The following is a 106,964-nucleotide window of genomic DNA, read 5'->3' as shown; positions in this document are numbered from 1 at the left end:
CTTCATTATTTTTACTTTGAGTCTAGACAGTGATAGAGCTTTTAACTCTTATTTATCAGCCAAATTCAGCCCCAGTCTGTTAGAGACCAAAAGTTGCAACCGTTAGAGGCCTATTGAACAGCATGTAAAATGAGTTGGGGAAAGTGGGTTCAGTCCAGGATCATGGAGACAAGTGACCTCATTCCATGGAGACCGAACTTACCTTTTCATTCCTCAATCTGGAGAGACCACCTCAGAGTTGAGAAATGCTGGTGGGGGTCTGGGGCTGCTTTTGCTGGCCATGCTGTGGGTCTGTTCTATCTACAGAGAGGACTTCAGCCTACAGTGCTGTCACTCTAATGCTAAATTCACTCACCTGTTCTAATGCAATTCCTCAAGGAATCCTTCTATTGTTAAGACTCTCACTTTCAATTATTTTCAGTTCTGGGGAGGTGGAGGGTATAAATCCAGCAAGGTATTTTTCTCTGGAAGTTCTCTGTGGGGGAAAAATTGTATGTGCTGCACGCTCGCTCACTCTTTTTTCCATAATAAATTACCTTTAATGTTTGGATATTTGCTATATTCTAATCCAGTGGACTGTCTGAAGTGTTAGGCACTTTTTTTAAAGTGCCAGTCTGATCATTGTCACCCAAACAGTGAAATTACATTTTTATCCCTGATTTTTGTGCATGTTAGAAACAAACAAAAAGACCCACAATTCCAGCAAGATTGTGTGAAAACGCTCTCTCCAATTTTTAAATTATTGCTGCCACTATTTTAAAGTGCTAAGTTTGTGTGTGTCTGATTTACAAATGAGGTGGAACACCAATGTCTAAAAGTTAAAGTAGTTCTTCCATGTGTATCCATTGAATACAATTGCTGGTTGTGTGTAAATATGTCTATATTTATTTATTCGGTGTGGAGAGAAAACTCTCCAAACTTTGGGCAGTCTTATCCTGTTGGTACATGCGGCTCATATTGATACTAATGTATGCGTATGAAAGGCAGAACGAGAGTGACTCACTCTATATCTTACAAACACTGTGAATATATATTATGCAATCTCTTCTGTATTCATGTGACACTACTGTTTTGACTAGTAATGTACTTTGTTGTCTTTAAATCCAGAAGTTCTACTTTATTATTTGTTTTTGGATTAGTTGTGGTAGGGGGTAAAAATAAGCATTTTATCTATGATGTTATGAAACCAGCTGCCGATGTTTGTACAGCTGTAATATACTCATGGTATAAGTCACTCTATATTTTATGGCACAAGTTTCTCCTTTCCATGAAAGGAATCTTTGTTTTTAAAAATTTAAATATATATAAAAAAATATATGTACACTTGTAATAAAGGATGGATAGAAAAACACTTGAATGGATTCATGGTGTAGGTGTAAATAACATTCTTTCCAGAGGCATTTGGGTTGAGGAAATGTTTTTTGACTTGCTGATGAGGGTTTCCACACTGTATGTATTAAACCAGAGCCCACACAAGTTAAAACTCATTAACCAAATCATTAAAGCAACGGTTTTTATCAGTGGGACTGGCAGGAAGAGAGTAAGTGTGGTTGGTGGGTGTGTGTGTGTGTGGTTTTTGTTTTGGTTTTTTTGGTGTTTACAGTGGCAGTGTTTCCAGATCCATCCATGTCTTGTTTTCAGGACCCAGTCTAACTCTGATTAAAATCAGATGAGAATTGAATCAGGGCCTAAATGTACAAATTAGACTCTACAAGAGTGAGGTGTTGGTTCTAGATGATTGTGGATAGGATAGTTGCTGCTCCAGGAATCAGAGCTTCTGGAAGATTCCCAGTGGTGTGAAGACCATCTCCCCAAACTGATCACCTTTGGGTAAATCAGCTGCCACCCACCAGAATCGAACTCAAGGTATTTCTAAAGAACCCTCTTTCCCATAGCATCTGGGTGTTGGTGTAGTATCTGCCATGTGTAAGGAACCTGTCTCTTTCCACAGAGCATGAATTGCATTTAATTTTTTTATTACAAAATTTGCATTATCTCGGATGACAAAAATAAGTCATTTGAAGAGGTGCCAGTAGCTTAGTGGCTGCTCAAATTTCCTCCTCTTTGAGTGGTTTGCTGTATTAGGTTCTGTCAAGGTTCCTTCCCCACTCTGAACTCTAGGGTACAGATGTGGGGACCTGCATGAAAAAACCCCTAAGCTTATTTTTACCAGCTTAGGTTAAAACTTCCCCAAGGTACAAACTATTTTACCTTTTGTCCCTGGACCTTATTGCTGCCACCACCAAGCATCTAACAAAAATAACCGGGAAAGAGCCCACTTGGAAACGTCTCCTCCTCCCCCCCCCCAAATCCCCCCAAGCCCTACATCCCCTTTCCTGGGGAAGGCTTGATAAAAATCCTCACCAATTTGCATAGGTGAACACAGATCCAAACCCTTGGATCTAAGAACCTGATTGCTTTTTCATTGTTCTTAAAAAGAAGAATTTTAATTAAAGAAAAAGTAAAAGAATCACCTCTGTAAAATTAGGATGGTAAATACTTTGCAGGGTAATCAGATTCAAAACATAGAGAATCCCTCTAGGCAAAACCTTAAGTTACAAAAAGACACAAAAACAGGAATATACATTCCATTCAGCACAGCTTATTTTATCAGCCATTTAAACAAAACGGAATCTAACGCATATCTAACTAGACTGCTTACTAACCCTTTACAGGAGTTCTGACCTGCATTCCTGCTCTGGTCCCAGCAAAAGACACACAGACAGAGAACCCTTTGTCCCCTCCCCACTCAGCCCCCCAGCTTTGACAGTATCTTGTCTCCTCATTGGTCATTTTGGTCAGGTGCCAGTGAGGTTCTTAGCTTCTTAACCCTTTACAGCTGAAAGGGTTTTTCCTCTGGCCAGGAGGGATTTAAAGGTGTTTACCCTTCCCTTTATATTTTATGACAGGTTCTCTGGCAAATTCATTTCCTGCTAACTTCAGCACACCCCATAGGTTATTAAGCTGCCATGTTTCTTTATATTTTTGGTTTCCCTCTGACCATTTCTTGTCGTAGAGTAACATCCCTAATCTCATGACTGAGACTTTTTTAAAAGTCTCATCTTTCTGTAATATCTACTGTACTTTTCCTCCCCAGGTTTTTTCTTTTTAACCCCCAGAAATATTTTATTTCCTTTCTTATTTTGGAAAAACTCAGTTTGGAACTGATTTTTTCCATATTGGTATTCTCTAATTCCACATTAAACTTCTCAAAAGGACTCTGCCATCTCCAGTTTTCATCCATCTGCCAGACCATGGTGTTGTGTTTTGTCTGCTGTGGTGCACTGGCCAATAAAATGTTGTTGACCTTCCGCGCAGTGAACTTGTCAGTATTAGTTTATGTTTGTCCACTTCTTTGAAGAGGTAGACTTTTCTGTGGGATTCATCACTGTAGGATCTGAGCATCTTGCAAACATTTAATAAATGTGTCCTCCACAACATGTACAGTACTTCCCTGTGAAGTAGGGAAGTGCTGTAGTTACTAGTTGCTGAAAGCCTGTGATGTTGCATGGACAGAATTCATAGCTGTGGTTTTAGTGGTGTGGTTTTTCTTTTTGTATTTTTTTTTTAAAGGCAAAAATGGCTGAGAAGTTGCATTATAACAGACTCTGAATCCCTGTGGTGATTGAACTCAGTGATACTCTCAACTAAAAAAAGCTTTCAACTATGCTTGTATCTGTTTTTCTATAGCTTCACAGTGACTCAACAGATATTCTAGGCTTCAGATGTTTGGGGTTCTTGTTGATTTGTGTGTGGCTTCTTGTGCTGGGAGAGCGGTGTGTGCTATGGGGAGGGGCTATGTGCGTTGGGGATTATGAGTATTATGATTACGTTGTGGGTGGTTTTGAAAAGCTCTGGTAGTTCAGCCAAGTAATCCACCATCTGTGCAGCCTCATTCATACAAACATCCCATGCAAATTAGCTGTAGAGGTAAGGGCGGTGATTGGTTGAGTTACTTCTGATATCACAGTGATCTAAGACTTTCCGCATGGCATAGCTACTGTCAAGGTTCCTCCCCCACTCTGAACTCTAGGGTACAGATGTGGGGACCTGCATGAAAAACCTCCTAAGCTTATCTTTACCAGCTTAGGTCAAAACTTCCCCAAGGTACAAAGTATTCCACCCGTTGTCCTTGGAATGGCCGCTACCACCACCAAACTAATACTGGTTACTGGGGAAGAGCTGTTTGGACGCGTCTTTCCCCCCAAAATACTTCCCAAAACCTTGCACCCCACTTCCTGGACAAGGTTTGGTAAAAAAGCCTCACCAATTTGCCTAGGTGACTACAGACCCAGACCCTTGGATCTTAAGAACAATGAACAATCCACCCAACACTTGCACCCCCCCTTTCCTGGGAAATGTTGGATAAAAAGCCTCACCAATTTGCATAGGTGACCACAGACCCAAACCCTTGGATCTGAGAACAATGAAAAAGCATTCCGTTTTTTACAAGAAGACTTTTAATAGAAAATAGAAGTAAATAGAAATAAAGAAATCCCCCCTGTAAAATCAGGATGGTAGATATCTTACAGGGTAATTAGATTAAAAAACATAGAGAACCCCTCTAGGCAAAACCTTAAGTTACAAAAAAGATACACAGACAGAAATAGTTATTCTATTCAGCACAATTCTTTTCTCAGCCATTTAAAGAAATCATAATCTAACACATACCTAGCTAGATTACTTACTAAAAGTTCTAAGACTCCATTCCTGTTCTGTCCCTGGCAAAAGCAGCATACAGACAGACACAGACCCTTTGTTTCTCTCCCTCCTCCCAGCTTTTGAAAGTATCTTGTCCCCTCATTGGTCATTTTGGTCAGGTGCCAGCGAGGTTACCTTTAGCTTCTTAACCCTTTACAGGTGAGAGGAGCTTTCCCCTGGCCAGGAGGGATTTCAAAGGGGTTTACCCTTCCCTTTATATTTATGACAGCTACGTACCTCATTGTCGCATAGGTGTAGGCTGAGAATTTATTGGGTGGTAACAGACTATGAATCCCAGTGATGATTGAACCTGATGATATTCTGAACAAAGAGCTCTCTGCTATGCCTGGAGCAGTTTCCTCTGCTTCACATGGACTCAACAGGCATTCTAGACTTCAGAGTGACAATCCTGGAATCCTTCTTTTACATAGATACACCAAACCTCGCTCCAAGGTACTAATAGCGCACAAAGTGTACCGTGACTTTGAGGCAAACACAGGAAGTACTTAAGAGGCTGGGCCCTAGCCTTAGTGCATTTCACTCAGACCTGTGGGTAAGTGAAGGTGTATTTTAATAGGGCTGGCAGAAAAGGGAATGTTGCAAATATCTGAGGGTACAGTGGCAATTTAAGGTAAAACAATAGTCGTTCCTATGTCCTATCCTGGAGGAGGACAGCCCAATAGAGGGTAGGGACTCCTTATGTGTAGTTCTAATAGCAAATAGGAGCTTGCAGGTTTCCAGGCTAGGATCAGTAAGTTGTCTCCTTGGGGCCCCTCTGTGACAGCACTCTGCCCAGTCTCTTCTGCTTCCTCACACATCCTGCATAGATCTGAACCTGGTTGTGACATCCACCAGTCACAGTCTGTTCACATGCAGTTCCATGGCTCCTGCTGCAGACAGCTCGGTATGCAGTTCCCCAGCATTCGGCTTCCTTCCTAATCCCAGTTTGCCATGCACGGGGAGAGGGTGAGTGAACCAGGAGCACCCACCTCCTGCAGACACCCCATACCCTCTATCCCCCTAGATACACAGCACCGAGTCACTTCCATCCTCCGCCTCATGCAGGCTGCCACAATCCAGCCCCCTACATCTCCTTGGACACCCAGCATCTACCAGTCCCTTGCCTCCCTCTAGACACCCAGCCCCCAGAGCTCCCTTCATCCCCCAGCTCCCTGCTTCTCCCAGACACCCAGCACCACTTTTCTGGCATTTACGGAGCTCTTGGCACCCATAATCCTGTCTTCTACATAGAACCTCTTGCCCAACCCTCAGCCATGCAGTACCCATAATGCTTCCACAAGCTCTCACCACCACTCCCAACACTTAACCTCCAGCACTTAAACCCTGACTATATTTAAAAGGGGAAACATACAGCAAGGCATGTATTTCTGCTCCCTCAAGAGTCCTAGACCATTGTGATATCAGAGGTAATTCAACCAATCGTTACCCTTACTATACAGCTAATTTGCCTGCAACTTTTTCATTGTTGCAGAGGAGAGAAAAATGATTTAGAGCAGTGTCTCTCAACCTTCCCAGACTACTGTAACCCTTTCAGGAGTCCGATTAGTCTTGCGTACCCCCAAGTTTTACCTCGGTTAAAAATTACTTGCTTACAAAACCAAACCGAAAAATACAAAGGTGTCACAGCAAGGTATTAACTGAAAAATTGCTGACTTTCTCATTCTTACCATGTAATAATATAAATCAATTTGAATATAAATATTGTACTTACATTTCAGTGTCGAATATATAGAGAGCAGTATGAACAAGTCATTGTCTGTATGAAATTTTAGTTTGTACTGACTTCGCTAGTGCTTTTTGTGTAACCTGTTGTAAAACTAGGCAAATATCTAAATGAGTTGATGTACCCCCTGGAAGACCTCTGCGTACCCCCAACAGTAAGCCTATCCCTGGTTGAGAACCACTGATTTATAAAAATCCTACCTATGAGGGGAAATAACTGGTCGTGTTCAGCCTTGAGTAAAGACGACTTGAGGCGGGGGTTAACCTTATATGTCTTTAAATATGTTAAGGGCTGTTGCACTCAATGTCCACTGGAGGTAGGACCGGAAGTAATGGGCTTAATCTGCAGCAAGGGAGATTTAGCGTAGATACTTGAAAGAACTTTCTAACTGCAAGGGTAGGTCAGCACTGGAATAGGCTTCCAAGGAAGGCTTTGGAACACTCATCACTGGAGGTTTGTAAGAACAGGTTGGACAAACCCCTGCCAGGGATGGTCAAGGTTTACTTGGTCCTGCCTCAGTCCAGGGAGCTGGGCTTTTGATGACTTCTCGAGGTCCCTTCCACTCCTACACTTCTGTGATTCTATCTGCAGTAGAACATTCACAGTTGTCCTTGTCCACAAAAGGATCTTTCTTTGCATCCATGAGGAGGAAAGGTAATTGGTAGTCTTGAAGCCTGTATTCACTTTAGTTAAAATCTTTAACATTAAATTTTAAAACTCCAATTAACTGCTTCTGTAGCTGTCCTAATGTTTATCATGTCTGTCAAATAAGAATCTTTTTAGATTTTATATTTTGGGATTTTATTTCAAATGGCATGCTACGATAACATTCCAAAGTCAGGCATTTAGAATGGACTCCACCTCCGTTTGAATACAACCCATTCTGAATAATTCAAGGTCATGCTAATGTAGTTCATGTTAACCATCTTTTAAAAATAGAATAAAAAGAAACAAGGAGAGGGGAAATCTTGTGTCCCTGTAAACAATTCTATAAAGCTTCATCAAATAACTAAACATTGCAATCAAATGCACTCTAGTTTTGTTCTGGGCTGCTTCCATTGAAGTCAGTGACTTCAGTAGCAGTGGAGTCAATAAAATCTAGAAAGTAGTATGGAGTTGGGGCACTGTTGTGTCATGTGACTATGGTGACCAATAGAAAATGCTCTCCCAGTTGGCCACACTCTGATACAGTTCTCTGGAGTTTAGACCTTTTTTTGCACCTTCTAGACACTTTTCAAGGTGAGTGGCGCTTGGCAGCACTGCACAAGAGGCCTTTGAGTGCAGAAGAAATTCCTTCACACCTCCAATTCCAAGGAAGCAACAGGTGAAGAAATATCCACCTCCATGAGGTAAGTCACATTCAGGGGAACATGAGACTTCTGGTATAAGGGTCTTGGTGCTCTGGTGTGATAAGCAGTACAGTTGAAAACAACATGGCAGTATTCCCAGAGATATAACTGCAGACCCACACATCACTGAAGCTCCAGCTGGTCAATTTTTAATATGTATGTGTCAAAAAAACCATGGTTTTCATGAAAAATCTTTGTCATTGAAAATTTTTTTTCCATAAAACTGGGAACTGCAAACTTTTGAGTAAACACGTTCAGTTTTTGAAAACTGAATTGTTTAGTTACATTTTTCATCAAACAAGCAAACCCAAAATTCAGCTGGGAAACTGACACAGGTGAACTTAAAAATAAAAAAAAAATGCCCCCCCCCCCCCCCCGGCATTTTTTGACCAGCTTCAATGACAGCAGCAAGATTTTAATGCTCTGCAGGAACAAGGGGAGATCCTGAGGCTATAGCCCAGACTGATCTGTTGCCTCCTCGCTGTGCTATCAAGAGTGTTCTGCAGGCCCACCCATCTACCATGCTGATCTTTGAAATGCAAATTAAGTCTGTAGTCAAGCTGTTTTTCCTCCTAGAATCCTGTAAACATAGTTAGGAACTGACATTGCCCATTTGAAGCACAAGAGGGCACTAGTGTACTACAGTTTTCAGAGTAACAGCCGTGTTAGTCTGTATTCGCAAAAAGAAAAGGAGGACTTGTGGCACCTTAGAGACTAACCAATTTATTTGAGCATGAGCTTTCGTGAGCTACAGCTCACTTCATCGGATGCATACCGTGGAAACTGCAGCAGACTTTATATACACACAGAGAATATGAAACAATACCTCCTCCCACCCCACTGTCCTGCTGGTAATAGCTTATCTAAAGTGATCATCAAGTTGGGCCATTTCCAGCACAAATCCAGGTTTTCTCATCCTCCACCCCCCAACACAAATTCACTCTCCTGCTGGTGATAGCCCATCCAAAGTGACAACTCTCTACACAATGTGCATGATAATCAAGTTGGGCCATTTCCTGCACAAATCCAGGTTCTCTCACCCCCCTCCCAAAAACCACACACACAAACTCACTCTCCTGCTGGTAATAGCTCATCCAAAGTGACCACTCTCCCTACAATGTGCATGATAATCAAGGTGGGCCATTTCCAGCACAAATCCAGGTTTTCTCACCCCCCCACCCCCATACACACACAAACTCACTCTCCTGCTGGTAATAGCTCATCCAAACTGACCACTCTCCAAGTTTAAATCCAAGTTAAACCAGAACATCTGGGGGGGGGGGGGGTAGGAAAAAACAAGGGGAAATAGGCTACCTTGCATAATGACTTAGCCACTCCCAGTCTCTATTTAAGCCTAAATTAATAGTATCTAATTTGCAAATGAATTCCAATTCAGCAGTTTCTCGCTGGAGTCTGGATTTGAAGTTTTTTTGTTTTAAGATAGCGACCTTCATGTCTGTGATTGCGTGACCATAGAGATTGAAGTGTTCTCCAACTGGTTTATGAATGTTGTAATTCTTGACATCTGATTTGTGTCCATTTATTCTTTTACGTAGAAAACAGCTCATGGCAAAAGCGTGTGGTTTAGTCACTTCGGTGAGACTTTTATTGCCATGACAAGTTTTTTATGCAGGTATTGCCAAAGTGTGAGAAAGACACGCCCTTCAGGTAGCTATTGAAGGTGGCTACAACCCACCCAGTATGGGGTTACACACTGTCACGGGTTTGAGCTCTGTGCTGGTTTAACATCACTGGCTGTTCCTTAATCTGGAGGCAGGTTGCTACAGAGCATGATGCTATCTTTGCCATCTCTCCCCTTACTTCCAAGGTCAGGCAGTTTTTCCTCTTTTGCTTTTTGATGAGATGCCTTTTTATGATTCCTGATGATTTGAGGAAATCTCTCTCGCTCAGTCGTCCTCTGTCACGGCTGCACACTCCCTCCTCTCTGCGTTTAGACTGTTTTGTGTAACAAGTCTTGTTATTGCCATTAGAACAAAAGAGCATGGTCCACTATTGTTGTGACACTTCCGTAAAGTTACTTCACTGATGTAAGAGACTCTGTATTGGAAATGGACAGAGCTCTGACTAGCAAGGATTTTGCAGCCAGTGTTACTGGCTTGGATGGTTTTCCTGTTTTTTAGTTCATAAAGGCAGGTACGTTAACCCTTTCAGTGCCCTGACCTCTTCTCATTGCACTGTCATTAGAATTGTATCTGTTCTTGTTGCTGCACTTCTCTGTGTGGTATAAATACATGGTCAGGATGCATCAGGTCACAGTAATATAAGTTCTAAGTGTTGTTCACTTTTGCTGGATGACATTTGTAACTCAAATAGACATTTTCAGGAATAACCTAAAAGCTTTTAAATGTAGCCATCAGGAAAAGTCAGTGGGATTTTGTGCTAAAAGGATTTGATTTACATTCTGGACACAGGCTTAGAGTAGGGAGCATGAGGAAGTCGTCTGAATTTTTCTACAACCTAGTTTCCTCATCCCTCATTGGAAACTTTGTGGCTCTCTCTCTTTATCCTTGCCTAGGACATGAGCCAGTGGAACAGATTTTAGCACTATTGCTTCAGATACTCAAGGGTATTTGGTAACACTTGCTTTGCAGTATCTGTTTCACCTCCTATTCCTTGCTCCCTGAAACGTCCATTCATGTTCAGTCTCAGGTTCTCAAGTGAAATCAGTTCAGTGGTGTCCACTGTGTGCTCTGAACAGTAGTTCACAGTATCACACCACACACACAGACTTGGACAGAGTGTGTCTGTCTAGAGAAGCCAGACCGAAGCTGGAAGAAAGTCTGAATCATCTGTTTTGGAATGAGCGGTTCGCTCCAGGTCAGTGATTACTGTCAACTTAGTCCTTCTGCCTTCACTAAATATAAGCACTAGACTTTAGTTCCAACCACATCCACACCACTTGGCTGCTGGCCTGCCACAAGCAGGAATGGTTCACATTAAAGACAAGTTTACTTTGTGTTGTTTTCCTTGTCCGAATCCGTAGCAGCAACAATACGTGGCAGTTTGCCCCAGTGGAGGAGGAGGGTGTAATGAGTTTGTGGCCATGATATATCCCTTCTTTAGTAATCTGATAAATACGGTGGATTCCATTCATTCATGGATCTACTTATATATTGGAACTCCACATTTACCCTCTGCAAAGACACTGATACCATAATATCTCAAACTGCAAGTACAGCAGTTATCCAGGGCAGTGAATACTGCCTCTTCAATTTATGTCTAATGGAGGAGTGGTTTTCAAGACAGAAAAACTTTTTAACATTTTGCCCTGGGTATGTGCAGTGCTCAGAGCTCTGTGAACCTTGCGTTGTACCCACTGCATTTGCGAGTAAAATAAACCAACAAAAAGGCAAACAAGATAATGATTAGTCATCACTAGAGAACTGGCACCCGCTCTCATGTTGTCTATCATCTTAGCCTTCCAAACTCTCAGCTCTCAAGCTATCATGAAAGTGACATATGTTTGGGTTTGTAGTTTAATAGCTGCGTCAATAGCAAAACCCTGGATCTGAACATACTTACACCTTGAGGAGGGTACTCTTGGTAAACTTGATCCAGGTACAAATTCTACAGCTTGGGCTTATCTCTCTTTGTTTACAGGGGGGTTCCTTAATTTTTTGTCTAACTCAAAAAGAACTGAATCTTTTCTTGTAACTTTGAAAGAAAATACAATTCTGGCCTGAAATTTTCTGGGCCAACTTCTTAAAAACAGAGAGTAAAGGCTGACCTGCCAAAAATAAATAAATAAAAAGTGCTTGTACTTGTTCATCCATGTTGCCATGTGAAGGTTGGGTAAATGCATGTATAAGAGATAAGTTACAATAGTTGATCAGCTAGTATGTGCAGTTGTGCTAATGCAGCACACACACATAAGAGTGTCTTTTCATATGCATTTTTGGCATGCTCAGCCAAACCTTTCCCCTCTGAAAATGTGGCCCACTGTGTCAACGGTCAGCCTTGAAGAAATTATCATCATACTATTATAAATCCCTAAAAATGAGGATTTATAATAGAGCCATTATCAGGCACAACTATAGCGAACCTATCGACTTCTCAATCCAAATATATTCAAGCCAAGCCATTTTCTGGCCACTCCTACTTTACTAGAATTGCTGAAGTCCTGGTTTTGCAATTAGCTCTGCAGGCATGGACCAGTATGCTGGATCTCTGTGTGGGGGTTGGAGCTTTGCCCGAGCATATCTGATTGCAAGATCAGAGACAATACACTGGTTTCCTTTACCTGTGCAGATGAAGCACCTGTTGATTTCATTGGCAGTGGCTCCCATGTGTTTGGGGGCAGAATTTGACCCATAGTTTTCTGGACACCTTACAGAACAATTTTGTATATGTTTATTTCCAGGATGCCAGTTTATAATTAGACCTGTAATGGGCAGTAGAGCAAAGCACCTCATGCTTCTATTGTAAAGATAATAGGATTTTCATCCTAATGCTGCAATGTTCCCTAAATACTCTGCAACACCTGTTTATATATAATCTAACTATACCTTTTCATAGAGTCTTACAAGCATTATCCCCCATGCTGCACTCTGACCTCGAAAGCCTGTTTCTAGTTCTGGTTTAATCAGAGGCTTAGTCACAAAATTCCTCCCCCAACCCCCTTGTACACAGATAGGAAAGAATGAAAATTATCCTTGCTAGAACCTGGCTCCCAGCAGTGCTCCTGACCTGGAGTGCGTCTCTCTCCCATTGCATCTAGCAATGTATACTGCAATAGTAACATAGGCAGGGAGGGAGCTAGAGTACTTCTTAAATTACCAATCTCACTTGAGTCTGCCTCAAAATACATGGAAAAGCAGGAAATTTGTAGGATGGGAGGAGAATAGGAAGCTCATACAAGCTCACTCACTTCTTCCTCTGTCTCCTCCTTTAAGGCACCAGCTGTTTGTATTGTTGATCTTGATTTTTTGTGGCATAGTGGAAGGATTGTGCAGGGGTTAGGACACTGGCTTAAGAGATGGGAGACGGAGCTTCAGTTCCCATCCCTGTGTGACTTTAAGCAAGACACGATGTAGAATGGGACTAATAAGGCTTGCCTATATCACAGGGGTATTATGAGGGTAAATATATTAAAAGATTGTGAAGCACTTTGATATCTATTGTTGAAAAGTGCTATATAAGAAACAGGCATTATTATTATTATTAGCAAAATCAGGCCTTGCTCACTCATCAAGTGATCTCATGTCATCCCCAAGTCACTTCCACTCATAACAAGTACTTTCCAGATTTGATAGCTACATAAGTTCATTATCATTTAAGTGGTTTCCTCTCCTCTATTATAACCACTATATACATATAAAGGGGTGGTAACATACACTAAAATATTCAGATCTGTTATGTCGATATCTTGTTTAATAATTTGCTTTTACTCTATCTGAAAAGAGGCCTAAGAGATCTGCGTGACGCAAGATTTTTCGGTTGTAAATTAATGTGGACTCCTCAACCTTTAACCCCTATAACAGCTTTCTAGATATTCCCCTATTTTGCTGAAACCACCTATTCCTGGAGGTCAGAGTAGATGATCACAGTGGTGGTCCCTTCAGACCTTGGAATCTATGGTATCTTGCTTTCTGCTTAAGTTTAGATGAAAAATCTCTAGATCCCACAAAAAGAAAAGGAGTACTTGTGGCACCTTAGAGACTAACCAATTTATTTGAGCATAAGCTTTCGTGAGCTACGGCATCCGATGAAGTGAGCTGTAGCTCACGAAAGCTTATGCTCAAATAAATTGGTTAGTCTCTAAGGTGCCACAAGTATTCCTTTTTCTTTTTGCGAATACAGACTAACACGGCTGTTACTCTAGATCCCACAAGCATTCCTCATTCCCTGCTTTCTGATACTGGCTTTGCCACAGTACCATGTAATCAATCAGAAGCAGTTTCAAATTTTAACTAAAAGGTTCTCTCCCTCTTGCCACTTACGAATTATCAGCTGGTCCTGAAGTTTTGTCAGTCTTCAGCCATTCTAACTTCTCTGGAGTAATTTTGACTGACCTTTTAGTATTTCTCTTCCCTTGGAAAATCTGTATCCCTTTCTAGCATCAGTCATCAATCCTCACTGGTGAATAGAGAAGCAAAAAAAAGCACTGTGTTTCTAATACTGTCTACCTGCTGTGCCAATAACTTCCCCTTGCCATTTCTTACAGGCTGGCTCTTCATCAATGACCTCTGCTTGGTCCCTGGCTACCTGAAATATCTGAATTTTCCTGAGCGGTGGTAGTGGTAATCCTCTCACTGATGATCTTTGAAAGAACTGTGCTATAGCCATGGCCAGAGGCGGATTAAGATTTATTAGGGACCCTGGACACAAAAAAAACATTTGGACCCTTCACACTCCTGTTGCCATGAGGCCCTGCCCCCTGCTCCTCCTCGTCCACTAAGAACGCACCCCCTAGCCTGGCAGGAAGCCAGAGCTGGGCTATGGTAAGAGCCGCCCAGGAAGCTTGGGTCACTGTGGGGAGCCTGGGACTCTCCACCTGCCCTGGGTGGTGCACCTTGGGGGGCAGGGACAATGGCCGGGGGCTCCTCTTGGGCATGCCAACCCCCTCCCTGGGCAAGTGGAGTGTCCAGGGCTCTGCACAGCAGCCATGGCTCTTACTTCTGTCCTGGCCAGGGGTGGGGCCACAGGGCCCCAATAAATTTTAATTCTCCCCCACTTCTACACAGGTTCCAGAGCTCCTGCAGGGGCCCCCAAATTGGCTGGGGCCCCTAACTGCATCTAGGGTTGCTGAATCTGCTTGTAAGCCACTGCATGGCACTACACATCACCCAAACTTTGTGGTGCAGGGTTCCCCTAGTCTGGAGGTGCTCCAGAATGCAGCATGCACCAAGATGTAGCTCAGAATCTCTATGACCATATGCTAACCTTCCTGGTAGAGATTAGCTGTGGAATGGGGGAAATCAGGGCACATGTATGGGAGCTTTTCTTCAGCAAGGCTAGGGAAAGGTGACTGGGTAGGGATAAAAGTAAATGAATGGATTGGGAAGGAGGAAGGAATGACTTTGCTTCCTCTCCTCTCCTGCCCCATTTCCCCCTGCCCCTCACAACATCCAGTTGTTGAGCTGCCATGTCTAAATGATTTTAAAGTAAACCCACCTCAAATAGTTTGTATCTGTCTGTGCTTTGGGGATTGAAAAGGGATGCACCCCAGAATGCTTTGCCCATAAGGCGATGATACTGTTTTACTATGAAAGCTTAAAGACTCTATATCCCATTGTGGGGTGAGTGCTAGAAAGTTCTAGGGCATGTTTGGCTTAACCACAGACTATCTTCCTCCTCACCCACACAGCTGGCAAGTGCAAAGTCCTGTTCAATTCTCAACTGGGGAAATCAGTCAGGAGCAGGAATTGGCTCTGGGAGGAGCTGACTATCAAAGATTGTGGATTAAAGGTTGAAGAGCTGAATCTGTGGATGGAAGAGTCCGTTGTCTTAACTCAGAGGCATAAAAGACAAAAGCCACAGCTGTTTGTTCGGGTAGACACAGGAGTAAAAGAGTATAAAGTGCAGGCTTCCAAAAGTACCACAGCTGCTCCTGGCAGCCTTATTTTTACACCAAAAATATTTAGCCCTCAATTTTATTTTTACTTTGCTAGCAATCTTTATTTTTCCTTCAGCTTGTAGCTGCTGTGTTTAATCTCCAGTGATGTGATAAGGTGCATGTAGGAAATCTAAGTCTAAAACAACTGCATTCAGAATATCACTAAACATCTTAGTGGTAACACCAGCAGAAACCTATGAGGGGGTTGTTACGTTACATCCTTCCTGGGCTAATGCTGGCGCACAGGGTGGAAAAGCAGTCTCTCCCACTCCATGCCAGTCTCTCCTCTTTCTCCACCCCCCTCCCCCGGCAGCATCCAATCTCACCTACCTTGGATTTTGTGGCTGGCCTTCTAGAGCATCTGTCTTTCCCCAGTCATTGTATAAGGATCCTAGGTGCCTAACCCAGGCTTTGTGAATCAGTGATTTTCCAGGTATCTAAAAGTTAGTCATTGCAATGCTCTGCAGTGTAATGACTAAGGCCTGACGTCCCCTGGTGGGGCTGGGTCACTGTGGTAGAACACTGTGGTCTAGTTTATATGTGCAAAAAAAGTGCCCTACACCTCCTCTTTGGCATAAAAGTCTTTCAGTAAAGCTGAGCAGCGTGATGCTGAAGTTCTGTAGCTGGACTGCATCCACCATTGCTCGCCCGCCCGCCTTCCCCCATGTTCCCTGCAGCATTTTATTTTATTGCTGTAACGTAAGCCAGTTTTGTGCGGAGGTAACACTGGGCTCGAGGCTCATGTCATGATGAACAACAGGCTCCGTGGCACTGCAGCTGGATGTGATTTTACTTAATGCATTTGCAGGACAACTCAGCCACAGGGGGTAAAACAGTTGTCTAATTTGCGTCAAAGCAAACCACTTCCAAACAAAATTACTGCTCAAAAATAAAGTGCTGGTCCTGGCCTATGAAGAGAGGATGCCAGGTTCCTTAGCCGGTAATTGCCCTGTTTCCTGCAGCTTGATGCTGACAGAGCTCCTCTATACAGCTGCATGATGCTGGTATGGGCAGGATTAAACTTCAGGGCCTGATTGTCATAGCTACTGTGCACACCTAGTTCCCATTGACTCCTGGCTGCATTGTGGATATTCAGTGCTTTTCAAACTCACAAGCAGCTCACTGACATTTCTCACCCTTGTGCCACCTTCCTCATTGATGCTGCCTGAGTCTTATGGAGCTGCAAAGCTTTTAGTGTAATTATTGTCATTATGATGGCATTGTTTACTGGGCGAACAGCCATAGCTCCTCCTGCTGTTGTGAATAAAGGAGGGGTTGACACAATCCCCCTTGAAGGTGGGTTCTATTGTAACGTAGCACAAATGGACATGCTGAACAGCCCAGAAATGCAAGGCCCATGGGGGTAAGGGGGGGGGTGAAACTTCTAGGGGCCTGGGTTGCTGTCAGCTCATCTCTGCAGCTCCCCCTACCCCAAACCTGCACCTGCCTCACCAACAGCTTTGTCCTTTCTTCTGCCCCCACCCTTGCACCCTATGACATCAGCTTTACATATCTAGGCCTGTAGACTAAGCAACAAAGTACAAAGCTGTTGGGTTGTGTGAGTATAGTGATAAAAGCCAGGACTACTTGAGATACTTGCCAACAACCAGCTCCTCGAACCCCTTCCCAGCGGGATAATCATATTTCAAGCTCCCAGAGGGGAGCATGTTGTGGCCTCTCTCGAGGGGTGGGGGGCAGTGTCACACACCCTGTCATGGTGGCAAGTGCAGGCCAAGGATGCAGCACCAGCACCTCCCTGGAGGGCTCTTCCCCTCCCCAGGGTGGGGAGCAGGGGGCCTGGCCCTGTCACTGCTCCCAGCAGGGCTCTGAGACAGAGCAGCTGGGAGGTGCTTGGCAGTTCTGCTTAACAGCCAGACCAGGGTGGGTGGGATCTAGCAGCTGCAGATGCAGGGAAGGGACCAATGGGGGTGTGCAAACAGCTTTTTATGGGCAGCAACATCAACGCTGCAGAAATCCTGGGCATTTCCTCTTATTTGTATGTAAGTGGCAACTATTTCAGTGTTTAAACTTTAAACTTCTAGAACCTGGCTGTTTGCAGAGGTTGCTGTCCCTTTGAGGTAGAGCAGATGTGGACCATTACAGAGGCAAGGCACACGGTGCCCTCTTACAAGTTCACTTTTGGGCTTATTGCCCCTTAGGTAATTAATAAGCCATTCAGCCTGCAAGTGCATGGCTGCCCAGTGATGGACGTGATAGGACTAGTAGGGGGAAGGGAGAACTAAAGACTTATTCCAAAGAAGGGGTTAGCAGTGAACCAGGCCGGAGGTCTAGCAGCTGGGAATTTTGGGCTGCAGAGGAAACATTTGCTGGCAGCAGAGGAGGGAGGGAGCTGTGGCATGTTACCTGCCGGAGGTGTGCTGGGGGGCTGAGAGAAGACACATATGCATTGCTTCTTTCACACAGTGTGGTCTCTTTCCTGGAGTTAAACAAAAGGGGTTATAGTTAGTTTTGAGAAAAATGGGGATGACTGATTTAAAAAAAAAAAGGTGAATTTTTCTTTTCCACTTCCTAAATCCGTCTCATGTTCATGCAAGAATTAGTCTGGGTAGGACATATGTTCAGCATCAACTCTTCTCCACTAACACTTGCTTTAATCTCAGCTAGGCCTATAAAATTCTCAAAAGCATCTAAGGGCCAGATTTTTAATGGTATTTAAGTGCCTAACTCCCATCAAAACCAGTGGGTGTTAGGGACAAATTTTTAAAGGTATTTAGGTGTCTAAGTGACAGAGGTGCCTAAGTCCCATGCACTTTCAACGGGACTTTGTCACTTAAGATAACATTTTCAAAAGCTTCTGTCTAATTAAGTTCTTTGGGGCAGGGACTGTCTTTTGGTCTTCTGTGACAGGTTGAGTACACTTTCAGAGCTATAAGCGAATCATTACCAGCTCTGTACAGGGCAAAGCACTCTCTGTCTGAGCATAAAACAGTTTTTTTTCTGCATGTGTTCTGCAGTTCCCTAAGGCTTCACCTCAGTGAGGCAGGCCCATACAAAGCTGTATGTGCTATTTAAGCTCCATGTTAAAGGATTTAGGAAGCACACAGATGCTTACATAGACCCCTGCACTGGGGTGATTTTACGCTACATGAGACTTGAGTAAGAAAAATGTTGAAAATAACTGGATCTCAAATCCAGATGAAACTTATCAGAGCACATGTGATGTACATCAAAAACAGCTAGCATATGCCAGCAAGCCATGTCCAAATAGTTAGGGCTAAGCAGTATCCAAGGTCCATCACTAAATCTGCAAAGGAGAAAAAAATTGTGAGCATCACAACTGCCATGCTACATGCTTGCATTTCTGGAGCAGGCTGTTTTCTTGAACCCTGAGTCTGGTTGCATAATCCCAAATGTCAACCCAAATGCACGTGGAGGGAGGCATGAAGAGGGATAAGATTTGCAATGTTGAATAGAAATATAAACCAAAGATCTCAGACAGAGAACTTTTTCAACTTCTTGTCTGGCACTGTTTCCCAGGGCTTTTTGTACTAGCAGTTATTTTAAACAAAAACAGGGAGAGAGAAGCAGGATCTGTGAAGATGATAGAAGCTATCAGGTATTTTCACAGTGTTTGCCTTTAAGTGAACTGTTTAGCAGTGACCTACCTCCCCCCCAGGATAACAATTTTATGTACTTGGAGGGGAGGGGTGCAAATTATGGAAGATAATACCTGCTGCAAGTAGTAATGTTGAGAGAAGAAAGCCAACCCCTCTTAACTCACGTCTTTCCTGTGTTTGTAATGCCCAGGGTGAAAGGGAAAAGGATGAAAATGTAATTGCTAGCCTAAACTCTTTGGACAAAATATTCAATTTTGTGTACCTAAATAGTTGGTCTGATTTTCAAAGATGGTGAGCTCCTACAACTCTCACTGAAGTCATGAGGAACTACTGCTTCTCAGCATGTCTCAAATAGCCAGACTCTTATTTCGGCACCTCAGTTTGAACATGTTGGTCTTTTACACTGAGCTGTTATTTGTGAAGTACTCATTTGGTGGGCGTGGCTTTGTATGGCCTTCCAAAGAATGCTTAAAACACTAGTCACCAGTGACAAATGAATAATTTAATCTGATGCGTCAAAGCAACAATGCAGACGTTTAAAAAAGCTGATCAGTACTCAGTTTGTGGACTCTCATATCCTCCAAATGCCTTGCCTGCTTAATCTCAAACATTGTGAGGGGGGAATATCTGTGCTCTCTAGCCTCAGGCAATAAGAGATGTCAGGCAGAGAGGAATTCTTTTGATTAAGTGTAGTAAAAACTCGGCTTTCAATTGAAACAAATTACCTTACCTGTAGAGATATTACTGCAACATCATCATTCTTGTTAGATCACACTGAGGCTATAGGGTTCTTTGTTACCTACGTGGTTCTTTAAATAAGCCACAGCAGTAGGTGAATCGGTAGACTATTAGTACACAAGCTGGGCCTAGGGTGAAACACAAGCTAAAGCTTTCAAATAACGATTAGCACCTCCATGGTTTACTGTACTAATGTAGACATGTGCATGAAAAAGGAGGCCTTACTTCTAAATTTCGTTGCTAATAACGAGTCTTGAGGTTTATTTTCTCTTAGATCTAGCTCAGGTACAAGGACCCTTGGCACCTTTGCCATATATTAAATATAGAACACAAAACTAAAGACAATAGCTTTCTCAAAACCAAGACTGCTGGTGGAGGGAGGAATGGGACAGCAGCTTTGGATCCCAGCCTCAAATCACCTCTCCCTCCCCAAGGCCCAGGATAGAGATGGACTTCGCAGCAAGTCCTGGCACAACATGGAGGGAATGAATTCCAAAGATCAGAACCTCTCACTAAAAACACTGCCAGCAGGTCCCTCTCCTTTTAAACCACCAGGGAGTTCTAGCTCACGTGCCTTCTTTGAGTGCTGCTGCAGCACAATCACTTAGGGAGAAAGGTGGTTGCTCCAACAGGCAGATTACTGGCCCTATAGTGTATATCTATGGTGCAACTGAAAGTGTGCCTCCCACTCAGGGTCGTCCCTAGCAATTCTGGGGCCCTACGTAGCGGGGGAGGGCTGGCTGGGGGGCCGGGGAGCACCACCCCACAGCACTCACCAGTGGTGCAGCTCGGGCCAGTGAGTGCAGGCCCAGGGGAGTGGGGGTGGGGCTGGGGCAGAGCAGGGGCGGAAGAGCCAGAGCAGGGGCTGGAGCAGCTGGTGCCCCAAATTGCCTGGTGCCCTATGCAGCTGCGTACTTTGCGTATGGGTAAGGACGCCCTGCCAGCTATCATAGAAATGTAGGACTGGAAGGGACCTAACAGACATGCACTAGCTCTGCTAATGCTACCATGCTGAAAAGAACAGTGTGGATGTTGCTACCGTGACGAAAATGGTATGGCTGTGGCTCAGGCTAGCTGCCTGAGTGGCAAGCCTGCCTGCTCCCCTACAGCTGAGCTTGGGTAGCTACCCTGAGCCCTTGCCCATGCCACAACATCCACACTGCTATTTTTAGTGTGCTAGCTCAAGTGACATTAACAAAAATCTGTCTACCAGAGCTGGGAGGCCCTCCCAGCTGCAACAGAGATTTCTAGGTCAAATCCAGCATGTTCACCACCACCCGCTATGTGGCTGTTGCTGATCCCACACCTCAGACATCACATATTCACAGCAAGAAACTCCACTTAACAAGTGAATTGCTGCGTTTTGCACTAGCTTCATTTTCTGAGTTGGTGTAATGCGTAGCCCCCTCGTGCACAGCCAATCTAATCTCAAAATGACAGCAGCTTGGACCATAGTAGCCTGCATTAGAGAGAAATGGTCACATGCTCTTGGTCAGAAATAAATGAATAAAAGCTGTTCAGGGTCTTTGCTTTTATATATCCACTTAACAGCACTGCAGATCCAAAAGTCCCTTGAGATTGCCAATTCACATAACCCATGGTGGGCACACAGCCTCAATTAAAAGGTAGATACAGGCCTTGCCCTATCTTCCTGTTGTTTCCCCTATCCTAACAAGCATCACATCTGTCTTATCTGAATTGATCTTCAGCCATCTAGGCATCTTCCATGCCCTAATCTTTACTAAACACTGAGTGAGGCACCTGTCGGCACTGGTTGGCTCAGATGAAATGGAGATGAGGCCTGCATGTCATTATTATACTGAAAGTGGCATAGTCCCAGTCTCCACAGTAACCCTTTTAATGATCCTGTATACATACTGAGTTGGAGGAAGGATGAAAGAGATGCATGCAGAACTACACATGAGAGAGATTTTGGATAGAAGATCAATTGCTCAAACTATCCCATAGGCCCTTCCAAGGAGAAGAACAAAGCCTTTGAGGGATGGCCCTATCTACTCCTGTTAATGTTCACAGGTAAACAGCTCCTCATAGTCAGTGGTACTGAGGCAGCTGCCAGATTGGTATCAGCAAGGACATGGTCTCTTCATCCAGCATATGAAGCAGATCATCTACCAAAGCAACCATATGCAATCTCTGCTGTACCTTGTGTTCTACCTGGAGTAACAAGGCTTAAGGAAATCTAAGTGAGCCTGGTACTCAGAGGTAACTTACCAAAACTTCCTCAATAATCTTAACCAAAAACAGAAGATTAGGTTCTGGATGATAGCAATAAGTGATGGGTTTTTGAGGGGATGTTTACGTTGCAGCTGAGAGTAAGCCTCCCAGTACATGTAGACGGGCTCATGATAGTTTCGCTTGAGCTAGCATGCTGAAAATAGCAGTGAGGATGTTGTGGCATCACTGTGAACACAGTGTAAAATCATTTGTGTGTCTGCTTCTTCCTGAGGAGCACACAGCTGATGCTGTCTTGCACATACTTCAGACTCATCGTGAAAGCCATAATCAGAATGATGATCTTATCATGGGGTACTTATGTCATTAGTTGGTCAGATAAAAATATTGCAAGGTCCTTATTTTTCGGAAGCACAGTGAAATTCATCCAGTTACTTAGAAGCACATATCTGCTTTCTATCACTCTTTGGATGGTTCTTGTACCCTCCTGAGCATTTTTGCCTTGTACACCCTAAATAGGTTCCTTGTAGTTCCTGTCAAAACACACATCTAATCTGTGGAAGTCTGCTTCAGTCCTAAATTCTGTTTTTACAAATGTGTCTGCAAGGTCTCCAAATGTTTGGCTCCAAACATGTAAAAACAGAACTTAGGACTGAAGCAGACTATGTCTTGTACCAAAGCCTGTGCATCTATCAGTCAGCTTCTCCCACAGGGAGAACTGTTGATGGGCAGTAGATATCAGCTGTCAATACATCACACAGTATTGCCTTTGTGCCAGTTCTTAGACTGCCATTTGTCTGTACTGATGCCAAAGGGACAGAAATTAACTCAAGTTTCAAAATCTGTTGCAAATTCACAGTCCTGCACAGGCTGGGATTAGTCACTAAAGAATACTTCTGTCTGCCTTCAAGGCTGAGGCCTTTCCTTTGACTTCTTTCTCCCCTCAGATAGTGTGGAAAAAGTTGGAGCATTATTTTTTGGCAGTGGATCATGAATGTGTACACTTCCAGGATTCCCCTCTTGTGTCATCAGCCATTTCTCAACAACGCTGACCAATTGTACTTGTTTTAGTATCTTTGCGTTCAACAGTGCATCCTGTATGGCTTCAGTAGCTAGGTCTCTTGGTGCAATAGTTTGCAATGAAGTGGGTGGTTTCTGCCCAAGTAAAACCCTGAATCTTTGAAGTGTTCATAAGAGTGCATCCTCATCTTCATTGCCATGTTGCTTCCTTGCCTGTGAACAAGTTGGTTATCCAAGCCAACATGGAACATGGCTCTGGTATCTGCTGTGATAAGGGCTCTTAGGCTATAAAACAAGGTCCTCTGAGGGCTGAGTGAGCCTTGATGATACCTACAATTCCACCTCCTTTCTTTCCTATGGAATTAAGCCACTCTTGGCTCTGATCAGGGTCTATTTGGTTGAACTTCTGACACGATATCTTGATGAAAAAGTTCCCTTGCTGGAACTGCTTAAGCACTTCATTTGGTAATTAATGCATTTCTGCAGTCTAGATGGCAGAACCCTACCTTGAATAGTCTGTGTGGTCAGATCTCATGAAGAATGGCAGCATACATTTGAAAGTGAAGAGATGCAGGTCCCAATTTTCTTTTCTCTGGGAATGGTTGAATAAGAGCCGCTGGAGCACCATGTATTGCCACCAACACCTGAAGTTCACACGATGTTCTATTTTGCTGGTCACAAATGCGGAGGTGAGATTTGGCAATCTTTGTGAAGTACAAACTGACATGCTCTCACTATAAGGATGTGACTGATAGGCTCTGCTGATATGTTCTTTGCGCTCTTGATCATGTGCTTTCCTAAAGTCCAAGAGTTGTGGAAGAAGAAAGCCCCACAGTGCTTGAAATGTCAGTTTGTGGGCCCGCATCACCCTGGCATCTGATTTGCCGTTCATAGCTTGTTCTGTTGAGTTTGGTCATAGAACTCCACTTTCAATCCAGGCAGCTGCTAGCCCTGAAGCCAGTGTGTGCTGGTCTATACATTTCTGAAAGTTCATTGAGATATGGAGGCCTTCTAATAATGGAATAAGCCACTCTCTGTATTTTTGTGTGGCCCATTTTAGTTCCATCAGTTTGAAGTACAGAGCTTCATCAACAGTTAGAACCACATACTGCTGCCTAAGCACTAATGACACGTTTGCATCTCTGACAAAAAAGTACTTGGGGTGTCTAGCTCATGAATGATTGCAAATATCCAGTGGTAGTTATTACTTGTTTGGCTGCCATGTGCAATTGGTTGAAATGTGTCCACTGACATCCCGGATTCTCATTTTGACAGTTAGTGATAAAGGCCGTATCAAGAGCTCCTACCTGCACAGCAGCTTTGCAGTTTTCTTCAGAGTACCCCCTCTTTGCAGACACGATCCTGGAATACTATTTTAGCTTTATTGGCTGGTATGATTGTGGCGATTGCATCCGGAACACGCAATGTGCTCCTGTTTGATTACTTTAAATCAGTCAACATCAGATCAGGTTCTCTTTGCCAAACAGTGACTTGGGTTGCGTGGAATGTGTTTTTTCCATCCAGCGAATGATAATGTATGTCAATATTGTCAGCTGTATAGTGAACAAACTTCCTGGAAACAAGGTTGGGAAGAATAACAGCACTGTTTTCAGCATCCATAGTTTGTAGGGTTTTCTCTGCTAGGGCTGAATCCACATTTAGGATTCCTTCATAACAAATGCAGCGGCCAGCCTTATGGAAAAGTTGAATAAGTGTCTTTTGACCTTGTTTCCTAATGGAGGGCGCTCCAGAGACCAATATGCTTTGATGTTCCTTTCTTCGCACCATTCACACCCATATATGTCTTGAATTACACTAAGCACCTTGAATTTCAAGCATTCACTCAAAAGATTGGCCTTCATACAGCACATGGAGGAACATGTACAGACTATCTGGAATGCAAGAAGCTGCATAATCCACACTGACATTGAAACCTTTGTGGTCATGGTGTGACAAAGTATATTCCTGGATTTTCAATGCAACATGTGCCAGAAATATGTCTTCCTGGGAATGGCAAATGAGGATGGCCATCTTGGCAAGAATCCATCATTTGTGAGACAGCAACATATATATATATACTTAGCTGGGACTAAGAGTATTTGTCTCTCAGCAGGAGACTGGTCAGGCAATTAAATGAACTGAAATAAATCCCCAGTATGATCTTGGAGTTTTTCCTTGAATGATGATCTACATCTGATGTAGGAATATGGAATTTCAATGCAAGTTTCCTTTGCAAGATTGGAGTAGCAATGCCAAACCTCAAGATAGCTTCAAAACATGGTCTTGATTGGCTGCATACTGTCAGTAATTTTGGTGACTTCACTTTTTTTCAATCACAGACCTCATAAACAGGATGTAACAAGTCAGTTGGTACTTGACTTGAGCAGCTATGAGATCATTTACTCCAGCTAAATGAACACTCATTTTGTGATCAAATACAGCTGCCTTTTTAATCTGTCCACTCATCTTGAAATGTAGTTACAGAGATGAGTCTGGGTTTAGGGTGCATTTCTTGACAAAACATGCAGCATTTCCAGACACAAAGGTTTCACAGAGCTGGACTGTCTTGTATTATGGACACTGGTGTCTTTATTGGGATCACTACAGTTTGCCACCTATGAGACATCAGTTACAGATGCTCGTGCTTTCTGTAACATCTTGATTTTGCTTTTGTCAGTATATGGGGCATAGCAATTTCTGTGGATACTGTCTGTTCTGAATGAAAGATGGACTCAATTCTGCCAACAGGTGCCTGGTATTTATCATCTTGCTGTTTCTTTCTAATGGCTGTTGCATTCCTTATTCTGTGCAATCCTAGATCACCTGCTTCACGCACATCATCTTTACTTGATTCTTAGGAGTGGCTCTCTTGAGACTTACTACCAGTTAGAATCATAGAATCATAGAATATCAGGGTTGGAAGGGACCCCTGAAGGTCATCTAGTCCAACCCCCTGCTCGAAGCAGGACCAATTCCCAGTTAAATCATCCCAGCCAGGGCTTTGTCAAGCCTGACCTTAAAAACCTCTAAGGAAGGAGATTCTACCACCTCCCTAGGTAACGCATTCCAGTGTTTCACCACCCTCTTAGTGAAAAAGTTTTTCCTAATATCCAATCTAAACCTCCCCCACTGCAACTTGAGACCATTACTCCTCGTTCTGTCATCTGCTACCATTGAGAACAGTCTAGAGCCATCCTCTTTGGAACCCCCTTTCAGGTAGTTGAAAGCAGCTATCAAATCCCCCCTCATTCTTCTCTTCTGCAGGCTAAACAATCCCAGCTCCCTCAGCCTCTCCTCATAAGTCATGTGTTCTAGACCCCTAATCATTTTTGTTGCCCTTCGCTGGACTCTCTCCAATTTATCCACATCCTTCTTGTAGTGTGGGGCCCAAAACTGGACACAGTACTCCAGATGAGGCCTCACCAATGTCGAATAGAGGGGAACGATCACGTCCCTCGATCTGCTCGCTATGCCCCTACTTATACATCCCAAAATGCCACTGGCCTTCTTGGCGACAAGGGCACACTGCTGACTCGTATCCAGCTTCTCGTCCACTGTCACCCCTAGATCCTTTTCCGCAGAACTGCTGCCTAGCCATTCGGTCCCTAGTCTGTAGCGGTGCATTGGATTCTTCCATCCTAAGTGCAGGACCCTGCACTTATCCTTATTGAACCTCATCAGATTTCTTTTGGCCCAATCCTCCAATTTGTCTAGGTCCTTCTGTATCCTATCCCTCCCCTCCAGCGTATCTACCACTCCTCCCAGTTTAGTATCATCCGCAAATTTGCTGAGAGTGCAATCCACACCATCCTCCAGATCATTTATGAAGATATTGAACAAAACCGGCCCCAGGACCGACCCCTGGGGCACTCCACTTGATACTGGCTGCCAACTAGACATGTTCCATGATTTACCTATAGTAACCAATATGAGTGTCATAAACCACCCCCTCACAGAATTATAGGAGTGTAGAATGGGAATGGATCTCAGTAAGTCATCCAGTCCAGTCCTCCACACTCAAGGCAGGACTATGTAATAACAAGACCATTCCTCACAGGGGTTTATCTAACCTGTTCTTAAAAACCTTCACTGACGGAGATTCCACAACCTCCCTAGGCAATTTGTTCCAGTGCTTAACAATCTTGAGAGTTAGGAAGTTTTCCCTAATGTCCAGCCTAAACCTAAACCTTGCTGCAATTTAAGCCCATTGCTTCTTGTCCGATCTTGAAGTTAACGAGAACAATTTTTCACCCTCCTCCTTGTAATAACCTTTTATGTACTTGAAAACCATTATCATGTCCTCCCTCAGACTTCTCTTCTCCAGACAAAACAAACCCAATTTTTTCAATCTTCCCTCATAGGTCATTTTCTAGACCTTTAATCATTTTTGTTGCTCTTCTCTAGACTTTCTCTAATTTGTCCACATCTTTCCTGAAATGTGGTGCCCAGAACTGGACACAATACTCCAGTGGAGGCCTTATTGTTGCTCTCACTATCTGTAAAAAAAATATACTATTGCCATCACCTTTATGTTAATTCTAGTCGAACTACAAAGCACTATGTACTATAAAACAAATACCAAGCATGCACGAAAATGACTTCACAGATTACAGGAAAAATAACTTGCATTATGATTAACTTATTTCTAATATTCTGATATATGGATGACTAAATGCTGTGAAAATGTTAATATTAAGATGGAATAGGTGTTAAAACCATGATGTCTTCTAATTTCTGTTCTTAATAAACTAAACAGGAATTATGCCAAACAGTTTGATATTGCTGGTAAGTTCATGCACATGCTGTTAGTATATCAAACATTTCTGGTGAATTTTGGTAGCCATATTAATTTGCAAGTTTGAGAGTCTAAACATCAAAATTCAGCTTGGTAAGAACCATTTTCAAAATCAGCAGGTTCAAATTATGTTAGAAAAAGTTGTTACCTACTTTTAACAAAAATACTTCTCGACCACTTATAAAGGATTGACTCTCAGATTTCCGTCTCATCTATATAAGAAAATGATATCTAAGGCGGAGTATCCCAAAGTGTGGGCCACATGAAGGACTAGCCTCAAGAAAAAGTGGGGCAGAGCCAGACCATCTGATTTGCTTAGAAACTGATTTACTTGTGTTAGTGCAAAATCCTTGTGCAGATACTTACTTGAGCTTAAGAAGGCCTTGTTTTGATTTAGTGTGTCATGTTTTTACTGACAAGCAAAACCAAAATAGGCCACTTTTTATCCAAAGTAAGAGTGTTCACATAAAGGGTTTGCTCAAACTGCATATTTACCAGCCCTTAGTCTCTATTTGTTATGATTGCAAATAAAACCTTCAAACTATGACCAGAGCGTGATCAATACAGACATCTCCTTGAATTTGCAGCAAGTCTGAATCAATAACTCGGAGCTGTGACCTACCCCATTCATCTCAAGAGAGTGCTAATTCAGATGCCAACGATGTTACTTTAACTGACAACTTTAACTATTTCATTGTTGATCAAAGCATGTAAGAAGGGAAAAAAAGTGTCATATCATGAAATGTGCACAATGGACCCTGAGTAACTCGGATGGCAGGGGGAGCATGATTGGTTGCATTTCCAGAAAAGGGGCTCAGATTTCAAAAGTCTGGGAAATACTGATATCAGGAATTTAAAATATTAGTGATTTGGTTATAGTCTAAACATCCTTCCCTAGCAGTTTAAATGTAATCATTACTGAAGTAATTTTTTCTTATTTTTATTTTCAGGTATTTTGGACTCTCTCTCTCACCTTCTCTCCCATTCCCTATGAGACCTACTGACTTATCCTTAATACTTTGCAGAGAATGACCGTCAAGGCCGATTCCCCACTCTGGCACTTTGAGTACAGAAGATAGGGGCTTGCAAGGATTCTAAAAATTAATACTGGCCACTCCAGGCTTGTATTAAACTCCCACGGTTACAGCTTTTCTCTGACCTTGCATGGGTAGATGCTGCTACCACCCAAGTGCAAAAACCCCTTTGAGAGCCCAGAAAGGTGCACTTGGGAAATCCTTCCCATAGAGTACCCTCAAGCCCTTTCATATACACCCCCCCTCCACCCCGGGAAGAGCTGAGAAAGAAAACAAAGAAAATCAGCTGTTGCTACCAGCTTATTAAACAACATATGCACACACCTCTTAGGACTCAAAATTCAATCCTGTTCTTAAAAAAGGTAAATTTTATTAAAAACAAAAAGAAAGAAAATACATTGAAAACTCAGGCTATTGCTAGACTAAAAAAAACCCATTTACAAAAATTCAGCATAAAGAATAACCTTCTTGAGGTCCAGCTTAAACGTTATAAGCAAAAGAAAAGCATTTGGAGTTAGCACAGAGGAGTCCACAAGCCATAAAGAAATAAAAATAAATAAACCTAATCGTGCCTTCCTAAAGATTTCCTGATCTACTTACATATCTGGGGGTTTCAAATGAGTAGTTTCTAGGTATGACAAAGCCTTGACTGGGATGATTTAGTTGGTGTTGGTCCTGCTTTGAGCAGGGTGTTGGACTAGATGACCTCCTGAGGTCTCTTCCAATTTTATAGCTAAGTGGTTGGGTGGGTGTCCATAAAAGGGAGCTACCTTCCCTCCCCCCTTCATTTATCACAATGACCACTTTCCACTTCTAGTGTAAAGGCTAATTTTTTCTTGGTGGTGAATTCCCAACTGTGCACTATTTTGAGATATAGAATGGCCATAATCTTATCAAAAAGACCCTGCTAGACCACAAGGATGTGGCTTTGAAAAAAATCTGTGTGTATACACACCCACCCACCCACCCATGAGGCAAAATACAAAATGGGCTACATGCAGAGCCGGGGCACAGGTCAGAGGCTATGCTGCATGCACAGACTGCACTGGATATGCTTCTTCCTCATGCCTCTTCTCCCTCCCCATCTATCCTTGACTATCCTCTTCCTGCATTGAGCTCACCCACTGGTCTCATTTGTCTAGTAAATGGCCTGTATTTTTGACTGCCTGGGACTGTTATTACTTATACTCAACTGGGAAAAACGAAGCCATAGGGGATGCTTTCAGCATTCCAAGTGGCTTGGGCCAGGCCCAGTCTATCCCTCCATGAACAAAAGCTGCATTCTTTTCCGTTGGCTGAAAAGAGTTGCAAACTCGTTGCCCACTGGGGGAACAAAAAGCCTTTTCCAGTAACCAGCCCACGCCTCACAATCTGTAGCGGTTTGGAAAAGCACTTCAGTAAAATAGCTTCATTGATGAATATTTTCAAACAAATTAAACATTATTGTGAGCATTCCAGGACTAATTATGGGTTTCCAAGCCCTGGCTAAGATCAAGAACAGCCTTTCTTTGTGGTGTAGCTGCAGCCAAGGCATGAAGCTATGTGTGGACAATAAAATAAGTAAATATATACATATATACACATAAAACCAAATTTCAACAAAGGCTGAGGTTTAGTTTAAGAGTTGGCCAAAGAGGCATGATAGTTAATTGCTCCTTTTTTTAAAATTCCAAGCTGATTTGCATAAGTGTAAACAATTACAGTTCCATTTCAGTCCCCAGGAGCTGCAGGAGCTCAGAACCTCTGCAAAAACATCAAACCATGTACTTAGGGGTAATATTTTCAGAAGCACATACCTGACCTACATCCCATTTTCAAAAGTGATTTAGAGTCAACTTCCAAAGGTATTTAGGAACCCTAAGATGCAAGCAGGCACCTAGTGAGATTTCAAAAGCACCAAATCAGGTTAGATGTCTAATACACATTGATTAATTGAATTCTGGAATTTAGGTCCAGATCCGGGGAGTAGAGCATCTAAATACCTTTGAGGATCTGGGCGTTGGGCCAGATTTACAAAGGCATTTAAGCACCTAAAGAAGTAGACAGGTGCCTAGTACTACAACAACTTGAGATGTAGGTGTCTAACTCCCACTGTCTTTCTGCATCTTTCTGCACCTAAATACCGTGATAAATCTGGCCCTTAGTGACTTGTCCACATTCATATAGCAAAATAAATTGCATTGCTGGGAAAGATGTAATGTATACTCCTTGTTATGGACTGCATTTCCTGATGCCTATGGTGCTGCGCATTTTAATGGCAATAAAATGACTGTCTCTAGAGCTGTGGTCTTCATGGCATGAACTATAGAACAAGGAGCACTTTAATCACAGAGCGAGTGAAGCAGCAATGCTAGAGCGTGCCCAAAAGGAACCGCTGAACTCTAAGCTGTATACATATTTTGGCTTTATTAAGGGTTTTACCTTATTTTAGGAGTCTCTTATCCAGACTGTACACTGGTTATGATTTTATAATTGTTACCCTTAATTTGCTTGGATTTTCATAATAAAACATCACTTCCTCTATGACACATTAGCCCTTAGGTTATTATTAGTGCTACCCTGACAGAGCATAGTTCCATCTAGATACTTCTGTGGTTCCATTACTGTATTATCTGGAAAAAGAAAAGGAGTACTTGTGGCACCTTAGAGACTAACAAATTTGTTAGTCTCTAAGGTGCCACAAGTACTCCTTTTCTTTTTGCGAATACAGGCTGCGAATACACGGCTGCTACTCTGAAACCTGTATTATCTGAACATCCAAGAAACACTAATAAACTTATTCTCGCCACACTCCTATGAGGGGTTTTCCATGGGGCCCATAACACAGTTTGAACACAAACTGATCTGGTCTACACAGGCACAACTAAACCATGTTACACCATAGTTAGGACACAACCATGTTATTACTCCACTGAGCCACACACCCAGTACATTAACCACGCAGCCATCTATCATCTCTGTGGTAACTGGGGGCTCTAGCACAGTGGTGATTTTAGAGTAGACAAGGCCTTATGGCTAGAAAAGAGGAATAAAAAGAAAAGCAGCTACCAGGAGAGTGAGAGAACCTGACTATTAAACGTAATAAGGGCACCTCTTTTAACTTACACCTTTTCCTGGTCCTCAGCATACACGTTACACCAATTTAGATCTCCCTGTTTCCTTAAGAGGATGTGAGGGAATCGTACAGTGTTACAGAGTCTAACTTACATTGCAGTATTAAAGCCATTTCAGTTCATGCTACAATTTAGAAGCAGTCTGTCTCCCCCACTCACATCCCTCTGTAAAAATAAAGGGACATCAAATACAACCCTAAGATTGAGGAATCAAACCCTTATAAGCAGGAAATTCCAAAACCAAAGGTTTCTAGAGTAATGTTAACTTTGCTGCACTGCATATCCTGTACATGTTATGATATAGATCAAACAGAGTAATGCACTAAGGTAACAAGGAAAACAGGAATAGAAAATGCTACATATGTGCAATCTGGCAGAGTTAATGTTAATGTAGAAACTTAAACTTTTGATATTTGCTGACACTTGAAGACTTGATTTCTCAACCTTAACAATACATTATTGTTAGTTTTTGTATCATGTAGATTTTGTAAATAAATACCTAGCTTTGAAGAAAAGCCTCAGCAAGGAAATAATAGTTTAGGAGGTAAGGTTTCAGAGTAGCAGCTATGTTAGTCTGTATTCGCAAAAAGAAAGGGAGTACTTGTGGCACCTTAGAGACTAACCAATTTATTTGACCATAAGCTTTCGTGAGCTACAGTGAATGCATCTGATGAAGTGAGCTGTAGCTCACGAAAGCTTATGCTCAAATAAATTGGTTAGTCTCTAAGGTGCCACAAGTACTCCTTTTTTTTTTTTGTTTGAAGGTAAAAGTATCTTAAGGCCAGATGTTCAAAGGTATTTAGGTATCTAAAGGTGCAGATAGGTGCCTAGTGGAATTTCAAAAGCACCTTGGTGCCTAACTCCCACATAATTTTATACTGTGCATTTCATTTTATATGCTAACATTACTCAGTCCAACCCTTTCTCCTGTGATTATTTTAGCAACCCTTGGTCTTCATTATGTTCTCTATCCTGTCCACATGAAAATAAATTCCCACCCAGAAGATGACTAGCTTTTTCCTGTGTTACGGCTAAAATCAGGTAAAGTCAATCCAGGAATTTTAATCTGGCCGCATTATTAGGAAAATGAGTTTTCTCACATCACACAATTACAATGCTAATGTACTGAGGGTCAGAGGTAATACCAGAGCACCACGTGTAATGGAGCAGCAGGTATACATTCAAGAGTGAAATTCCAATAGTAGTATGCTATATAATCTCTCGATAAATATTTATGCTTGTGGAAGTTAAGAGACTCAGAGCACTATAAACTAAAGTCTTTCAGATAGGCAAATGCAATTTAAGCCTCCTCACAGAGACCCAGGCTAGAGGTAGTACGATCCCTAGAGACAAAAAGTCATAGTGAATCACTGGCCTCTGCTAAGCAGTCAAACAGCACATAACACACATTAATAAAACCCAACTACATACCTCACGATCTGTTTTGATCTGTAATGTTATTTGAAATTGCTTAAGACTCCTCCCTCAATGTCATTTCATTCACAAACCTCAACCCACCATCCTACATATTCAGCACAGGAAAGATGGCAAAAGCAGCTAGAAGAAGCCTGGCCTAGTAGTTAAAGCATGGTACTTTAAGTTAGGTTGTGTGGGTCCTGTTTTTTTCTTGAGGGAATAGGAATGGGTTAGGAATAACCCAATACTAGGGAGAGGAGACCAAGTCAGCAAGATACGTGCCTAATTTTAACCCAAACATCAAACCAAATATTCCCACCAAATTTGAGATATTGAAATGAAACAGAGTAATTAAAGACTTGTGTTTTTTACTGAACTAATAGGACAGAGATTCAGCCCTTCCAGTGCGAACTGTCCAGGATCCGTGCACTGTTGATTTCATTTACTTATTCATTTCATTTACTTATTTCCCAATGCTAAACATTTGCTCTAAAACTCTGTCTTGCTGTTGCTCCCCTAAAAAGCATAATATATTTCTATGCCATGCCATCCATCATGCTTGGTAGCTGTTTTCAATACCTGTTATCGTCTTTGGAACAAGAACATTATCAGCAAGTTTATGGCTTCGCTAATACCATATTGAGGAGTGTTTATTTTAACTGGCAGTTTACATCTTAAAGCATGGCTTTATGACAACAAGATACATTTCATCTGAGGAACTCATTAATAATACTTTAATCCACAGGAGCCTTAGCTTTTATTTTGATTTGCTTGACACTGGCAGATTTCTTTTCTTGACTTGTCCTCTCTGAACTTGCCGAGCACGAGTTCCGAAACCCAAGGACTGCAGTGATTCCGCTAAGTACTTCTGGCAGGGGGAGATGCACAGCATCACCAGCAATTTAGCGTTGCCCCCTAAAAACAGTAAAAACACACACACACACACACAAACACACTTATTTTCAATAAGTTTTTAAATACTGACCTGCTGAACTGCACAGAAGCCAGAGTAGGCTGCTATCAATTCTATGAATCAGAGCACTATACAAACAGAGCTGTTGAAAGCATATGGGCACTATAGTAAAGCCATATGGGACTGTCTCATTTAGCTAGCTGATCATTTGCTGTTATTTTTCACCATTTGTAATATAGAACTTTCTGCCCCTTTCACTAACAAGTCTACGAATACATTTTGGGTATCAGTGCTCTGTTGTAGTTGTAATAGCAGGATATCTAAAAGCTGAAGAGATCACTTGTATCTAAGTACTGCAAAAAAGGAAGCTTTAACTGTCAAGAGCTCATGGTGGAAGTTTAAGGACATTCCCAAAATTATGCATGGGAATAACTGACATGACTGGTTGTGTCACAGGATGGAAACTGTAGCTCAGAGTTTAGGTAACATGTCCAAAGTCCTACAACATGTCAGTATTACAACTTGCATTTTAACCCAGATCGCCTGACTCACCGGCCCATGCAAATCCCTTCACCACTCACTGTCTCACTTTCCAGAATTTGAAAACAGGCAAATTTTATCCCTCTCAAAAAAAAAAAAAAAAAAAAAAAAAGTTACTGCAGATATATTGCTAAGCTTCAATATTTTGCCTTCAATATTTTCCCAAGGTTGTAATGCAGGAAGAGGTGAATTTAGAATTCTGTGGCAAAATATCCTCTTGGAAAATCTGTGCTCGTTATTCTAGTCACCACACCTGAGATTCAATCGGGCAGCTCAAGAGCTAAAAGCATAAATTGGAACAGCTTGAGCTGAATCTCACTATCTAGGGGCTGTAAGAGAATCATATGCTCTGTGGATAGGACACAGAACAGGACCTGTAACACACACTCACCAGTGGCTTACACTGATTTTTTCTATCACTACCGTACACATGGATGAAATGTTAGAGTAGAGCAGCCCATCCGAATACCAAAAGAAGCTGCAACGCTTAAGTGGATGCTGAAGTGTCTCCATTTATTGTTTTGGTATTGTGCATTCTGGGCAACAAGAACAGCCATGAAATCTGCAAATTTCTGACACACATTGTATCAACTAAACCCTGGAAGAGTTAAACTTAACTTTTACAACTCACTTGATATTAAACCTTAAATTAATGAATTAAACTTCACGACATCTTATGGAGGTAGGTCACCGTTATCAGTGTAAGCAGTGTCAGGATGAGCTCCACCCTGACATCTGGTGGTGAGGTGTGGCAAATTGTGGAAAAGAACTTCTGGGGCCGATCTCATTTGCATAGGCACACCCACCCCGCTTAGAATGAGGCCATAGCTGCCCAAATGGTCACTTTGGCTGCTGTGGGATCCCCAGTGTCTCTGTTATTGGGGCAGGAAGAATAAATTGTTATTACCCTGATTATGGGAACTGTGCTTGGAACTGTACTTGGCCTTTTGTTATGATGGAGGGACTCACCATCAACTAAGTAGCACTCGCTAGGCAAGGGTCATGGGTTTTAAAACTCTGTGACTGAAGAGAGGCTGGGGACAAGTATTAATACTTGGTGGCAGGGGCCCCTTGGTGAGGGCCTTACATGCTAATTGCACTTCCTCCTCTCTCCACTGTGGAATATCAGAGCTAATTTTGATTCCATTAGGAGTCTAGTTACAGGCTGCTGAGCTCACTTTGAGCTAATGGTGCACCAGCACTGAGGCTCTCCTAGTGCAAGCTGAATTCACTAAAGAGCTGAAATCACTGAGTGTTGTGTTAAGTACTGGGGAAGCCTGAAGATATATTGTGGAGCAGTTTGTGGGACGGCTGGAATGCCTTGTGGACACGCCGGTGGAGCAGTTTGTGGGACGGCGGGAGCTGCTTGTGGGACGCGGAGCAGAGCTGAGCAAAGGAGTTTGTGGGGCGGCTGGCGGAGCGGAGTGAAGCGAAGGCCTATGGAGCTGTGGGGCGGTCAGCTTCAGATCATGTAAGGTGCCTCTTACCCCTGTCCCATCTCTACCCAGGTTGGGAGGTAAAGCTCTGCAGATGAACTTTCAAACTCTGGGGCTGCCCTGACCAGGGACAGAGACCTTTGGGTCATTGGACTTTTGGGACTTTGGGTGATTTGGGGTTGCTGGACTCAAGAACCAAAGGGAAAGGGGCATGCCCCAATTTGCTTGGGGTGGGGTTTTTTTTTGCTCATGGGTTATGTTATGAATCCTGTTGGTGGTGTTTCCCCAACATAATGCCACATTGTTTCTCTCTATTATTAAAAGGCTTTTTGCTACACTCAGACTATGTGCTTGCGAGAGGGGAAGTATTGCCTCTTGGAGGCGCCCAGCGGGGGTGGTATATATTTGTCCCAGGTCACTGGGTGGGGGCTCGAGCCGGTTTGCATTGTGTTATTGGAATGGATCCCCTAGATACTGAACCCGGCCCTTGTTGCTGCCAACTCTGACGGGCAGAAGGGTTACATCAGTTACCAATTTACCAATGAGAAAACCAAGACTCAGCAAAGTTAAATGCCTTAAGCAAATCAGTGAGATGAGACTCCAGAACAGAACCCCAGAGTTCTGATTCCTTGTGCTATAGCCTCCCACACAACATTGCTCCACACCAGACCCTTACAACCTTTGTTCTACCACGCTACACAACATCAATGGGAAAAGATCAACACACACACACAAAACAACAAAAATTAATTACTTTCCTAACAAAATGTGAACAAAAGTTTGGAAGAAGAAATGTAACTCAATATTGTTACATAAAAGGCAAAAGAAATAATCACCTATGGAGTCCTGTAGTAGGTGGGTAAGTTTGCTGTTTCTATACGGAATGTGAGAGCGCTGCTCTGCTATTGCTCCAAGTACATCTGACAGAGCAGATAAGCTACGGTTAATGAACGAGGTCTCTCTCAGGGCTACTCCTGTCACTCCAGACATACCTAATGCAATACAAGGAAACAACAGTCAGAATAATCAAAGCTTCCTTGTCACCTTCAGGCATGTGCTAAGCTCGATGTACAAAAGCTCTATGCCGTGTATATCACTTGGACCTGAAGTGTAACTTTTTTGTTTTAATAACACATTTAAAGACAAGTGATAAACATGTTTTACTATCTCTCTTAGGTACTTACATGGCCCCCACTATTGTCGTATCTGACCACCTCATAATCTTTGATGTATTTAACTAAACTGTCTTTTGCAAAAAATATCCAATATCCATGTTCACATATATATATTGTGACAGGGTCAGGCCAGACGGCTACCGGAGAGTGATAGAAGGCAGATATATTAGCCCCAGGTTAGGTAGGTCCCCTTTCCCTGGGTAAGGTAAGAGGGAAGGTTCCAGAACAATCAGGAACCTTCTGGAGACAATTAAGACTGACAGGGTGATTAGAACACCTACAGCCAATCAAGAAGCTGCTAGAATCAATTAAGGCAGGCTAATCAGGGCACCTGGGTTTAAAAAGGAGCTCACTTCAGCTTGTGATGTGTGTGAGAGGAGTTGGGAACAAGAGGCACTAGGAGCTGAGAGTGAGAACGCATACTGTTGGAGGACTGAGGAGTACAAGCATCATCAGACACCAGAAGGGAGGTTCTATGGTGAGGATAAAGAAGGTGTTGGGAGGAGGCCATGGGGAAGTAGCCCAGGGAGTTGTAGCTGTTGCACAGCTATTCCAGGAGGCACTCTAAACAGCTGCATACCACAGGACCCTGAACTGGAACCCGGAGTAGAGGGTGGGCCCGGGTTCCCCCTAAACCTCCCAACTCCTGGTCAGACACAGGAGGAGTTGACCTGGACTGTGGGTTCATGAAAATGGCCAAACTGAGGGCAGCTGTGAAGGTCCAAGGCGAGCAAATCCGCCAATAAGCGCAAGACCCACCAAGGTAGAGGAGGAACTTTGTCACACTATATATATATTAAAAAGTCAGAATACATTATACTGTATATTTTTTCCTGACTTCACTCGCTCACATAAAATGTGAAAATACAAGTGAAAGCCACTCTTCCTGTTATGAATACCACATATACCAAATGCAAGAAGAAAAAGTACTGCTAATACCATTGACAGAATTATTATTAAGTCAAATCAATATAAATGGGGAAAAATACATTAATATATGAAGAAGTTACACAGTTTTAGCCATACAGGATTTGTTAGGGAGAATATTGCCTTATAAAGCACATTTTGCCTTGAAAAATTCAAAAATATTTTATTAATTTAAATAGATAAACAAACCACACACAGGACTCACATCACCCTCCACTGAAAGGCAGCCACCTCTGAGGTGAAATCCAGCAGCTGTTTAAGAATGCACAGTAGCACCGCATTGTTCAATAACACATAGCAATACTCCATTTTTATGAAAAGTACTACAGAATCTTGGATGATCACAGGTGGTTTGAGACCTTGCTTTTATTTCTCATCTATACTTCTCCAGTTGTACAATATCCTCTGTATCCACACTTGTCAGTACCAGGGCACTGAATCAAGTGCTAATTCAGAGAGAAGATTGGAAGACAATTCAGCAGGACAGTATCCCTTAAGTCATTGGGTATTGGTTCACAGTGATTCAGAAGGAAAAGTGCTATCTCTTATCATTTCCTGCAGTAGGTAGCTGTCCAATGAACATTTCTCATGGGAGAACTGAACTGGCATTAAACTGATAGGATCACAGCTCAAGATGGTATAGCAACAAGCAAAAAGACTGTATACTGGACATGAAGGTAGCTATTAATGTGCTTCTACAAGTATTTACAGTATGATCTTAGATAGTAGTTTTGCATAAGGGGCGAGGGTGTCCTTTTATCTCTAGCCCAATGTAAGAGTTGGAGCATAGTTGCACTGCCTCAATAGTAACCCAGGAAAGGTTGCCTCTAAAGCCTGGTCTACACACAAAGTTGCACCAGTTTAACTAAATCAATGTAACATCACAGCTTAGTTTAACCTGTTACTGTTGTGTGTAAACAAGTCCTAGGAGGGAGAATTCCTTCCCTACTCTTCCCTTGCTCCCCGTGGGTAATAATCTGCTACCAGCACTTACCAATAGCAGATTAGTACCCTCCCCAAACTTTTCCATGCCTGCAGCTGAGATATGGGAAAGTCATGTAGTGACATTGGGGATGGGGGAGAAGAGGATCTTATTCCCCTTATGCCTTTGTGCGTAGGCCAAGCCCAAGATCTGACTCAAAACGTTTACCTATGTTTTTACAGCAAAGGCCACTCCAGACAGATTTATAAGGAAATTTGACAAGAGTTTGCTAAGAACTAACAATCTGGCTCATAGACAACAATGTGAAAACAAACTACAATCACTCTAGATGTCCCTTAGGAGACTTATCAAGCTAAGGAGAAAAGGTGCATGTCTGCATCAGACTCATGTACAATAAACACTTTAAAAACTATTTCTCACTTAAACTTGTCCCAAACCTCAACTTGCAAAAGATAATGTGCTAAAATCTGCTCTGAATTATACCTATGTAAATCCAGAGTAATTTTGCTGTCTTCAGATTTTCACCAGCATAGTTAAGAATAGAATCTAGCCCACTGCATACTTTGGGCCAGATCCCCAGCTGGTGCAAATCAGCATTGCTCCATTAACTTCGGTGCTGAAGTACATCATTTTACACCTGTTGAGGATCTGGTGTGTTGACTACACAGAGCAGCAAATGCTTGCCCTTGTCAAACTGAGTGAACAGACACATATAGTATTATCAATTACATGTTCACCAAAAGGTTTCTAGCACCCCAGCAAATTAAAAAAATATATATATTCCATTATGTTTTTTATAGAATGAAAGTTAACAGTCACCAGCTGAAAGAACTCTTGGCAGTAACCTAAAGAATTCTTTCAAACACTGATTCAGTTTTCAAAACATTATTTCTGGAATGGTACATTTAGTGGTGTGGCTTTTCTTGGTAAGAAAGCTTGTCCTTTAGGAAATAATTAAGTTTTTTAAATTATTATGTGCATGGAGGAGGAGGAAAGTGCTTTGAAGAAACAATGAAAACAATATTATCTTTTCAATACACCAACTTCCTTCCAGATTTTTTCCACAAGCAGAAAGAAAAACCCACACACAGCGGTATGCTCATGACAAAGATTTAGTATATTTAAATAATTTATGCACTTTGATCATTTCTATAAAAAAATAAGAACATGCTAATTTTTATACATATTTTTGGACTGTAAAAAACACAGCTTTTAAAAACAGTCTGAACAAATAGTGCATGCACACCCTGCATGTCACCATGGGCCTGACTGTCCACTGAGTTGCTTCAGCTTGATGCCACCTGATCTTAATGAAGCCCCAGTGACATTAACACAGTGGTGAATTAGGCCCAATAACTTCATTTAAGTTTGGATGCATGTGTCTAAATCATCTCTTATGAAGAAACACAAATACTCAGTTAATAAGTTAAATGCAATTATTATCTCCATGGGATGGAAGGTTCTATGCTCTCAATTCAAAATAGCCTTGTCATAAAAAGGTCTGCGTACCAACACATTCACTGCCCGCCAAATCCACCAGCTGTAGTTTAGTTTTGATGTGCTTCAGTTTCTCAACAGATTCAAACTGTGCTGGAGAAGAGGCTCTGGAAGGAAAGATGAGTTTATCATCTTTCATTTGTTGAGGAAAGGTGCAGAAAAGCTCTTTACTTAGCTTTTGACTAGGCTGTTCATCTGTCCATAGAGGAGCTGGATGATGGAAACAAACAAATGAGGAAAGTTTATTTTTAACATCACAAAATGGGAAGCAAAAAAATGCAACAGTGATGGGTTAACCCAGTATCTTCTTTTCTCCATCTCTGCCTAATGAGCCACAAGCTACTTTAACAGTACCCCTACTTGTTCAGGTAGGTCACCTATTAATTATTATTATTTGTATTATCATAGTGCCTAGCAGCCCTAGTCAAAAGAGTCCTATTGTGTCAGATGCTGTATAAACACAGAAAAAAAGATACTCCCTGCCCCAAAGAGGTTAGTAGTCCTGGCCTTCGTTCTGCAGCCACAGTGGAAGAACCCAGACCTTGCAAGTCATCCTGCTCCTTAGCTGTAGCATTCTGGGACCTGATCTGTGTTTGGGGGACAGACAGATTCTTTGATACAGGTCCTTCAGTGCTAGCTTCACTTCTGACATCTTGGCTAAGTGAGCATCTCTCCCACAGGCAGTAGGAATCTGTACAAAAGTCTTTTCACTGGGCAGTTTAGCTTTGACTTTCTTCTCCAGTGTCTTGCTTTATTCTTTCCTCTCCTTCTAGTCTGGAGTGGAGTAGCAACCTACTCATGACAGCATATGTCAGACAGAGCAGCTGTGTTGGCTTACACAGAAAAGAATGCTTCAGATGAGAAAGCATGAAAGTAAAATTTCTCTCTCATCCTTACTATAGGGCAAGGAACCAAAACAACCCTCTCCACACACACACAACAGAAGTTATTGACACAAAATCCTAAAGCTCTGGCTTTAAGTCCCATTTCCAAAGCTTAACTACCACTCCTAAGCTTTCTGATTTTATCTACTACTTATTTCTTCAGTGCCTACCATTTGGCAATTTGTCACACCTAGGTCTTAAGCAAGGTGTGTCTCTTATTACAGAGGCAGACAACACTGTCACAATTCCACTTTGAGGTTCCATTTTGTAGTGCTTCTTTACCTACTGTAATGCTCATTCAGCTATCATAACTCTTATTCTGTGATCCTGAAACTTGAGAGTCCTCCATCCACCCAACATATGGCAGAAATTCCTATTTGGCCTTGCTGTGAGGCTTAAAGAAGGGTAGTGCAGTAATTGGCATAGCATATCAGCTAATGAATGACTGAAAGAAGCCTGGACTAAACAAGATGGCTGGTGAGTTAAAATGGCTGCATTTTGTAATGTCTGCCTGATTGACAAAGATCTGGAGCTGGATAGATCTAACATCTGGACTGGTAGAGCTGCAGCATCCTAAGTAGCTGTGTCTTTTGGCAGGGGCTGCAGGTAAACGAGGGCACCGTTTGTTCTGTTTTGCTAATATCCTCTGTTTAATTTCCGATAGAGATCTGGAGAAAAAAGTTTTAAATATTTTCCACTTCCTAAAACCATATTGTTGTTGCAGGGTATGAAGGAGACAGACCACATGCTACAAATGGAGAGTCTAATTACAACATGAGCAAAAGGAAGAAAAGGAAACAAAGTTAACCCCACAAGTTCCAAAACTGCTCCTAATGCAACAGACTGGCAAACCTATACGTGACACTGAAAAGCAAGAAGGGACAACTACAATATAAGAATACAGGTTTTGCCATACTTGATAAGATCATTGGTTTGTTTGCTCTGGCAGGGACCAACTGAAAACCTCCTTAACACACCTAGCTAGTTGTGTAATGTAGCATGTAAAGAGAAAATCCTTTCTGTCCCAGTAGTGATCATCACATGCCCTGAAGCATACACTTTGTTTTAATCCTGATTTTAGCATATATAACTAAATAATAATTCCTTGTAAAATTATCCAGCTACACTATTTGATTCTGTTAGCTAGTAAGAGAAAATTGTACTAATAATACACCATTGACTGTTTCACACTGCATGCCCATAGGTACGACAGCAGTGTGTAAAAATCATCACACAATGTTAGAAGTGTTAAGAAAACATCTCAAACACAGCAACATTAAGAGGTGTTCAGTCAATGCAGCCAAAAAGGTTAAATAGAAAAGAACAGGGGGTTTAAAGATTGTAGCAAGAGACAGTCAGAAGAGAGAAAAGAGCAAAAAGAAAATCCCTCAACCAGATACTGCATTTCTGACACAAATGGCTCTAGATATATTTTAGCACTATCCTACTTACCAAAGCTGTCTGCAGAGACAGCCTTCGTGGTTATGGTCAATGTCACTACCAGATGAGAGCGAGAGGAATGAGCATGCACCAGTGTTGGATGTTTGACCCTTAGCTGCAGACCTTTATCAACTAGCTGTAAGAATTCTAGAGCATTTTCAACAGTCCTGGCAAAACAAAATAGTGGTAGTTGATAGTAAAGGTGACATTAAAAATGTGGCAACTTGAACATGAATCTGATAATTTCCTCTTATGCCCCTCCCAGTTCCCAATCCTGTCTCCAAAACGCTCCCTTTGTTTCCTTTGCTACCCCTTAACTCCACAAGTTGCTGCCCTGCAGAATCTTTCAACTAGGGAATGTTCCATTTTAGCCCAAGATGAAGCTGTGCCTCATACTGAATATGCTGGCACGATGCACAGTTAACCCATGGAACTCATTGCCATGGGACATTGTGAAGGCCAAAAGTATAAAACTGGGTTCAAAAAAAGAATTAGATAAGTTCAGGGAGGATTGGTCCATCAATAGCTATTAGTCAAGATGGTCAGGGATATAACCCCATGCACTACATGTCCCTAAGCCTCTGACTGCCAGGAGCTGTTCACTCAAAATCTGCCCTGTTCTGTTCATTCTTTTCTGTAGCATCTGGTACCAGCCACGGTTGGAAGGCAGGACAGAGGGCTAGATGGACTATTGATCTGACCCAGTATGGCCATTCTTATGCTCTTAAGTAGCCTGGACACCTTATATCTAAAGTATACAGCCCCCACCAACATAGCACCTGAGCACCTCACAATATTTAATGCATGTGTGCTTACAATACCCCTGAGAGATAGGGAAATATTATCATCCCCATTTTACAGATAGGGAACTGAGACACAGAGAGGCGAAGTGACTTGCCCAGTCACACAGGAAGTCTGGGTCAGAGCAGGGAATTGCAGCTAATTCTTGGGAAAAGTTCAGAACTGTTGTTCAATGAACATGTCTCCTAGCTCAGGTATCCTCTTAACAGAAGTAAAAAGTCTAGGGATCACTAAGAGTGACATGAAGAATGGAGACATGGATTTGAGAAACTCAGAAGGAGGATTCACCAGAGTGGGGGACACAAATGAGTTTCCATGTGGGCAATTTTTTAACTGGTGGTAGGTTTGCCAACTTGATTGACATGTGGAACCTGAAAAGAAGGAATAGAAAAAGATTTTCTCTAAGAGGAGTTTAAGTAAATGAACTATATCATATTGTAGATATGACACTTGCACATGGACAGGTTTTCAGGGACCAGTTGCTACGTAACGAAGCCATGTGGTAGTTAGGCTGAAAATTCAGCCCTGGATATTGTCTAATACCAACTTACACATTCAAGAAGGAAGAACATGAGGTTTGCCTGATTCAGTTGGATGTACATGTTAACAGGAAAACTTCCACTGTATTCTATTTAATGTATGGAGAAGCCAATGAGACCCAGTGGGCCAGTATATTTTAGATGAAATGTTATCACAAATGAGGATGTGTTTTTATTCAAAATGCCATGTGTTTACTTAGATTCCTGACAGCAGGGGTGGCCTTCCTCAACGGTTTCCTTGAGTTGTTTGGATTTGTTTTTCATTGTTAACCTTTTTTTGCATAATTATTAATATAGTCTGTTTACGAATTTGACTTTTTTGATACTTTTATTGTAATCAAGATATAAATACTGAATACTTATTGATTGATTTAGATAAACATTTTCCAAAGGTGCTTATTCAAACCTCTAAGCACCTTTGCCATGTATTGGAAATTAAAGAAATAAATACTGCAGTCACCCCAAGAACAAAGGAAACCCATTCCAGCCACAGTTTCCAACCCTCATGGCACAAATCCCAGCCTGCAATGCACCTTCCCCTCCCCAAAAGCCGGGGAAAAGAGATTGGTCAACAACTAGCCAGACAGAACTCCCTAGATCAAGTAGGCATAATGGCTATTTTTCAAGCATAAATTAAAGCAAGATTTTTGAGTCATTGGGACCCACAGTCAGAAGGTACCTGGACAGTGCAGTGAATTAGAGGCAGATAGATGGGCAATGGCAGAGGGCGCAACTGATAGTCCAATGTGCTGGGATGAGCTGTGTGGGCTGCCTCACTCGGGAGGAGGAAGTCTAAGAACTCAGAAGTGAGGAAGAAAGAGCCCATACAGTACTGGACTGGGAGCAAGAGTGTTTCCAGAGTGCTCCTAAAAGCATAGATGAATCTGAGCCCCAATTAGCCTTAATCCACTCCCTGCTTCTCTTTGCAGGAGTATAGAGTGCAGCTGAGGGTGCATTAATATGGGTGGAAATCAAATTTAACCCAAAGACTTTTGTATTCAGTTATCTGAAATTGAATTTTACTAGAATGAACCCTAAAAGTTTTGTGTTTAGCTGTAAATAAGTAAAAAGAAAAATAATAATTCCTAGATTACTATAGTGACTGTAATTCCATGGAGAGGAAAATTATAAATCCTAGATTCTGGAAAAAGCAATTTTACAGTTTCTATGTGGGTTCCAATTTTGTATGAACAGTTCAATGGACAGAAAACATGTCAGTAGATACAAATAACTGCAGAGAAAGAATGATGTCTTTTCAACCCTCTCTCCAGAATACTGGCTGTATTTTATCAAGGTTTTCTGGCAATAATATAAAACCACATAAACAAATATCAAGTGGTTGCTTATGTTACTAAAACCCACAAGATAAAAATACTGCTGTCAATTATTTCCACTGAGAGTGCAGTTTGTTTTAATCCATGAAGGAAAAAGATACTTCTTGCTCTGACTTCCGATTCCCACTGAAGTAGCATAGAACAGCCTTTGACAGGCATTATGATTACAGATGTGTGAAAAAAAATCATGTTTCCACCAGCAACAGAACATTTTATAGTTTTGTCCTGAATTGTTCAGTATGCGGGACAGTTTTCAGAGAAGAAAATTAGTGTTTGCTCTCACAAACCTCTTATTGTTCTTGTCCTCAAAAAGACAACTACAGAATAATTTGCCCAAAGAACTTTTTCCTCAGTGTGTCACACTAGGTTCTTTGGGAATCCTCTAACACAGCGGTTCTCAAACTGTGGGTCATGACCCCATTTTAATGGTGTTTAATGCCAGGGCTGGCATTAGACTTGCTAGGACCTGAGGCCGAAGCTGAAGCCCGAGCCTCATTGCCTGGGGCTGCAGCCAAAGCCCGAGGGCTTCAGCCCGCGGTGACGGGGCTCAGGTTACAGGCCTCTTGCCTAGGGCTGAATCCCTTTGGTTTTGGCCCCCCACGCCTAGGGCGGCAGAGTTTGGGCAGGCTCAGGCCCCACTCCTGAGATTGTGTAGTAATTTTTGTTGTCAGAAGGGGGTTGTGGTGCAATTAAGTTTGAGAACCCCTGCTTCTAACATTTTGTTGGGGTAGGAATGAAATGGCCAACACCTTCCTTCTACCTGCTATTGTCATCTTGCAGGTGCCACCATTGCAGCCTGTCCCCTCTAACTCTCCCCTATTTTTAATTGTGCTGTTTCAGCAGTCTGTGCAATAAGTTTGTTTAAGACAGGATAGTGGTCTTCACTTGTTAGGACATGATTTTTATCATCTACATTGTGTAGATAGGAGCCTTATGAAAAAAAAAGAAGGAAATATTATACATTGGCTGTGTGTACTGGGCATGTATATATAGTGGGCCTGATTCTCATTTACATCACTCTGGTAGTGTAGCTGCAGATTATGCCCACTTTAAAGCCCTCCTGCACAGTCAGAACAGCTGTAAAGGAGACTCAAACCCACTATAAATATATACTATAGAAAAAGGTTTATCTAAAAATATAAAGAACAGAAACTAGAAAGGATGGCTTAACAATCTACACCTTTGGTTTGAATGATATAACCTCTCTGGGACCACAGGTTTAAATTCCAGCAGCGTCAACACTGCCTTAATCTTTCTAATGAGATAAGCAGAGTGCTAAAATATGTACTATGGGTAGGTATTTTGGGTGACCACATATAAAATGAAATCCTCTCTCTTCTGTGTGGATATTAAGGACTTATGACAGGGGTGCCAACCTGAACCTGAGAAGGAGCCAGAATTTACCAATGTACATTGCCAAAGAGCCACAGTAATACGTCAGCAGCTCCCCCACAGCTCCCAGCACCTCCCACCTACCAGCAGTCCCACCGATCAGCACTTCCCCTTCCTCCCAATCAGCTGTTTTGTAGCAGGCAGGAGGCTCTGGGTGGGAGGGGGAGGAGCGTGTGGGTGGGAGGGCACAGCAGACTCAGGGGAGGGTGCGGGAAGGGGTGCAGAGCCAGGGGTTGAACAGTGAGCACCCCCTGGCACATTGGAAAGTTGGCACCTGTAGCTCCAGCCCCGGAGTTGTTGTACTCCCTGTACAAGGAGCCGCATATTAACTTCTAAAGAGCTGCATGACTCTTATGACATTTTTCTTAAGAGTAGGGTTTGCTCTGGTGTATTTGAACGTAATTCCCTTCCTTGCCCTTATGGAAAAGTCTCACAGACCTTAACAGGAATTAAACCAACAGGGTTCTATAGAAGTTACTCCAAAATCCCACAGAATTTAATACAGAGTGCTATTCTTTCTATAAGTTTTTTCAATTATCCTATTTCATAAAATTCTAAACAATGGTCTAAAAAATCTACAAAAAGGTTATCATTTTCTATAAAGTTCTATCGGACTTTTTCACGGTGTTCCCATTTTTCGCAATGTGCTAAGAACTGCTTTGCCACTTGACTGCTATCCCTGCCTTACAGCTGATTGCATTTCAAACCTGCTGTACGTAGGGTACATACAATTGTTATAACACATCTTGGGAGGGAAGGTGGTATATAAATATAAAACAATATTTAACTGTTTTATTATTATTACTGCAGAATATTCAAATTGACACTGGACGCCAAGTGTGATCTAATTAACTGAATTCTTAGTGAAATATTAACAGTAAATGGAATCATCCAGTGCTTTTTTATGTTCTAAGGGAAGGAATGTATGCTTTGAAATACTCATCAGTGCCCACGATTATGTCTCCATGCCTTGTAGCTGACACATATTGTAACAACACGGTATCATGATCTTGCAATAATGGTTTACTTATTGTGCTGTGTACTCACTCATAGGTAAGTAATGGCACATCGCTCTTGCCTTCCTTGGTTGTGACAACGTCACGTTTAACACCGAATACTCTTCCACAGCTGTCTTTGGCCAGAAGATCAAAAATTTCATTATTATACACTTCTACAACAGAAACCTCAACCCAATGACTTCCTGGTGGCTTTTCTGAAATAAGCCTGAAAAGAATTACAGAAAAGAAAATGAAACACAGCTAAACTGGCTGAAATCAAATCCTAAGTAAACTATCCTTAAGAAACAGTTGCATCTCAGAACTAATTATAGTCTGATGAAAGTACTTATCAAACATCCAAAACCATGAGAGTATGTTGCCTTCCATGTTAATGTAAAGGTTGAAGAACAAGAGTGCATACACTTAAATTATAGAGTAAATATGTCACAGAGAGAAAATTACCTTATTTTGGCTGCATATACTATCTGTTCCTGGACTGTGGGCCTGATTCGAATGTCTTGTTACTATTGTGACCCCAATGACTCCTGGGATATGCCAAAGGATTTAAAACTCCAATTTCTAAGACCTAAAGAGCAGCATGTGTGTGTGAAGTATAGGGTTGTGAAAGCCCACTATTGTTGAGAGGATGGGGAAAAATGCACAAGACATTGGGGCTAAAATAAACCCAGAGAATTTATAAATTAAGCCCTTGTCTACACAGGACAATTTTCCCAGTTAAACACTCTAATATGAAAGTGGCCTTTTTTTGATGTAGTTTAGTTTAAACCCCTTCCCAAGCAACATAAGCTTAGCCAAGAAAAAAACACTCATGTATGAGAATATGAGTGTCCACACAGGGAATTATATCAGTATAACTATATTGGGTTTAATTCACCTCTTAGGTTATACTGAAGTAAGTTATCCCATATAGATACGGCCTAAGTAGAAAAATATATATCCATGACCAAATGTTTTTCAAGTTCCAGAAAAAAACCTCACTCTCCTCCCTTATTTTAATGACTCCAATATGCAAACCAATAACTTATCCTCGTAAAATGTTAGAGGAGGTTTAAGAGTGTAGAATTAAAATTTAGACTCAAACTTAACTATGGATTTGCTACCAAAGCCACTATAATTAACTATCATCTTGAAAAGTTAAATCTGAATAGCAAGAATATCATGTGCTGAAGAACAGCTCTGTGTAAGATCAAAAGCTTGTCTTTTTTACCAACCGAAGTTGGCCCAATAAAAGATATTATCTCACCCACCTTGTCTCTCTAATATCCTGGGACAAACACAGCTACAACAATACTGCAAACATTTTTCCACCTTTGCATACAACTGTAATGTAAAAACTGGAACTCAAACTTTATTCTCATTTCCATGGTCAGCAATACCTGAACACTTCTTCTGTGGCTCTCGGAATAATTCCTAGCTCTGGTTCATCTTCTGTTGAAAGAGTGACATCATCCTCAGACTGTGGTCCCAACATTGTGTATGTCTTTCCACTCCCTGTTTGCCCATAAGCCATAATACACACATTGTATCTGAAAATCGAAAGGGCATTATTTTCTTATGCCATTTTTTTAACAAATGCATTTGGTATTTAAATGGTTAAACCAAAAAGTATTTGGAAAAATATGACTGCTTACTTTAAAATATAATATAATAATAATAATACATATTTCCATGTGGCCTTTTTGTAGATCTCAAAACTTTTTGCTAACCTAACTTAAGTAACCCTCACAACATCCCTGAGGTGGATTTTTTTTTTAAACAGATGGGAAAACTAAGCCATAAAAGTAACATAATTAATGTATGGTATACATACAAATTTGCAACAAAATAACAAAGGTGTAAATTAATACTAAATGCAATTCTGTTTGTGGACCCTTATTTCAGAATAAAAGTGGCTAAAATTGATTTAGTTAGAATAGTCCATTTGTTACATGCCTTGCCTAATGCCACTTTTTTTTTTTCTTCAAAACAAGAGTGCCCACATATAGATTTGGACTGAAATAACAAAACTGATTTTAATTCCCACCTTTTGTATTTCAACGCACATTTATGTGTAGACCAGCCCTAAGTGAGTAGGCCATAGAATCATAGCACTGGAAGGGACCTCAATTGGTCATCTAGTCCGGTCCCCTGCACCCAAGGCGGGACTAAGTAATAACTAGGTAAAAAGAAAAGGAGGACTTGTGGCACCTTAGAGACTAACAAATTTATCTGAGCATAAGCTTTCGTGAGCTACAGCTCACTTAATAACTAGGTAGTAACTTAGTATTACCTTGTCAACAGAGCAAGTCAGTGGAAGAGCCAGGAATGGAAAGCCAGGGGTCCCAACTCCTAATGCTTCACTTCAGCCCACAGATAAAAGATAAGGAGCTTACTACCTGCTGCCTTGCACCATGGGTAGTCATTTATATCCTCACAAAGTGAGTGCAAAATGGCAGTTAACACGCTTCGTTAGTTTTAGTTTTGTTAGTAGTAAAAGTTAGGGCCTTGTCTCACTGCTAATAAAGGTGTGTTTTTCCTCAGAGTAACTAACGTTCATGAGCTATCCAGAGGTGAAAACACAATGGAGACAAGGTACTTGGTTTTACCGGGAGGTAAACTAGGTAACATGAACCACAGGCTGGGTATTGTGCTGACCTTGCCCAATTTACCTCATAGTAAAACTAAAGTGCCTTGTCTCCACTGTGCCTGGGGATAGCTCATTAGTTGCATAGAGATAAAAACAGTGAAGACAAGGCCTAGGTCTGATAGGCAGAGTGTGAGGAAGCTTGTATTCCAACTAGGTGATAACTGAATCGTGAAGAGGATTAAAAAACATAGCTATGTTAACCTGACATCTTTGTCCTGTATTAAACATGCTATTTCAGGCATGTGCTGGCAACAGAAAAGATGTGCTTTGGTGAGCTCCACTGACTTAGCTGTTATTTTTTAAAATTTGTTTATCTTTTCAGATCACAAAACTTGACATACTGATACTGACAGACACTGTAGAGAGCTATGTTCTCAGCTTACAAGTGACCTTGCTGTACCTAACAAAGTTTTTTAGAGTGGGGTTGGGAGGGTGAACACTGATAATAGTGCAGCTGACATGGGTAGGGAGCAGATCCTCAGCAGCAGTAAACAGTCATAGATCTGAGTCAATGGAACTATGACAGTTTACCCTGCTGAGGACCAGCCGCAGATGGGGAGCAAGTCTGCAAGATCGGAAAACAGTAATATCTAGAAATCTGGACTTTAGAGTTGATGGGCTAAAGGACTCAGACTACAATGGAAAACAAGGTAGAGAACATAACAAAAGTGGAAGGACTGGAAACTCAGGCTGCAAATCTTGAGGATGGGATTTCAAAAAACATTCATCGTTGGCCTAACTCTGTCTCTGAAGTCAATGGCAAAACTCCCACTAATTTGAGACAGGCCAATATGTTTTTGAAAATTCCACCCTGCACTGTCCGATCAAGACATAGGTTCTACAGGCCTGGTGACTGAACACAGAGTCTTAAAAATAAAATGGACATGCTTGGAAACAAAATTAGAGTCTTCAGTTTGTAGTTAACTGGGTTTCCTCAGGAAACAGAGGATGGAAGTCTGAAAGGTTTTGTTTGTTTGGTTGGTTTGGTTTTTTGAAGTATGGATATATAAAAGTTGCTAATTCCACATATTCCTGCTACCTCAGCTTCCCTCTTAGTCACTAGCCATTTACCCTTAAGAATTTCAGCATCATTGGCTAATGCCAGAACAATTCTAATACTTGTACAGATAATGGGATTAAATATAAGAGTTTGAAGACAAGTAGACTTGCATAACTTTGAGTATCAAGGATCTTGATTTGGGGTATAATTCAGTTATATGCCCTCTCTGCTAAAGCCAAAAAGAGCTTCACTGAGGTTTTTGCGACTAGTCACGGTGGTATTAAATCCAGATAGGCTAGATCTAGAACAAATTGTTGGTGTCTCAACTGAAGAACTAGAAGCAACTGACAGAATTAACACAGACTGAGTTTTATCTAGTTTACTTTGCTTATTTTTTGGTTATACCAGAGTGGCTATAAATGAACTATGATACCATTTTTATCCCCAAATTACTAATCTGCTAAAAATGTTGCTAAATCCTTATTTCTGTGCTTGAAGTTTTTCGCCCACATTTACTCACAAATCTGCACAGACATACCCCTGGAACCCCGACCTGGGGTATTTTATCTGCTACCCAAGATCCATAAACCTGGAAATCCTGGACGCCCCATCATCTCAGGCATTGGCACCCTGACAGCAGGATTGTCTGGCTACGTAGACTCCCTCCTCAGGCCCTACGCTACCAGCACTCCCAGCTATCTCCGAGACACCACTGACTTCCTGAGGAAACTACAATCCATCGGTGATCTTCCTGAAAACACCATCCTGGCCATTATGGATGTAGAAGCCCTCCACACCAACATTCCATACAAAGATGGACTACAAGCCGTCAGGAACAGTATACCGGATAATGTCACGGCAAATCTGGTGGCTGAACTTTGTGACTTTGTCCTCACCCATAACTATTTCACATTTGGGAACAATGTATGCCTTCAAATCAGCGGCACTGCTATGGGTACCCGCATTGCCCCACAGTATGCCAACATTTTTATGGCTGACTTAGAACAACGCTTCCTCAGCTCTCATCTCCTAATGCCCCTACTCTACTTGTGCTATATTGATGACATCTTCATCATCTGGACTCATGGAAAAGAAGCCCTTGAGGAATTCCACCATGATTTCAACAATTTCCATCCCACCATCAACCTCAGCCTGGACCAGTCCACACAAGAGATCCACTTCCTGGACACTATGGTGCTAATAAGCGATGGTCACATAAACACCACGCTATATCGGAAACCTACTGACTGCTATTCCTACCTACATGCCTCCAGCTTTCATCCAGATCACACCACACCAGATCACACCATTGTCTACAGCCAAGCTCTACGATACAACCGCATTTGCTCCAATCCCTCAGAAAGAGACAAACACCTACAAGATCTCTACCAAGCATTCTTAAAACTACAGTACCCACCTGCTGAAGTGAAGAAACAGATTGACAGAGCCAGAAGAGTACCCAGAAGTCACCTACTACAGGACAGGCCCAACAAAGAAAATAACAGAACGCCACTAGCCATCACCTTCAGCCCCTAACTAAACCTCTCCAACACATCATCAAGGATCTACAACCTATCCTGAAGGACAACCCAGCCCTCTCACAGATCTTGGGAGACAGGCCAGTCCTTGCTTATAGACAGCCCCCCAACCTGAAGCAAATACTCACCAGCAACCACACACCACACAACAGAACCACTAACCCAGGAACCTATCCTTGCAACAAAGCCCGTTGCTAACTGTGCCCACATATCTATTCAGGGGACACCATCATAGGGCCTAATCATATCAGCCACACTATCGGAGGCTCGTTCACCTGCACATCTACCAATGTGATATGTGCCAGCAATGCCCCGCTGCCATGTACATTGGTCAAACTGGACAGTCTCTGCATAAAAGAATAAATGGACACAAATCAGATGTCAAGAATTATAACATTCAAAAACCAGTTGGAGAACACTTCAATCTCTTTGGTCACTCGATTACAGACCTAAAAGTTGCAATTCTTCAACAAAAAAACTTCAAAAACAGACTCCAACGAGAGACTACTGAATTGGAATTAATTTGCAAACTGGATACAATTAACTTAGGCTTGAATAGAGACTGGGAGTGGATGGGTCATTACACAAGGTAAAACTATTTCCCCATGTTTATTTCACTCCCCCACCCCCCCCCCAGTTCCTCAGACGTTCTTGTCAACTGCTGGAAATGGCCCACCTTGATTATCACTACAAAAGGTTTTTTCCCCCCCGCTGTCCCGCTGGTAATAGCTCACCTTAAGTGATCACTCTCCTTACAGTGTGTATGGTAACACCCATTGTTTCATGTTCTCTTTGTATATAAATCTCCCCACTGTATTTTCCACTGAATACATCCGATGAAGTGAGCTGTAGCTCATGAAAGCTTATGCTCAAATAAATTTGTTAGTCTCTAAGGTGCCACAAGTACTCCTTTTCTTTTTGCGAATACAGACTAACACGGCTGCTACTCTGAAACCATTTACTCACATAGTTATATTGTTCTTAAAAAGACTTTACTATTAAACTAAAATACCAATTATTAAGCTTAATAGCACTCAGCATCCAAAAAACCTCAAATGCTCACTCTGAGCTAGGACCGGAGGGGAACACAATCAAGGAAATCAAAGTAAGAGGAATTTCCTTTTTCTTTAAAAAATGAGCATAATTTACTCTTAAATCTTGTGAGAGAAGGTGATGTTATTTTAATCCCCTGCTGAGCTTGTATTGAGCACTCTAAACTTTGAAGTCTGGTTTTTTTTTTCTGTTTTGTAAAGGAACAATCTTTTCTTCCTGTATGCTTAAACTGAAAAATAATACAATGTAATTTAAAAAATATGTTTAAACCCCACCACAAACTCCATTTTTTGTAAGTGGATATTTTGGAGCTCAGACTAGAAGCAGCCAGAAGGAGCAGATAACTTCAAGGATCAAAATAATTCTGTCTGTTTCACATTTATAATAGGAAGGCTGTTCAGAAACATGACTGATACAGGCAGCCTTTCCTTTTCTGATAGTCTGCTTCTGTTTAAATGGTGCATGCTGAAAGAAAGACAGACCTTTAAGTTTTCAATAACAGAACATTTCCTAAATGAATATGAAGCTCCTGGGTTTCAGGAGAGAGACTTTAGACAGGAGCATACTAAAAGGTGGATGCTCCTCTCAATATACATATGTAACCTGCATTGGGGTTAATTGGAAGTACTGCACATAGGTAGATAAGTAGGTAGGGACCTAAGGCACAATCCTGAGCTAAGACAAGCTCATGCTCTCTGCGGCTGGAAGGGTGGGGAGGGACAACAGTAACTCTAAGCTATCTCTAGGTCTTCCCCCGATCATGTGGTGTTCCTAGGTGAAAGTTATGGTTACTTTACCTCATAGTGGCTAGAACAATCCCTTACGGGCCATTTGGATCAGCAGAAATAATCACATTCAAGCTCTGTCCCCTCAGGCACTCTCTCTTGTCACCATCTGGACCTTCCATTCCCCCTGCACTGAGAGTGTGGGGGGGGCCCAAGAACTCCCACACACTTGGGGAATCCTCAGCAGCCTCTTCAGAGCAGCCTTAAGGGCACTTTGAGCTGCTAGGGCAGTTTAAGGGGCAGGGTACTTGGAGCCTTGGTCTGTGGAATGCCATGCTCAAGGGATAAGCATGCATTTCCTAAGGGTTGTCACTATTCAAAAAAAAAAAAGGTTCCATGCACAGGTGCTGACCTTTACTTTTCCTCAGGGTGCTCCACCACCACTCCGCCCCAAGGCCCCGACCCTTCCCCCAAGACCCCACCTTCGCTCTGCCTCTTCTCACCCCCGCTCTGCACCTCTCCCGAGACTCAACCCTCCCTCCACCCCTTTCCCCCAAAGCCCTGCCTTTGCTCCACTTCTTCCTGCCCCATCTCCACCTGCTCCCCGAGGCCCCCGCTTGCCCGCCACTCGCTGATCTCCACTCTCCCCCAAACCCCTCCCCAAGCCACTAAACAGCTGTTTGGCAGCGCCACCTATCAGCTGTTTTGGTGGCACTGTCCAACAGCTGTGGCTGGTGGGTGCTGAGCACCCACTATTTTTTTTCCATGAGTGCTCCACCCCCAGAGCACACATGGAGTCGGTGCCTATGATTCCATGGTCATGTGGCTAGCCACATGACTCATATGACATCGTGGAGACAATGTCACAAAAAAAATCTGAATCAGATGTACAAAGAACATCCACAATTGAGTTGGATTAGGCAAGGAAGAAGAGAAAGAAAAAGAGAGGAAAGGAACTAATTAATGGATTTCTGTTTCAGTCCCACTGTTTACCGTTACAACCACTTCAAGGCCCCTTTTCCAGAGTACTGTTAATTACCCTTAGTGGTTTTACTGCCCAGAAGTAATTAAAAATGTATATCAGTATTTATTTCTGGTAGTGTAATTTCCAAAACTGTTTTTAACTCCAGGGTCTCTATTTGATGCTGTCTCAACATCTACGACTGAGGATCATTAATTCTTAAGATGCTATTGAAGAAAGGTAGGTCACACTGCCTATTATTTTAAAAAATGTTTCAAAATTTAGCATTGCATAAATTTGTATCATGCAGAAAAAATAAAAACAAATATACAATTAACTTAAAAAAGAAATTACACTTGTTTGAATTTGTTTTACCTCTGTTATAAGTAACACCTATATTTACTATAACTGAAAGAGGCCAGAGAAAAATGTTACCCCTTTTTTTTTTCAAATTTGTCCACGGTGTCTGATAAAATTTTCTAAATAGTCACTTCCATTATTTCCTGTCTGAGTGGGAGAATACCCTAATACTGAGTGACTGTCAGATTACAACATTGAAAATGTGATTGTAAACCCATAAAAACTGGCAAGAGAACTTGGGAAATAATTCAAAGTCATTTTTGAAAAACGGAATGGATTTCAAGTTGGTAGTGTCACTTTGCATTGTTTCCACCTACTTACCCATCCAGCAGAGATGTAAGCAAAGGGGCCACATCTGCAAACACTGCGTCTTGAGACTCAGCAGCACTGTAAACTCTGAGGGGGAGGGAAAAGGAATGATTCATTGAACAAAAATGATCACTGTATTTCCAGTGTAATAACACAGACCAGAAAAATACACATCAGTTGCTGTGTGCCACTAATGCACAACTCAGGGTTTGCTGATGTGTTTCTATGACAACAATTACAGATTGTGTTTCAGAATACTTATTTACCTTTGAGACCGAAAGATCAGTAGAGGGAAACTACGCACTGCTGTTCGGAAACTGCCTTTCCGAGCCAGGAAATGAAGAGGCAAGGAAAAAGAACTGAGCTACTATTTGTTCAGGTAGCTGAGGCGGAGAATTTGGAGAGCACCTACAGATTATGTACAGAAGTCTCAGCTGCCTTTGATATACACTAGAAGAGAGATGCACACACTAAATGTCTTGGAGCAGGAGAGATGAAAGATCTAAAAAAGTAGTTTGCTTGTTCAGCGTGGTCCAGTGGTTAGAATAGGGGACTGGAAATCAGAATTCCTAGGTTCTACTTCTGTCTTTTGGAGGGGCTATGGTCTTTATTACGATGTGATTGGGGGGGGGAATTCCTTGGGGATATGAATTCCTTGCACCCACATAGCTGCTTCAGGGAGACAGGAAGACTGGGAACAGAGTACCTAAAAGGAATTAATCCCGCCCAATCACCAGGCCCCTGAAGGGCCCCAGCATTCTCCTTGGACCACTCCTGTCTCCCAGCTGTATTGACCCACACTTTGTTTTCTCCCAATTGTCACTTGGCTGCTGGCAACCCTGATTCCTATGTTATGACATTAAGGAAGCCTAGTACTCCCTTCTGTGATCCCCTAGGGCACCAGCTGTTCTCCCGGGGAATGGGGTTACTCAGCATGTGCTCCCCCTCATAGTGTCATAGAGTTTACGGCCAGAAGTGGGCCACTTTAGGTCAGCTAATCTGACTTCATGTATAGCATAGGCCACCAACAACGCCAAGCACCCACACACTAAAGCCAACAACCAAAATGACACCAAAGTATTACAGCCCACAGGGGAATACTAGACTATTATGTGCCACAGGAAGAGAATAAAAGGGACCGAGATGCACCAGTGCTTGAGGGCCCCACAATGGCAGGAAATGGTTAAGTAAGATATACCCAGATAATCCTGGCTAGTGACCCGCACCCATATGTTGCAGAGGAAGGCCAAAACCCCCAAAGTCACTGCCAAGCTGATCTAGGGAAAAATTCCTTCCTAACTCCACATATGGCAATCAGATAGACTCTGAGCATATGAGCAAGTACCAGCCAGCTATGCACTTGAAGAGAGAAAACGCTCCATGTTCCATCTCCAGCCATGGCCATCTCTGATGCTTCAGAGGAAGGAGATCAAAGAGCCTCCCAGAATACCCTTCCTGACCCCTGCGGCTGGCTGGCTGAAACCCTGAAGCATGAGTTTAAGGAGGCATGGCACATATGTGAAGGGTTTCACAGCTGCAGAGTCAGCACCACCAACATTTCACCTTTTCATTATTAAGTATCTATTGATATAGCTCCTTGCACCACAGCATCTTATCATCTCGCAAACATCATTGAATTTATCCTCATAACACCCGTGTGAGGCAGGGAAGTGCTAACAACTCCATTTTCCAGTTGGGGAACTGAGGCACAGAGAGATAATGTGATTTGCTCAAGCAGAGGTGATGTGTAGCGGGGGCATGTGGGATCAAGTGCCCTTCCCCAGACTGGCCTGCCAGAATCAGGGAGGGAGAGGGGCTCTGTCCTTCTCTCCCTGCACCTCACATACCCCCAGCACATTTGGCTACTCTCCCTGGCAGCCGGGAGGGGAGCGGGATGGAGCTGCTTGCTTTTGCTTGAGAGAGCCTGGCTGGGAGGCAGCGGCGGCCTGCTTACTGCCCAGGGTTGGCTGCAGGTGAGAGGGACCGAGCAAGCCAGAAACATGCTGGAGGGGAGAGGGGGCTTTGGCTTGCTCGGCCACTGTCCCTGGCAGCTGGGGCAGCAGCAGACTGCCCCCAGCCTAGGCCCTGCTGTCAGAGACAGGTGCCAAATGACCGGAGCCCCCCTTCCCCCTCAGCATACTTGGCCCCTGTCCCCGGCAGCCGAGCCTGGGCTGGTAACATGGGGTGGGGAGACCGTGGTGGTCCCGGGCTGGGTGCAGGGTGGGGGGTTTACTGGGGAGAGAAGACATGTGAGGTGGTCATATGTCCTCTCCTTTAGATTGTGCCTCCCCCTTCTCCTCCAGTATGGAGAGGCACAAGTCGCCTATGTGCCCAAGGTGACACAGGAAGACTGTGGAAGAGCAGGGAATGAAGCCAATATTCCTAAGTTTCAGTTCAGTGCCTCAACCACAAGACCACCCTTCTGATAAGCATTTTTCACTGCACAGAAACAAATGTTTTTCTTTTATGTTTAGAGTTGTGTGTTGCTTTTAAAAATAAGTTTTTGTGGAATGTAATAATTAAATTGAATTAGTTCTTCCACTCCTTAGCAAGTAGCAATGATAACATAACTCTTGGACAGAAATGATGATAATACCTTAACCAACTGTACACACTTTTCAAACTCAAGTAAAGACCCCAGCTAGTTTATACAGGTTACTTCTTAATATACCCCCTACCACCTACAGCTTCAAAAACAAAGTACTAAATGCTCAGAATCCACACCTGAAAATAACAAATCAGAACCTCCTCCATTTCTTTCTTTTCTCTTAGCATCATGACTAAGTAACTCCCTAGAGATTACAACTTGAAACAAGTACAGTCTTGTTTATACAAGATGTACAAAGACAATATGAAAATCATTATCCACACTTAAGAATTTGACATATAAATGTAGGTAGATGTCTCTTTGAACAAACTTTATTTTCTGATGCCTCCCTACTTTTCCTTCCCTTCCTGCTCAACCTTATTCTGCAATGAATGATGTATCTTTTCAAGATGTTTTGACCCATTTGCTGATTAGAAGCAGGAATTTGGGTAGCAGCAAACAACATAAAATAGTCAATTTGCATGTGATCAAATATTCTGCTGTTTGTATATGCTACATTAAAAATGTAAATTAATGAATGTCACATTCTGCTCTTTACCATTTACCTATAAGGTTCTTCAGGTGTCTATTTGACCAAGATCCCGCCACTCTGATTCATTAAATGTACAAACACAGACTAAAGTGTTTGTGTACACTGCAGATACACCTGTGTCTGGGGACCCAGTGACACAGGAACATAAAAACCGCCATGCTCAGTGAGACCCAAGTTCCATCTAGCCAAGTATCCAGCACCAGATATTTCCAAGAAAGGTGCAAGAAATACTGCAGTAGGCAGATGTGGGATAATATGTCTTCCATGAAGGTCTCATCATAACCCTTAACAGTCAGAGATTGGTTTAGCCCCTGAAATACAAGGGTTTATAAATATCCTTTCCAAATTGTTCGTTAGCATTAACTATTATAACTCTTGCTGTTCTTGCTACCCATAAAAACATCCAGTCTTCCTTTGAATCTCAATGAATTCTTGACCCAGATGGCATCCTGTGGCAATGAGTTCTACAGTCTAATTACATGTATGAAAAAGTATTTCCTGTTTAATAAGCAAATAGGCACTTGTCAAGCTTGATGGACAAATTCTGATTGTCTTGCTATTCCATTGACATGCTTTCAAAAAACAGAGACACCTACAAATATGCAGATATGGTAAAGCACTTATATTGAGAAAACAGTTACTGAATAACAAAACTACCTCCTGGTTATGTATGCATGCACATGCATACATTGCTGCATACTTTTCACGTCAGATCTTCAAGGTCAAGCTGGTTGAACAAAAACATCCCCGAACTGTTTTTTCTCTGCTTCATTTATCACCATTTGAAATATTCATTAGCACTAAATCCCCGATCTTAAGGCAACGAGGCTCCATCTCAATTTGTCTTGAACTGATTTGATATTTCTCCCTAAAACATGTCAAAGCATCTCTCAGGAGATCCTCTGAGGACTGTTACGAAGGATTAACTGGGAAGGTGTTTATATGGGATGTGAATACTCAAATTGCCCTACATTGGTGCTGATGATATATAAAGCAGATAGAACAGAACTTAACTGACTCTTTGGTCAAGGCTAGAAACAGACTTGTTTTAATTAGTTATCTGGGACAATGGAATGTACAGCAAACCCAGGAAATCTGTTTGTACAAAATTACTTATTCTACTCGAAAGATGACAGATTCTTCCCAAAATGGATATTAATGCTAATTTCACCCTGAAAATTATTAGCTTCTTTTTTATTTTGCTAACGGATTCACTGATAAAAATATTAAAAGCACAAAATGCTGAAAGATGGAATTTTCTTCCTGAACTGAAATAAAATATTTTGACATTTATTAGTTCCATAAAAAGTTGCTAAAAAAATAAGCATTTTGAGTTCATAAGAACCATATGTTCTACTGTTTATAAAAATGAGCTGTGCTGGGACACTGAAAAAACATTCCCCCAAAACAGCATTCTTTGGGGGATTTACATTTTTTTAAAATCCTTTTCCTGATTATCTGGGTGGTCACCACATGTCCAGAATCACAGCACCTCCAGAGTGTTTTGTAAAAGTACTACATACACGTTAATATATTGTGGCATATCTTTAACACCAAGACCTGATACTTATATTAAATGCCCAAAAACTTCATTAATAGAGTTCAGGTTGCCCAGTGATGCCTTGTGAGCTTCTACAATGTGGAGAGTGGCTAACTCAAACCTCTGAAACCCAGGAAATGAAGAGTTACAGTACATGCCACCCCTGCAACGCAACCTTAATTCTGCCCCCTGAAGTTGGCAATAGCCAGGGAGAATGGTTCAGTAAGGTGTGGTGGTGCCATAAGAAGAAGACATGAGGATGTTCTAAGAGAATGTGCCATTATCTGTGTTGTGCACCACAGATTTGAATTCCAGCAGTGATCAGTAGGTTTCCAACTGCTATTCACTGTGTTAGGTGCAGCTGTATTGAATGATGGAGGGAATAGTTGAAGCAGCCTAGCAGAACTATGCCTGTGATATGAGGAGAGTTGCATGTACACTTTGAAGGATCAAGCATACCATATTTCAGGACCAGTTCTGTAGGCTGTGTCAGTAGAGATGGCATAAGGATAGTCAAAAAAAAAGCATGCATGACAGTGGTCTCCAGGATTTAATAAGGGGTAAATGAAGGCAATGGGTCAGAAGGAATCCTTAGGGCAAGGGTGAAGGGCTGGTAACATTTCGCCAGTCAGAGGTGGTTTGTGTGGAGTAAGTTCAGTGTTCGAGTGCAGGCAAATCCTGTTTGCTACACCTGACCTAAACCCACGTTTCACCTTAGCAAAGAGATGGTGTTAGACTTTGTCCTATAGTGCTCTGCTCCCAGAGCGTTCAGCAGCATCTGTAAGGGCAGAGTGCTAATTTGTGTATTATTGGGGTGTTGGGGCATCACTCCAAGAGGGCAGAGATAAGGTTGTGTTGTGTGTGCAGTGAATACCTTAATTTTGTATTTCCTGGGTTTCACAGATTTAAGTTTGCATTACCTTAACTCCTCATTTCAGGGTTTCCAGAGGTTCAAGTTTAGCCATTCTCCACATTCTGGAGGGGCATGAGGCACCACTGCATAACCTTAACTCTGCATTAAGCATGTCATCTTGACCTACGCAACGACTGAGACATCATACTGCCTGGAAACACTCTTGCTTCAACAGAGGCCTAGTTTTGCGGCAGATGTACATTTTACTCTTTTAGGAACATCAGTTTGGCACACGCAGACCTGGAGTTCTAAACTATCTTTAAAATCTTTTTCACTATTGCTTCCCTAAAGGGGCAATGAGATAAATCCTACGCAACTGGGATCAATGCAGGGTGCATCAGAGCCATAGATTGAGCCCCATGTGTGCACAAAATAATGTTACAAGAATAAGGTGATTGTATAAAATGCTGTTTTTTTAGGAGTGCGGGCACTATATCTCAGGAACACCTTACTCAAAAGACCTCAAATTTGGACTACCACCACCACCACCTAGCACTTCCATGAGAAATGGCAAGTTCCAAGACAATCCAAGTCAGCATGTGGATTTTTTGAGAGCTTGAAACAGTCCACCTTTAAAAAGAAAGTGATGCTTAATCTTAACTATAGCAGAGCTGGGGCTTCACTACAATTCCAAATTGTGGGTAGCAAGGATAGACTAATGGACCGAACACTAGACTAGGATTCAAAACATACAGAATTCTTTTTTTCATAGATACTAAGGTCAGAAGGGACCATTATGATCATCTAGTCTGACCTCCTGCACAACGCAGGCCACAGAATCTCACCCACCCACTCCTGCGAAAAACCTCACCTATGCCTGAGCTATTGAAGTCCTCAAATCGTGGTTCAAAGACTTCAAGGAGCAGAGAATCCTCCAGCAAGTGACCCGTGCCGCATGCTATAGAGGAAGGAGAAAAACCTCCAGGGCCTCTTCCAATCTGCCCTGGAGGAAAATTCTTTCCCGACCCCAAATATGGCGATCAGCTAAACCCTGAGCATATGGGCAAGATTCACCAGCCAGATACTACAGAAAATTCTTTCCTGGGTAAGTCACAGATGCTTGGCTCAGTCACAGATGTCCTCTGTGACCTTGGGCAAGTTACTTAATCTATCCTGTGGCTCAGTTCCTCATCTGTAAAATGGGGATTATAGTACTTTCCTATTTCAGAGTGATGTTGTGAAGATTAACAATTGCAATGCGCTCAGATACCACTATGATGAGGGTCATATCAGTACCTAAGATAGATATTAAATTTGGAATATTAGCTCTCTTCTTCATTTGGAATTGTAGGATGAAAACACTATCTAATCTAATTTCTGCAGTGCTTTGTGTCATGGGAAGCACCTCATCACCAAATAAATGAGAAAAATGAGCATGTTATGCTATCAACTCCTGCTAAGAAATCAATTTTTATATTTACAGAATCTCACAACAATCCAGAAAGCGTTTCAAGATCACCCACCTGTCAAACTGAAATGTCTTGTTGATCAAAGTATGACCAGGACGATTGCATTTTACAAGGACAGTTTCCTAACAGAAAAACAAAGTGGTTACAATTAGAACATATAGCATAAGTGAACATACAACAAGAAGCCCCTCTTCTGGCCAAGTTCATCATCAGAAGCAAGCTCCCCACAGACCTGGATCCACCAACAGAAAATGGCACCAGACCCTGCCAAAACAATGATGCAAAACCTGCAAACATATCTCCACTGCTACAATGATCAATACCCCTGACAATATACATTTCAAGACCCATGGGTCCTACGCATGCTTATCACAATGTGTGATAAGACAGGAGACATTCCAGAAGACTGGAAAAGGTCAAATATAGTGCCCATCTATAAAAAGGGAAATAAGGACAACCTGGGGAATTATAGACCAGACAGCTTAACTTCTGTACCTGGAAAGATAATGGAGCAAATAATTAAGCAATCAATTTGCAAACAGCTAGAAGATAATAAGGTGATAAGTAACAGTCAGCATGGATTTGTCAAGAACAAGTCATGTCAAACCAACCTGATAACTTTCTATGACAGGGTAACAAGCCTTGTGGATGGGGGGAAGCGGTAGATGCGGGTACATCTTGACTTTAGTAAGGCTTTTGATACTGTCTCGCATGACCTTCTCATAAACAAACTAGGGAAATACAACCTAGATGGAGCTACTATAAGGTGGGTGCATAACTCCTGGAAAATCGTTCCCAGAGAATAGTTGTCAGTGATTCATAGTCAAAGCTGGAAGGGTGTAACGAGTGGGGTCCCGCAGGGATCGGTTCTGGATCCGGTTCTGTTCAATATCTTCATCAATGATTTAGATAATGGCATAGAGAGTACACTTATAAAGTTTGCAGATGATACCAAGCTGGGAGGGGTTGAAAGTGCTTTGGAGGATAGGATTAAAATTCAAAATGATCTGGACAAACTGGAGAAATGGTCTGAAGTAAATAGGATGAAATTCAGTAAGAACAAATGCAAAGTACTCCACTTAGGAAGAACAATAAGTTGCACACATATAAAATGGGAAATGACTGCCTAGGAAGGAGTACTGCGGAAAGGGATCTGGGGGTCATAGTGGATCACAAGCTAAATATGAGTCAACAGTGTCACGCTGTTGCAAAAAAAGCAAACATCATTCTGGGATGTATTAGCAGGAGTACTGTAAGCAAGAAACGAGAAGTAATTCTTTCGCTCTACTCCGCGCTGATTAGGCCTCAACTGGAGTATTGTGTCCAGTTCTGGGTGCCACATTTCAGGAAAGATGTAGACAAATTGGAGAAAGTCCAGAGAAGAGGAACAAAAATGGTTAAAGGTTTAGAAAACATGACATATGAGGGAAGATTGAAAACATTGGGTTTGTTTAGTCTGGAGAAGAGAAGACTGAGGGGGGACATGATAATTTTCAAGTACATAAAAGGTTGTTACAAGGAGGAGGGAGAAAAATTGTTCTTCTTAACCTCTGAGGACAAGAAGCAGTGGGCTTAAATTGCAGCAAGAAAGGTTTAGGCTGGACATTAGGAAAAACTTCCTAACTATCAGAGTGGTTAAACACCAGAATAAATTGCCTAAGGAGGTGGTGGAATCTCCATCATTGGGGATTTTTAAGAGCAGGTTGGACAAACACCTGTCAGGGATGACCTAGATAATACTTAGTCCTGCCTTGAGTGCAGGGGACTGGACTAGATGACCTCTCGAGGTCCCTTCCAGTTCTATGATTCTATGTGATGTACCTCATCCAGTGAGCCAAATGCCCCAACACCTACTATTTGGTGAAACCAGACAATCACTACACTCTTGAATGAACTCACACAGAAAGATGATAAAAAACAAAAACACCGTATCACCCATGGACAACACTCTTCACAAAATGATCATTCCATATCTGACCTCTCAGACTCTGTCCTCAAAGGAAATCTGCACAGCACCTTCAAAAGACGAGTGTGGGAGCTTAAATTCATACCTTTTCTAGACACTAAAAATCATATTTTTAAAGATACTGGATTTATGGCTCATTACAACAATCTGTAACCCCAACCCCCCTTTTTTGTCCTGTTACTGCAAAGGTGACACTCTGAGTACCTTTCCCAGACCTGAAGAAGAGCTCTGTGTAAGCTCAAAAGCTTGTCTCTCTCACCAACAGAAGTTGGTCCAATAAAAGATAGCACCTCACCCACCTTGTCTCAAGAAATGTCTACTGTGTTTAAAGTTTCAACATACAGCATGAATTTAGGAATTATCATACTAGAAAAGACCACCTGGTCTCAGGCTTTGTTTTCATTAGGAACTTGTGTCGGTACTATGCCACTCAGGGTGTGGAAAATCCACACCCTGAACGATGTAGTTATACCAACCTAACCCCTGGTGTAGACAGTGCTATATTGACGGGAGGACTTCTCCTGTTGACATAGCTACCGCCTCATGGGAAGGTAAAGTACCTATGCCAACGAGAGAAGCTCTTGTCGGCATATGCTGTGTTTTCACTGAAGCACTGCAGCAGCGCAACTGCGCCACAGCATTGTAATTGGAGACCTGCCCTTATATCCTGTTTCCAGCATTCACCAATTCTTGATGTGTCAGAGAAAAAGCACAAAATTTCCATAATGCAGCTAATTGCTTAGATTGTAAACTCTTACTTAGATTGTATACTCTCTTGGGCAAGAGCAATCTTTTTGTTCTGTGTTGAAAGTACAGCGCCTTGTACAATGGGGTACTGGTCCATGAGTGGGGTTCCTAGAGACTACCACCATACAAATAATAATAATAAAGAGCAATAATGTTCTTCATGACTGTTGCCAGCGATCAGTTTATAAACAGGGGTTGAGCCAGTCAGAAGATTTTAACTGTTCAAAAACTTACATAGGAAAATGTTTTCAGAACTTTTTTTCCCCCTACAGTTCAACCAGCTCTATCTTAAATAATAAGAATCAATACCTTTTGTAGTTGCCCTCTTAACTATTTTAACTGCAGGTGGTACTCTCATTCAGATAGAAGACCATATATGCAAAATGCCACTTCTGGGCCTGATTATTTACTCATATTTTTGTGCCCACAATTGAACTGCAGATGAAATTACATAGAAATATCATGGTAATCCACAGTGGAGAAAAGGGACATAGTAAAATTGCTGGCGTTCAATGAGACTTGAGTAAAATACAATTTCTAAATGTATTATGTAGTAGTTTTTGCAAGTGTCAGTGGCTCTTTAAAGCCTAGGCAGAGTGCAAACACAGCACCTTGGCATAACTCAAATCCTGGAGTGCTTTTCTGCTCTCCTCAAATGTGTTTTTAACTGCAAACAAAAATAAAGTACAATCACAAAGATTTACAGTATTTCCCCCAACAGCTCAAGGGGTGGCACATAAAATATTTTTAATGACAACTCATCCGATGCCAAGGAGTTTCATAGCTACCTCAGATTTTATTATATTTTACTGGAGTGCAGAAGAAAAGTCTACTATGTTTCCAATAACACAGAATCAGAAAACTAACTTGGAGGGGTAACATTAATACCTTTCAAATAACAACTCAAACCAGTGGCTGAGTGTGCTCCCAATACTCTGAATGATGGGCTATACCATTGAACCAATGTCTCTACATAATAATATGCCCAGCACACAGGTGGCTAATAAATCAGGGAGAACAACACCGCAGATGCCTGAATTTCTTATGTTGAATTTACAAGTCCTGCTTCCTCAAGGAAGACAAGTATTGGTGTACCATTGCTGATTTACCTACACCAAACTCACCCTGTAGATTCAACTAACCTAGGATGGACAATATATTGGGCAAATTTAGAGGAGATATAAACGGTGGTGGAGATATAAATCAGTGGGAGCTGGTGTACCTGACAAATGTAGAGAGAAGAAAGGTGGAGTTGTTACAGAAAAATAAACCAACAAGTTGTGGAGCGAAAGTCAGGGGTGTGAGGTGGGGCAGTGGATTTATGAAAATATTTTCTGATTCAGAAATGGAAATCTATTTTCAGACCAGTTTCCTTCCAATATAAGTAATGAAAGAGAAAAAAATCCCACTTGTTTAGCATAGGAAGGAAAAATGTGTTTGTGGGCAGAGGTTTTGATAGGGGAATGTATGGTAAGCTTCCTTCTTTAGGGGCTTAGTATGGCTTAAGACAGCTTCCATTACTGCTGGCCAACAGCAGCTCTGCAGGTTTCTCTAGATACACAACTATGGAGGTTACTCCCTATCCAGACGGAGCAATTTCCCTGTTAGTAGTGGCCACGAAATACCTACAGTTGTATTATACAGCCATCCAAGAGTGCTTCCTCTTCTAGTGGCAGTCACAGACTCCTCCCAGTCCAAATGCCATTATGGCAATTAGGCTCATGGAAATGATGTCAGGTTACACGGTAAATAAGGCTAAGATTTTGTCACCGTTATTTTTAGTAAAAGTCACGGACAGGTCACAGGCAACAAACAAAATTCACAAAGACCGTGACTTTTACTAAAAATAACTGTACAAGCCTCGACAGAGGCGCACAGCCGCAGCCCCCACCATGGGGCAGGGGCGCACGGCCCTGGCGGCAGACCCCACTGTGGGGCTATGTGGGGAGCATAGCCCCAGCTCCAGCTGCTGACAGCTGAAACAGTCACGGAGGTCCGGTAAAATCACAGAATCCGTGACTGTCGTGAGCTCCATGACTAAATCGTAGCCTTAATAATAAATATTCTCAGTCTGCCCCTGACACACCAATGTGAGGAGCTCTGGCTAAGTGAAATTCAGAGAACCAAGGAAAGAAATTTAAATGACTTGTGAGGACCAAAGATGAAGTCTCTGGGTCTGACAGACCCATAACAGAGTTGTCACCTAGGAAGAGAAGGTTCCTATTGGGCTGAAAATTTACATTCACTCAGTACTATTCCCAAAAAACAATAGGAGTCCCTCTGCATCATCTTTGTTACTGGAAGAAAGGCTCTCTCTCACCAACCATCTCCTCTTGAACACCCCAAAAAAGAAGAAGTTTTAAAAGTGATTTAACAGAGAAAAATAGGCACCCAGTTCACTCCTGGGGGAATTCTGTGCCAAAAAAATTAAATTCTGCACCCAATATTTTAAAATTCTGCATATTTTATTTGCCAAAATAACACAATATAATGATGCCAGTTTCAATTATTTTGGTAATTTATTTCAAAAAAACTGTCAGCATGTATGTCTTTTCGAATTTTTTTTTTGACAAATAGATTCCTTACTAGGCATATTAATACAGAACTTTGAGTAATAATTCATTTAAACAACAATACAGAAGCACATTTCCCACAGCCCTAAGAAGCAGTGCAAAGGCTTGGCGGAGTCAGGGGTAATGGAGGAGCTTCTTTTTCTTCAGTGCTTAGCCAGATAGTTGGCTGTAGCAAGTGTTCGCCATTTGGTCCGTTCCTCACAACCGCAAAGGCTTGATGGCCTCAGAGTCCAACATCGAAACAGACTTGATGAACCCATAATAGGGGGTCTGCCTCTGGGCCGCCTCCACTCCTTGGTTGGTGGAATTTCATCCCAGATGTTACAAGCCACCTGGAGAAAGGCGTTCACTGGAACATCTTGTGGCATCCTTGTGACATGTCTGAAAAGTGTAAGGCGCCGCCTGCGGACAATGGCCCCAGTAGTCTGTAGACCCAAATGACCATAAACATCTGCATTACGGATGAAGTCATTCCACTTTATGGCCATTATACGACATTCATATTTTGTGTGGAAAGCCTCCAGCTTTGTCCAGTCTGTGCGGCGTAGTGTCCATGTTTTGCAGCCGTACAACAGCATGGGAAGGATACAGCCTCCCCCACCCCGTCTGACCTGTACCTCATCGTGGTGGGGGGGTGTAACATCTGAAGTAGGGGATTGTTCGTTGGAGCTATGCTATCAGCGATGAAAGCTTGTGCAAAATATTACCTTAGGCATTATGCGAGGTGGACAGATCCAATGTGAACCCTGAAAATGATGGCTAACACAGGCAGCGAAGATGCAGGGCAGCAGCTGCACCTAGCTACCCGAGGTGAGTCAGAAAGACTCAACAGCTTGGGTCACACAGCGTGGAGCTAGTACTGGTAGACCAGGAAAAGGGTCCCACGACTGCACTTCTGTCTCATCCTAATGGGACAAGGTATTTCCTGGGATAATCATTCACTCTTGTTTTTTTGACCATGAATAACCTAGTATTCAGCACCAGGGTTAAAGCCCCTGCCTTACTTTCAGCTGTAGATGCCTTGTTGATGTCATCTCCCCTTGGTGCAAACATGACGGGTTTGTGCCAAAGCCTTCTGGGGACACGCATCCTCTGATGTCAGCTGGCAAGTCTGCAGTACATTATGACAATGCATCCAAGTGTATCTGGTATCTCCAACAGTCCACCAAAATTGCAACTCAGAATGTTGCAACTCTTCACAGGCATGATCATCAGGTCGCTGTCTCATGCAAAATGGACCGTCTTGGTACATCAATCACAGGACTAACCGAAGCAAGGCCAATAGATCACGGACGTCATGAGGTGGAAGATTCTTTACTTCTGTATTCTGGCAGCCCCAACCATTTATATGGGGTAGCAAGGCCAAGTCTTTCCTGACAACCTAGATGCTTGGGTCTCCTTGTTTACTTACTGCATGTCTTAAACTTCGGCACAGTTACCTCACTCATAGTAGTCTATGCGCCGACAGAGGAATCTGTTGACTCAGTTAAAGATCATTTCTACGATCAATTGGAACATCCAGTATGCACAGTCCCTCCACATGATAATCTCACGATCCTGGGAGACCTAAATGCAGTTACTGGCTCCCTGAGAACTGGGTTTAAGCAGGTCATTGGTTATTATGGTTCAGGAACACCCAGTGATAAGTCTCGCCACTAGCTTACATTTCTGTATCTCCCAGAATCTTTCCATTCTTGGGCCATGGTTCAAGCAGCGACGCACATGCCAGATGTCATGGATCTCTCATGATGGCGTCACTCAGAAGGAGTTGGACCACATCATTACATTAAATAGGCATCTCTTCGTCTCCTGTAGAGTATATCATGGGGCAAAATGCGCAGCGAACACAAATCACCATCTAATGGTCGTCCATATGGTGTTGATACTCCAACGAGCAGGTAAGCCCTCTGTGATGATGAAGAAGTTTGACATCGACTCACTCCGTGTGCCAGGTTTAGCCAACAGTTTTTGTATCCACGTCAGCAACAGATTCTCTGCTCTAGCTAATCTGCCAGACAACATGGAGGTTGACTGGTCCCTGTTCACTTCTACCCTCAACCAATCTGCTGAGCAGACGATTGGCTATAGACATCCAGCATGCCGACCACGGTTATCGGAGGAGGCTTTCCAGATAATTAAATTGAAGGCCGTAGCCCACCAGCATGGTCATAAGCGCACTCATAATCAGCTGAAGCAAAAATTTAACACCCTGGCACTCTGCGATCGCAAGGCATATTATAACCAAGTGGCAGATGATGTCAAATTTGGCTTAGCCAGGGGCGACTTGAAGCCAGCATTCTGCGCCATTTGCAACCTCAGTGGTCAAGAGATAGTCACTACAAACGGCATCCTGAATGACAGCCAAGGCCATCCATGTAAATCGGATGATGACATTCTCTCGCGCTGGGTGGAACATTATCACAGTGTCCTGAACCATCCTCCAGCTGCTGCTTGTTCAGAGCTAGATGATCTGGCAGTCATTGCGGTTCCGGATCCAGATATTTGTATTGATGCACCAACACTGGATGAAGTGAAGTGTGCCACCTCTAAACTGAAAAACAGATGTGCAGCTGGTGCTAATGGCATTCCCTCAGAGCTGCTAAAATGTGCTATTGATCCTGTAGCAGAATCACTTCTGGCCATCTTTCGTCTGGTGTGGAGAACTGGAACCCTGCCAACTGCATGGAAGGACGGTATTGTGATCTCACTCTATAAGGGCAAGGGACCGCGCAGCGAATGTAAGAGCTATAGGCTGATCACCTTGCTCTCCGTTCCAGGGAAGGTGTTTGCGTATGTTTTGCTGGCATGCCTGGAGCCTTTGCTAAATCGGAAGCGTCGTCCCCAACAGTCAGGCTTTACGAGGAACAGGTCCACATTAGACACCATTTTGGCCCTTCGCTTGTTGTCAGAGATACATTGCGAGTCCAGGAAGCCCCTGTACATAGCATATGTTGATCTTTAGGCTGCATTTGATTCAGTAGACCGTGTTGTGTTATGGAAGGCCTTAAAGGGGGTAGGTGTCCCTACCACTCTGCTGGACTTGATTAGAGAGCTGCATAATGGAACCACTGCCAGTGTTCGTCTGGGGAACCAGATGTCAGTGCCTTTTAAATCGGTATCTGGTGTTAGGCAGGGTTATGTTCTGGCCCCTGCACTCTTTTGTCGGGCAATGGATTTCATAATGCAGCATTCCGTCAGGTCCATAGGCATTGAGATTGGTGATCTCTTGCTCACAGACCTTGACTAAACTGATGACATTGTTCTTTTAGTACAGAGCCCCGACAGGGTTCGTGAGGCACTCTAGCATACAGAGGAGGAGTCAGCAAAGATTGGTCTCCATGTTTCATGGTCAAAGACAAAACTGCAAAATCTAGGACCAGGTCCACCTGAAATTCCTATCGCTTTGAACAACGAAACCATCAAATCAGTTTCCAGTTTTTGCTATCTTGGTTCTATACATACCAGCTCCTCCAATTCTTACATGGAGGTTCTCCATTGGATTGGCATCACAGCATCTGCCATGGGCCATTTACAACGGCTATGGAATCAACATCATCTTAGTATGACAACCAAGTTCAGGATTTATTCGTGCTGTATCCTTCCCAATGGAGGAGCTGAGAGGAAGTAATTGCTGGGAAGGAGCCTGGGAGTGAACCTGAAGGGTTTTGGATGTGGGTGGGAGAAGTATGAAAGAGGTGTTTTTTTGGGGGGAGGAGTGGGAAAGGGATTATTAGGAAGTTGTGGAGCCTTCCACCATGCAGACCCTGTCTGACCCCTAGCCTCTCCCATTCAGCCAGGAATGGCTGCCCCTGTCCCCCTGCACCCCCACTTCCCACTCAGCCAGGCATGGCTGCCCCTGTCCCCCTGCACCCCCACTCCCTATTCAGCTAAGTGCAGCTCCCATCTCCATATGTCCCTGCACTTCCCCTCTCCCATGTGGCCCTGCACCCCGACTCCCATTCAGTCCCTGGATCAATGTTGTCACCCCACTAGCTCCTGTGTCCCTGCCCCGTCTGTTCCCCCCACTAGCCCTTCTGAACCCCAGCCTGTGCCCCCCAGCAGCCCCATGAGCCCTGTTCTGTCCCTCCCTGCCATATTCCATGCCTCTTCACCTGGCCCTGTACAGAGGGCACTGTGAGGAAGGTAGCCTCTGCCCCCTCCCTCTCTGCAGCTAGCTGCTCCAGCCCGTGAGCCAGCTGCCTTCTCTTCTGGGGCCACATCAGCCACTGGTGGCCGAAACGTGTAAATGCAGTTTCCCTTCACCGCCCCATCAGAATCAATTATTCTGTAGGGGAAAAAATCTGTGGGGGACATTAATTCTGCGTTTGCGCAGTAATCCCCCAGGAGTACTAGTTGCTCTCTCCTCTCTGCAGACCCAATACACTAGTCACTCCCACAGGCAGAATATTCTCAGTGAGAGACAGGGACAAGTAGAGGATAAGAAGTTGCAGAGTGCATAAAGTAATAGCCTCATTTATAGAAACTCCCTTTCACCCAAGCTGCTATACAACTTTGGGGATGCTCATTGGTGTTGATCTGTCCCACAGTTAGGTCAACCTGGTGCACAGCCAATACCTACATCCTTCCAAAGCTCAAAAAGATGGATAACCTCTACTAAAGAGAGTCCACAATAAGCAACTGCCATCCCCACACCGCCAGCTTCAAGATAAGTCGTTGTTACTGTTCAGTTGAACAGTTAGGCTTACCACATGAAAACATAGAAGCAGCCTTGCCAACCAAATGTTGAATGAGAAAATCTGAAAACCCAGACATATGCTCTTTCAAATCTCACAAGCCAACAGATTTGAATTAAATAAGAAATTAAACAAGAAAATACCTTGGAGACAGTCACCCTGGAGCCCTGATGCAATAGCCAGATTCTCCATATGAAAATGATTTTATTTATAGATGTAATCTAAGGCTTTAAAATCTTGAATTAGCTCAGAAATTGAAAATAAATACTGTGCTGTACAGCCAATAAAAACCTAAACCCTTTTTAGATTTTGGGTTTGAAATAATGACTCTGAAGACAAGACATACAAGACTGTAAAAAAGATCACTTGCCTCTTTTCCAGATTTAATTATAAGAATCCCTAAATAAACAGGATGGAAGTTACTTGAATTTTACTCTTCTCTGAACAGACTCAATCCCTCTTACCTCCTTCCCAAATCCAAGGTCATTTTGGCCAAGTTTCAGCGTTGCCTATACTACAGTTTAATCTGCATTACGCAAAACCTTATTCAACACAGTTCTTGATAGGTAGGTAGAAAGAGTCCACCTACCGCTATAGATATATCTGTGTTGGGACAGGGTTGCAATGGAACTGTCCCCCTTTGTCATGGTTAAAACACAGCTCAGTCTTGCAGCGGAGACAGGACAGAATCATGACATATCTAAAGTTCTAGCACAGTTCAGGGACATGGTCAAAACATAGTTAGAGTCCATCTGTAAGACCAAACTATATTTTACTATGTAGGAGAACTGTCTTGTGACTTGGTCCCCCAACACACCGGTATTTGTACTGCAGATGGGCTCTAATGAGAAAAGCATAGACAAGTGCCTAACCATGCTATAAGCACAATTTTGTGAAATATTTTATAACATGATTAGGCCCTACCTACAATGGTCTAGGAAACACTGCTAGCCTCTTGCTAGCAAGATCCATTATTCAATATGGTTCTGGCTAATGTGCTTCTAGTGCCAGTTTGACAGGGCCTTGCAGAGAGGGAGGAGGAATATGCAATAAATAATCATATTTTGCACTATTAGAGTACCTCATCATTGTATCTACAATAAGTTTATGGTACACACAATAGCATTATAACATCCTTGTGTGATAGATACTACTATATCCCTTTAGCAGATGGGGAAACTGAGGCATCAATAACAGAGCAGAGAATAGAGCCCAGGAGTATTAACATTCAATATGATGCTCTAATCACCTGAGTATCCTCAGAACAACTGAGTTTGAAGTCTAGCTAGGACTTTTGTCCTTACCTGTAACCTGTACCTTCAGGATCGTCAGAGATGAGCAAAAAGTCCTGAAAGGCAGTCATAATTACAGCCTATCAATTTAAAAAAGAGAACTATTCAACTCAGTACCTATATCAGGAGCAAGGAGTGTCTCCCTTGTCTTGCCCAAACTCATTTAAGTTACAAATATCTGTCACGGGAATGGCTAAATCATTTCCAAAAACAAAAGGTATTCAGGCTGCAATGAAAGAGGCACCATCAACTCAAAAAAAAATCATGTTTCTGTCTGAAAAACTGCATAACTACTCTAGTTACACATAACGCCTAGACTACTAGAATTGAAAGAAGTTGATGAAATTTTTTTTCTCAAGTTTGTTTACTTTGTGCAGTTGACAATTAATTGTGTATAGTCAATTATATTTCCCCCTTTATATTCACTGTCTCTTTAGCTGAAAAGTCCCCTATCAACATCAACAAGGAAGCAGAAAACCCAAATTTTCTTAAAAAAAAAAAAAATATATATATATATATATAAAAATGTCAGGATGTGTGATCAGAACTGGAGTGTTTAAAATGAGTAAATTTTAAAATAAAAAAAAATTCAAGTTGACAAAGTCCTTTAGGAAGACAAAGCACAGCTTCTCAGAAATTTCATTTTAAAACCGGGCCCTTGCATATAACCCTGTTCCTGTGATCTTTCATAAGGATTTTTAAGTATAAGAACAGTTTGGCCCATTGGAGTTTAGAAAGTCAGTGATCCACTATATGAACTAAAACCTAGGCCTTGATATAAGTAAATGGTTATAAATTAGCCTGTATATAATCCACCAATTATCTACATAGGTTTTCTTGACACATTGAAACCTGATAGCTCATAAATGGGCATTGCATTCTACAGTACAATCTGAAAGTCATGGCAGCAACAGTACTATCTACACAATTATGTTCTTGGAACTATTTATTTCCTAACATTTATTCTTTCTAGCCAATTCTTCATATATATCATTAGCTTCCTAATTGTGTTAATCTAAGAGTCCATTCTAGGCCACTGGGGACCATCTAGTACAGCCATAGTTAGGAAGATTTAAATGCATGTGATACTTTGGAAACTTTTCAATTGCATTCTAAGCACTACCCTAACAAAAGGAAATTTGGCTCCACACTTATATACCATATACATAACACAGAGCATCTGATTGAAAACTATAGCAGCTTAGAAAATTAAGGCTAAAACTTGAATTAACACTCCATCCTCAGCTCACAACTTTTAAATTTTATTTCTTGGTAAGGGCATCAATTAATACTGGAATGTCATCGATACCCATTCTCCTTACTCTCATGGATTTAAGACAGGCCCCTTTAACATGCTTGAATATAATATTTTGTAGGTGATTGTGCTAACTCTTTGGATATCATATTTCAATCCTGATCCACAAGCTATGTTGTAATAATAAAAATGAAAAGGGTCTGACATTTTAAAAAATAGTTACAATGGGCACAAGCAGCTCGACAGGACAGCAGGAAATCTGGAGCAGTCTGAATATTACAAACATAGACAAGGCCTGATCCCCTCCATGGCTGCACCAGATGAACCCAGGCCTCAGACCATCAGCACCATAAAGTTCATCAAAAGCCAGGACAGAGCAGCAGATGACAGAACAAGGAGCAATGGTCTCAAGTTGCAGTGGGGGAGGTCTAGGTTGGATATTAGGAAAAACTATTTCACTAGGAGGTGGTGAAGCACTGGAATGGGTTACCTAGGGAGGCGATGGAATCTCCATCCTTAGAGGTTTTTAAGGCCCGGCTTGACAAAGCCCTGGCTGGAATGATTTAGTTGGGGTTGATCCGGCTTTGCGCAGGGGGTTGGACTAGATGATTGCCTGAGGTCTCTTCCAACCCTAATCTTCTATGATTCGATGAGATCCCCTGCTAATGAGCTAGTCACTGATTCAGAAAACCTATGATGATGCTTTTCCCAGAAGGATCAGCATCTGTTAGCAGGGTGGGTTGTTTCAGGTAAACACTTCCAGCCTGTTATGGGAGTGCACTGCTGGTAGAGAACATGACTGACCTTTGGTTAACGAATGTTATATGTAGCAGTGTGACACCTGTGGTATTCTTAACAACATGTCTGAGAACATACTGCACAATAGAGCACACATCCTAGTTTCTCTAGAGGAGCTGTGGAGTTCTGCTGCTCACTCTGTCTGTTCCACTGTTCCATAAATATCTGCCTAGATCACTTTTACTTTTACACTAAAGAAACCAGCATATGAATACGCTATTAAAGGGACAATGTTAGTTCCAGGATACGTTAACATGGGTCTTAACTGGAAGGAAGTGTCTTCTGGGACCCTAAACAGCTATTTAAATATGTCCATAACTCATCTGCCGATGTCTTAACAATGATCAGGATCTTCTGTTTATTTGGGACCCAAACAAAAACAATGGACCATATTCTACTCTCAGCTACACCCGTGTAAAGCGGGAATAACACCACTGACCCTTTTTCTGATTTCACTTACACCACCGTAAGTCAAACATAATTCAACAAAGTCAATGGAGTTACATTGGCATGCGATCAGGATAAATGAGAGAAGAATTAGTTGCAATGGAGTTCCAGTTGTACTTCAGCGTAACTGAGAGCAGAATAAAGCTCACTGTTTTGTGCTGTGCTGATAAATCATGTTGGGCTAAAATGCTTTGGGATAAAAAATGCTCACCGATCAAATTGGAGGGGAAAAAGTGGTGAAACTCTATTCAGGCTCTACCCACAAAGCCACAGGAGTGGGATGCTTCCTGATGGATGATCCATATTGATCAGTAGTGAAACAGTCATTTGTTAGGTTGGTAGACTGTATGAAATCTATATATAACTTTGAAATTGTTCCTCAACGTGGGTCTCCTGGATAGCAGGACACAGAACTAGTCACTAGAAATGGAATACTACAACAATTTACATTTTGTTTTTACTGCTTATTACTCAAACCAAATTATTTTGCATGTGAAGAAACAGCAGGCAGAAAAACAATGGACTGCCCCCTTCTCATTCAGAAGTGCATTAGACATTTCCACTTCTTTTGTCTCTTTTCTATTATCATTAAATTTGTTCCTGATTCTGAATATACTTTCATTATTAAATATACTCACATCATCAGTAGCATGTGCCACTTTTTCTGAAAGCTTTCTGTGCCTATTGGGGTTGGGGGAGAGAGAAACAAAATCATTTGTTCATTCATCTCAGAAAAATGTGAACGCTCAGAATGTCTGTGAACTATGTAATTATCTAAACAACGTCAAGAATGAAATCTGGAAAAGGAATTTCTTGGAATTTTCACTACTTTTGTGGAAATATCATAACCATAAAGTAACTACATACTTTTTTATTAACAAATATAGTATTACATTGCAATTAATCACAGTAAATGAGCTTATTTAAACAAGCAAATTTACAATAAACAAATTAAGAATAAAACTATATGCAAACCATTTTAATGATGCAGAAACTCTAATGGCAATATAAAAACAAGGGCTGTTTGGTAAGAGTTTGCTTAGCAGATTCGACATTAGTAAATTCAACTAAACACTTTCTTTTAAAGTATTTGATCTGATCCTCCAAACACTTGTTGACAAATGATTTTACATATACTGCTAGTCCAAAACTGACTGGGACTACTGATGTGTGTAAATTTACTCATGCTTGTAAGTGTTTGCAGGATTGGACCCTTAGTTTTCATACATTGTTTGAACACTGTTCCAGCACATTAAGACAAGTTAGGCTTAGTGATCATTTGTGTGGCATTATCTATTTCGTTCTCCAGTGTAATTCTGCAGCTAAATGTATTAATATTTCAGAGGGTACACAAACAGTGATCAGGTCCCTTACAGGTACAAAAAGCATACATTATACAAAATTTCCTCATCAGGCTCCTGGAAATTTCCTGAATAAGTTTTTTTTTTTAATACTTAAAATGACTATATTTTGAACAGAGTTGGCAAAAATAAATAGGCTTTTCAAATATATTCTAAGCTAACAGGTAGATACAACAAGCAGAGAAGGTAAAATAAAGCTCCAAACTACTGGTAAACCCAAGGCCCTTTCCAAATGACTAGTTTTATTAACAGAAAAATTCAAAACAAGCAACTTTGCACCTACTAACAAACAGAGGTCTTTGCAGCTTTCAATAAGGGGAGGAGGAGAGGACACAAACTCATCTGAGCAACCATCCTGGCTGCTTCCCCTGTGCTTTTATAGCCCCTATTGCAGATCAGCCATGAAATAGGCAGTGGACCCAGGTTCTTTCTGTGACCTCTTACACGCTGGGCCTTTGGGATCACCTTTATACCTTAGGGCTCATTCTCTCTCTCACCCTTCCTCCCAAATTAAAGGTTTTAAATTGTGGTTTCTAAGGACAGTCATTTCTTGATCTCGGAAGATCATAGTGTGGTTGGTGTTTAGCCACACACATAGCTCTTTTTTCTATCTCTTGCTTGCTATTTTAATTCCTCCCTTCTTTTCCTTTAGCCATCTAAGCAATTTCCTGCTTCTTACTTACTCAAACCTAATCCTGCCTTTCCTCTTCCACCCCAAAATACATTGGCAATTACAAGTGATTGCATAATGAGCTGGAGTTATAGGACCAAATTCCCCAGTAGTGTAAGAAGATGACTCTACTCCAGGGAAGTAAATGGAATTACTGCCAACATAAATAGGTGTGAGTCTGGCCCACAGTATCACAAAACAACACATGGATATTTTATTGAGCAACAGAAAAGTGTGAGATTTCCTTCTCTAATGTCACATTATCAATTTGATAGGAGAAGGAAGCCAATATTGACAATACCTTTACAATATATATTTTATAGTAAGATTGCAGTCCTCCCAAAAAACCGAAAAAATATTTATTTTCACACACATCCCCGCACATCCCCCCCCCCCGGCACTGTTCTCTCTGTACTTGTTTTATGCATCAACTAAAAGAATAATATTTCAAAAGTAAGCTACCAATCTTGTGAGACTGAATGTCCAAAAGCAGTATCAAAAGGCAATAAGGGTCGGATCCTGCAGTGCACTCTGATATTTCCCCTCAGTTCCTGGGATTATAATACAAAAATGTAATTAGTACAAACCATTACAAGAGGACATGCATGTAGGCCCTGGTCCTGCAAATACTCACATGTTTAACTTTTTAAGAACATGCATAAGAGTTTGCAAGGGAGGAGAACTGGGAGATTAAGTTATGCTCCAAGGATTCTCCTTTATAGAGCAAAGGGCACAAGTACTGTATTAAAAGACATTTCTGATTAGGAACAATATGGTATGACTTGCTGCAAAAAGCAGATGTACCTCTGTAAAGAAGCATATGGTACATCGACAAAGGGTCAGATACATCAAGTAGGAGCATATTCATTAGCTATGATGTCTGGGAAGTTAGGCATATAATTGCAGGAGGTCTCAATGGTTCTATCATTATAGATACTCACAATTAAACTGTTGTGAAGTATTTTTCTCTTTTGTTTTTCTTGCTGGTATCGCTCGTTAACTTCCTGTAAAGACCGCTTGAGATCAAAAGCTTTTGTCTGGAATGCTGGAAGAAGAAAGCCATTTTAAAAACGTAAACTCTTGGGATATACAAATAGGATTTTCAATAGCACCTAAGTGAACTAGGAGCACAGTTACTATGGGCACAAATACATAACCTTGAAAATGTTAAATTATTAGACGTACAAGGCATTCAAAGATCATTCACATCTGCCAGTTCAGTTAGGCCAGTGCTATTTGTCACTACGTGAGAGATCAATGTACAGAGGCCATTTTGGGACTCCAGCTGTTTAAGCTGGTAGACATCAGACACGCTGCAGTGATGACAGGCTTTTTCTTCCACTGAGCAAATGGGTGGTGATCTTTACCATTCTAATCACCTCTACTGCAGATTCATTAGGCATCAATAGTGGCATGTACTCCCCTCCTATGCAGAGGAAAAGCGCTGAGGCAGCTCCAACCGTGGGTGGTTTATTAAGGATTTAAGGTGGAAATGGGGGAGTGTTCTAGCATGAACAGACAGGCTTTAACTTGCTCTTGGATACCCATGGAGTGGCGAATAGATAGGAGAGTACAAATCTTATGCAAGTTTTAATTATATGAAGTATTTTGAGAAAATACTTCACATGTGATGGAACAGGAGTCCGATTGTCCTGGGAAATGGAGTTTATACATATAATGAAGGCAGAAGAGTCATTACTTCATGTCTCTGCTTTTTCAGTTGAGCATAAATTTTCAATACAGTAAGCAGAAAGTTAGACATGCAACTCATTTAGTGTGCTGCTAAACCCTTGTAAACAGAGCTGAAAATGTTCCCTATAAAATGCCAGAGTACACTTCATTTCTAAGATTTCATAGAAAGCTTAATCTTTTGAAATCCCATGAAAGTCCTCCTCACACAAACTGAAGAGGGACGTATAGAGCAGAGTAAAAGCTCTCCAACCTCACAGATGATTTTGTTTCCACCTAATTACATTCACACTGAAAGGTCCATGTGGCAGATGAGAAAAACCTGTAAACTGTCAGAGAAAGCAACCTCCCAGGAACCCCAGCAAGAAATCGAAGTCCACAACATTAGCGAGCTGTCCAGTGACGTAGAAGTACGGTATCCCTCGAATGTGGCTGTAGAGTTGGACTAGCAATAAGGCCACTAGGCAGTATTCACCTTTTTATGAAGAAGTTAATATTGAATTTTAAGATCTCAACATGGCAAGCATGTGACTTACACTCCCGGCTAGAAGCTAAAAATCTGAAAACTTTAAACAACCTTTGTCTTATACTGGAGTTCCCCAGATATTATTTTTGCCATTCCTAATCTGTAAGCCTCACCCGTCAGCCTTGAGGTACTCTCCAGTGTGCAAATTACCAGGGATACATGAAACTGTCAGCTGGAGGGGCAAGGCAAGACCCAAGAGCTATACGGAGAATGGTCCCTTTCTTGCATTCAGTAAATCTAGTAACAATGGCTTAGTCTGAGCAATCATTTGTGGGTTAATGTTGGGTTAAACCTAAATGATAGGGGAGGTTAAAATGTTCAGTGTTACCCTGGAAGCCTAAACAGAAACTTCTCTCTTTGGCCACATAAGACAGTAATAGATATATTTTTAAAATATACACAGCAACACTCAATTCTTGAATTTTCTTGGAGAACCAACAGAGGAGGAATTGTATTATGGAATTGTAACAGTGACCCCCTGCTAGGCTGCAAGACATTTTCCATTACAGACCTGAACTTGACCACTTGGCACAGCTCCCTCACATAAGATTTTCCAAGTGAAGCCCCTCATAGCTAAAGCATGATGTAAAAATCTCTTGATTTTTTATACACTAACTCTCTTGAAGAACTAGCACTTAGGACTATTTTTTTAGCAAGCTGAAGAGTAAATGGTTTTAGTTATTGGAGGTGATCTTTGTGCAGTGAGCTTCTGCGAGAGGCCTGGTGAATATTACAAGCTCTGCTCCACTTAATCTGTGCTTTAGTTTAAAAAAAAAAAATTCTAGCCCTTTTTGTTGTGAAAGTAATTGTGAAAACAGAAATCAATCATTAGCTCGTCACAATGGTCACTGGTTTGTCACAATGGTTTTTCGAAAAGACAGATGATTCCTTGGGATCTGCAGAAAACAAATAAAGGTCGACAACAAGCTATGTTTAGCCAAGCACTGCACAACCCCCTACCTCAAGTTCTTGCACCTGACAGCTGTATTTTCATACATGCTTTCCCAACACTCACTCCCACAAAAAGAATAAACCATTATGCCGCTCATGTTTTGTGAGGTTTTATATGCACCAGAGATGGACCCTTTTAATGTAAACGCCACAAAGCCCATTTTCTAACAGGCAATTAAACCTTTCTTGTGTGGAACTATTTGTTTATGTACCTAGCCATTTGTTACCATTATTATTTGTGTTCTCCTGGGATTCCTGCTTGTTTCCCCAGTGAGCCACTCTAGAAGTTACTTATTATTATTTATTATTCATATTATGGTAGTGCCTAGGAACTCATCCTGACATCAGGACTCCACTGTGCTAGGCACTGTACAAACACAGAGTAAGAGACTGCCCCGGAAGGTTACTATCTAAGCAGACAAGACAGACACAGGGTGGGGAAAAGGGTATACTGTACAAGCAGAATGAACACAAGTGATGGTTTGCAAACATCATGTTAATGTCATAATTTTCCATCTTCTCTTCCCATACTGGGTCCAAATTTTAAAAACGAGGCCAATCAAACCCAATGGAAATGGTTCCCCTACCTTGTAGGTTAGAGAGCCATGATACAATATGCTTCACATCACTAGTCCTTTCAATGTTGTTCCAGTTATCTTGCAAGAAAGGTTGCATAAGAGGACAAACATTAGTTATCTTTTCTAAATGATTAGCACCAGCCTGAGTAACTGGTTTTGTTGCACACTGTTTTAGTCTTAACCAGATGTTATCTATAAGTTGTCAGATGCTCTATCTGTCTGTAATACTGCTCTTCAGGATAGTGCATTTTTATACTATGCAGAGGTTTGGCTTGGTTTTTAATCTCCCCACAAAAATTGAGGGTGATTTGATACAAACTTTTAAAGTAGCAGGTTTTTTGTTTTGTTCTTCATTTCAGAAGGAACATTTTGAAGGCACAGAAAAGTCAGGGAAGAACATTCATTTGGGCCCAAATCCAGCCCCTTCCCTTCCCCCGAGGTGCAGGGGACATCCCAGGCAGCAGAGCTGGTGAGGCTGGGCTATGCAAAAGAGGGCAAACGCAGGATTCCGGGGACCATGCAGAGAATGCACATCTCCTGCACGGTGCAGAGCTCAGCTCCCGGGGAAGGAGGCAGGACTTGGGCGGGCTAGGGGATGAGCTGCTCCACAAAGCCTTCCATCTTCCCCACCACAGGAAGGAGGAGCCTGTGTAAGGAGACATGGAGGCGAATTCATAGACTGGGGCACTGTAGCTTCCATAAAACCTATCTATAGTTTATTAGGGGTGGTGGAATAATTCGTCCCCCAGTTATTCATTTGATCAGGTACAGCCTTTAGATTTGCTCCTTCATAACTGCTAGGGGTGCTAACTTTCTAATCACACAAAACTGAACACCCTAGCCCTGCCCCTTCCTGAGGCCCCGCCCCATTCCCTGAGGCCCCATCCCCCGCTCACTACATCCCCCTCCCTCAGTGGCTCGCTCTCCCCCACCCTCACTCACTTTCACTGGGCTGGGGGAGGGGATTGGGGTGCGGCATGGGATGAGGACTCTAACTGGGGGTGCAGACTCCAAGGTGGGGCCAGAAATGAGGGGTTCAGAGTGCGGGAGGGGGCTCGGGCTCTGGCTGGTGTGGGCTCTGGGCTGGGGTGAAGGGTTTGGGGTGCAGGAGGGGGCTCCAGGGTGGGGCTGAGGGATTGGGAATGTGGAAGGGGGCTGCGGGTTGACGCAGGGGGTTGGGGTGTGGGAGGGGATATAGACTCTGGGGATTAAGGGTTTGGGGTGCAGGAGGCGGGTCCTGGCTGGGGGGTGGGGCTGCAGAATTCAGAGTGCGGGATGGGGCTGCGGGTTGAGGCAGGAGATTGGGGTGCAGGAGGGGGTGCAGGATGAGGGGATCAGGGTGTGAGATGGGGCTTTGGTCTGGGGCAGGGTGCAAGGGGTGCCGGTTCTGGGGTGGGGCTGAGGGGTTGGGGTACAGGAGGGGGGCTCTGGGTTTTGGGGGGGGGGCTCAGGGCTGGGGTAGGGGCATGGGCTTACCTCGGGTGGCTCCAGGTCAGGGATGCTGCGGGTCTAAGGCAAGCTAGTCCCTACCTGTCCTGGCACTGCGCCCTGGAAGCGGCCAGGAGGTCCAGCTCCTAGGCGGCGGGGTGGGAGGGGCCAGGAGGCTCTGTGCGCTGCTCTCGGGCACAGGCACCACCACCCCCCAGCTCCCACTGGCTGCAGTTCCCAGCCAATGAGACCGCAGGGCCAGTGGTCGGGGCGGGGACAGCGTGCGGAGCCCCGTGAGGCCCACCTCTCCCCCCGTCTCGGAGCCAGACCTGCTGCCCGCTTCTGGGGCACAGCGCAGTGCCAGGATAGGTAGGTACTAGCCTGCCTTAGACCTGCAGCACCGCCGACCGGACTTTTAACGGCCCAGTCAGCAGTGCTGACTGGAGCCGCCAGGATTCCTTTTTGACAGGGCGTTCCGGTCAAAAACCGGACACTTGGCAACCCTAATAACTGCTAACTTGCTAAGCACTGACAATACTAGTTCTTCCATTTTTTGAAGACTATTCAGGGTCCACAGACACTAATATGGCCTTTTTCAGACAGTATCTATATGATGGATTAAGTTAAAAGAGTCTTCTTAAATTTTCAGAAACTTGCCACCCATCTCAAAAACGGCTGGATTGATATATGAGTCTCAGGAGGACCCCTGTCAGTCAGTCTGCCAATATTTTTTGCTAAAATGATAACATCTATGTTAACTGGGGAACTATGGTAATAAGGACAGAATAATGGGTCTGTTCCTGGTTTGGGAATTACTATTATTCACACTTCACACAGCAAAGATGGCAGTGTCTAGTTTTCAGACTGAGATTAAATAAATCTAATAAGGGGCTACTCAGTTATTTTACAACTGTCTGAGTTCACTCTATACCCACCAGACTCTGGCAATTGACATACTTGGAATGCTTTTTAACATTTCTTCTATGGGTATCTACCTATCAAGCATTTCAGCTTGAGCCTCTATTTTATGAAGTTAAACAGGTAACATATGATTTCCCTGGTACTGTATATATATATTTGGGATTATTCGTAGTAAGGGATGAAGTGTACATCTCATGACAGGTTTCAGAGTAGCAGCCGTGTTAGTCTGTATTTGCAAAAAGAAAAGGAGGACTTGTGGCACCTTAGAGACTAACAAATTTATTAGAGCATAAGCTTTCATGAGCTACAGCTCACTTCATCGGATGCATACAGTGGAAAATATAGTTGGGAGATTTTATATACACAGAGAACATGAAACAATGGGTGTTACCATACAGACTGTAACAAGAGTGATCACGAAAGATGAGCTATTACCAGCAGGAGAGTGGGGGGCCGGGCCGGGCCGGGCCGACCTTTTGTAGTGATAATCAAGCCCATTGCCAACTGTGTCCACATATCTATTCAGGGGACACCATCCTAGAGCCTAATCACATCAGCCACACTATCAGAGGCTTGTTCACCTGTGCATCTACCAATGTGATATATGCCATCATGTGCCAGCAATGTCCCTCTGCCATGTACATTGGCCAAACTGGACAGTCTCTATGTAAAAGAATAAACGGACAGAAATCAGACGTCAAGAATTATAACATTCAAAAACCAGTCAGACAATACTTCAATCTCTTTGGTCACTCGATTACAGACCTAAAAGTGGCAATTCTTCAACAAAAAAACTTCAAAAACAGACTCCAACGAGAGACTGCTGAATTGGAATTAATTTGCAAACTGGATACAATTAACTTAGGCTTGAATAAAGACTGGGAGTGGATCTGCATCCGATGAAGTGAGCTGTAGCTCATGAAAGCTTATGCTCAAATAAATTTGTTAGTCTCTAAGGTGCCACAAGTCCTCCTTTTCTCATTACACAAAGTAAAACTATTTCCCTTGTTTATTTCCCCTCCTACTGTTCTTGTAAAGTGCTGGAAATGGCCCACCTTGATTATCACAACAAAAGGTCCCCCCCCCACCACCACTCTCCTGCTAGTGATAGCTCACCTTTCCTGATCACTCTTGTTACAGTCTGTATGTTAACACCCATTGTTTCATGTTCTCTGTGTATATAAAATCTCCCAACTATATTTTCCACTGTATGCATCCGATGAAGTGAGCTGTAGCTCATGAAAGCTTATGCTCTAATAAATCTCATGACAGTAATTCTGAATATTTCTCTATGATATTGTGTAACTGGTCCACCAATTTTATTTTGTTTTACCAGATGGACAAATCTCCAGGTAGAATCCCTTCCATGATGATCTGTGAACCTGGCCTGGTTGTTTAAGTTTATGATACTGACAATGTAGTTTGCTATTTCGTTCATACTCTTTCCCACCCCTACCTCATTTACTTAAGAGGGATAAGGGTATCCAACCACATACCTTTTGTATCATGCTAAGTTCCATTTTGTTTGGGTCAAACAAATTTACAGCAGGAAAGTTCCTCCTACCTTTTCCATTTGCAATTATTTTAAAAAATACTTTAGAATTTGTGTGCATTTGGTCAGTCATTTTGAGTCCTTCAAACCCAAATTTATCCTACGAGAATATTTTCTGTGCTAATGCTGAGCCTCGCCGTATATCTTTACTATTTACCATTATTAACATTTATGTAAGTGTTACACTTGAAAACATTTCCCATGAGTTAATAGCTCACCACCTCTTGACATCCTTGTAAATGTCACTGTTACATAAGGTCCAAGTCCTGCATTTTGATCCACGTGGGTGGAACTGCTACACTCACACACAGCTCCACTGAAATCAGTGGCTACGCCCACACAGATTACAATGCAAGACTGTGGCCTAACTCAGAACATTAATATTTTATGTTTCCAGGTACATGATATTATAAGTAATAAATTACTATAAGGAACTGAAAAATATAGGTTAAGAACACATAGAAATCACCCAAGCACCAATATGCTATTCCACAGCTGTGACATCACAGACTGATGCATTAAGGGATTTCAACAGCAAGACTAGAACAGACCAGAGGATTCTATGGGACCTATAAAGAATATTTTAAAAACTAGCTTACAACACTGTATTTGTTTATGGGATAACTGCCCCCCACAGCCCGATAAATTGGAGCATTCAACTTAAAATCCTGGTTCTTTTTTACTTTGTTCTCTGTTACCGTATCAAAGGTGGTCTGTTTAATTGTTTTCTTCATCTTGGCAGTGGAACATTCTAAACCCATGCAGAGTACATAATCTTTGTTTAATCCATCTGTCTGACTAATCTGGCACACACTTGCCACTGTGCATTCTGCTTGATTCCATTACGTAAGTAATCCCCCCTTGAGACAAATAAGACCCAGACCTAACTGATTTTTGCAGTATAAAAATGGACAATTGTTTCTCATATGTTGCAATATCTGGGGATAGCATTGTGAGTTGCTGAGTGGCCCACAAATTTTGGTTTTTACTTTTTATTCCTGCATTTTGGATAAATCAAATCAGATGTTGACGGTTACATTTTCAAAACTCTGGTCCCCAAGCCTGCTATCAGATCCGCTAGCAAAGACCCTTATGCCTGTGTGGGGTCCCACTGAAGTCAATGAGTTCTGAACATGTGCAGGAGTCCAGACTGGAGGCTCCAATTGCAGAATCAATGCCTTAGTGCCTGAGTTACACATACACAGAGTGTTTGTGCAGACAAGTACATGCTTTGCATTTATATATGTTTTGCAAGTCAAACATAGGCACTGAATTTTGAAAACGTAGTCTTTATAGTGTCATTTTACACAGTACCTTGTGTGTGTCTGTTTTTTTAATTAAGAAGTATATTTTCTCCCTAAAACATAGGAAAAATTTAAAAATCCAGTTTGCCCTATTTTCTGACATTATTCTGAGAAGGCTGAACTCTCCTGAGATTTTCCCTGGTACAGTCAAAAGTACAAAGTTCCAGCTCAGGAAACACATTTTTTATTTTACTATTCCATAACAATCAAGATACCAAGCCTGAAAATTTCACATTAAAATGTTAGAACGGGGCCAACTTGGCACTCCAGTAGAAGCTGCAATCAGCACCAAAAAAATTGATCCAAATTATTGTAAGGCATGCTGCCTTGTGAAAATATTTGATTACACACATATTTTTGGTAGTACCTGCTTAAGGAAAGCCCACGATCTAGAAGCCTAAATGAAAAAACAAACAAACAAAAAACGACCCCAAAATTTAAGTGACACCCATGTCAAAACCAAACGAAACACATGAAAGAAATGTAATGTTAATGTTACACGTCTGAAACATAAATGCGGTGAGTCTTACTTTGCAGAGCTTCATTCTGCAGCTGGATCTTTTGGACAGCAGTCAAAACTTGGTAAAGAGAATTCTTGTACTGATGTTGAAAGTCTCTTGAAAGCTCAAGAGCAAATGCATGGAGGTTCTTCAGGTCTCGCTTAAGTCTCTATGCAATAAGCAGAAAACATCATCTTAAAAAAGATGTAAAAATAGTAGTTGGATGGTAAAATATCCATAATGCAAATAACTATTGTCAGGTATCACAACCAAGAAGAACGTTTATATTTCACATAATGAATGGGTTTAATTTAAGGACTGATTTTGCAAGATGCTAAGTCATCTCATTTCCAACTGACTTCCGCAGGAAATTTCATAGCAAGTGCTCAGACCATCACTGCATTAGGCCCTAAATGTGGAAGAAAGTATCTTTTTTAATTTTGTTAACTAAAACCAAGACACTTTAACAGTGCGTAATGTACATGCTTATGAATCACATATACAAGTAATTTTAAATACACATACTTAAAAATAAATAATTAGTTATTACTATATTCTTACTTTGCACATTTTACATACTTTGTTCAGTAGCTACATACCTAGCTCATCCTCAAATTTTTCTAGAATTAGCCGCTTCTTCTGATATGAAAGAAGATGCATTTTACAAAAATCAGATTCCTTTATAGTGTGGGATACAATGTTTTTTATTATTAAAATACATTAACACCCAGAGCATCTTAGACTGACAGTCAAAAATTGAAATAAGTAAAAATAAATTAAATGCAAGAGAGAAGTGTGGTCTGACTGTAAGACTAGGAGCCAGGAAATCTCCTTCTAGGCTCTTCAACAAGGCACTTAGCCAATCTGTAAAATGGGATTAATAATGATTTACCTCGCAGAGGTGTGGTGATGGTTAACACTTTCTAAGGCCCTCTGAAGATGAGAAAGTGCTGAGTATTACTCTGTGGTGCTTTGATATTACTAGTACTACATAGTCAGCCTTTCACTGTGAATTAATTACTTGACTAATTTTTAATGGTAAGACTTTGTACTGAAGGTTAAAAAAATAAAATCTACCTCCGAAAAGCTACAGAACACAACAGGGTAAGAAAACCAGTGTTTTTCAGTGACAATTCTAGGAATACAGGTAATTTAGAATTGTATCTGGACAGCTTTTGCCTCTTGTAATGTATTTATCTCCTTGTTGATAGAAAGCCATCACAGTCCAAATGTGTTGCATCCCAATCAGCTCTGCCATTCTATCTAACCTAAAATTTAAAATAGTATTACAATATTTTCTATGAAGCGTCATTCTAATGAGATTAGCACACTTCATTTATAAAACACCACAGTCCTCTTTTCTGTTATTTCTCTTTCAAAGACAGTTCAGATGCACTCCTTTTATACAAGCTTTTAGGCATCAACTCAGAGACTCATGTTCCTCTAAAAAAGCTGACATCTGCAAGTGTCCTTGAGAGAAACCCACAGCTTTACAGCCTGTTTGCAGTCAGTACCTTTTAACAGAGGTATAACACATTTTAATACAATTGGGTGGACAGCTCTAGTGTTTTCATTGCCTTGAAAATGTTTTAGGTACTGTAAAACAAACATACACTAACCAATAAAATATAAATAGACTGCTCATGGGTCTGTTCCCACAAGCCCTTCATGTGGGGAACTGCTGATGAAGTTGATAGGAGTGTCACATGCAGAGGTTTTTAGGATCAGGCTTATCTTTCAGAAATTATTAGCATACTGTCTTAGACTTAGAACGGACTGTTTCTTTTTTAACATATTTTATGACTGCTTCGGTGCACTGAGTATCTCTGCATTATTACTAAGATTCTTTACCTGTATTGCTCCATAAACCTGGATTATAATGGAGCTCGTGCTTCTGCACAAGTTCTGTTGCTTGTCATGAACAAAGTTAAGCTGTTCCACTTCATTAGTGTCTCTTCCAATCAACCCTCGAAACTGTTAAAAAAAAACAAACGGAGAATGTCACTTTGAAGATTCACAACTCTGTAAGTGTATGTTTTGGTCTAACATAGGAGATTTCAACATTAGCACCAGCCAGGGACTAGAACACAGGCACCCAAATGCCATCTCTTAATACGGTATATTCCATATTTGCAGTAGTGAAAGAAGATCAGTCTTTGAAAACCATATTTTAAAAAATAACCAAATAAGATTATTTTTTATCCATTATGGAAAAAAAAGACAATGCTTCATCAGCTTTATGTAAAAAAAAAAAAAAAAAAAAAAAAAAGTTAATACAAGTCACCAAATTTTATAATAGTTTTCCTTCAAACTATGAAAATGTAATATTAAAGACCTTAACCAAATAAAACTAAAACTAAAAAATGGGAGTGAAGGTTGTAATGCTCCTTTTCTAATCTCAAACGAGAGGGCTAATTATTGCAGGGTTTGTCAATTAGCAGATGACATTAAAAATCATACAATATGTTCTGAAATCCATAGGCACAATGGAATAGGTTAAAGAAGGTGTTTCAGCCTACTCTCTGAATTGCCAGGCTTATGTCACTATAAACACCTTCCTACTATTATTTCAGTTGTGTTTTATATTGGATTATATTTCTCTTGGATTTTCATTTTTATTGAAGCAATTTAATTAAGTACTCAGACCTTGACTTACCACTGTGATACTCCAGTTTTACACCACCAGAACTTCACTGAAATCAGTGGAGTGACATTCATGTAAACATCAAATAATACAGTGGTACACTAGGCCCTCAGTTTAAAGTGGCCAAACCAATTTTTTCTAATGTACAGAAAAATTAACATTGAAAATCTAAAAATGTAAACTTAATCCAAAAGCAATTTTTATGCCCAAATTATGGGAAACTAAGAAGAAAAAAAAATGGATTTTGTAACTGAACTGAAATGATAACCTTTGTTATATTGAAGATCACTAGAAAATGAAATCTACGCAGAGGAGAACTTGTGAAATTCTGCAGAGCAATATCCTGAATAATATAAAAAAACAAATCACTTTTCAGTCATCACACTTGTTTACAAGCATTCATGGCACCACTAAAGCTAGCTAATATGTCTTATTCCAATTCCCCCCCATAACCTGTTGACACCTTTCAGTTCTTAACTAGTATTTGTACTGTTTTTTTCCTATTTCTAGAGTACACTTCTATCTACCATGGAACTTGCTTTCCAGTTAATTCAATCTATAAATGAGTTGTGGCTGCAGTTCCCAGTAGTTTAAATTAAGATAGCAGGATAGAGTGCAATAATATGACTTCTAGTAAAAATAAAGAACTAAAACCAATGAGACAGTGGATTGATTTAATTCAGTTAATTTGCCATGACAGTTATGGTGGAACCAAAGATTCAATTACAGCTGACACATGGAAGACAACAAGAGCAACATGATACTCAGTGAACTTCTGTTGTCAAAACAAAACAAAAACATAAATAAGAATGATTTATGCTCTCCAAAAAAAATCTTTTATCCAAGCAGGGTGAGGTTCTCAAAACTTTTTCATAGTATGGACCACATATTAATAGCAAAATTATCTTCCAGAGCAGAACTCCTCCTCCTATTCAGGATTGCAATAATGAAATAGGAGGATCCACCCAAACACATAACATTCCTGGAGCAGCTACAACAATTGCTTACACGACAAAGGAAGGCAGGAAAATATTTAATTTTTAAAAAAAATCTTATTTTAATGAAATTTAATAACTGGCAACAAGGAGAAGAAAAAGCACTAACAGCTCAAATCCTCAAAGGTATTAAGGTTCCTAACTCCAATGGGCATTCGGTGCCTAAATACCTTTAAGAATCTGGGCTCATGTGACTAACCAGCTTTCCACCCTCTGTAAGGACTCCATGGACCACAGTTTGACAACTGCTGGAACAGAGGATCAACTAAATTTTAATATTTATTTAGTACTCTCAAATCACTGTAACCAATGACTCTTTTTACATGTAAACAATTGGGAGCAACAAGTACTATGGGAGGCAGAGAGAGATTCTCCTGCATTTTTAAGGGTTGACTGCTCTCTTGAGAGTTCTCAAAACTGCAGGTAAATATAAAACTCCAGCTCAGAAATACCCCAGGAGAAAATCTTCATTCCTCCATATCTCAGCACAAATCTTTCTATGTTGATATTTAAAAGGATACTCACGAAGGTATTTTTTATCTGAAAGTCATCCAGTTTTTAAGCACTAGCTAAAGTACTGCAGGTCAGAACTTTTTGAAAAAGGCTACCGGACACTAGAAATATAGTAAAATGAAAGCTGCATGATTGTCTATGGGATGCACAAAAGCCATTTTATAAATTCGTATTTTTTATGATAGACTTGATTAGCCAGAAATTGTGACAGCTCCTATATACTGATCACATGGAATTTTTTCTTTTAGTCTATTTTATAAAAGGACTCCCAAGATTCAAATCTCTCAGGTGCCATTTTTGCAAAGACTTATGCATGCGTTTCACTTAATGCACATATATAGTCCTACTGAAGTAAATGGGACTACTCATGTACAAAATTAAGCACATGAATAAGTCTTTCCAAGATTTGGGGCTATGTTATTCAGAATGTTTGAGGTTATTAAAATTAAGAGCATTTCAAACATTTAATTTATTTTTTGCTGTATAATTCTGCTTGTTTTATTTTTTCTATTTTTCTCAGGGTGGACAATAAAAATAGTTTGGTCAGTTTCACTTTTTCTTTATAGTCAGCTTCTATTCAATTTCACTTTCAGGTTTTACATTTATTAGAAATACTCTCATGACCTTTTCTATGCAAACAGTTTCCTCTTTTGATTTATCATTCCCCTGAAGTGTTTGCCACCCAGAATTTGTAGGATTGTGTTACCCAGGAGAAGCTGAAAGTAAAACTGACTACAAATAGAAGAGAAACTGACCAGTTTACTTGCATTGTCCAAAACGTGGCAGCAGTAGATTCATGCTTGCAGACCTAGGTGTCCTCATGGAAGTAACTGGAGGATCAGGGCCCTAGTAGGAGGCAAACAAAAGCAAACTGCATGAAGTAATAAAATAAAGCAATACGCAGTTTTTAAATTTTAAGTTTTAATAATTTAAGATATTATTAACAATACCGGTAAAGAACGAACTTTTTAAAATATTTTTTCTATCTGAGCACATCCCTTCATGTATATTTTCAAGCAAAAATAAGAAATATTTAGAAGAAATGTTTGTTTTGTTTTTTAGTGGAAGGGAACTACATTTTCTATGCTATTCAAAAATTACCTCTCCAGTGCATGCTGGCAAAATAGTAAGGTTATTAAAAACACGATTGATTAGGAAAAAACACAGAGAACTAAACTGCGGCTTTTTCATAGGACTGGAAGGGACCCCGAAAGGTCTTCTAGTCCAGTCCCCTACACTCAAAGCAGGACTAAGTATTATCTAGCCCATCCCTGACAGGTGTTTGTCTAACCTGCTCTTAAAAATCTCCAATGATGGAGATTCCACAACCTCCCTAGGCAATTTATTCCAGTGCTTAACCACTAACAGGAAGTTTTTCCTAATGTCCAACCTAAACTGCCCTTGCTGCAATTTAAGCCCATTGCTTTGTGCTGTCCTCAGAGGTTAAAGAGAACAATTTTTCTCCCTCCTCCTTGTAATAACCTTTTATGTACTTGAAAACCATTATCATGTCCCCTCCCTCAGCCTTCTTTTCTCCAGACTAAATAAGCCCAATTTTTTCAGTCTTCCCTCATAAAGGTCTAAAAAACAGTACCTAATCATTTTTGTTTTTCTTCTCTGAACTTTCCCCAATTTGTCCACCTTTTTCCTGAAATATGGCATCCAGAACTGGAAACAATACTCCAGTTGAGGCCTAATCAGCGCAGAGTAGACGGGACGAATTACTTTTTGTGCCTTGCTTACAACACTCCCATTAATATAGCCCAAAATGATGTTTGCTTTTTTTGTAGCAGTGTTACACTGTTGACTCATATTTAGCTTGTGATCCACTATGACCCTCAGATCCCTTTCCGCAGTACTCCTTCCTAGGCAGTCATTTCCCATTTTGTATGTCTGCAACTGATTATTCCTTCCTAAGTGGAGTACTTTGCATTTGTCTTTATTGAATTTAATCCTATTTATTTCAGATCATTTCTCCAGTTTATCCAGATCATTTGCAACCCCTCCTAGCTTGGTATCGTCCGCAAACTTTATAAATGTACTCGCTGTGCCTTTATCTAAGTCACTGATGAAGATATTGAACAGAATTTGATCCAGAACTGATCTCTGAGGGACCTCACTTGAAATGCTCTTCCAGCTTGACTGTGAACCACTGATAACTATTCTCTGGGAATGGTTTTCCAACCCTTTATGCACCCATCTTATAGTTTTCAGAGTAACAGCCGTGTTAGTCTGTATTCGCAAAAAGGAGTACTTGTGGCACCTTAGAGACTAACCAATTTATTTGAGCATGAGCTTTCGTGAGCTACAGCTCACTTCATCGGATGCATACTGTGGAAACTGCAGAAGACATTATATACACAGAGACCATGAAACAATACCTCCTCCCACCCCACTCTCCTGCTGGTAATAGCTTATCTAAAGTGATCATCAAGTTGGGCCATTTCCAGCACAAATCCAGGTTTTCTCACCCTCCGCCCCCCCCCCCACACAAACTCACTCTCCTGCTGGTAATAGCCCATCCAAAGTGACCACTCTCCTCACAATGTGTATGAAAATCAAGGTGGGCCATTTACAGCACAAATCCAGGTTTTCTCACCCCCCCACCCCCATACACACACAAACTCACTCTCCTGCTGGTAATAGCTCATCCAAAGTGATCACTCTCCCTACAATGTGCATGATGATCAAGGTGGGCCATTTCCAGCACAAATCCAGGTTTTCTCAGCCCCCCCCCCGCCCCCCAAACTCACTCTCCACCTTATAGTAGCTCCATCTAGGTTGCATTTCCCAAGTTTGTTTATGAGAAGGTGATAAGTCACAGTCTCAAAAGTCTTACTAAAGTCAAGATATACCATATCTACGCTTTTCCCCCATCCACAAGGCTTGTTACCCTGTCAAAGAAAACTATTAGGTTGGCTTGACAGGATTTGTTCTTGACAAATCCATGCTGACTGCTACTTATCACCTTATTATCTTCTAGTTGTCTGCAAATTGATTGCTTAACTATTTGCTCTATTATCTTTCCTGGTACTGAAGTTAAGCTGACTGGTCTGTAATTCCCTAGGTTGTCCTTATTCCCCCTTTTATAGATTGGCTTGGTATTTGCCTTATTCCAGTCCTCTGGAATATCTCCTGTCTTCCATGAATTTTTGAAGATAATTTCTAATGGCTCAGATATCTCTTCAGTCAGCTCCTTGAGTATTCTATGATGTATTTCATCAGGCCCTGTTGACTTAAAAACATTTAACTTGTCTAAGTAATTTTTAATTTGTTCTTTCCCTATTTTAGCCTCTGATCGTACCTTCATTTTCACTGGCATTCACTATGTTAGACATCCAGTTCCTACAAACCTTTCTGATAAAAACTGAAAATAATAATCATGTAGCACTTTTCCATTTTCACATTTTTCATTATGGTTTCCTCCCCTCGTTGAGTAAGGGGCCTACCCTGTCCTTGGTCTTTCTCTTGCTTCTAATGTATTTGTAGAATGTTTTCTTATTACCCTTTATGTATGTAGCTACTTCAACCTCATTTTGTGCCTTGGCCTTTCTAATTTTGTCCCTACATACTGGTGTTTGTTTATATTTACCCTTTGTAATTTGACCTTGTCAAGGTTCCTCCCCCACTCTGAACTCTAGGGTACAGATGTGGGGACCTGCATGAAAAACCTCCTAAGCTTATCTTTACCAGCTTAGGTCAAAACTTCCCCAAGGTACAAAATATTCCACCCTTTGTCCTTGGATTGGCCGCTACCACCACCAAACTAATACTGGTTACTGGGGAAGAGCTGTTTGGACGCGTCTTTCCCCCCAAAATACTTCCCAAAACCTTGCACCCCACTTCCTGGACAATTTGCCTAGGTGACTACAGACCCAGACCCTTGGATCTTAAGAATAATGAACAATCCTCCCAACACTTGCACCCCCCCTTTCCTGGGAAATGGATAAAAAGCCTCACCAATTTGCATAAGTGACCACAGACCCAAACCCTTGGATCTGAGAACAATGAAAAAGCATTCAGTTTTCTTACAAGAAGACTTTTAATAAAAATAGAAGTAAATAGAAATAAAGAAATCCCCCCCTGTAAAATCAGGATGGTAGATACCTTACAGGGTAATTAGATTCAAAAACATAGAGAACCCCTCTAGGCAAAACCTTAAGTTACAAAAAAGATACACAGACAGAAACAGTTATTCTATTCAGCACAATTCTTTTCTCAGCCATTTAAAGAAATCATAATCTAACACGTACCTAGCTAGATTACTTACTAAAAGTTCTAAGACTCCATTCCTGGTCTATCCCTGGCCAAGACAGAATATAGACAGAAACCCTTTGTTTCTCTCCCTCCTCCCAGCTTTTGAAAGTATCTTGTCTCCTCATTGGTCATTTTGGTCAGGTGCCAGCGAGGTTACCTTTAGCTTCTTAACCCTTTACAGGTGAGAGGAGCTTTCCCCTGGCCAGGAGGGATTTTAAAGGGGTTTACCCTTCCCTTTATATTTATGACAGACCTAGTTTCCACTTTTTGTAGGATTCTTTTTTGAGTTTCAGATCATTGAAGATCTGGGTTAAGCCAGGGTGGTCTTTTGCCATATTTCCTATCTTTTGTACACAGTGGGATAATTTACTCTTGTGCCCTTAATAATGTCTCTTTGAAAAACTGCCAAATCTCTTGAAATGTTTTTCCCCTTAGACTTGATTCCCAAGGGATGTTACCTACCAACTCCCTGAGTTTGCTAAAGTCTGCCTTCTTGAAATCCATTTTCTCTATTGTGTAGTTTTCCCTCCTACCATCCTTAGAATCATGAACTCTATCATTTCATGATCACTTTCACCCAAGTTGCCTTCCATTTTCAAATTCTCAACCAGCTCCACCCTACTTGTCAAAATCAAATCTAGCTTCTCCTCTGGTGGTTTTCTTCACCTTCTGAAATAAAAAACTGTCTCCAATACATTCCAAAAGAATTTATTGGATAATCTGTGCTCTGCTGTGTTATTTTCCCAACAGATGTTTGGGTAGTTTAAGTCCCCCTTCACCACCAAGTCCTAAATAAGGGGCAGATAAAGGGCAGCATACTGTGTGATTTTTAGCCAATTCAGTTAAATCAATGTGCTATGAAGGTAGACACCCTTAAAGTGATTTAAATCTCGTTTGTATCAATTTATTTGTGGAGCAAAAGAAACCAATACAAACAGGTTTAAGGTGATATAAGTGTGTTCACTCACAAGGGTCCATGGTTTAACTAAACCTGCTTATTTAAACCCAGCACAAGTTTGTGCGTAGACAGTCCTGTGGCTCAGAGAGCCACAATCTCCTTCCTGGTTATCCCACTTCTCCCAGGAGGGAGCAAACTTCACCAAATCTATATCCAGTATAGAAGTTCCTCTGTGCTGACTAGTACAGGGTGGGAGTGGAGGTGTCACTATACCCCCAACCCAACCACCTGAGCAAAAGAGGGTCAGTAACCACTTTGCAAAGCCCACTTCTCCTCCCATGTTGCTGCCTATGATGCAGACAGCTGGCACAAGAGAGCTTGCACCCCCTTATGCCTCTGGGCCAGTGCACTGGACAGGCCAACATTTAACTCAAAGGAGTGGCACTCATGGTTTCTTAAGAGTCCAGTCAAAGAGTAAAAGTGACATGGGGGTAGGGCTGGGGTTTCAGTAAAACAACGTTTTTCGTGGAAAGTATCTGCTTTCTGCAAAAAAATTCCTTTTTTCCTCCAAAGACCTTGGCCAAAAATGGGCATTGCTCTCTCATAATGCACCACAACCAGGGACTCCATGTTGCACAGCTTCCCCTCACCAAAAAAGGGAGACTCTGATGCATCATGGGAGCTGTAGTCCAGCTGACGATCCTGGCCCACAGAGGACAATGGGGACAAAGAACAAGCTGGTACTCCCATTAAGCATTACAACTCCCATTTTTGGCAAAAATCTGATCGTTTTCAGCCAAAACCACTGAAAACTCAAAATTTCCCATGGAAAATTTCAATGAAAACCTCAAAAAAAAATCTTTCATTTTCCCTGAAAATTTCCATGAGGGTTTAAACATTTGCACCAGCTCTACTGGGGGCTTTCAGATTAGGGGAAGAAAAAGTAAAGTGGGGAAAAATGGGAATGCTATTCAAGGTTGTAAGACCGAATAGCGGTCCCTTCCCTAAACTCTACGAGGAGGAAAGGATCTGAAGTTTATCATGAAAATGCTGAAACCACCCGTGACCACAGATTACATTATATTTTTCTATACATAGCTTTGTACTTGCACTGCTGTTAAAGAGAGTTAAGTAAAAAGATATTTTGATTGACATGAACCATTTGGCAATGATTCCTCCTGCTTGTGGTGCAATCAGGGTGCTCTCCATATACCTTTATCTGCTCCAGCCTTGCAATATATTTGGCAATTAACAAGTGAAACTCTGGAATGGATTTTTCTAGCAGCAATGATTAGATTTGTGACAGACTGCCTGCTTGATCAGCCCTACAGGCAGAATACTGAAAAACTCAGTCTTGTCTACATAATGCTTTAATCCACAGAAGAGGGGTATCAATTTTAGTCTTCATTTAGTCTTTAGTTAGCATGTCCTGCACTAACTGACTCGCACAGACTCTGCTGGCACACACTAAAAATTCCCCAGTGCACGTTAATATAGTACTGTTTGAAACAGGACTGCATTAATGCACACCAGTGAACTTCCAGTGTGAGCCAGCAAGGGCCACATGAGCCAGTTAATGCATGACACACGAGTGCAAACTAAAATATAAAATTCTTTGTGCAGACTAAACACCATGTAGACGAGTCCTCATACTGGCTTTGGCTCTGGAGGAGGGTATTTTGTTTACAAGACACATTCTGCCCTCTGATGCATCTTACTATCTAGAATAATCTCCATATTGTATGCTTGAGATCAAAAGGTCAGTTCAAATTCCTAAGAATATCTTCACTAAATGCTACCAAAAAAAAAATTGAAATATATTTTGATGAAATAAAATACAGTATTCTTTTGTGTACTCAGCAAAAGTCATCTCAGATGCACCATCTGGCTTGCAGTCAGGACTTCTTATTTTTTTAGTTAAATCCAATTTCATCCAGCAGAGTTAACCAAGACATGGTGAGGGCAAGTGGCTTTCCTGAGGTCACACAACGATTTAATGACTCAGCCTGGATTAGAATTTGTCAACTGACGGTCACTATTACCTCTAATCCACACAGCCAGTCCTGGTCTTGCACAAAAAACAACTTCTCAAATTTCTTTTAATCTCTAAAGACCCAGCTTTGAAGAGGCAAAATATTATTTATGAGGACTGTTCATTATTTCAGTAATTGCTCCAGAAATAGTTGTCCCTTCTGATCAGCAGTATTATGAAACAAAGTGGATTAGTTTAGCCATAGCTAGGCTTTTCCAACTGCTTATATGACATTTAGTTTTACTCCCTCCAACACAAGACACGTATGTACACAAATATCATGAAGACACTCAATAGAGCATCTTTGATAAGCCCATTAATTATAAAATGCAGGTTCCTGAAACCAACTTATGGCCAAATATTTGAAAAGAGTGGCCTCCTTTTTGTGGGTGTAAACTGCCCCCTCAAAATTTGCACCTACATTTTGCACATCCAGTTCAACTGCAAGCAGAAATCAGGTATTTCAGTGTGAAAGTGCTCAAATTTGGTGTGCATGTTTACTCCCTCAGTTTATTTTTGAAGGCATGAAATTACAGGCAAGTATTCTAGTATTTGCATGTCTGACTACCTGATTTGCACCTGCAATTAAAGAAAGTGTGAAAATTTTTCCAGCAAAAATTTGTGCTCATAAAAAGTGAGGCTGTGCCCCCATCCTTCGAAAGCTTACCCCACAGGAAGATGACACACTTTGAAAATGAGAAAAAGGATTCCAACTTCTTTTTTTAGGTGGTGGGTTTTAGCACCAACTCACAAACAACATGGATACGTCTCCACTCACTTTACAAGAGATTAAACATGGACAATATAATTACCTCTGCAAGTTTCAGATGAAGAAGAGCATTTTCTGTTTCCAGCACAACTATTCTTTCTTCTTTAGCCTGAAAAAACAACTGATAAACTAGATTCTGCATCCTCACCCTCAGCAATAAAACTGAAATAATAATTTCTGAATGTAGTCAGACCAATAATCTTTTGACAATCATGCACTTATTATTCAGCAGCACAAATATTGCAGTGTAAGAAGTTGATGTGATATAATAAACTTTCATTAATATATTTTGCCTTAATATACATTTTTATAACCACTTAGGATAAATAATTCCCATTTATTAGATTGTCTAGTTACTGGTTCTCATCTTTTTTCAATATTGAGACCTACTTTCCCATACTGGTACTCCCTTCCAACCTAGCTGGTTTAGCAGCTTGGGAAAGTGCGGGTGTTTATGACACCATGACATGTTTGCAACTCTGCTGGGTGCAATGCCCCCTAGGTTGAAAATCCCTGAGCTACTGTGTCAGGCTGTCTGCAGATTCATGCAGGCATCACTGCATCAGTTAAAGCTCAGCTCTCCTTTTCAAGATAGTCTCTGCAATCATAAGGCTAGAAATATTTTTAAAAATAATGAAAAGGGTAAAAAAGGAGGGTCACTAGAGCCCGCTCATGACCCCTAGATTGAGAACCCTTAGTCTAGTCTTAGTCATCTTAAGTAGGGTGACCAGATGTCCCGTTTTTATAGGGAGAGTCCTGTTTTTTGGGACTTTTTCTTATATAGGCGCCTATTACTCCCCACCTCCTGTCCCGTTTTTTCACAGTTCATATCTGGTCACCCTAGTCTTAAGCAAAGTAAGCAGTCATGGGATAAGAGAGAAGGTTCTCTCATGGATTGGTAACTGGTCAAAAGATAGGAAACAAAGGTTAGGAATAAATAGTCAGTTTGCAGAATGGAGAGAGGTAAATAGTGGTGTCCCTGAGGGGTCTGTACTGGGCCCAGTCCTATTTAACATATTCATAAATGATCTGGAAAAAGGGGTAAACAGTGAGGTGGAAAAATTTGCAGATGAATCAAAAGTACTCAAGATAGTTAAGTCCCAGGCAGACTACAAAGAGCTACAAAAGGACCTCTCAAAACTGAGTGACTGGGCAACAAAATGGCAGATGAAATTCATTGTTGATAAATGCAAAGTAATGCACATTGGAAAACATAATCCCAACTATACATATAAAATGATGGGGTCTAAATTAGCTGTTACCACTCAAGAAAGAGATCTTGGAATCATTGTGGATAGTTCTCTGAAAAAACATCCACTCAATGTGCAGCAGCAGTCAAAAAAGTGAACAGGACGTTGGAAATCATTAAGAAAGGGAATAAGACAGAAAGTATCATATTGCCTCTATATAAATCCACGGTACGCCCACATCGTGAATACTGCATGCAAATGTGGTCTCCCCATCCCAAAAAGGATATACTGGAATTGGAAAAGGTTCAGAAAAGGGCAACAAAAATGATTAGGGGTATGAAACGGCTGCCGTATGAGGAGAGTGGGACTTTTCAGCTTGGAAAAGAGATGACTAAGGGGGCGGGGGGGGGGGGGGAGATATGATAAAGGTCTATAAAATCATGACTGGTGTGGAGAAAGTAAATAAGGAAGTTTTATTTACTCCTTCTCATAACACAAGAACTAGGGGCCACCATATGAAATTAACAGGCAGGTTAAAGTTAAAACAAACAAAAGGAAGTATTTTTTCACACAACGCACAGTCAACCTGGGGAACGCCTTGCCAGAGGATGTTGTCCCTCTGGGGCATCTGGCATTGGCCACTGTTGGAAGACAGGATACTGGGTTAGATGGACCTTTGGTCTGACCCAGTATGGCTGTTCTTATGTTCATTATTGTTTACAATAAGAACAGCCATGCGCTCAATCTTGTATTTCAAGGATCTGTACAGATTATACTTTCCTGGTAGTGCAGAGAAATAAGCATTGCAGACACAAAGAAAATTTCCCAATTTTGGAACCACAAGGGTTTTTTTTCTACACAGCCAAAATGGCTTGGGAAAGCAGATGATGTTGCTCTTTTCCGATTGCCAGAAGATGCCAAAAAGTCATATTATCTGGGGAATCAGAAGTTTCTCAAGGTCTCAGCATGGATTCAATTTTATATTCTAATTTTTGGTAAATTGTGATCCTAGTTCAGATGTGCAATGATATTTATCAATGCCAACATTTAAATTAGTTCACTACTACTCAAAGCATGTAGAAAGGGAAAAGGATGAGTATAAAGCATAATCTGCTAAGAGTGACAGCGCATTTTGGTGCCACAAATGGAACGTGCTTGGATGATGGTCACCATTTCCCCTCAAGTCCTCAAACCAATCCTCGAAAACAAAAGGCTATGAGGCATCTGAGCCCCATCAAAGGGGAATTAATCCTACAATACTTAGTGCGGCATCTCAATCTGAGCATCTGAGGACACTCCAGAGCATCAGCAGCCTGATCTGTTCAGGTGATAAGTAAGAGGCCAGGTAGCATCTTCCACGACTCTAGTGGCTAGTGCTCTTCTCCCTGCTGGAGGCATCTACAGAGTCAGGCAGACATCACAGCACTGATCACATTCAGGTCATGTTTTCAAGTTTTTCTTAGCAACCAAGAGGGCTAGAAACACTTTCTTGTAATGGAAACTGAGGTTCTGATCTTATCACATGACTCTGGGAGCAGGCTGCCAGGCATATGTTTATAACTTAGTGCACCCCTGCTGATAGGTGTATCCCAGCACAAAGCAGCTGCAGCACCCAGGAGCACAGCAAAGCCCATGGGCGCATATTTGAACTTCTGCACAATCCTGCTGTGAGCAACATCTCGTCTTGGTGCCCTAAGCAGGTGGAACTTGAGGCAGGAACATGTAGCTCTTTCCCCCAACGTGGGCCCTGACCCCCAGGACCATCCAGCTGAACCAGGCTGGCCATGGCCAGGCCCAGCAGGGGACATAGTACCAGGGGCTGGTGAGCAGCAGCACCGGGGAGGCCACAGAGAGGAAGATCTGCTCAAGAGCTACTCCCTTGACCCAGCTCCTTGTGGTGGGTGCATCGCTGGGTGGTATTGCAATGGCTTCCAGCTCCACAGGCCACCTGGGATATTAGTTGGCAGCTCCTCCATGAGGCTCCAAGCACAGGCATTTGCCTGATGTGGTTCACAAACTCCCCTAACACTTGCCCCTTTTGCGGTGAGAGGGAGACCCTGGTGCACAGCTCCGTAGGATGTGTCAGGTTGAAGGACCCTGGTCATCTATCCCAGCAGAAGGAAGAAACTGAATGGGAGGTTGGGGCAGCCTGCAACTGTGAGGCCTATTTGCATTCCCTTGTTCGATCTGGTCTCCAGGAGGAGCTCCTCTGTGCTGTGCCACGGGCTCCCTAGGGCCTCGCGGGATGGTGGGGAAGATCGGGGCTCTCTGCTGCACACCCCCTCTGGACCCTTCCTTATTGCCCCATCACCTTCACTCCCCCGCCTGTTTTCTCCTTCTTCCTCCCCCATGACTAGGGCCCTACCAAATTCACTGCTATGAAAAATACGTCATGCTCCATGAAATCTGGTCTCCCTGTCACAGAGTCACTGGGGCAATGCTCTGGAACTACTCTGTATGAAGCCAGTCAGGACTCTGGGGGAGCATGCCTCCTCTCTCTGAGCATACTGTCGCCAGGGCAAGTAGCTTATATAGCTTTGACCTTCCTGGGTCTGACCTTGGAGCATTCAGCATCCCCTTTTCACACTGTGTGATTCCTGCAGCAAGTCCATCTGGGCTGGGCTCCTGGGAAAGCCAGAGGGCCCTGCACCCCAACTTTGCAGTCAGCTGTGACTCTCAGCCAGCATGTAGAACAGAAGGGTTTATTAGTTGACAGGAACAGAGTAGAACAGAGCTTGTTAGCACAGAATTAATGACTTTCAACCAAGTCTATCTTGGGGAGTCCTGGGCCAGATGTCTTGGACTCCCCCTCTTCCAGTTTCCCCAAGCAGACAGCCATCTTCCAGCGACCTGACCTCAGACACCCCCGTTGCTCCTCCTCCTCCTTCTTTGTCTCGCTTCCCGGCCAAAGAGTTATCTGGTCGCATCCCCCTCCTGGGTCTCAGGTTATGAAGGGCACCGGCTGGTCATAGCATACGTGCAGGCAGCTGGAGAAGCCTCACCTGCCCAGAGGTTTCAGCCAAAGTCACACACCCCACTCCCACCACCAAGGTATTGGTGCAGCACACAGGGAAACTGGGACACAGACAGTATTCAAGCAAAACAGTAAAACTAACATAGGCTCAACAGTAAGACTCACAGGTTCACATACAACATAACAAGGGAAAATCCCCACGTCGTCACACTCCCCCCATGAAATCTGTTTTTTTGTGTGCTTTTACCCTATACTGTACTATACAGATTTCATGGGGGAGACCAGTGTTTCTCAATTTGGGGGTCCTGACCCAAAAGGGAGTTGCAGGTAGGTCACAAGGTTATTTTAGGGGAGGTTGTGGTTATTGCCACCCTTACTTCTGCGCTACCTTCGTAGCTGGGAACTGGAGAGCGGCAGCTGTTGGCTGGGTGCCCAGCTCTGAAGGTGGTGGCTAGGGTTGCCAACTCTGACTGAAGCTATTCCAAGAGAATTTTTTCCCCAACATGACGTAATGTCATTTTCTTGAAATAGCCTATCAAAATCTCCTGGATTGCTTTCAGTAGTCACCGGGAAACCAGTGCTGACTCCAGGAGACGCCAGGCCAATCCTGGAGGGTTGGTAACCCTAGCGATGCCCCGCCAGCAGCAGCGCAGAAGAAAGGGTGGCAACACCACACCCGGCCATGCTTACATCTGCGTTGCTGCCGGCGGTGGCTCTGCCTTCAGAGCTGGGATCCCGGCCGGCAGCCGCCCTGGTTCTGCAGCTGCCCGGCTCGGAAGGCAGCGCTGCCGACAGCAGCAGTGCAGAAATAAGGGTGGCAGCACCGCAACCCCACCCCTCAGTAACCTTGCTACCCCCCCACACTCCTTTTTGGGTCAGGACACCTACGGCTACCCCACCATGAAATTTCAGGTTTAAATAACTGAAATCATGACAGTTACCATTTTAAAAAATCCTATGACCGTGAAATAGACCCCCAATGGAGGCCGCATTGGGTAGGGCCCTCCCCATGACCTGGCCCAGCGGCTCCTCCCCTGCCCCAGCCCCATGGGCGCCAGCCCAGGAGGAGGCAGCGGGTGGGGCGGGGCGACAGTGATGACATCGCTGCCATGACGCACTAAGGACGGCCCAGCCCCCTGCAGGTGAGGGGGCAGGGCCACCGGCTCCTCCCCGAGCGTGGCCCCCCCGCCCCGCACGCGGAGCGCACTCACGCGCAGCTTCTGCTCCAGCTGCCGGATCCGCTGCTGGGCCACAAAGCTCGGGCTGATCCCGCCACCCGGCCGCATCCTCTCTCCCGTCCTGCCGCCGTCACCCCGCGGTCCCGCGGCGCGCACCCAACAATCCCCACCACGCGCACGGAATCGCTTTGAATCGACCAATCAGACGCTGGCATGGGGCTTCGCTTCGGTTGCTGCGGAGACAGCGCTTGTCCTCCCTCCCACCGCAGGCGGTGATGACTCCCACTGGCTGGAGGGCGGCCAGGGAGCTTGTGACAATACCGGGGCGCTCTCCGAGCGCTCACTGACGGGCGTTAGGGAGCATCTGCCAAGGCCCTTGCTGGCGCAGCGGCGGAGAGCGCCACGCAGGGACTGGGAGGAGGGATCAGGACACTTGAGACGGTCGGCCTCCGCTCAACCGAACCTGCTGCACGCGACCTGCTCTCTGCCTCGTCATGAGTGACAGCCCCAGCCTGCCAATCCAGCCGCGGCGGGGGGAGGTGGGGCGCACGTGGAAGCAGAGTGGCGGGTGGCCCCGCGCTGGAGCGGGGC

At 42.1% G+C, this 106,964-nt stretch overlaps 1 protein-coding gene across 1 annotated transcript; it reads right to left on the bottom strand.

Moving 5' to 3' along the window:
- Positions 1-34,014: 34,014 nt before the first annotated feature.
- On the bottom strand, positions 34,015-106,306 carry KIF25 (kinesin family member 25). Its single transcript, XM_077811821.1, is given in 16 exon segments — positions 34,015-34,172; positions 36,983-37,138; positions 40,701-40,898; positions 43,025-43,179; positions 48,126-48,302; positions 49,474-49,623; positions 56,682-56,756; positions 63,726-63,793; positions 78,082-78,124; positions 79,937-80,025; positions 80,416-80,519; positions 88,954-89,092; positions 90,775-90,897; positions 101,075-101,140; positions 106,137-106,273; positions 106,276-106,306. Coding segments are annotated over 16 exon segments (1,869 nt in total).
- Between the last annotated feature and the right edge of the window lie 658 nt (positions 106,307-106,964).

This window comes from Eretmochelys imbricata, chromosome 3 (genome assembly GCF_965152235.1).
Source record: "Eretmochelys imbricata isolate rEreImb1 chromosome 3, rEreImb1.hap1, whole genome shotgun sequence".
Lineage (NCBI taxonomy): Eukaryota > Metazoa > Chordata > Testudines > Cheloniidae > Eretmochelys > Eretmochelys imbricata.
Note: the sequence above shows the minus strand (reverse complement) of the source record. Positions and strands in the feature narration are given on the sequence as shown.